Genomic DNA, 141,187 nt, shown 5'->3' with positions numbered 1-141,187 from the left:
CATCGTTTGTCCTCTAGGAATGCCTAAACTGATGGTAGAGACATAGGCTCTGTCCTTGGGAAACCCTCAGTCTGACGGTGGAGGCAGTACACACACACACACACACACACACACACACACACACGCACACACACACACACTCCTAAGCCACAAAAAGTTACAAACATGGAGTGAATACGAAATGACCTAATGAACTTAATATCAGTCGTGGGCAGGCGGGAGTAGTAAAATGAGTGATGGGGAGAAGAAATACGCAGTTCACTCAAGGAAGACCCTGTATGATGAAATGGACTAGGGTCGGTTGGGGGACGGCGCTTTCCGATGTACAGGTACCCTGACTCTCTCCCCCTTCTGGGGGAGGGCTGTAAAATGTCCAGACTGAACTGGTTGATCCCTGAGATCCCTTCCAGCTCTAACAGCCTAGACTTCCTGACCTCAGCCCTCTCACCCCCGTTTCCTTTCCCTCAGAGCAACCCCACCCCTGCCCTTCCTCTCCGCTTTCCATTTGGTCTCTCCTGAGGCAGGTGGTCCAGCCAGCTGCCTGGCCTGTGTGGAGATGAGATCCCACCCACAGTGTGGGGTGGCGTTCAGTGGGGGTGGGCTGTGACCTGAGGAGCTGACAGCTGGGGCTGAGGCTCAGGCTGGGGGCACTGGGGTGAGGACACGGCCAGTGACAGTCTTTCCCAATCCCCTCAAGAGGGGAGGTTTGCGGGGAAGGAGAGGAGGGTTTGGGAGATGTCATGGGTCCAGGCTGTGGTAGGTCTGGGAGGGTCATCAAGGAAGAACAGGTTGAACTCCGCTTCCCCGGAGCTGGGGGACATTGGGGTTAGAGTTGCGCCAGGCTGGGCGCTTCCTGCAGCTGCTGGGTGTGCTTGTTGTGAGGGAGCTGGGGGTCGGGGGGGGTGAGGTGTGGATTGGAAAGGACAGCTGGGTCTGCCAGGAAGCCTCGCCTGCCACCCCTCCCGAGACACTTCCCCTCCCCCACCCACACACATGGGCTAGGATGGGGGGTCCCAGAACAAGAGGCCAGACAGAGGCAAGGGAGAGGCTACGGGGGGGGGTGGGGCTGGGCCGGAGGGAGCCACGTTATTTCCATCTCTGTGCCTTTCCCTCAGAAAGGCTTCCATGAACAGAGTATCCAGCAAGAGGGGATGGCTGGATGGCTGACCGGATGGACGAATGAGGATTCAACTCCTATTTTCACAGATTCAGGCTAGAGCACTTACCCCTCTATACTGCTGGTTCTTAAACTTCAGCAGTGCCTAAGTGTCACCTGGTGGGGTTGTTAAAACATAATGCCGCAGAGGCCACCTCGCTTCAAGATTTTGATTCAGTAGGTCAAGGGTGGGGCTGAGAATTTGAATTCCCAGCAGCTTTCCAGGCGAAGCTGATGCTCCTGGTCCGCAGGCCCTGCTTTGAGCAGCGCTCTACTCCTCCTTTCTCCCCTCCCTGCTCAGCTGTCCCATCCCTCTCCCAGCCCCGCCCGCTGCCAGCACAAGCCACTCCAGCTGTTAGGGGCTAAGCACATGGCTGGGGTGGCAGAGGGCCAGGGTCAGACGCTGCGGGAGAGAGTGTGTGGAGCTCAGCTCAGCTTGGCTTTTTCTGTCTGACCCAGACCCTGGCAACACACTGAAGTGATTCTCTACCCCTTCCCTTCCTCTCTTCCCCAGCCCAGTGACCTTCAACCTGTGGGTGCCCTGGGAATTCATAAGTGGACCTAACAGAATCTATAGATTGCAGATTTCCCACTGTCTCCCAGATCTGTGTACTATTTTTTTTTAATAAATTTATTTATTTATTTATTTATTTATTTATGGCTGCGTTGGGTCTTCGTTGCTGCACGCGGGCTTCTCATTGCGGTGGCTTCTCTTGCTGCAGAGCACAGGCTCTAGGCGTGCGGGCTTCAGTAGTTGTGGCACTCGGGCTCAGTAGTTGTGGCTTGTGGGCTCTAGAGCACAGGCTCAGTAGTTGTGGCGCACGGGCATAGCTGCTCCGCGGCATGTGGGATCTTCCCGGGCCGGGGCTCGAACCCGTGTCCCCTGCATTGGCAGGCAGATTCTTAACCACTGTGCCACCAGGAAAGTCCCCAGATCTGTGTACTATTGTTCTTCAAATATGTGTGGATGCTGTTGTGGTGAAAAAACATAAAATCATTTAAAAGTCTTAATGAATGTATGCTTTCTTAAAAAATTATAAAATATATCATACTTACAATGCATATTGGCATTTTGTCTAGACAAATGATCCTTAACACAGCCTAGGAGAGCATGCACAGCTTGCTGCAGCCCCGTCTAAGTTCCCTCTCTCTCCTCACCACACAAGCCTTTCTTCAATTACACAAATGGACCTCACTCCCTCTGGCCTCAGGGCCTTTCCACATGCTGTCCCCTCTGCCTACAACAATCCAATAATCTGTCTCACTCCACACCCACTCCCTCCACTCCTTGGCCTGGTTAACTCTTACTTTTCCCTCCAACCTAGACTAATCACTTCCTTAGTGAATCTTTCCCATCCCCTGACCATGTTAATTCCCCCCTTAGAGGCTCTCACAATACTTATATGTACTATGTATTCCTCTCTCTGAAGCCCTCAACTTTTTTTGTTTTTTTGTTTTTTTCAACGTTTTTTGTTTGTTTGTTTTGGCTGCGCCACACAGCTTATGGAATCTTAGTTCCCCTACCAAGGGTTGAACCCCGGGCCCTTGGCAGTGAAAGCGCAGTGTCCTAACCACTGGACCACCAGGGAACTCCCTCAACATTGTTTTAATTTTATATTATGTACGTGGCTTTGATTAATTTCTGACTCCCCTGTCGGTCTGAAATTTCCATGAGGCAGAGCCCATTTGTTGTAGTTCTAGAGCCAACCATAGTGCCTGGCACAAACCAGGTGTTTAATAAACATCTGATAAATGATGTAGTCAATTATCAATAGATAAAAATCCCCTCCATTGCTAAAGGCACCAGTCAGGGGCTTCTTAATAACAACTGGTACACCTGTACTGCTGCTTATCGAGATTTTCTGACCACCTGTTCTCATAAGTGGACCATGGCTTTGGCTTCTGCAGTGGAGGTGAGAGAGAAGCAGAGGTGATTGGCAGGCAGCCAGAGTAGTAGGAGTGGGGAGGAAGAGAGGAAGTTGGAGAGAGAAGGGAGAGAAGAGTGATGGAAAGGAGAAAAAAAGATCTGAAGAGAAGCAAGAGGACAAAGCCCTCTTAGGACAAAGTGAAAGGAAGAGAATTTCCAGAGATCAGGATGGGGTCATCGGGTGGGGTCAAAGGGGTGTCATTTGACTGCCTTGCTCCGTGACCTCCTCCACCATGCTCAGTCACCTTCTCTCTTTCCCCATGCCCTGCTCCCTCCCCCTTGGCCCCAGGAGCTGGGCTAGTTTATTTTCCTTGGGAAGGCTTCCTGAAAGGGGAGCCTGGTTTTCCTGACACATGAAAAGTGTCTCAGACTGCCATCTGACCCTTCCTGCAGAGCCCCAGCTCCAGGGAGTTTGTCTGACATGCAGTCACACACGTGGACACATGCACATATCCTGGCACATGGCACCCACATACACCCAGGGAGCCCAGGGTAAGTCTGGAGGTTGTGTGACCACAAATGTGTATGTACACAGGCACCCCCTTGCATATAAGATGCAATGCACATGAACCCAAATCGTATCCCCCGCATGGGTGCCTGGTACCTGTGTTTGCATGCTCAGCACATCTTCTCGCTTGTTCACACCTAAAACGTTATTCCAGACACCCTGAGTGTGCCCATTTCCACTCTTTGCTGTACTACTGGGGCAGGAAGGGTCAGAGTGATGGACACGTGGTGTGGCTGGGGGTGGGAGTGGCTGGTGTGGCCCAGGGCCAGCTGCAGCTTCTCCCTTAATCAGAGGAGGAGCTGGCCCAGGAGACCACCCACGGCGCTGCAGTGGGTCCTCCCCCTGCCTGTGGGTGGGAAGTGGGATGTCTGTGTCCTCAGGGCTCCCTGACTTCAGGCTCTTTTAGAGTCCTCACGCCATCTGTACTTCCACAGAGGGTCCCTGGGAATTGGAAGGGAGTTCTCTCCGACACACACACACACACACACACACACCGGCTTGCTGACTCCGCCTAGCCTCATTGTCCCCACTAGCCCACTCCACTGGGCCAAGGGCTCCGGCCCTCTTGAGAAGAGCCTTGTCAGGGAGTGGAAAGCTCAGGGATTGCTCTGCCCCCTACCAGTTATGGGACTGTTCAAAAATAATAATCTCAGCATCTACTACATACCTCTTCCCACGTATTTCATGCACCATATCTTACTTAATACTTCCAACAAGCCTGTGAAGAGCCTTATACCCTTCCTTTAGGGATGGGGAAACTGAGTCTTTGGGGGATAAAAATCTTGCCCCATTCATAGAGCTCATGAAGCCGAGAGCTGGGATTTGGTCCCAGGTCTGTCGGCTGCCTACGTCCATGGTCTTGAACCCTGTGCCATACTACGTCCAACTTTGCTCGCCTCACCTTGTCTTCGGCTGTAAAAATACCTATTTCAAAAGCTTTCCAGGAAGGAATTGAGATGACTTTTGTAAAATGGCCTAGCACAATGCCTGGCACATAGGGAGCATTTGAAGACTTTCAGTTTTCTTTCTCCTTTGGGTTCCTGTATGGAGAAAATGCTCCCCTGACCTGTGGGAGGGGGCTTTGGCAGCAAGGAGTGAGGTGGGCAGGGTAAGCAAAGAGGCAAATTAGAAGCAAAGCCCTCCCACCCACCCTCTGACCTCCAGAACCGGGCCCTTGTGGGAAGCCAAAGAAACCAGTGGTCATCATTCCGTGCCTGCCCACCAGCCATGGAAGGGACATGGCTGGAGAGGACAGGGAACCTCCCAACCCACAGCTTGTCCACCTTCTCTCTGACACCCCCAGGGAAAAGGAGGCACTCCCAGACTCCCAGACAGAAGGATGAAGGGGAGGGACTGCGGGGGAGGGGAGGAGGGGCCACCACACACTGAAGCCTTTGTGGGATTCCCAAGCATAGAGGTGGAAACACTTCATATATCAAGTGTGTTTGTCCCTCCCTGGGGAAGGTGGAGGCAAGAGGGAGGGAGGAGGGGGTGGAGGCCAGGCGATTGGGCTGGGGCTTAGGGCCTGAAATAGGAAACACCAGTGTGTAACCCGAGTCGGGGGAGAGGGGTCCGCCCAGAACATTTCTTGAGGAAAGGACCTGTTCTTGGCTCCTGGGATCCCCATTCGAGGCTTTCACTCCCTTTCTCCAGGCCTCTAATCACTGTGCAGAAACACACACACCCGTCACTCCTTCCAGATCCTGTGCTCTCCCCGACAGGCTCCGTAGCTCCCTTCCCTGCATCTCACTCTGGCTAACTCCCTGGCCTGCCCCTTGGTCCTCCCAGAACTAGCTCTTTCCTCTCCTCCCCATCTGCCACCCTAAGCCTGCGTCCCCTCCCTCTTCCTCCATCTTCCAAACCCAGCTCTGGTTGAGCCTCTGAGACCCCTGGCCTCGATCTCACCTGGATCTCCTCCTGGATCTCACACTCTCTTCAACCACAGCCTCCTTCTGCCCCCAACCGGTCCAGGATCCTCGCTCAGTCTCCTCTCTAAGTCTTGACACATGCCCTGCCTCTGTCCTCTGACTCATGGCCTTGACTCAGGCGACAACCACGTGCTGATAACAGGGGTGCCAGGGCTGCACTGTGAGTCACTGTCGCAAGAACCTTGTAATGGACATGACTGTGACTGATTTTGGAAGTCAGTGCTATCCATTTGCTTACTCAAGAAGAATTTATTGAGCACCTACTATACGCCAGATCCTCTGCTAGATGTTGGATGCCTCGTGGAGCTCACAGTTAGTATGCATCACCCTTAGGCTCTAAAAAAGAGGGTCCTCTGTTCTGGGAGCCTCCCGTTGCTCTCTACCCCACAGAACAAAGAGTCCATGGGATGCGTCTACCCAGAGCCTACAGGGCCCCCTCTACGCTCCCTTCTAGATCATGCTCTGGGTTCCTGGCCAAGCCCTGTGTGGAACTATATTGAAGTCTGAATCAAAAAAAAAAAAAAAATCAGTAATACTGATCCTATCTTTATTAAAAATTTTGATATTTTGTTTATTATGGGTCTTTTACATTAATTTTGATTTTTAAAATATCGCATTAAAGTATTATTTATCGTTATTACTGAGTTTCTTGGCATCCCTTAAATTTTGTACCTGAGCTGAGGGCCTCACTGGTCCCCAGAATTTCCTATCTAAGTGACCCCAGACTGTTTCCAAGGCCGGCAGAGCTCCTTCCCCATCCATCCTTCCCACCAAGGGCAGACCAAATACAAGTGTGGATACCCTCAGGGTTGATGGTGGTCAAGGGCGGGCTGGCTATGGGGGTGGGTGGGGCTTGCACACGTGGGCTGGGGAGGTGTCCTCACCTGAGCAGAGCAGAAAGGAACTGCTGGTGGGAAGTAGGTAGGTGGGGCAGCGCCACCACATTCCAGCACTAAACTCCAAAGTGATTTTGAAAGTAGATTTGTCAAGGTAAGAGATAGGTCTTATTTAACATTTGATTTATAACTTGTATTTTTAAAAAATTTTTATTTTATATTGGATTAGAGTTGATTAACAATGTTGTATTAGTTTCAGGTGTACAGCAAAGTGATTCAGTTATACATATACATATATCTATTCTTTTTCAAATTCTTTTCCCATTTAGGTTATTACAGAATATTGAGCAGAGTTCCCTGTGCTATGCAGTAGGTCCTTGTTATAACTTTTATTTTGTTTTCTTTTTATTTATTTATTTACTTTTTGGCTGCGTTGGGTCTTCGTTGCTGCGCACGGGCTTTCTCTCTAGTTGCGGCGAGTAGGGGCTACTCTTCGTTGCGGTGCGCTGGCTTCTCATTGCAGTGGCTTCTCTTGTTGCGGAGAACGGGCTCTAGACGCACAACTACTGAGCCCTCGTGCTGCGCAGTAGTTAAAGCATGCAGGCTCAGTAGTTGCGGCATGCAGGCCCTAGAGTGTGCCGGCTTTAGTAGTTTTGGCACGTGGACTCAGTAGTTGTGGCACACGGGCTTAGTTGCTCCGCGGCATGTGGGATCTTCCCAGACCAGGGATCAAACCCGGGTCCCCCGCATTGGCAGGAGGATTCTTAACCACTGTGCCATCAGGGAAGTCTCATAACTTTTAAATATTTAGAAATGTTGTTTGCAGCTTTTTATTGGTACTCTTGCCCCAAGATCTGCAGATGTTAAGGGCAGGCCTGCTTACAGGGATGGTGAGTGGGCAGACAGAAAATATCAGGATGGAGTAGACAAGTCTGATCGCCTCACTGCCGCTGAATTCCCACCTGTGTACCTTTGCTCCTGTCCTTCCCACCACAGCTCTTACCCACCCATTAAATCCCTCTCCTCCCTCTGCAAAGTCTTCAGCCATCCCTGCTGTCCTTGGTGGCTTCTCCAGACTGTGACATTTACTGCCAGTACCACACCCTGAGCCCTCCTTGCATGTAGTGCCTGGCATCAGCCCTCCAAAAGCTATTTTGTGCTGTCACCTAACTTTTAGTGTGTGTGTGTGTGTGTGTGTGTGTGTGTGTGTGTGTGTGTGTGGTGTCCGGGGTTATCAGTGTTTTAATGGCGTTGACGCTATATTATTTTATTCTTTAAGTTCCCTACAGTGTTAGACTTTGGAAAGAATGGGTTTGAAATTAACCAGAGACCTAGGGTTGATGCTGGCCCTACCCCTTATTAGCTCTATGACCTTGAGCAAGTTAACCTCCCTGAGTCTCAGATTTCTCCATATAAAACAGGATAATAAGGCTTGCTTGGCAGGGTGTTATAAACACAAGAGGTAATCTATATAAAGAGCCTGACAAAGTAGGCAGTCAATAAAATGTTAACCATAATGATTATATTATTACACGTAATATATTACTATATAGTTTATATTTATTATGTGCCTGCTATCATACTGTTCATAGGACAATTATAATTGTGTACTATTAAAGGCATTACTTAAACTAGATGATTGAATGGGACGATCGGCAGGCCCAAGAAACCTAAGGGAACGGAAATAGGGCCCTTTTGACTTGAGGCTTTCCTGACTGGGAGAGACTGAGGACATCTCCGGAACTGGGCGGCTTTGGTAAGGGGATCCTTGGAACCCATGGTTCCTCTCTGGGCATCAGACATAGGAGTGAGCAATACAGGGCTCAGAATTAATCCTTCCACGTGGCTAAGGCCTCCTGACCCCGGGGCACTTCATTCAGCTACACCAGCCACACCCTTGGCACAATCCTGTCCCTGCCCTGTTGGCAGAGGCAGCTGTGTACCAGGCACCACCTCCATCTGCTGCGGAGTTGGCCAGTCTTCCCAAGTGAGTCCCCTGCCCCAATGCACCCCAGAGTGCCTGCCTAGGAGAAACCATGGGAACCGAGGGCTGGGGGAGCAGGAGACATTGGATCCCAGCTCCCAGGACCACCCACCCTGACCTCCTCCCCTATGATTATTAAAAACATATTTCCAAAGGATTAGCAACTATGCCAGGGATGTTGATCGCTAACCCTCAGTCCAACCAACCGTTTTAATCACTAGCTGCAGCCACATTAACATTACTAACTAATGAGAGTCTGCAAGGCGGGGTGGGCATAGAGTGGGGTGGGGAGGGAGGCACCTGCTATACGATGGAGCCAAGGGGCCACCCTGGGAGAGAGTGGCTCAAAACTGCATCCCCCCCAATCAGAAGACCAGCTCCTTAGAGCATTGAAGACACTGGTTTAGGGATGGGGAGCCTGTGTCTAGGCACTCTGAATTACCGCATCTTGGGGGAACCATCAGTTAGGCTCCCTGTGGGACAGTCCACAAAGCAAGGAGGTCACCTGTGCTCAGCCAAGTTCTTAGACTGGAGCCCCTGTAAAGACCTAGCTCTTGGCTCACAAGCGTGTGCAAAATGCAGGAGATTCAGACTCAGAGACTTTGCCATTGTCCCATGGCAGGAATGATGGCTAAGTCCACTCCTAGTCTTACCTCCACCCGTCCCAGCTGGGATCCCATTTTTAGCATGTGATTGAGATGGTAAAGAATTTGTCCAATGGGGGTGGGGGCACTAAAGATGGCCATTGGTGCACTCAAGTTAGTTCCCTTTGAGGGGGCAGATGGGAAGTTAAGAAGGCAGGAAAGGCATAGCCCGGGATGATGATAGGAGAAAAAAACAGAGGTAGATGAGGCGGTGGAGGGAGAGTAGATAGGTTAAGGAGGGTCTGGAGACCCCTCTGGCTCTTAGGAATACCCTAGGAAGAAGGTAGTTGACCCAGAGAGGACTTTGTCCTTGTAGCTCATGGTTGGAATTTTTTTTTAAATAGTGATAGTTTCTTTTAATTATATTTTTGGCTATGAAAACATCTTACTTCTCTCTCTCTTTTTTTTTTTCCGCACTGCACGGCTTCAGGGATGTGGGATATTAGTTCCCCAACCAGGGATTGAACCTGGGCCCTCGGCAGTGAGAACGCGGAGCCCAAACCACTGGGCTGCCAGGGAATTCCCCTGGTTGGAAACTTTTCTGTTCAACAACTGGTTACCAAAGACCTGGCCCTGTAACTGTCCTCTTCTCTCTCTCTCCCTCTCTGTCTCTCTCTCACCTTTTTTTTTTTTTTTTTTTTAATAAATTTATTTATTTATTTATTTTTGGATGTGTTGGGTCTTCGTTTCTGTGCGAGGGCTTTCTCCAGTTGCGGCGAGCGGGGGCCACTCTTCATCGCGGTGCGCGGGCCTCTCACTGTCGCGGCCTCTCCCGTTGCGGAGCACAGGCTCCAGACGCGCAGGCTCAGTAATTGTGGCTCACGGGCCTAGCCGCTCCGCGGCATGTGGGATCTTCCCGGACCGGGGCACGAACCCGTGTCCCCTGCATTGGCAGGCGGATTTCTAACCACTGCGCCACCAGGGAAGCCCTCTCTCTCACCTTTTGTTCATGCTCTGGCGAATGGCTAAGGCCTGGAGTTGGCTTCCTCTTCACTCAGTGCAGATTTTTTCCCAGGGCCAGTCCTAGGAGCTTACCTCCACCCAGACCACCAGCCCTGCATCCTTTGCTATCAGCTTCCCTGAAAGCAGCGCCTCCGGGCTTCCCTGGTGGCACAGTGGTTAAGAATCCGCCTGCCAGTGCAGGGGACATGGGTTGCAACCCTGGTCGGGGAAGATCCCACATGCCGCGGAGCAACTATGTCCGTGCGCCACAACTACTGAGCCTGTGCTCTAGAGCCCACAAGCCACAACTACTGAGCCGCGCGCCTAGAGCCCGTGCTCTGCAGCAAGAGAAGCCACTGCCATGAGAAACCTACGTGCCGCAAAGAAGAGTAGCCCCCTCTCGCAGCAACTAGAGAAAGCCTGCGCACAGCAACAAACACACAACACAGCCAAAAATAAAATAAATTAATAAAAAAAAAAAAAGAAGAAGAAGAAGCGCCTCCATCTGCTGTCTGGTCGGAGCATCCCTCCTCTCCGTGTGCACACACCATGCCAGGTGCTGGAGAACGGGCCATAGGAGGGAGCGGTCCTGCTCGAAGCTACCTGCAGGAACTCAGAGGTAAGAAAGGTGCAGATTCCAGAGCCTAACGGAGCCAAGCATTTGTCAAATAGCTGAGTACACATTCGGCCAATCAGATTAAAAGAAAAGCCGTAAAGACTTAAAGAAGAGGAGGAGGTGTCGAAGGAGGTGGGGTCCAGGCCCAGGTGCGGAGGGGCTGAGATGGTGAGGTGTAGGGTGGAGTGCTGTTTGCTTGCAGTGAGCCCGTGGATTCTGAGGTGAGGGTTGGTATGGGGGTTGTGCGGAGGTGGTGTAGACTTGACCCCTGGAAGCCCAGACTGAAATGTCTGGCATAAATTTGAGCGGAATGGAGGCTCCTCTGCGGGGCCCTGGGCAGGTGAGAAGGCAGCTACCCTTTGTGCTCTCCCCAGGCAGAGGCAGGCGTGGGGGAGACAGTGTCCTGGGGACAGGTGCCCTGGACACTGTCTGGTAGCCCTCCACCCAGGCCAACCCGATGTCTCTGAAATCAAGAGCCCCAGCAGCCCCTCCTGTCCCACCCCGCACAGCCAGCGACAGCAGAACCATCTCTGAAATAAACACCATATAAGAACAACAACCCCCAGAAACTCCAAAGGGGCTTTGATGTTGGGGCCAAAGGTTTTGACTAAACAAACTGGAAGCGATTTAGGCCAGAGAATGCTGGCGGCGGCTCTGAAGCGGCTGCACTAGAGAATTGAGTCAGGTCGCCAGGAGCTAGTAGGGGACTCTAGCCTCCCCACCCCCAATCAGCCACCCTGGGACCTCAGAGACCAGTCCAGAGAGGCGAGGGTGTGTGCATTTCCCCTGCTTCCCTCCTTCCTCCTTCCAGAGGGGCTGGACCATCTAAGGACAACATATCCACCCAGCGAATGCTGGGCTGTGAAGCGGACCAGTTGGAAGTCTTCCCCTCCTCCCCCTCCAGCCCCAGCGCACACAGCCACTGCCCTCCACTTCCCCCACGTCTTCTCTTCCCCAGCCAGTCCTTATCTCAAATGTCCTTATAAGGAACAACTAATTCTAGGAGCAAATCTTGCCCCAGTCCAAAAAATCCCTGACTCTGTAACAGCCACGTTGCTCTGGCGCTGAGCGGGATCAGTCCCAAATAGAGAGTGAGGAGTTCAGTCCTTGGAGCGTCACTGACTCCCTCCCTAGAGGGTGGCCTCCAGGAGGGCAGAAGCTGCATCTGGTTCATCTGTGTCCCCCCCATGATACTTAGCATCATGCCTAAGGAAGACAGGTGTTCAGTACCTGTTTGTTGAATGAACAAATGGATTATCACTTGGGGGGAATCATGGAAGGTTAAAGTCCTGGTTCTGGGAATTCCCTGGGGGTCCAGTGGTTAGGACTCTGAGCCTCCATTTCCGGGGCCGGGTTCGATCCCTGGTTGGGGAACTAAGATCCCACAAGCTGCGCGGCGCATTTGGGAAAAAAAAAAAAGAAAAAAGTCCTGGTTCTATCATAAGCCTCAGTTTCCTCTGCCAAGAGGTATTACCCAGCTCATAAGTGGTTTTATGAAATCATACATGCATACACAGACATACATATACATACATCCATATGTATACATACTGTTGATACAAAAAGTATGTCAAGTGTGCAGCCCAGGGTCCAACATGCAGCAGGTACACAATGACTGTGTGTAAGCGTTATGATTTAGGCTACTTCCCAATTGGTCCGTATCTCATCTGTAGCCAAAAGAACCTACATTGGTGAATGTGCACAGAAGGGCTTAGAAGAAAGTGGTTGATAATCCTTCCAGGGTGGCGATTAGGGCAGGAAGGCACTAGCAGCTCCCTCCCCTGCCCAACCATGGAAGTGTGGAGAAAGCTGAACCTCTCTGGAAGTGCACGGTGCCTTTTTCTATTAGAGAGGTTGGGGGAGGGGCTGGGGTTTTATCTGTACCCCTTAAAAGAGACCCTCTGCTCTCCCTTCTGACTCTACTCTGGCTGTTTCTATCCCTCATACCCTCTCCCTGAAGGCCATCTGCCTTCCTGCCTTTTATTTTTTTATCTTAATTATTGTTTTACATTTAATCACCAAGTCTTGAGTAATAGGATCCTAAAGAGCTAGTGAGATCTCCCCAGGCTGAACTGACTCTCACAAAGGAACAAAACAAAACAAGGGAGCCACTCACAGAGAGCCAGACACGTGCTTACACACTTTCTTACACACACACACACACACACACACGCACAGAGTCCTATACACGAACAAAGAAGTACAAGGAACATGGGCGTGCCACACAAACACTCAGGCACATGCACTTAGACGCATACACATGCTGTCTCAAACACAGATGTCTACACACACACATACATTCACTACTAACAAAGAAACTCCAACAAAGCAGCGCACGCGCACACGCACACACACACGGACTTACAGGAGGCCGGATGACTGTACTTCAAGCTTCACCTCCCCAACCCAAGCCCAAAAATCTGTCTCTAATTATCTGGCCCGTGTTGGGAGCAGCAGGAAATCCAGAGCTGCCTCTGTCTTCTGGGGCAGATGCCGGGATTTCAGCCATTTCTCCATCTTTGGAAAACAAAAGCCTCTGGTCTTGCCTCCTTCTCCCTGCTTCCAAGGCAGCTGGGGCTAGGAGGGTGTGGGGTGGAGGGGAGTGTAAAACCGAGCCTAAGAACCTCTTGGGAAAGAACAGCCTGGGAAAGCGGCCAGGGGTCTCTGAGCCCTGAATATGAGCCATTCCAGCTTCCTCCCAAACACTGAACAGGGCAGTTGTTTGGGTCAAGGATAGGGGCCTACAGTGGGGACCTCGGAATCAGCAATGACCCTAGGCACCAGCCTCGTGGGGTGACAAGGCACAATAATGCCACAACCACCAGACTTCCAATCAGAAGACCTGGGCTCATGTCCCAAATCTCCAGTGAGGCAGCTGACAGTGACTTCACTTCTCAGAGCCTCACTTAGAAAATGGGGGTAAGAACACGCCTTACGGGGTGGTTGTGAGCAGGCAGTGAGCTGGTCCAAGTGCTTGTGTAGCTCTTGGCTATGAGACGGTGTCCCAACATGTGTTAAGTGGCCGATCTCCTCCCCAAATAGGAAGCTCTTCTTTGTCTCCCCCAGATACACTTGGCTATTCCCATAGAAGAGAAAATACTGTTTCAAGAAACCTGAATCGGCTTCTTCCTCCCTCTCCCTTTATTAGGTGGAGCAAGTCTTCCCATCTTGCAGCTTTCCTAGTTGAGCGCACAGCCCATCTCCCACCACGTCCACTCCCAGGTTTCCTCACATGATCTGAAGACAATGGAAGTGGCTTGAGGCAGGGGAAAGACCACTGGATTTGGGGATCTTGTTCTTAAAGACACCTAACCCAGGGACAGTTTCCCCAGTGCAGCCCAGAGTTAATTTCCCTGGATAATGGACACTCCACCTGGCTTTGCTTAGGGAGGGTTAGAAATTGTGACCGCATACATGTGATGGTTCCCACGAGGGCTTTAAGGAAGGAACTTTTGAAGGACTCTTGCCACCATCCCAACCACTCTCTGGAGCTTCAGTGCTTTGTAGCCTTTGCAGCTGGGAACATACTGCTCTGAGAAATAGTACTTTACTGTGTTCATCTAAGTTCCTCCACCAGACAGGGACTTCTGGGTCACCCTTTCAACACTCCAGTCTGCTCCTGGCCCAAGCACGCAGGGAGAGTGGACTTGTGATGTGCTAGAATTGCAGAGGGAAATGATTCAGCAGCCCGTCCCCAGGCCCCTGAGGTGGGACCATCTTTTTGGAGATCCAGACTTCAATGGATGCTCAAAACAGAGGGAATCCTAAACCAGTAGAGTAAGATAGATGCGGAAGGCATTCCCCCCCTTTATTATTATTTTTTTGTCCATTAAATGCAACTGCAAACACATTAGAATTATGATTTATTGTTTTCCACTTTTTTTATTGGGGTATAGTTGTTTTCCCCCTCTCTTCTTTATATTGTGAAAGATCTGATGGGCTGATGTAGTGGATGGGAAACAGTAGGATGATGGGGAGGAGGAGAGAGAAGAAGAAAGGCATGTGAGTGCCACAGGTCAAGGAATAATCTTGAACATGGGGAAGAAAATAATGAGAGTGCCTTGTGAGGGCGCGGGAGGCGGTCTGCTTGATTCTCACTAACTCCAGAGCTGGAGTTTGGGTCCCCACAGCCAGTCAGCAGAGCCCAAATCTTTTGGGGAGGAAGGTCAGGAGCTCAGATAGGTCCCCCTCCTCTATTGAAAAGCACAAAGAGGACACCTTTCCTTGTCCCTTTCAGGCTCCCAACACATGACCTTTGAACATGTGGGGTCAAGGGGCGTGAAATAGTCCAGCTCAGGAATGAAGAGATCCCAACTCTGCCAGCCCAACCTGGCCCTCAAAGGCTGACTCAGGGGGTCCACCCACAGTCCGAGCGGCCCTCCTTTGAAGGCCAGGCTGAGAGGTTCAGCTTTCCAGACTGCACCGCGGCTGGCAGCAGCGGCGGTGGGAGTGAGTCATGGTGTAACAATGTGATCTGTCAAGTGCTGCAGCTCTCTGGGCTGCTAGTACCCACAGCCTCCCACCGCCTGGATCCTCACTGGGCGTTTCTCAGTCTCACAAAACTCCAAGATCATGCCCTGGCTTTTCTGTGCCCTCCGCACCATCCCCAGGTCCAGTTATTACTTTCGGAAGAGCCCATCTAACATGGACACCCAGCCAAAGAGATGGGTCAGAGGTGGAAAATCCTGGAAATATGGGGCAACTTTTCCGAATTTGAGTCCAGACTCTTATAACTGGTTCCTTCAGAAGTTTTTTGTTTTTTTTTTTTAATTTAATTTTTGGCTGTGTTGGGTCTTCGTTTCTGTGCGAGGGCCTTCTCTAGTTGTGGCGAGTGGGGGCCACTCTTCATCGCGGTGCGCGGGCCTCTCACTGTCGCGGCCTCTCTTGTTTCAGAGCACAGGCTCCAGACGCGCAGGCTCAGTAGTTGTGGCTCACGGGCCTAGTTGCTCCGCGGCATGTGGGATCTTCCCAGACCAGGGCTCGAACCCATGTCCTGTGCATTGGCAGGCAGATTCTCAACCACTGCGCCACCAGGGAAGCCCCCCTTCAGAAGTATTAGGGTCGGGTGAGAGCAAAGGAAAAGGAAGCGAGTTGGTCTGGGTGGCAAAGATGTCCTGATTAGTCTGCTGCTCATTACAAGAGGTTAAGAGGGTCTGTATACAAAAGCCCACTGAATGGTACACTTGAAAAGGGTGAACTTATGGTATGTATATTACATATGTCAATAGAGCTGGTTTTGCTGTTGTTGTTGTTTTAAATGAGTGTCTAAGTGGGAGGCAGGTGGGTCTGTCCCCAGAGGGGGATAATGCTGGTTGCGCAGGGTGGTGGGGGCGGATAAGATTGTTAGAAGGACCTGGCTGCCTCCAGGTTCAGGTGGATCTGGGCTGGACTAAAGCAGTAGCATCTATGCAGAGGGTGAAGTTGGGACCAGTCCCTGCCCATGGAGATCCGGGGCCCATCCAGAATGTGTCAGCCCTGCTGTGAGCTTTCAGTCTCCATGCTGGACACCCTGAAACACCACCACCCAAGTAACCCCTTCCACAGATTCAGATAACACTTCCACAAGATTCAGCAACCTTGAGATCCACCTGTAGCAAACAAGGGATGCATTTAACCTCATTTTGGGCTCATTATGTTCTCACTCTTTTTTACCTCTGCTAATCACACTTTTAATTTATGCTAGTTTATGTCCTCTGTATCTTTCAAGCCTCTTGGAAATCCATTGCCCAAAATAAGGCAGGGCATAAATAACATTTTAAAAAATACAACTTGTAAAACACTCTTGGGTACATTTTCTCTTTTGGTGCTGAGAACTGCCTATGTGGAAGGTAGAGAAGGTGAAGCTCTTTCTATCTTTAGGCTAAGAGAGATGAAGGCACTTGGTCAATGTTATCTGGCTATTGGATGTGGAGTAAGAATTAAAACTGGGGTCTTGGAACTCCAAGGTACCACTCTTTCCTCTGTGGAAAGCACCAGAAGAAAACCCTGGGGAAGGCCCAGGTTGTCTTCCTCCAGTCTGGCCAGGGCACACACCACCTCCCAAGGATGCAGATGGGACTTTTAACAGACAAGTGCCCCAGCCCATCTGCTTAGTGGGGGAGACCAGGGCCGCAGGGGAAGGGGAGATGACTTTCCATTTCCTTTTCCTGGCCTCGTCCCTTCCACGGACTGGAAGCGAAAAAACGCTCCTCCTTCCAGTCAGTTAGACGTGTAACCACGATAACTTCCCTCAGGAAGAGGGCAGACAGGACAGTTTTCTCCCAAGCCCCAGGCACAGGTGCCCACTGTTCTCTGTAGGGCTTGTGTCAGGAGATAATGGGGTGACATTATCTCCTGACACTAGTGGGGCAGCTCTGAGCCAAGAGGAAACCCCTCTTAGAGGAGGGTCTGAAGGGATGGTTGCGAAGGTCATGGTGACAGGTCCCAAACTCTTCCCATTTCTCATACTCAAAGTGGGAAAGAGGGAATTCCCTGGCGGTCCAGTGGTTAGGACTCTGTGATTCCACTGTGGGGTGTGTGTGCGGGTGTTCGATCCCTGGTCGGGGAACTAAGATCCCACATGCCACGCAGCTCGGCCAAAAAAAAAAAGGAACAAATGTACACAGCTGCACACAGATGGGGCAAGATAGAGCTTCATGAGAGACGCATAGACAGCAGTCTGACTGGGGAGCTAAGGGGTGGGGGTAGATGATATCCTGCTGGTGGATTGATCTGAACGGGAGTCTTTGGGGGCAATTACATTTGAGAAAGACCTGGAGAACTCCCTGGAGGTCCAGTGGTTTGGACTCCATGAGTCCACTGCAGGGGGCAGGGGTTCGATCCCTGGTTGGGGAAATAAGATCCCGCATGCCACACAGGGTGGCCAAAAAAAAAAAAAGAAAAAATTAAAAAGAGGACCTGGATGGTTATGTAAAATTTATTTTCTTTCATCTTTTTAAAAACCGATGACTCTTACTTTTTGTTTGTTTGTTCATTAAAGTTTTAAAATATTCTTCCTTTTTCTTTTATTGAGGTAAAATTGATATATAACATTACATAAGTTTCATATGTACCACATTATAATTTGACATCTGTATATACTAGAAAGCAATCAACACTAAAGGTCTAGTTACCCTTTATTGACATACAGTTGATCGCCTTCACCCATTTCACCCACCCCCAACTCCTTTTCCCTCTGGAAACCACCAACCTATTTTCTGTATCTACAAGTTTGTTTTTTTGTTTTTTGTTCTCTTGTGGGGTTTCTTTGTTTTTTGTTTTTTTTTGTTTTGGCCACACCAAAGCATGTGGGATCTTAGTTCCCCGACCAGCGGGATCTTAGTTCCCCGAACCTGTGCCCCCTGTAGTGGAATCTCGGCGTCTTAACCACTGGACCACCAGGGAACTCCCTGTTCATTTGTTTTGTTTTGTTTTCTCAGATTCCACATAGGAATGAAATCATACAGTGTTTGTCTTTCTTGGTCTGACTTACCTCACTTAACATAATACCCTCAAGGTCCATCCATGTTGTCACAAGTGGCAAGATTTCATTCTTTTTTATGGCTGAGTAGTATTCCATTGTGTGTATGTCACAACTTCTTTATCTATTCATCCATCCATGGACACTTAGGTTGTTTCCATATCTTGGCTCTTGTAAATAGTGCTGTAATGAACATAGGGGTTCACGTGTCTTTTCGAGTCGGTGTTTTTGTGTTCTTTGGATAAATACCCAGAAGTGGAATACTGGATCATTCAGTAGTTCTATTCTTTTTTTTTTTTTTTTGAATTAATGAATTTATTTATTTATTTTGGCTGCATTGGGTCTTCATTGCTGCGCACAGGCTTTCTCTAGTTGAGGCGAGCAGGGGCTACTCTTCGTTGTGGTGCTCAGGCTTCTCATTGCAGTGGCTTCTTTTGTTGTGGAGCATGGGCTCTAGGTGCATGGGGTTCAGTAGTTGTGGCTCATGGGGTCTAGAGCTCAGGCTCAGTAGTTGTGGCACAAGGGCTTAGTTGTTCCGCAGCATGTGGGATCTTCCCTGACCAGGGTTCAAACCCTGCATTAGCAGGTGGATTCTTAACCACTGCGCCACCAGGGAAGTCCCCACCTATGTTTTCTTCTAGGAATTTTATGGTTTCAGGTCTTACATTCAAGTCTTTAATCCATTTTGAGTTGATTTTTGTGTATGGTGTAAGACAGTGGTCTAGTTTCATTCTTTTGAATATGTCTGTCCAGTTTTCCCAACATCATTTATTGAAGAGGCTGTCCTTTCTCCATTGTATGTTCTTGGCTCCTTTGTTATAAATTCATTGATCATATATGCATGGGTTTCTTTTGGGGCTCTCTATTCTTTTCCATTGATCTGTGTGTCTGTTTTTAATGCCAGCACCATACCATTTTGATGACTGTAGCTTTGTGTATAGTTTGAAATAAGGGAGTGTGATACCTCCCGTTTTGTTCTTCTTTCTCAAGATTGCTTTGGCTATTTTGGATCCTTCATGGTTCCATACAAATTTGAGAATTATTTGTTCTAGTTCTGTGAAAAATGCCATTGGAATTTTGATAGTGATTACTCTTACTTTTTAAACAAAGGGTGGGGTGGGGAGAGAGACAGAAGAGGGCATCAGTGATGGAAGGCAAACAAAGAGGAAAGCGTTCCAGGCAGAGGAGGGCTGGCAAGGGCACAGGCATGGGGGTGGAATGTGGGCACACTTAAGAAGCATTGAGTAATTCCTCTTGATTGGAGCATGAGGTAGTGGAAAAAAGGACTGGAAAGGTAGACTGGAGCCATATCACCACAGAGGCCCTTAAATTCCAGGCTAAGGAATATGTGTTTCATTTAGTAGGCCACAGGGAACCCCCACAAGTGACTGGCTTAGCGTGTGCTTTGGGAAGAAAACTCTGGCAGCCAAACATGGGATGAACTGGAGGTCCCTCTAGTTAAGCTATTAGAGAATGGTGCAGGCCTTCGCGAGGATGCTATCTTTCAGAACTGGAAGGCAGGAAGATATTCATTCAAAATTCCCATGTGTTGATTCTGCCTTTATTCTGAGGAGAGATACAAAGATGAACAAAGACACAGACTCTAGTTGATTTCTAGCCTTGCGGAGAAGGCCGGCAAAGGAACAGTTACCCTACGATGAGGTCAAGTGTGCTGGGACCCCAACAAAAGGAGCATTTGGGAAACAGTTCAGAGGTTTCTCTCCAAGAAGAGAACAATGATCCTAACATCTTGTCTTCCTCGCTTTAATCTAAATAGTCCTGCTCTTAACCATATTTTACATTTAGGAGGCGCCTAATCTGAGGAATTTCAACTAGCCAGTCATGAAGCAAATAATATCCACTGAATACAGGCAAGTGTCCAGGTACCTGCTCTTTGTTTTTCTTTCTAACACCCCAGAGTGTTAGGCATTGACTGACCCATTGGACTGGGTGGGTCTGAGAAGCCCTAACTCTGACCTCAAGACACATGTCCCCCACCTCTCAGCTTTGCTTAATTGGGTTACAGGAATTAGTCTCTAGAAACAGAGAAACTACATTCTCCTCACTCCTAAGCCTCTAAAGAAGAGGTCAAGCGAGGTCGCCCCTGCTTGACCTGGTGAGGATAGCCAAGCAAGGAAAATAGCTTCTTGGAGGATATGATAGGGCAGGCCAGTGCAGGGCAGACAGGAAAAGACAACAGAAGTCAGATCTGGGACAGCTGGAGGAGGATGCCCCCAAAAGGTGCCTGGCACATAGGAGGCACCTGCTAATTATTTACGGATTGCATCAATGAATCTCAGAGGTTGGGGGCGGGGACTCATTTTCAGAGAAATGCAATTAAAACTGCAGTCAGAAACCATCTTTCACCTACGGGATAGGCAAAGATCAGAAAGCTTGAGAAGATTTTGTGTTAGTGAGGGTGTAGGAAATAAACCTTTGCATGCCCTGCTGAGGCAGCAATAAATGGGTAGCTTCTGTGCAAGGCAATCTAGCAATATCGATCAACATTATAAATGTGTGTAATTTGGAGGCAAGCAATTTCACTTCTGGGGATTTATCCTGCAGGTATACATGTGTGCAAAGTGGCCTGTGTACAGTTGCTTATAATTGTAGAAGATAAAAAATAACAAGGAACTGGCAAAATTGATGGTTTATCCATCCAATTAAATATCATGAATTATAGTATGGACTGATCTGCAAGATAAATTACTTCAAAAAACTAGAGAAAGGGCTTCCCTGGTGGCACAGTGGTTGAGAGTCTGCCTGCCAATGAAGGGGACGGGGTTCGAGCCCTGGTCTGGGAAGATCCCACATGCCGCGGAGCAACTGGGCCCGTGAGCCACAATTACTGAGCCTGCGCGTCTGGAGCCTGTGCCCCGCAACAAGAGAGGCCGCGATAGTGAGAGGCCCGCGCACCGCGATGAAGAGTGGCCCCCGCTTGCCACAACTGGAGAAAGCCCTCGCACAGAAACGAAGACCCAACACAGCCATAAATAAAATAAATAAATAAAATTTAAAAAAAAAAAAAACTAGAGAAAGAATAGCTGGTGTAGTATGGTACCATTTGTGTGAACAATAAAAAACAGTGTGTGCATGTTTGTATGCTATCATGTGTGTGGGAAGAAAAATACATATTTGCTTATATAACATAGAATATCTGGAGAAGGAAACAGGAGAAAACTTCCTCGGTTTGCCTCCAGGAGGGCGATCTGGGTAGTTGCGGAGCAGGTACATTGTATACATGCTCATTTGTTCCTTTAAAATTTTACACTATGTACAAGTAGTACTTACGAAAACATTTTTAATATAAACAAATTTAAAAGAAGAGAGAGAGACTTATGGCTGTTTCCTCCAACAGGGGTTCCCGGGGCAGCACGGTCCCTGAGAACTGGTCTACAGCGCCCCCTGCTGCTGTTTGTGAGTAAGTACTGAAAAGTGGGTGTAGGGGGGTGACCCGCAGGGGATTCAAGGGAACCGTGAGGCCTCTTGGGGGAAAAACAAAGAAAGAATAGTGTACGCTGTTGGAGCTGCGGGAGGTGAGAAAGGAAGGATAGGGTGTGCCCTTTGGCATCTGAGGTACAGCAGGAGGGGCACCGGAAATGAGCAGTCCTAGGTTCAAGTCCTGATTCTGCCCTCGCTGGCTGTGTGCCCTCGGACGCACGACCCTCTTAATAAGTCTCAGCTCTTGCCCCGTAAATAAGGCTAATAATTTCTACCCCTAGGGTTGTTGTGAAGATCAAATAGGGTACAGAATGTGAACAGTGGTTTAGAATTGGAAAAGTGCTATAAAAATGCTAAGGGATTATTTTAAATTAGCCCCCCTCATTTTATGAGAAAATAAGAGGTAATATAGGGCAGTGGTTAAGACGAGGACTCTGGAGCCAGAACTGCCTGAGTTGTAAGCCCAGCTCCACCACCCACTGGCTGGAACCATCTAGGGTAAATTACTTGCTTTGAAGACCTCCGTTTTTCCATCTGTGAAATTGGGTTAACAACATTTCCAAAGGATTGTTGTGAGGATTGAGTGAATACGAATATGTAAAGCATTTGGAATCGTGTCTGGCACACATTAAGTGCTAGGTACGCATCTGCTATTACTGATTTCTATGTAGGTGCTTGATAAATGTTAGCTAGTCTTACCATTTTATATGTGGAGAAATTGAGGCTTGGAGAGGGGATGTGACTTGCCCAAGCCACCCAACTAATGAATAGTAATAATTCCAGAACCTTCTGGACATGAGTGCTCTAGTTTAGAGGGCATTTCCAGGTGGGGCTGTGTTTAATCCTGGCAACCTGAATTAGAGCTGGACTGGATGGGGGATGGAGGAAGGGGGGACCATGAGGAAGATGGTCTGGGAGGAAGATGTGGAGAAGAAGAGGGCTTGTGGGGAGACCCAGGGGCACGCTGTGGCAGGGTCTGTGAGAATTTAGCAAAGAGATGTAGCACTAATAGGAAGCTGAGTGGGCATTAGGAGTCCAGGACACTGGAAGGACTTTAGGGGAGAAGATCAAGGAAGGGGGATTTTCAGCCAATTTCCTGGTGGGGTGTGGGTAGGAATGGACAACATGATGATAATTATCATCCCCACTATGAATAAATATTTCCTGAGAAAGGCAATATGGTGTAGTGGAAAAAACACTAACAAGTATTTTGTTCATCATCTACTCTGTGCCAGGCTGTCAACCAGAGAGTTAAGAGACTGCTATTTGCTAACTGGGTGCCCTGAGGCAGATTACTAAACCTTCTGAGCCTCTGTTTTCACAACAGGCATCGTGATACTTACCTGGCAGGATTCTCATGAAAAATGAAATTAGGCGGTAATGAACGTGAAAGCCACGCACAGTGCCTGGTAGCCTGTGGGGCTCACAGGTGTTAGCTGAATTTGAGTTGAGCATCTATAAGTAGGGGACTGAGCCAGGTGCCATGAGGGATACAGGAAGGGCTTAGAGTCCAGTTGGAGAAACAGGACAGATGCATAAAATATTTAAACACAAAACGTAAAAACAGTCACTGTCGTACATTTCAAGGACTGGAAATGAGCAGCATCTACCAAGGGCGGGGCCACTGAAGGGGGCTCCCCGAAGACGTGTAAGGGAGACCTTGAGGGACCTAGTCTAGTGGAGAAGGCGGTACAGCCCAGGCGGAGGAGAGCAGAGGGAAGGTGCGGGACGGTCGAGCAGTGAGCAGGAACAAGTGTTTCCTGAGCATCTGCTCTGTGTCAGTCACCACACCAGGGGCTTTCCCAGATCTAATCTTGCTGGATCCTCACAGCAACTTGTGAGGTACTCATCTCTCTCCTCATTTCATAAACGAGAAATGCTGAGACTCAACAATAACAACACTTGCTAATGGTCACCTTTAGTAAATGAAGAACCAAAACTCAAAGCCAGAACTCTGACCACAAAATCCACATACAGGGATAAAAGTTAGAAATATCAGGCTAAGGGAATCTGTGTTGTACTCACACTCATTCGTTCATCAATTAATATTTATTGAGTGTTTACTATGCTCTAGGCATCGTGCTGTGTACTGGCTGGGCTACCGTGAACAAAACAGATCCCCGCCTTAGTGGGGCTTTATGGCTTGGAAGATTGGGCAGATTTTAAATAAATCCACAGCCAAATAAATGCTAGTTTTCTGTGTCCTGGGCCTTGGAATGGTTTAAATGGAAATGGAATATCTTTCCTGAATGGCTCCTTTGAAATTTCGATGTAAGAGAATGATATGAAAGGTAGGCATTTACATTCTCTTAACAAGTGTACATGGAATGTTCTCCTTATGTCCTACTAGTGCTGGGGCTATGGCCATGAATAACATAGATCAAGCCTTGGCCTCACGAACCGTGAGTTGTAAAGGACACAGACAACAAACAAACGAATAAGTGTATAAGATAATAACAGATTGTAATTTTTGTTATCTTCCATTCATGGCTAGTGACATAAGTTTTCCTCTTTAAAGAACTATGTTAACATTTAAAAAGTGAATTAATTTCAATAAAATATATTAAGTAAATAATTTTTTTTAAAAAAAGAGAGAGAGAGGGTGCTATGCAAGAGAATAACGCAGGACCTAAGGAAGAAACTAAAGATCACGTGAGGGAGCCTTGGGAAGGCAAGAGGGTGCCAAGGTGAGGCTGGAGAAGCGGCACAGCCCTGCCACGCACACCCTCGTACACCACACACACGTTCAGAACTTTGGGCTTGATCCCAACTCAAGGAGAAACCAATGAAGGGTTTTAAGCAGGGGAGTGACGTGATCCAGCTGATGTCTGAGAAAGCTCATTCTGGGATGCTATAGGGAATAGGGTTGAAGTGGCCGAGGATGGAGGTGGCAGCAAATTGCAGTTGTCTTAGAAGGCTGGTGACTTGGACTGGGGTGGAAGTATAGCTTAGGAGTAGCAGTGTGAGGTAGGTCTTGATGACGAATTGGCTATGAGAAGGGTAAGGAGAGTGTGTTGTCAAGGTTGACAGGAAATGCCATTTCTGGGATGGGAAAGACTGGAAGGAGAGCAGATTAGGGGCAACAGGGGGTAGATCAGGGGTTTACAGCAATGTGGGCCAAGAGAAAATTTACTTTGAGAATATTCAATCCTGTTACAAAAGATAAGTAAGTGTGCAGTTTGTAAAACATGAGTGAAATATTTTAAGATGTTTTAAGTAGAGATAAGTAGCTAGTAAGCAAAATGTTAGATGTATGCAGAAGTCATTGTTAGCACATAGTTAAGTAGTTAGCAAGTAGAGCGTGTGTATGTGTGTGTGTGTCTGTGTCTGTGTTATATGTAGATAGGAATCAGTTCATGTTGGTTTATTCTTTTTTTTTTTTTTAATTTATTTTTGGCTGCGTTGGGTCTTTGTTGTTGTGCACAGGCTTTCTGCAGTTGTGGTGAGCGGGGGCTCCTCTTCGTTGCGGTGCGCGGGCTTCTCATTGCGGTGGCTTCTCTTGTTGCGGAACATGGGCTCTAGGTGCGCAGGCTCAGTAGTTGTGGCACGCAGGCTTAGCTGCTCCTCAGCATGTGGGATCTTCCCGGACCAGGGATCGAACCCGTGTCCCCTGCATTGGCAGGTGGATTCTTAACCACTGCGCCACCAAGGAAGTCCCCGTGTTCAGTTATTCGTTTACTGAATCACTAGACTATAAGAATCTGAGGGCAGAATCAATGTCCCTCTAGAGTAGCAGTTTTTAGACTTTTAAAAATCATAACCCATAGCAAGAAATATATTTTACATATGTCCCAGATCACATATACTTATAAAAATATATAAGTGAAACAAAAGTTTCTCAAGACAGTACTTACAGGCTTCCCTGGTGGCGCAGCGGTTAAGAATCTGCCTGCCAGGGCTTTCCTGGTGGCGCAGTGGTTGAGAGTCCGCCTGCCAATGCAGGGGACACGGGTTCGAGCCCTGGTCTGGGAGGATCCCACATGCTGCGGAGCGACTGGGCCCGTGAGCCACAACTGCTGAGCCTGCGTGTCTGGAGCCTGTGCTCTGCAACAAGAGAGGCCGCGATAGTGAGAGGCCCGCGCACCGCGATGAAGAGTGGCCCCCACTTGCCACAACTGGAGAAAACCCTCGCACAGAAGCAAAGACCCAACACAGCCAAAAATAAATTAATTAATTAATTAATTAAAAAAAAAATGTACTTAAAAAAAAAAAAAGATTCCGCCTGCCAATGCAGGGGACACGGGTTCGACCCCTGGTCCAGGAAGATCCTACATGTCACGGAGCAACTAAGCCCATGCGCCACAGCTACTGAGCCTGCACTCTAGAGCCAGAGAGCCACAACTACTGAAGCCTGCACGCCTAGAGCCCGTGCTCCACAACAAGAGAAGCCACCGCAATGAGAAGCCCGCGCACCGCAATGAAGAGTAGCCCCCGCTGGCCACAACTAGAGAAAGGCCGCACGCAACAACGAAGACCCAATGCAGCCAAAAATAAATTAAAAAAAAAAAAAAGACAATACTTACTCTTCCTACCAGCCATGCACTCTGATCTTTCCTATTTGATTCTCTATTTTCTTTTTAAATGCCGGTTACATCTCACTAATTGATTTTACAACTCACTAATGTATTGTAACTTGCACTTTGAGAAACTGTTAACAAGCGTGTGGAAAGGTATAAGAACAAGAAGCTGGGTTTGAGCCCCACTTCAGCCAGTAGCTGTGTGGCCGGAGGCAAATTACTTTGTCTCTCTGGGCTTCATTTTTCTTACTGGAAAATGAGGAAATTAGACTTAATGATTCCTTAACTTCCTTCCAGCATTAAGGTCTTTTAGCTCATCAATACCCCCAGTGCTCACACGTCCTCACCCCCCAAATACACTCAAACATAGCCCCCAAGATTGGGCTCCTGTTATCATTGATGGAATGAATGTGTCACCTAGGAGGCCAGTCCGATAAAGTGTCATCTAATAAAAATAGTTATTGAAGTTAGTGCTTATCTAACGTCCGCTTGGAGGAAAAGTCTTATAGCCATTTTACAAATTGTCAGTGCATTTGACCAAATTTGGTCATTATCATTACTTATTACCTCTCCGAAGTCTTTATCATGCAGTTAAATGATGATAATGGCTTGATAATTTACAGCAAACTGTAACCATGATGTTACAAAAAACTTACAAGCAGGTAAGAAAGATGCTATCATTATAACCCCCCCTTTTTTTAACAGATGAGGAAATGTACTAGGACCAAGTGTCTTGTCTGGTCACAAAGGTCACACGAGCTGCTAAGTGGCGTTGCTGCATTATGAGCCCATGCTTTCTGCTTCCACATCTGGGGCCTCTGTCCCTGAGAACACAGATCCAGGACCACACCATCCCAGAGGTGGCCTGTCTTTCTGCACCTGTGAGGGGGAGGCGAGGCTGTGTGATTAGGATTTGCTGATGTACCCCAACCCTGCCATGCCGTACTCTGAAGCCCATCTGATCTGCGTCCCATTTATTTTCCTTTCCACTTTAAAATGTGACTGTCTTCTGAGGGAAAGCCAATCCACGTGTTTCTGAATTGTTTACACTTAATTTCTTCAAATAGCATTCTCTGACATCCCTGAGCTTCACACAGTTTCTAGAAGACAGGACATTGGGAGATGCTGTGTGAGCAGATCGAGAAGAGATGGCACTCCCAAACACCCCCTTAGGAGAATTATGTCTCCCTTTCTTACAGTTGAGGCTGCACCTGGCTTCAACTCCAGATACCAGCTCCAGCTCTAGCCAAGGAGACAGTTAAAACAGCTGGGCCAGCCAGCATGGGACTCCATCCAGAATATAGATTATAATGGAGCAAGGAATGACGTTGGTCCTTGATAGCTTGGTCAGGGCATGAAATAAGGTCCTGTGTGAGAGAAGAGGGATTCTTTGGTGCTTATTGGCTATCCTAATCATATACTTCAGCAGGAGGGCTTAGATGTTTCCTCTAAGCAAACCTGACTATAACAATAGAAGTGAACTGGGATAACATGATGGGTAGCCCTTGATGGAGGGAATATATGGAGACAACACAGCACTCTAGAAAGTGCTGTGTAGTCAGGCAGACTTGACTTCAAAGCTTGTATCTGACATTAAGCCCAGGCACTTTAGGTAAGTTGCTTAACCTCTGTGAATATATAGCATCAGTAAACCACCACTCCAGACTGTTGTAAGAATTAAATGGTATGACAAGACAGTTAATAGACACTTAACAAATGACAGCTATTGGTTTCATATTATCTGAAAGTAAAAGACTGTGTGTTGAATTCCCTCTTAATTCTCATTTAAATCATGCTACAGGCAGTCTCTGAGACACCCTGCTGAGTCCAATATGGAAATTTTGATAACCATCAATCAACAATAATTTAATGAGAACGTGACAGTGTAAATCCAGAGCCAGATGCTCTGAGGGTGGACTGGAGAAGAGAAAAAAAAGTAGCAGGTCTACAAGGCTGTTGAGGAGACATAACACAAGTCGCAGATGCTTGAGAAAAATCACAAAGCAATTTAGCAGATTAACAGAATCCAAGTTGAGTTTGGGCTACTGGGGATACGGAAGCAAGCTTGGAGGATACGGAAGCAAGCTTGGAGTATGCAGAAGCAAGCTTGGGGGATGCAGAGGCATGCTGGAGTAAGGCCTTAATCAGGAAAGTCTTCTCTATGATTCTGAACTTGGGCTTGAATTTTAAGCTTCCTTAATACACGGTAGACATGAAACCTGAGGTTTTATAATAAAAGCTCAATTTTTTGTGTTAAAAATTTATGGATGGGGAAAGGAGGAAAAACTGTTTAGTGGGATAGGGTTTCCTTTTAGGGTGATGAAAATGTTTCAGAACCAGATAGAAGTGGTGGTTACTCAACAATGTGAATGTACTAAGTGCCACTGATTTTTCACTTTAAATTGGTTAACTTTAAGTTACGTGAATTTCACTTCAATTTAAAAACTTGTGGAGTAATAACCTAAATGAGAAAATAATTTGAAAAAGAACAGGTATATGTATATGCATAACTGAATCACTCTACTGTACACCTGAAACTAACACAAAATTGTTAATCAACTATACTCCAATATAAAATTTAAAAAATTTTTTAAAACTTGTGGAAATAAAAACTAATATTTTTAAAGGAGTAGCCCTACCAGATATTAGAATTTTATTTATTCATTCATTTATTTATTTATTGGCCACACCACACGGCTTGCAGGATCTTAGTTCTCCTACCAGGGATCCAACCTAGGCCCCCGGCAGTGGAAGTGCAGAGTCCTAATCACTGGACCACCAGAGAATTCCCTAGAAAATATTTTTAAGCTACAGAAATTAAAACAATGTGTTATTGACACAGGAATAGAAATAGATAGATCAAGGGAACAGAGTAGAGTCCAAAAGTAGACTCACATGTATTTGGGAAATTAGTATTCACTAAATTAGACAGTTAAAATTAGTGCAGAAAAGACGGACTGTTCAATTGTTCAATAAATGCTGTTGGAACAATTGCTAACTATTTGGGAAAAAATTAAAGCTAGACCCATACCTCACAGTTTATACCAAATGAATTCCAGATGGATTAAAGGATTAAATGCAGGAGAAGGGAAGCATGAGAGTTCTAGAAGGAAAATATGGTAGCACTTTGTATAATTCTGGGGTGAGGGGGGTTTTTTTTGTTGTTGTTTTTTTAATAGGCTTGACATGAAGCCCTGGAACCAAAAAAAAAAAAACTGATCAATTTGACCACACACACAAAACACAGAAATGAAAGCACATTCTGTATGGCAAAAATTAATATAAATAAGTTTGAAAGACAAATGACAAATTGGGAGAACATTTGCAACTCTTACGATAGATAACTAATTTCTCCAATATACGAAGACTTTTACGAGTTAATAAGAGAAAGCCAATCATTTCTATTGAAATGAGCAAAAGAATGGATAATTTTTAAAAGAAAACCTGAAAGGTCACTAGATATTGAGAATATGTTTAACCTTATTAGTAATCAAAGAATTATAAATAAAATCAAAAAGGAAAGTGTATTTATTCCTTACCAAATTGATGAAGAAAAAAAATGTATTCCCAGACAATAGATTCTCTCTGCACTTTTGGTAAACGTATGAAATAGTACATAGAACTTTCCTGGAGGGCATTTTGGCTTGTGTATCAACATATTAAACGAACTTACTCTTCAACTCAGAAATTCCACTATTATGACTTTATCAGTAAGAGTTAATAAGACAAGTGAACAAAAATAAAAGGTGAAAATTGGGGGGAAAAAAACCTAAATGTTAAATCAGGGCTTCGCTGGTGGCGCAGTGGTTAAGAATCCGCCTGCCAATGCACGGGACACCAGTTCGAGCCCTGGTCCGTGAAGATCCCACATGCCGCGGAGCAACTAAGCCCGTGCCCCACAACTACTGAGCCCGCGCTCTAGAGCCTGTGAGCCACAACTACTGAGCCCGTGTGCCACAGTTACTGAAGCCCACGTGCCTAGAGCCCATGCTCCGCAACAAGAGACGCCACCGCAATGAGAAGCCCGCGCACCACAAGGAAGAGTAGCCCTGCTCATCGCAACTAGAGAAAGCCCGCGCCCAGCAATGAAGACCCAACGCAGCCAAAAATAAATAAAATTTATTTAAAAAAATCAATCAATCGAGGGCTGACCCATATTACTGGGATACTGTGCAGTCATTAAAAAAAACTATATACTTTGATATAAGTACCATGATATTGGTTGAAAAAAGTAAGTTGCAGAATCATCTTACACCATACTGTGACCTCATTTTTGTAAAAAAAAAAAATTAAAAACTGTATATTGCCTACTTTTGTTTGTATCAAAAGTAAAAATGTCTGGCAGAATACATACCAAATTATTAACAGTAGATACTCTTAAAAGGGAGTGGGGAAGATGGGTGGAAGAAACTTATATTTTACCTTGTGTATTTCTGTAGTGTCTCAAAATGTTTTAAGGAAAGCATGTATTACTATTATAATCAAATAATACCACTGTGAGGATTAATTATTAATTATAGAACATTTGTATACGGGAATATTTCAACGGACGATAGATAGATAGATAGATAGATAGATAGATAGATAGATAGACAGATAGATAGACAGGTAGGTATCCTTCTAAGTCTATAGATAGAAAGATCTCCATAAGATATTGTCTGGTGAAAATGGGGTACACATCACAATGTGTCCCCATCGCTTTATAACATTTTCCAAAGAAACAATGTAGTAACTAAAAGCCCCAAAGGGAGGGGGATTTTTTTTTAATTCTAAATCTAATGAAACACACATACACAAAGATGTACATGAGTGTGATAGCATATGAACTCACCTACATAAATTGTGAATTGTAATTTCACAATTGTCAGAACAGAAACTAAAAATAAAAATGATCTTTGAGTATCATCTCATGGAGATATTTACCACTACCATGTTCAATTATGCCCAGTATTTCTGTTTGTGATATGTGGAGGAAAATTAGTATGACATGATATGTACTTTCTATTATGCGTGTGTGTGTGTGTGTGTTTGTGGGTGTGTGTGTACACATATACAAGGAAGAGAGGGATTGAAGGCTTTGACAGTATGGTGGGATTTCTGGGCATAATTTTCTTTTTTCTTTAACCTATTTGTCTAACCTCTCTACAACAAGCAGTGTTACCTTTGTAAACTGAAAATAAACATTTTTAAGAAAGAAGTGAAAATTAAGGTAAAATGCATATATATCTTTCAGTTTTTTAGTAACTGCTCCCAGCGTGGGCAATTCCTGAAAATGTTTTCTAATAGAGCACTGGTCAAAGAATACATCAAGGTCATGATCCATGCGACCCCCTCTTCCCCGCCCAATGTTTGACATTTTCCTAGAGCCAAAAAGAAAGCTCAAACAACAAAAATAAATAATCAAGATGGGGGGTGTGTGAGACTGGGAGTACTGGGTAAACAAAAGCAGTTAAACTCTCCAGGCGAGGTTTGATCTTAATACCCAGTGGGGTGACCTGCAAACAACATCACCACAATCCCCTTAACTCCCTTTGAAGATCATTTAGCAGCTCTCACTAGTACAGAAAATAGCTTCCCACCAGGGCTAATCACATGGAGTCCTTCTTTCTCCTAAATTAGAACAGATAACCAGACAAAACCACATCGCACGTGGGCAAGTCCCATCCAAGTACTGTTTATTTGAGGATTTTATCTGTACAACACCAAAACTGCTCCATAATTGGTGGAATTTACTCCACTCACAAAAATGAAGTTAGTTAGGTACGTCAATAAAATATCAACATGGGCTTCCCTGGTGGCGCAATGGTTAAGAATCCGCCTGCCAATGCGGGGGACACGGGTTCATTCCCTGGTCCGGGAAGATCCCACGTGCTCCAGAGCAACTAAGCCCGTGCGCCACAACTACTAAGCTTGTGCTCTAGAGCCTGAGAGCCACAACTACTGAGCCCGTGCGCCACAGTTACTGAAGCCCACGTGCCTAGAGCCCGTGCTCCGCAACAAGAGAAGCCACCACAATGAGAAGCCCGCGCACCGCAATGAAGAGTAGCCCCCACTTGCCGCAACTAGAGAAAGCCCATGCGCAGCAACGAAGACCCAACACAGCCAAAAATAAATAAATAAACCAACACGACCCATTAAAAAGTGGGAAAATTTCAGGGACAATGGAGAGGGAAAGAGAGAATGTTCTTGGTTTTTTGGGTTTTTTTTTTAAAGGTGGAAATTTTTTATACCAGTGTCTTGAGTTACTCTACATAATACTAAATAACTGACTTTGATTTTCAGTTCAAGAGATCATTATTTTGGGGGAATTCCCTGGCGGTCCAGTGGTTAGGACTCTGTGCTTTCACTGTTGAGGGCTCAGGTTCAATCCCTGGTCAGGGAACTGAGATCCCGCAAGCCATGTGGTGTGGCCAAAAAAAAAAAAAGAGAGATCATTATTTTTTTTCTTCTAGTAAATATAACTAGGCTTCCTAAATCAAACAGTTGTTTGTATATTGTATGCATATAAATTTAGCGGGCAAAAAAAACCCCCGAAAAGCGTAGTTTGTAGGAAAAACTGTTGTTTCAGAGTCATACTCATGGCTTAGCGCTTTCAGCTGGTTCTTGAGCGAGCATTGGTGTAAGGTTCCCACCATTGGTCCATACCACATTAAAAAGTACGATCCAGCAAATCTTTAAAAAAAAAAAAAAGGTGGGAGACTTCACTCTTAACCACATTGTCCCCACATATGAAGTCTTTACTTTCCATCCCTCTTCCACCCAATTCCATTCAGCCTCAGAGCTATGCCATCTCTTTTCAGGAGTGAAAAAATTGCAGAAAGGGCTGCTAAAACATTTATTTCATAACACAGTTATTATGAGTTAGTTAGATTTCTGGTTATGTAGTTATTACCATGACTGCTGTGACAATGGCCATGATCCCTCCCTCTTACTTGAAAGGTTGCAGGAAGCCAGGCTTGTCTGTCTTTAAGATATAGAAGGTGATAGGCAGGAGTTTAAGAAGTATGGGGTTTTGTTTACAACTAGGAATCCTGCAAAATTGAAGTGAATCTACGGGACCAAAGTCATTATTACCTCAACTAGTAGATGAGCAAGTTCCATCAGGATATTCCCTAGTTTTTCATACTTAGACCAGAAGAGGTAAAATTACATAATAGTTTGCCTTTTGAATATGATGATAATATTTAGTACAATAGACACTTGTTTTCTAAAAGTGTAGACAGACCTGCAATGCTATATCCACACTCTCTCATCTACTCACACTTTGACCATGCTTGAAAAACAGCTGGCTGGCATTACGAGGACACATTGTGGTGACATTAGTGGAAAGTTCTAATCCTCTCAGTCAAATGACCAATGAAGAATACCCATTGTTTGAAATCAGGTAGACATTTGCTGGGAAATTTTTCTGAAAGCGAAGAGGGAAACAGTCACTAGCAAACAATGTTAATTTCACTGTCATGGAAAGCATTGGGAGGCTGGAGGTCAAGGTTCTGGCCCTGTTAACAGCTATGTGATCACAGACAAGCCAAATCATCTCTCTGAGCCTTGGCGTAAGAGGGGAATAATACCTTTTATGCACAAAGACAGGGCTGGACCCAATCATCTCAAACTTCCCTGACCAAAGCTTTGGGAACCCCTGTCTCAGCTGAGTTAGTGTTTACTGTGATAATGGGATGGTGAAATTGTTCTTGATCTGGCTTACAGGGAGAAAAATAAGAGCAATCAAATGCATCACCATCTGTGGAGAAAAGGGAACTCTCCTACACTGTTGGTGGGAATGTAAGTTGGTGCAGCCGCTATGGAAAACAGCATGGAGGTTCCTCAGATAACTAAAAGTAGAATTACCATATGACCCAGCAATCCAACTCCTGGGCATATATCTGGACAAAACTATAATTCAAAAAGATACATGCACCCCTATGTTCATAGCAGCACTATTCACAATACCTAAGACATGGAAACAACCTAAGTGTTCATCTACAGATGAATGGATAAAGAAGATGTGGTAGGGCTTCCCTGGTGGCGCAGTGGTTGAGAATCCGCCTGCCAATGCAGGGGACACGGGTTCGAGCCCTGGTCTGGGAAGATCCCACATGCCGCGGAGCGGCTGGGCCCGTGAGCCACAACTACTGAGCCTGCGCGTCTGGAGCCTGTGCTCCACAACAGGAGAGGCCACGATAGTGAGAGGCCCGCGCACCGCGATGAAGAGTGGTCCCCGCTCGCCGCGACTAGAGAAAGCCCTCGCACAGAAACGAAGACCCAACACAGCCATAAATAAATACATAAATAAATAAATAAATAAATAAATAAATAAATAAATAATTTTTTAAAAAAAGATATGGTACATATATACAATGGAATACTACTAAGCCATAACAAAGAATGAAATAATGCCGTTTGCAGCAACATGGATGGACCTAGAGATTATCATACTAAGTGCAGTAAGTCAGAAAGAGAAAGACAATTACCATACGATATCACTGAAATACGACACAAATGAACTTATCTACAAAACTGAAACAGACTCACAGACATAGAGAACAGACTTGTGGTTGCCAAGAGGGAGGGGGATTGGGGAAGGGATGGACTGGGATTTTGGGGTTAGTAGGTGCAAACTATTATATATAGAATGTATAAACAACAAGGTCCTTCTATATAGCATGGGGAATTATATTCAGTATCCTGGGATAAACCATTATGGAAAAGAATATTAAAAAGAATCTATATATGTGTATAACTGAGTCACTTGGCTGTACAGCAGAAATTAACACATTGTAAATCAACTATACTTCAATAAAAAAGTAAATTTAAAAAAATGCATCCGCAACACCTGCATCATTCTTGAAATTCACCATTCAGTATTCACCTGCAGCCTCTTGGCTGAAAGGCAAGCAGTAGTTCTCATAGTGTAGTCCCCAAGACCAGCGGCATCAGCATCACCTCTAGACTTGTCAAAAATGCAAATTCTGGGGCTACACCCTAGATCTATTTAATTGGAGACTCTAAGAGTTGGGCCAATCTGCTTTTTAGCAAGCCTTCTAGGAAATTCTGATGTAGGCTGAAGTGTGAGAACCACTGAAATAGATAAAACTATTCAACTGATGGCTGATGCCAGCCATGTTGCTTATGACACAAAGCGTATTATTGTGGTAGATCAGAACAAGATGATTGACACAGAACATAGTTCCTAAAATTTGTATGGCTATAGCCACACATATAAAACTGGCATCTTACTCCAAAGGTCCTCAGCGTTTGTATGTTGAGGAGCTACTTTTTATTGTCCTGGAGTTCTTGAGCGTGTTTGTTATAAAACTCTAGGTACACATACAGGGAAAACTCTAAGTATACACATAGAGAGAAAAAGCATTATTGTATATTCTCTTTTCTACCAAAGAAATTGGGGTAAACCTATGACAGTTGCTTCTAAATTTATGGGTAAATATCTAATTACCAGTCATGGATCTACATGATGCCAAAATATCTAGGTAAAAGATGAAATTTTATGCAAATAAAATATTTGGTACCATATAAGTTTTAAAATTCTGGTTTCAAAAACTTAAATTTGATCTCTTTAAAAAAAAAAGAGGGACTTCCCCGGTGGTACAGTGGTTGGGAATCCGCCTGCCAATGCAGGGGACACGGGTTCATTTCCCGGTCTGGGAGGATCCCACACGCCGCGGAGCAACTAAGCCCTTGCACCACAACTACTGAGCCTGCGCTCTAGAACCCGCAAGCCACAACTGCTGAGCCTGTGTGCCACAACTGCTGAAGCCTGTGTGCCTAGAGCCCGTGCTCTGCAACAGGGGAGGCCACTGCGATGAGAAGTCTGTGTGTAGCAACTAAGACCCAACACAGCCAAAAAATAAATAAATTAATTAATTTTTTTAAAAAAAAGAAAAAACAGTACTGGGAGCTCCCTAGTGGCCTAGTGGTTAGGATTCCAAGCCTTCACTGCCGTGGTCCGGGTTCAATCCCTGGTCACCTTGTGGTGTGGCCAAATAAATAAATGTTTTTAAAAATAAAAATAACAAAATAAAAATTAAAAAACAGTACTGGGCTTCCCTGGTGGCGAAGACCCAACACAGCCATAAATAAATAAATAAATAAATAAATAAATAAATAAATAAAATTAAAAAAAAAAACAAAAAACAGTACTAATGTAGTCCCATCTGCCCCACATTTTACTGATGATTTCCAAAAGATAGCAGCATTATCCTACATAGTAGGAAATTATCTCAATGATTGATGATTATGATGATGATTACATGAATAGATAATTATGAGATTATTAAGATGCTTTACTACAGACTGAGAATTAAAAACAAAGTGACTGTGATCTTATAAACGTCCCTTTCTCCAGGAGGCAATCTTTGCAGGAAACATGAGCTCTAGAGTCAGCTCTGGCACCACCAGCTCTGTGATTTGGACTTCTCATCCGTACATTTGAGGATTGGGTGAAATGATCGTCAAGAGCCCTTACAGATCTAAAATTCTGTATTTCTATGGTTCTAGTATAGTAAGTCCCCTACATACGAACAAGTTCTGTTCTGAGAGCACGTTCGTTAAGTCCAACAAAGTTAGCCTAGGTACCCAACTATCGGCTATATAGTACTGTACTGTAATAGGTTTATAATATTTTCACACAAATAATACATAAAAAACAAACACAAAAAATAAAGAAAACATTTTTTATCTTACAGTACAGTACCTTGAAAAGTACAGTAGTACAGCACAACAGCTGGCCTACAGGGGCTGGCATCAAATGAACAGGCAAGAAGAGTTACTGACTGGAGGAGGGAGAGGAGGTGGGAGATGGTAGAGCTGAAGGATCGTCAGCAATAGGAGACAGAGGGCAAGCTGCAATTTCACTCACACCTGACGTTGATGGCACAGGTTCTAGCTCCTTGCTGGATTCAATTCTATCTACCTTCTTGAAAAAACGATCCAGTGATGTCTGGGGAGAACTGTACCGGCTATATCACCACTGCTTTTACTCTTGCTTCCAGACATCCTGGGCTTGAAATAAAGATCCTGTACTATTTATTCTATACAGTACTGTACCATAAAGTACACAAAAGCACAACCACTTGCAGAGGATGCACGCACGTGACAATATATGCCAGACACCTGAACTAATTTACGTGATTGGATATGTGAACGCACGTTTGCATCTTTGAAAGTTTGCAACTTGAAGGTTCGTATGTGGGGGACTTATTGTAACTTCAATTGTTTTTATATTCTAATTTTGTGAGAAAGAAAAATTACTAACAAAGCTTTCAAGAAACAATTTTAGGTATATATTATTAACTCACCCCAATCTTATCTATAGCTCCAGTGCTGTACAATGGTTATAAGAGTTCAGGCTCTATTCTGAAGGCATTATAAGAGGATAAACCAAAAATTTTATGTAACAGTTATCATAATTCTGTTGTTGGGATTTCTGTTCTAATTGCATAAATATTTGCTAATGCATATATGGTATATAACAACTTTCATTTAACCACCATACGGAATAAACTGTAATACTCCGTTACCTGCTCTTTCTGATTAAGAGGGAGTTCAGCGAATCTCTCTGTCTTCTGGGGAGCTCAACAAGTTTTTATTTCTGGCAGTTCATTAACATTACTCAATCTTTGGATGACAAGGATAGAGATTATTGTCTCTAGGTTATAGATGGGGATGTGGAATCAGAAAAACTTAAAGCTATAAGGAACTTTAAAGCTTGACTAATTGGACCCTTTATTTTACAAGTGAGAAAAGTGAAACCAAGAGAAGGTAAAAGACAGAAATTTGGAGATCGTCTGGACAAGAGCTGGAACAAAACACTAGGTCACTTGATCCCCCAGCTTATTTCCCAACAGAAACCCCTGATAGATTTCCCTCTTGGTGCCCAATATTTAAGATGAGCTAGATAAGAAAAGCCAGGTTTGCTTAGGGTTTACCCATGTGAAAGGATTCCTGCCTCTTCCCATCCCCAGTCTAGGGTCTAATTTCAACTCAACTATAGAATCTAAGACACTTGTCCAAAGCGAGAGTTCTTTTTTTTTTAATTAATTTTTTTGGAGTATAGTTGCTTTACAATGTTGTGTTAGTTTCTGCTGTACAGCAAAGTGAATCAGCTGTATGTATGTGTGTATGTATATATGTATATATATATGTATATATATGTGTGTATATATATATATATATACACACATATGTATACATATATGTATATATATATCTCCCCTCTTTTTTGGATTTCCTTCCCATTTAGGTCATCACACAACATTGAGTAGTGTTCACTCTGATTAGTTATCTATTTTATACATAGTAGTGTGTATATGTCAATCCCAATCTCCCAACTCATCCCCTCTTCCCCCCTTGGCATCCATAATGTTTGGTAGACGTAGAGTGAGAGTTCTTAAATGAACAGAGATGCAAGACCCCTTCTTAACTTTGACAATGAAGTGTGGTTGAAATGAGGGGCAACATCTCTCAGTGGGGCCCCTTTTAGTCATTGATACTTCATAACACTGTTCAGGGAGTTTGCTTACAAACTAGCTCATATTAGAAAGTTAAACAGCCCTAGGTGTAATCCATAGAGCAAGGAAAAAAGGAATGAAAGTGCGTGTGTGTGTGTGTGAGAGAGAGAGAGAGAGAGAGGGAGAGAAAGGAGAGAGAGAAACTCCAGACTGGTGCCAATCTACGAAGGAATGATGTTATTATTATGGGTGGAAGGAGCAGGTTAAGGAAGGAAAGTCAGAAAGAACATGGTTGCCAAGGATTGTTATCAATTAACATTCTGGAAACCACAGCCATACTTTTCTTTGGGGAGACTATAAAATGAGACCATAAAGATTCATTGAGCCAACAAGGCTTTGCTTGCATATTGGTGCGGGCGGTAGGGAATAAGGATCAAGAGGCTCACAAAGGGATCCAGACGTCTGCTTTATTGGAGTGGAAAAACCATCATAGCAATTTCCACAATATATCTGGCAGGACAAGGTGTCATGGAAGCCAACTAAACTGGTTGAGAGTAGCCATAAGCTTCATAGAGAGAGAGTTTTAACTCAAGAGGTGTTGCTGAGTTGTGAAAGAAGCAGGCCAGCCCTAAATCATAGGCTCACATCTCAGTCTGATGGAAGTGTCAATCCTGGGTTCTCTTGTTTTCTGAGAAAGAAGGCCCCACCTTTGGAGAAACAAGCTATTGAACATCTCCCTGTTCCTTTTTGCTGGTTCCATAAATTCTTTGTGCCGCTCTGGAAGGCAAGAACATTTTTGGCCTGCCTCTTTGTGGCCTAAACAATGCATAGGTTAAATCTTGTAACCCCAAAATACTACTGAGATTTGGGCATAATGGTCAAGGAGTTGGGCCTAAAAGCTTAGCAAATGTTGGGAACAAAGAACAGGGTCAAGTTAAAAGCAGGGCCCTCTCCCAGGGAGTAAGCGGAAGCTGACAGTCTAGACTAGGGGCCAGCAAATTTTTTCTGTAAAGGATCAGGTAGTAAATATTTCAGACTTGCAGGCCATAGAGTCCTAGTCATAGCTACTCTTTTGCCATTGTAGAGCAAAGGCAACCATACACAATACATAAATAAATGAGTGTGCCCATGTTCCAATAAAACTTTATGGGCAGCGAAACTTGAATTTCATATAATTTTCATACCATTCTTTTGTAAAATTTATTTCCAACCATTTAAAAATTTAAAACCATTCTCAGCTCATGGGCCATACAAAAATAGACAACAGATTTGGTCCACAGACTATAGTTGCAAACTCATCTAATGTGGTCCAATAGATGTATGATGAGAGCCATGTATGTAACTTAAAATTTTCTAGTAACCCCATGTTAAAACTAGAAAGAAACAGGTGAAATTAATTGTAATAATATATTTTATTTAACCCAATATATCCAAAATATTATCATTTCAATGTTATCAATATAAACATTACCAATGAGATATTTTACTTCCCCTTTTTTCATACTAAGTTTCCAAAATCTGGGGTGTATTCTACACTTACAGCACGTCTCGATTAATTCTAGCCATATTCTAAGAGCTCAATAGCTACATATGGCTGGAGGCTACCATGTTGGACAGTGCATGTCTTGAACAGTGTTTTCAAACTTTAGCTTGTATCAGAATCACCTGGAGAGCTGTTAAAATACAGATTTCTGGGCCCCATCCCCAGAGCTTCTCACTTAGTAGATTTGAGGAAGGCCCCAAAACTTGAATTTCTAACAAGTTGCTAGATGGTGTTGATGTTGTTGGTCTGGGGACCACACTTTGAGAACAAATTGTCTAGAAGCTGAGCAGTAGGAGATAGTAGAGAAGCATTAGGAGCCAGGTATATGTAAAAGCAAGAGGTAAAAAATGAACACTAAACAACAATGAGGTACCACTACATACTAAAATGGCCGGAATTCAAAACACTGACAACACCAAATGCTGGCAAGGATGTGGAGCAACAGGAACTTACATTCATTGCTATTGGGAATGCAAAATGATGCAGCCATTTTGGAAGACAGTTTGGCAGTTTCTTACAAAACTAAATATACTTTTACTATGCAATCCAGCAGTCATGCTCCTTGGTATTTAATTTTGTAGGTGTCCTAGGAAAGGACAGGCTGGAGAACTCTGCCTAATTAGGGGTCAGCTCAGAACCTGAGCAGGTTTTAAAGCTTTTGCAATGGAACAACTATTTCCAGGCTCTAATATAGAAATTCGGATGCTGAAAGATTGGAAAACGGAGGTGGGCTGTGTGTTTTCAGGAAGATTCTATAAATCCAGAATCTACTTCCCACCTTAAGGGTACAAAATCATTCAATTTGAAAACCACATCTTTTGAGGAATGTCCTTTTTTTTTTACCTTTTAGAGGGAAGCTTGCTTGCAGCAGTATAGCACAACACAAAGCTCTAATGGAACTTTAAAAATGGACCTCTCCTAAGTTCTCAAACTCTGTGGTCTAAATTAAAACTCTAGATCTTAATCAAAAAAAAAAAAAGAAGGGGGCTTCCCTGGTGGCGCAGTGGTTGAGAATCCGCCTGCCAATGCAGGGGACACGGGTTCGAGCCCTGGTCTGGGAAGATCCCACATGCCGCGGAGCGGCTGGGCCCGTGAGCCACAGTTGCTGAGCCTGCGCGTCTGGAGCCTGTGCCCCGCAACAAGAGAGGCCGCGATAGTGAGAGGCCCGCGCACCGCGATGAAGAGTGGCCCCCGCTTGCCACAACTGGAGAAAGCCCTCGCACAGAAACGAAGACCCAACACAGCCATAAATAAAATAAATAAATTAAAAAAAAAAAAAAAAAAAAAGATGGCTAGCAGGACATCAGAGCCGTTTAAAAAAAAAAAAAGAAGAAGAAGAAGAAGAAGAAGCTGTTTTCCAGTCCCTTGGTGTCAAAAGACCTTTCATTCGATAGCCAGGGGATCCCTCAAATTCAAGAGAATTTTAAAGGCCTAAAGGAAATTTATAAAGACATCTTTTTTTTTTTTTAATAAACTATTTTAAAGCCTTTATTATTTTTTTGGGGGGGGGATTTTTATTTATTTATTTATTCATGGCTGTGTTGGGTCTTCGTTTCTGTGCGAGGGCTTTCTCTAGTTGTGGCAAGTGGGGGCCACTCTTCACCGCGGTGCGCGGGCCTCTCACTATCGCGGTCTCTCCCGTTGCGGAGCACAGGCTCCAGACGCGCAGGCTCAGTAGTTGTGGCTCACGGGCCTAGTTGCTCCGCGGCATGTGGGATCTTCCCAGACCAGGGCTTGAACCCGTGTCCCCTGCATTGGCAGGCAGATTCTCAACCACTGCGCCACCAGGGAAGCCCTAAAGACATCTTTTTAAAAATGTCTTTTTCTGGTGGCACTCGTTTATGAATCTTTTCTAACCTCTGGTTCCAATCAAACACTGAGAAATAGCAACTCAGTTTTGGAGAGCCATGTAACGGAGGTATTCAGAACATTTCAATTTACAATGAAAACCCTAGTTCCATGCCTAATTCATAGCTTAAATATCAAATATACCCACATTAGAATCCATCCAAGAAATAAATGTGATACTTAGAAAAAGATCAGAATATTAAAAGATGAAAGAGAATGTTAATTCTGACCTTTGAAGGGATAAGAGAAGTATTTGCCATATGAAATGCACATTAATGTTATCTTTGATAAATATCAACTCAAGTAACTCCCTCCACTCCTAGTAGAAACATTTACTCAGCAAAGGTAAATGCATGAATTTTTCAGGGTCTCATCTCAAACTAAGTAGAAACAAGTAGTACAAGTTTCCTGGAGCACAGATTAAGAGAGAATGACCTAGAACCCCATCTAACCGGAAGGGGAAATGCAGAAACAAGCTTACTACCTACCAAGGAGGAAGCTCTAAAAATAATGCTAGAGATCCAGAAAAACACTAATTTGAGTATACAAAAAAGGAAAAGTAGTTTTAAATAGCTCTAATAAAGAGCATTTTGTAAGCCTCCCAACAAGCTATTAGAGGTTGAGAAATAGTATCTGGCAGCCCAGTTAAGTTCAAAAGGTATAATTTAAGGAGTTTAGTCCCTCAAATCAGAGAAGCCTGTGAAGAATTGCATGGTCGAAATCACAGCAGGTTTGCAGCCCATTTGAATTTTTGGACCAAGGGTCCATTGAGAAGCTGGGAAATTCATTTAATACAGATGTGAGCATATATAACAATTCTGCAGCGATTTAATTATATACTGATTTGAAATTATATGATGACTTTCTATGGAGGATTAATTCAGAGTTCTTTCTCTCTTTGGCATTGAGGCTGTGCCACTAATACACCTTGAACTTTCAAAACTAAGCACTTGGGGACTTCCCTGGTGGTCCAGTGGTTAAGAATCTGCCTTCCAATGCAGGGGATGAGGGTTTGATCCCTGGTCGGGGAACTAAGATCCCACATGCCGTGGGGTAACTAAGCCCACGCGCCCCAAGGAAAGATCCTGCACCAGCACAACTAAGACCTGATGCAGCCAAAAATAAATAAATAAATAAATTTTGTAAAAATAAGTGCTTGATTTGAACTGAAAGTTTTTCTCAGGAGAATAATGAAATACTATTTATTACTCAAAACATTTCTACAGGGCAGGCTGATTTTTTTTTAATGAAACCAACAATTTATTTTTCTTACAAAACAGAAGGTTTAAATATTTGTAAAAGTATAAAAAGGGCTTCACTAATGTAACTGAAGAGTACCACATTGCACATTGTCTTCCAGAGTTGCAATAAGAAGAAGAAGGAGAAGGAGAAGAAATTAACCTTTAAATATATTTTGGAGGAGAAAGTCTGCATTCTGCAATACATTTTCAGGATGGAATATGTTTAAATTGTTCTTAAAGAATGTTCTTAAATATCTTTTTTTTAAAAAACCAATCATAAATTCAGATTCACTTACTTATCCCAAAAATACCAAGAAAAAAATGAATTTATTACTTGAGGGCACCATAATTCTGAGCTGGATCAAAGTTACTGAAATGTGGTCATCTTATGTAAAGATATTCCCTGGTTGCTCCTATATAGGAACATTCAGTAAAGAGACAGGTCACCATTTCCCCCAAAACTTTAAATTCAGATGAAGGCAGAGAACACATAAAACAATTATTTGAGTATTTCTAACCCCTTCTCATTTTAGTCTGAGGTTTGTATATATCTTTAGGTAATATTGTGAAACCAATCCCATCCACCTCTCAACATACCCATTCAGAATGAGATCTTCCAAAAAACAAGTACAAGAGCTGAAAGAAAGAACTAACTACACACTGAATACTTGTTCTGCTCCATAACCAAAATGTTCCCTTTACTAATGTATTCACTTGAGTTCAATGGAGTGTTACAGTTTCCTGTAATATTCATTTTCAAAACAAACCATATCAATACTAAACAAGACAGTACAATCTCAAAAATGAGCAAAGGACTTAAATAGATATTTTTCCAAAGAACATACACAAATGGTCAAGAAGCATGTGAAAAGATGCTTAACATCATTAGTCATAAGGGAAATGCAAATCAAAACCACAATAAGATACGTTACACCTTCTAGAATGGCTATTATTTTAAAAAAAAAAAAAAAGGAAAATAAGTGTTGGTGAGAATGTGCTAAATTGGGATCCTGGTGCATTGTTGTGGGAATGTAAAATGGTGCAGCTGCTGTGGGAAAATTTCGTGTGGAAAATGTTAAACAGAATTACCATATGACCCAACAATTCCACTCTCAGGTATATGTATATCCAAAAGAATTGAAAAAGGGAATCAAATAGATATTTGTACACTAATGTTCATAACAGCATTATTCATAACAATGAAAAGGTGAAAACAATCCAAGTGTCCATCAGCTGATGAATGGACAAAATGTGGTATACACATAAAATGGAATACTATTCAGCCATAAAATGGAGTGAAGTTCTGACATGTACAACAACATGGATGAACCTTGACATTATGTTAATAAGACAGTCACAAAAGGACAAATATTGTATGATTCCACTTATATGAGGTACCTAGAATAGGCAAGTTCATAATGACGGAAAGTAGAATAAAGGTTCCCAGAGAGTGGAGGGAAGGGGAAATAGGAGTTATTTTTTAATTGGGTACAAAGTTTCTGTTTGGGATAACGAAAAATTTCTGGAAATGGATAGTGATGATGGTTGTACAACATTGTGAGTGTACTTAATGCCACTGAATTTTACACTCGAAGGTGGTTAAAATGCTAAATCCTATGTATATCTTATTACAATAAAAAAGATACGTAAGAGGATTAACAGCTTTTCAAAATCATTCTGGGTGTTATGGGAGAGAAAGAAAAGACAGTACGCTATGAATGGCAGGGTGGAATATGCTCCACGTCAGCAACTTTAAGGGTGAGGTAGGGAAAGAAATGTAATTGGTACAGCCACGTCACCTAAACAGCTTTCTTAACTCAAAGCTGAGTAGAGAATCCGAAATAACTCTCAGAATAATATGGGCCAACAAAACGTGTCCCCCTATCCTATTTCCATTTGTGCCGGAGTTAAAAAGAACATCTTCCACTTAATTGAGCGCTTCTCAAATTTTGATTTTAAACATACGTGCCCTAAAGGTGGCTACTGTGTTTACTTTGATCGTCTTCAGTATTTCAACGCACACGAAATTGTTTAGCATTGTCTGGGGACAAAACCTTGAGATATCACATCCCCAAATGGGACCGCCGATGTGAACGGCCTGTCTGGTACAGGTCAGAGTAAACTTTGTTCAGGAGTTCCATTAGCACCAAGATGCCTTCACCCCCACCGAAGTGTGGGGCCTAGGACAGAGAAAAGCTCTCTTCCCCCTGGGAAGGGGCTCTCCCAACAACACCGAACTCCATAACTGCTTCCTCACGCTCCGTAAGCGGGCCCAAGTCTATCACTCTCCAGGTGGCTCCAAAGGATTCTGGGAGTTAAGGACGGGGCCAGGGGCAAAAATGAAATGTTGGCCCAAGGTGAGCAGCCGATAGGTTCAGGATTATCGGCTGGTTGCTGAGCGATTTCTCAAATCTTCCGACCACCTCCATCACTTCTTCCACCGGGTAGGCCCGCGCTCCTTCTCCTCCTTCCACGCTCCGCCCCCTCGGCTGCCCTATTAGCCAATCATCGGGTGGGTGCTTGACGGGCCGGGCCAATCCCGAACACGTTTACTTTGAGCGGGAAAGTCTCAGAAGATCCGGGAGAGCGAGGTCGCCTAACTGCCGGTTCTTGGCCTTGTCTCTGGGTGGGAGAGTGGTAACAGGCCCGGGAGGCGGCCGCCCATTGGCTGGGCAGCAGGCCAATGAGGGGTGCGAGGAGGGGGGCGGCCCTGCCATAGGGGGCGGGGCGAGGCGGGCCGGTGCCGGGTCGCGTGCGGGTCACGAGCCCGGTGTAGGCAATGTAACGGCCTTTCCCCCGCCCCTCCCTCCCTGCTCCGGTCCACGCAACCACAGACTGGCTCCAGGCAGCGCTGGGGGCGGAGGCGGCGGCGGGGTGCGGGCTGAGGGAGCTGGGCCTCGACGCTCCCCCTCACCCCCGTACCCCAGGAGCTGTGCCCAGCCCAGGAGGGGCTGGGGGGCACCATGGAGGTGAGCGGCGGAGACGCCCATCCGCCCTCTTACCCCTCAGGCCTGAGGGAGGGACCTGAGGTAACCGGCGGGGACGGTCCGGGTCCGGGTGTTGGCCGGTCTTGGAGGACAGCGACGGTGAGGAGAGAGTGAGGAGCGGGCGCATCCCTGGATGCGGGTCTCTGAGGCGGCCGGGCCGGGCGGGAGAGGCCGGGTCACCAGCTAGGATCCCCGACGGGGCACCCGGGCCGCGCCGCGGGGGTGAGCGGGGGTCGCGGCGGTCGGTCGGGCCGGGGCCTGGGGGCGCGGTGCGGGCTGACAGGACGGGCGGCCAGGCTGGGGCAGGAGGTGACGGCCCGCGACGCCCGGGCTGCCGCCGCCGCCTCCACGTTGGGCCGCGGCGGCGCTGAGGCGGAGGCCGGCGGCGAGGGTCCGTCGGGCGGGCAAGGGCCGCGCCTCAGGGTCGGGCTGGAAGGTGGAGAGGGAACCCGGGGGGCGGAAGCTCGGGGCCCCAAATGAGTGTCCTGGGAACTGATTTCGGGTGGAGCTGGGCGCACAGCCGACGTGGAGCCGTCGTCCGGCCGTTTCGGTCCTGGCTCTAACCTGCGTGATGTCTCCCGTTTCCTATCCCCGTTTCGTGCAGCCGAAAGTCGCGTTACGTGGAGGTGCGAATCGCTGCAGGAACCTCGGTGCCGACTCCAGCAGTCGGCTAACAGATGTCTTCAACAGCGTGATGTTGACTGGCTCCTCTTCCTTCTATGATTGCTACAAATCGCAGGTCAGTTACTCGGCTCTGCCTTTGTTAGAGGATTTTTTTCTCCGTCAAATCCAGCACCACCCCCACCCCCAGCCCCCAGGCCATTCACATAGGTGTTTAAATTGCTCCATGTTTAGGACCAGACACCCGGTAACAATATTTTTTTTTAATAAATTTATTTGTTTATTTATTTTTGGCTGCGTTGGGTCTTAGTTGCTGCGCGCGGGCTTTCTCTTGCGGCAGTGGGGTCTATTCTTCGTTGCGGTGGCTTCTCTCGTTGCCGTGCGCGGGCTCTAGACCCGCAGGCTTCAGTAGTTGTGACACACAGGCTCAGTAGTTGTGGTGCACGGGCTTAGTTGCTCCGCGGCACGTGGGATCTTTCCGGACGAGGGCTTGAACCCGTGTCCCCTGCATTGGCAGGTGGTTTCTTAACCACTGCGCCACCGGGGAAGTCCCCGGTAACAGCATTTTAAATACAGAGCCTGCAGGATACACACTGGTTTCGAAAACAAGTTAAGGAATAAGATTTTTCGTTGATTCTTATTTTTGTCTTGTCCTCAGCATGACGTGATGCCAGAAATGTAAGAAAAATCTGTATTTACTAAGACCATAAAATATTTCTTCCTTCCGGCGTTTATTCCAAGTTGATGCAAACAAACGTTTTATAATTTAAATTTTTCTTTACTCTTTTATTCTCTGGCTCTAACAATGTCTTTGATGACATGCTGCCTTTTACCTCACGTAAAACATTTAGTTTTGTTGTTAATCCTGTTAAATTAGGCTTAGGTTAATGTAAGTTATTTTCATTTGAAATTATTTAACCAGGACATCACTGTTGATAGTGTTATACTTTGAATTATAACAATATCCTGAAATAAATAATTTTATTTAATTCACACTACAACCTTGTATAGTATTATACCCACTGTACAGATGGAGAAACTGAGGCTCAGAGAGTTTGACTTGTGCCCTAAGTGACAAAGCCCAAGTGGAACCCAGCTCTTTTTCACTGCCAAGACCAGCATTCTACTGCTCTCTGTAATGTTTACATGACTACTAAAATTTACTTCGATTTAATTTAAGTTGATTAAGCATAGCAAGGATAAAGTGATATATTTTGCAGTTATCTAGACTAATTAATGTGCTAACCCTAAGCATTTGCATATTTAATTTCCAGAAACATTTTGACTGAAAAGGATCCAGATATTTAAAGTATAATTGTTTGAATCCACCACATTACTTTAGTTGCTTGTTTTATCCTAGCATATTACATTTAAATCAATCTTTTAAAAGGACTTAATTTTTCTAATACTCAAATCTTACTTTAAAATATAAAATATACTTGAAATAATACTCCCAAAATACATTTAGTTTCAAATACTGTTTACTTCATTTGATATTATATAATCTGAAAATGCTTATTTTGTTTAAGCAACTCTTTCAAAAAATGAACAATTATTTACGTCACTTTGGATACTTCAAACCTAAAAGAGAGTTAAGGGGGTCTTTGATAAAAACTGCAGAACTAAAGGAATAAAATTATGAAAGGTTCTAACAGTAAAATCCTTTATAAAAGTTACTGCTAACGAACAGAAATTTTGGAAAGGCAGTTTTTAGTGGCACTCTTAGCAAAATCCCTTCTGTGCCTCAGTTTTTCCAGCTTCAGAACAGTCAACAAAATACAAGCTATAAACGAGAAAATTATAATGTGTAGGTTTCAAATAGTAATCATAACTGGAATTTAAACAAATGGCTGTAAAATATTTGATATTCTTGAAGGTGAGTGATTAGAAGGTATTAATTTTCATATATTATTGGTATAAACTCAGTGAATGTTTAAAGTGTTGTTTTTCAATTATCATGTCTATGAAGAACAAAAATTTAGGAACATTTTGTTCTAAACATGTTTTATCTCTTTTTACATAAATTTCGATTAAGAGAATGAAAGCAATTAGAAAATATTTTTAACCAGGATTATATACCTTCTATATTTATAAGAAAATACTATTTCTACTGTGTTTATGCCTGGATATTTATAGTTATTACATCTCACGTTTTACTAGCTCCTTATTTGGAGAGTTAAAAATTGTGAATCTATACTTTCAGACTATTTTAAGTATTTAAAATTTGAGGGGCAGTATTTTCACTGTACCTCAATCCCTTTGGGAAGGAGGCAGGACTTTAAATAATTCATTAAAATCATAAAACTCAAACTTTTTATCTTATTTACTCAAAATTCATTATAGAAGTGTTAAGAAAAAAGAAAACGAGCTCGTTTTTCTTCTAATCGTAATATCTTTAAAATTTCTTAAGATATAACATTTTATGTCTTGTCTCATTTTTACACTTTCTCTTGGAAATAGAAACCAGGCTGAAAATTAAAGATATTGTTTTAAAGGGCCCTAGTGTAGGAGTAAGAGGGCCTTGAGATTGGGTTTTAGTTTTGTCACCTCTTAGCTCAGTAACTTATAGCCTCCATTTCCTCATTTTTAAAATATAGAGAATATCCATGTCACAAGGTTGACTGGATACAATAATGTTTGTGGAATTTCTTTGAAAATTCTATGTAAATGTACATTCACTTTTTTTTTCACAGATTGGGGGCAGTAAGACTGAGTTTTGTAAATGATTTATTAAAAATAATACTGCTGTAGTCCACATAATGCTCATCTGTTCAAAAAATTAAAACTGCAATAACTGTAGGTGTTTTATACCAGTGATAAGCAACAGGTACTGAACAGGGGCCAAAATTTTATTGGAATAACCACGCCCACTTGTTTACATACTGTCTATAGTTGCTTTGGTGCTAGGACAGCAGAGTTGAGGAGTTTCAACAGAGACCTTAACACAGCAAACCCTAAAATATTTATCTGGCCCTTTACAGAAAAAAATCGCCAACCCCTACTGTAAAGTAAGCTTAAGTGGCTAAGTCTAGATTTGTCTCCCAACTCCTCAAATTTCCTATTATTTGGCTAATATTCTGTAATAAATGCAGTTTTGATTGTGTCTGGTATACAAACATGTCTTTAAAATTTCAGAGTGAAGACAGTGTTGACCTAAGGCAGACCTATGCTCCACTTTCTTCATCAACAGAATATGCAAGTTCTGTAGATTCTTCACTTTTCTATGCACCATGGTCTATGTATGGAGATGATATTAAACAGCCCTCTAATTCTCAGATCAATGTAAAGAACAGGTAAACTAATAAATTAGATTTCTCAGGCTAAATGAAGTGTTTTTAAGTTTGATTACATGGGAACCTAGTTGTATTAGCTCTTTTTTCCCTATATCAGCATTTTTATGTTATGGCATTATAATTTTGTTTATCAAACTTTTAGGAAATCTTATACGGAATAGTTACATGTATATAATTTTTTCTTATTACTTTTTTTTCATTCATTAGAGGCAACCCTGAGTAAATCTTAAGTTCCTCTTTCTAGAGATAACTTATATAAATGAGTTACAGTTTTTCAGTCTATTTTTTTAATCCAATTCTAAATTTTCAGTAATTTTTCCTTCACAAGTATACAACAAACAGGATTTTATCAAACATAAGATACTTCCATTATTTTTCTGTTCAATTCCAGTAATAATAAGGGCCTACTCTATGTCAGATTCTCTCCTACTGGGGATATTAGAATTAACGTGGCAAAAATTATCCCTGCCTTTATAGATCTTACAGTAATGATGATGATGACGACGACAACTTGTCAGGCACTGCAAGTATAGTGAGGTTTAAAAGAAGTAGTATAGAATATTATGGGAGCTTACTGCCAAGAGAAGCTTAAGGGAGTGACACTACCTTTATGTTAATTATAATAAGGGAGCAGTTAATAGAGGCCGATGCATCTTTAGTTTAACCAGGATGTAATTATTTTTAAAAATCTACTAATTAATTAAATAATTGTTAAAAAATTTTTTAAATTTGGTAAGTTATCTAAAATAGTGATTTTATTAGAAGGACTATATAACATATAATTCCACAAAAAACAAAAATATTTTTTAAGTTGATACATGTTCATTGAAAAACTTCACACTTTACAGAAATATATAAAGGCAAGCAGAAGTTTACCATAACCTTGCCTCTCCACCTCTCAGTAACAACTATTAACAGTTTGGTATATATTACATAGAATATTTTTCTAGATATATACTAACACATTATTAAACAAAAAAACTTAATATTGAATCTTTTTGAAATAACAAGATGTAGTGGAAAAAGCATTAGACTTGTAGGCAGACCATTTATTCAGCAAGTGTATAGTAAAGCATGGCAAATCATACGCCCTTGCAAAATTCAAGTTTCTTAATATCACACATGATCATTTATTCAACAGCTTAACGATTACTAATATCTGCCTTTCCTATGTTATGAAGATCAATGAAATTTTGAATGTTACGCATATATAAGGTATTTTTATTGATTTCTAAAATGTCCTAACACTATGAAATGATAGACATAAAATATGAAAAAACAAGAAGTTACAATTTAAAACAACATATTCTAGGAACAAATTACCCAAAATCCATAAGCGGTAAAAAGGCACCAATTTTCCATCTCCTTGTGGCTTTTACATTTTGTATTATTTAGATAGTTTTAGTCACTAGGTAGGATTTCAGGTACATGGAGTACCAGTCACTTCTTCGGCAGAGATTTAGGGGTAGCCTCCAAATCTTTTACATTTAAGGGACAACTGCAATGTTGCTGTGATTATCTAGGATGACCATATCACATTTCACTTTTTAATCCAACGTTTAGTATAAAGAGTCACAAAATAGAGCAACAGGTTCATATGGTTTTAAAATCACAAATGGAAAAATGAGCAAGTGTTGTTGATGTAATGATGTATACTAGGACTAGACATGATTTCAGGAGCAGCCATGGTACCAACCATGTCTGCAACATCATGGATCAGAGATTTGTATCTTGGTCACCTAAAACGAATAGCATGTGTTTTGGAGAAATAAGAGGTAAGCATACATTGTGAACTAGACATAGGATTTGGAATGAAGGAGAAATACTTATGTAACATAAACACTATGCTAAAGTGGAAAATATTCTGAGTTCCTGTTCCCTTTTTATTTGAAATGATGGTATAGAGTCAATCCAAATATTTTATCGAAAAATAATGGCAGAATAAGTCTGGAAATAGAAATCAATATATTGTATTTCAATATGAGCAAAAGTATTTACATGTGATATTTGTTTATCTTTAGGATTCAAACAGAAAGAAATGACTATGGTAGTGAAACAGACTTATATGGACTTGTGTCTAACATTTTGGAAGAGCAAGATAAATCACAGCCATATTTCACTGAGGGGTTAGTATATTATATAAGCTATACAGTGTGTAGTAAACTTTTAAATTCCCAAGTACTAGATTACCCCATTTATTAACTTATTTTTAGTTAATAGAGGATCATCTGACAGTAGACATCTTAATTCAGATATTTGTTTTGAGAAGCCTTGATTTTGCTGTGGTGCTTGCCATACAATTGAAGGTTTAATTTGCTATTAAGAACTTTCATTTGTTGGGGTGTGCTTAGAGCAGGGGGTCTGAAGAAATGGCTCGTCTGTTTACAACACACCCGACAGGAATCTGGGTTCATTGTGACAAGGGGCACAAAACTTGTGGCCTTCCTATGAACAAATACCCAACACGTATCCCCCTGCACCTCCATGTGGCTGCTGGGCAGGACCAGTGGGACAGGGCTCAGTACTGGAAGGAAAGCTGCGGTATTTTTATTTAGTGGGGGAGTTTGCCACCTGGAGCCTGTCCGGTCCACGTGTGGGTGGGCCATGAGTGGTCTTATAGGCATAAAGGCTTTGAACCCCTCTCTTCAAGGAAAACAGAAAAATAGATTCCAACTATATGCCATTCTGGAAAAGGCAAAACAATGGAGACAATAAAAAGATCAGTGGTTGTCAGGAGTTTGGGGGGAGAGGGGAGATGAATACATAGAGTACAGAAGTTTTTATGAGCGGTGAAAATACTTGGTATGACATTATAATGATTTTATGTCATCATACTTTTGTCCAAACCCATAGAACATGAAACACTATTCACTTCGTAAAGTGAACCCCCTAAGATGAACTGGGGACGTTGGTGATTATGATGTGTCAATGCAGTTCAGCCTTGGTTAAAAAAAAAGTCTTAAAAAGAATTAACACTCAGGGTAGACATTTTTGGCAAAACTTTTGTTTCACTTTTATATATGTATACACATTATATATGTGTGTGTGTGTTGGATTGTGATGTAAAATGTGCTTTTTAGATTAAAAAAGTTTGCAGGCTACTGTAGTTGTACTGGCAAATAAAAGACAAATTAATCTAAAAAAAAAAAGAACTTTCATTGGAAACTTGCATAATTATTCTTGCATAATTCAGAGCTATTTCCCTTGAGTTCATGAGCTAAAATTTGGCTTAAAGAATATAAATTCCAAGGACTTTTATACTTATACCTCCAAAAATAAAACTATCATTACTGCTGTGCAGAAATATGTATGGAATTTACTCATACGGTAAAAATTTTTAAAGTATGCTTTAATCGTTTTATTTGGGTATGGAAGCCATGTTATGCGGCATGTGGGATCTTTAGTTGCAGCATGCAGGATCTTTGGTTGCGGCCTGTGAACTCCTAGTTGCGGCATGTGGGATCTAGTTCCCTGACCAGGGATCGAACCTGGGCCCTCTGCATTGGGAGCACAGAGTCTTAGCCGCTGGACCACCAGGGAAATCCCAGCACATCTTTTTTATTTTAAAAAAATTGAGGTCAACAACACTTTTTTTTTTTTTTTAACTTTTGGGTGTTATTTATTTATTCATTTATTTATTTATGGCTGTGTTGGGTCTTTGTTTCTGTGCAAGGGCTTTCTCTAGTTGCGGCAAGCGGGGGCCACTCTTCATCGCAGTGTGCAGGCCTCTCATTATCGCGGCCTCTCTTGTTGTGGAGCACAGGCTCCAGATGCGCAGGCTCAGTAATTGTGGCTCACAGGCCTAGTTGCTCTGCGGCATGTGGGATCTTCCCAGACCAGGGCTCGAACCCGTGTCCCCTGCATTGGCAGGCAGATTCTCAACCACTGCACCACCAGGGAAGCTCCTCAACAACACTTTTGTATTATATAATAACTTAATTAAAAGAAAAACTTATTTTGGTTTCAACTTACTATATATAAATAATTCATGTGGGGACTTCCCTGGTGGTCCAGTGGTAAAGAATCTGCCTTCCAATGCAGGGGACACAGGTTCGATCCCTGGTCGGGGAACTAAGATCCCACATGCTGCAGGCAGCTGAGCTTATGCGCCTCAGTGAGAGAGCCCGCGTGCCGCAAACTACAGAACCCACACGCTCTGGAGCCCGTGCACACCACAACTAGAGAGAGAGAACCCACACACCATAACTAGAGAGAAGCCCACGGGCCGCAACAAAAAAGAGCCCCCATGCCTCAACAAAGATCCCACATGCCGCAACTAAGACCTGACACAGATAAAAAAGAAAGAAAGAAAAATAAATTAAAAAACAAAACAAAACAATTCATGCAAGACCATGTAGTCACCAGCCTCAGGCCTTAGTATATGTCTCTTGGGAGAGTATAGTGAAGACATATAAAGATTTAAATGCATATTTATATAGCATATAGCACATTTCAAGTGATAGTTATTTGGATGTAATGGCAGCTTATAAGGCAGAGTTGGAAAGGATTAGAGAATGGTGAGGTGGGGCAATATAAATGTTTTTGAAAGCCTTTCCTACCTTCTCCACTAAGGAAATAAAGACTTTTAAAACCTAAATTGTAATTAAATATATTTACTTGTTCTAGGACCTGCTCCTCCAATTTAAAGTCAGTTTGGCCAGTGAACACAAGCAGATTTGCAGATCACCATGACCTCTTAACAGAAACCAAAAGGCCAATAGATACAGCCATCTCTCAGCAAGCTTTTTATACTGGTGAATCTGTGTCAGCAGTGGAAAAGCAGTACCTGCGTAATAGTAATCTGATACCACAACAAAAAATAGATGAACTTTATCATGGATTTACTGGTTTAGACCTTGAAGAACAATGGATGTACCCCTCACGAAGTGATCATTCTAACTGCTACAGTATTCAGACAAATGATACAGCTAAGATGACATTTCAAGAATATCTATCTATCAAAAAATGTTTTACACCATACACTGGTCTGTCTGACATCATGAAAGAATCAGGAGTTGATACTTATTCTTATGGAAGAGAGAAAATATGTGCTAAAGGTCTTGAAGTACCATTACAACAAAAGAGGGCAGAGATGTTTCTTTCCCAATTTAATAGATACAATGAAAATGCAGATTATTGTAGATACCCAGAATATGCTCATCCTAATAAGGCTAAGCTGAATAAGTGTTCAAATTTTAGTGTCCAAGATAGTAAAAAATTAGCCAGTGGCACACCTGAAACACCAACTGTAGAAGCAGACACCTACACAAAGTTATTTCAGGTTAAACTAGCAAATCAGAAAAAAATGGAGGAGACAATACCTGACCAGCAGAATTTCACATTTCCAAAAACTATACCACATCTGACAGAAAAACAGTTTTCAAAGGGAGCATTTACTGCTGATTTTGGCTTAAAATCAGAATATGGACTAAAACCTCACACAGCTTGTCCAGCTAATAATGATTTTGCTAATGTCACAGAAAAGCAACAGTTTACTAAACCTGACCCCCCAAATTCTGAGTATTTTAGGTCAATGAATTTACTAGCAAACTCAGCAGCATCTTCAGGCAGTATCAACTTAAACAGACCAACTTGGATGAATGTCCAAACAAAAAATAACACTCGTATTCCTTATCGAAATCAAGGTAACTTGATGAAATTAAATACTCATTTAAGTGCAGCTTCAAAAGGTTTTAACCATTCTTCAGATTTCCCGCAACTATCATCTACAAATTTAACAGCAAATAGCAATTTATTTCAGAAGTATTGCCAAGAAAACCCTTCAGCATTTTCTAGTTGTGATTTTGGTTACAATGGTGCAGAAAGAATTCAATCTGTCAGTCACATGGAAGGACTGACAAAGACTGGAGAAGAAAATCTCTTTGAATCTGTTACTGATAAAAAAATAAAGCAGCCAAATGGATTTTGTGATAACTATTCAGCTCAACAGTACGGGATCATTGAAAATGTAAATAAATATAATTTTCAAGCTATGCCCCAGAGTGGCCATTATGACCCTGAGGAAGGGCCAAAGCATTTAGATAGCTTATCTCAAAATACATATCAAGATCTGTTGGAGTCACAGGGTCATTTTAATAGCCACAGACAGGGAAGTGGAGACAACAATATTAATAGCCGTGTGAATCACACACAGGTGTCATGCTTTTCTAATAATTATATGATGGGAGATTTCAGGCATAATCAGAGTTTTCAACAACTTGGTTCAAATGGGTTTCCCTTAAGATCCACGCACCCGTTTGGCCATTCAGTTGTTCCACTGTTGGATTCCTATGATTTGTGTTCTTATGATGACTTAAGCCATTTATACCCGTATTTTAATGATATGATGTATGGTGATAATTCCTTTTCTGGTTTCGTGCCAACTTTTGGATTTCAAAGACCAATTAAAACCCGTAGTGGACCAGCCAGTGAACTTCATATTCGTCTAGAAGGGTGCTATGAACAATGGAGAGCATTAGAAAAGGAGAGAAAAAAGGTAACACAAAACTATCCATTTAGGTGTAACTTAGTATATCCCCTTTGCCTATCTTCATTTTATTTACCTTAGTGTAGTTTAAGAAAGAGTATTTGCCTTATTTTTAAGTTGAATTTTTCTATAATGTGTAGTATTTGTTAAGTTCATGACTATAGAGAATTAATTAGGTAATTTAGAGACTAAAAATGCTTGGGGTTTAAAAAAATTTGTTATTTTAAAGTTTATTTTGCCTATTAGGTAGACTTTTTCCTTAATGGGTTAAAAGTTTATTTCTTTGAATTTTCTAAGTATTAAACTATTGGAGTGTTTAGGTATTTTACACATTAAGTGTGACAGAAAAGTACTGTGGTACTGTGGTTTGTATTTGTTGCCTTTTGATACCAAAACAATTTTTATCTAAAGGAGTAATTTTCAATTTACTTCTTAGGCCTATGAGAAATATTATTCATGATTGAATCATATTTAGAAAATTTAGCATCTAAAAGTTATATAATTTTTTTACAGACTGAATTGGCCCTTACCAAAAATTATCCAGGGAAAAAGGTATCGAGTACTAATAATACTCCAATTCCAAGGCTGACCTCCAACCCATCTAGAGTTGATCGCTTAATTGTGGATGAACTTCGAGAACAAGCCAGAGTAAGCTGTGAAAATATCCAATAGCAGATTTTTTAAACTGATAAAATTTTAAAATGCTTCAGCAAGTTAGAATTCTGAAGGATTTAAAAATCACATTTATGTGTAACTCTCTGAAATGTATTCTTTTCCATGTTTGGACCTAGAACTATTAGTTATTTAGGAAAGGGAAAATAGCCCCACTCAGTCATTGAAATAGTAGGTTTAATAGTCTAAGTGGTTCCTCTTCAAGAAACCCAAATTAGCAATGGAACTAATCCTCAACAGAAAGAAATTTTTTTTTAAGCAAAAATCATTTTGCATCTTATTTACAGGGAAAGTCCCATTTCTTAGTCACAAACATTTGTTTCCTAGCTTCATGAGCAAGCTGTGCTTGCATTATACAAGATAGTAAATTAACAGGAAATTACCATATTTCATTTTCTTAACCCTGTACTCTTATTTATTTTTGGCTGCGTTGGGTCTTCGTTGTTGTGCATGGGCCTTCTCCAGTTGTGGCCAGCGGGGGCTACTCTTTGTTGCAGTGCACGGTCTTCCCATTGCGGTGGCTTCTCTTGTTGTGGAGCACAGGTTCTAGGAGCGCGGGCTTCAGTAGTTGTGGCCCACGGACTCTAGAGTGCAGGCTCAGTAGTTGTGGCAGACAGGCTTAGCTGCTCCGCGGCATGTGGGATCTTCCCAGACCAGGGCTTGAACCCGTGTCCCCTGAATTGGTAGGTGGATTCTTAACCACTGTGCCACCAGGGAAGCCCACAGAGTCTTATTTTATTGAACGTTAGTTTCTTGTACCGTGCTGTCTTTAAAATACAGATATGAACTACTTCAATGGAAAAAGATTGATTTTACCTAGCTTTCAGCCTCATTCAGTTGTAATTGTTAATCAAATTTGTAAATTTGTACAATGGAATTTATCAGTGGTATAGTCAGATACTGACATGGGTTATAGCCAAATGTTACAAAAACTTAGGTCTTCTGTTTTTTTCTTAAAACTGTTCCAAGTTAAAATTCCTTTTTCTCAGTAATACATTTCTAAGCAATAAATCAAAGGATTGCTAACTGTGGATATTAAGAAATATACTTTTTCCAGCCTTACTTAGGCTTCACCCTAATTTAGAAGGTTATATTTATAGCTGTTATAATAATTTTGTTTATCTATATTTAGCAACATTAGATCAGTAATACACAAAGGGCAAAAATATTTTTATGTGTACTACTTTCTAGTTTGCTGGTTTTGTGGAATTCTGAAAAAAATCTTTTAAAAGTTTATTAAAAATCACCTGTGTAAATTTCTTTCTTTACACTTATCATTTATTCAAAATGATTGTCTTATTTTAAAAATACATGATTTGTAGTTCACTGGAGTTTTTTCTATGGTATTTTCTTTTGTTGTCTTATTTTCCCCTCAAGAATCTGGCTGGTTGTACAGTTGGGAGGAAAATATTTAATACCTGTACACTTGTGTTTTCTCCATGGGTTTAAACTGGGATAGTTTCCAAAGAAACTTGATAGGAGTGTGAGGTTAGAGGCATCATTCAGGTGCTTATTAATTGAGAGGTATTTTTCTACTCTCTCCAATCACTGAACACCAAGTTCTTAATGTGAATTTTAAATCATTTAGCTCCCAAAGGCAATTTTTTTTAATGATTTATTTTATTATTATTATTTTTTTAAATTTTTGGCTGTGTTGGGTCTTTGTTTCTGTGCGAGGGCTTTCTCTAGTTGCGGCAAGCAGGGGCCACTCTTCATCGCAGTGCGTGGGCCTCTCACTATTGCGGCCCTCTCACTATCGCGGCCTCTCTTGTTGCGGAGCACAGGTTCCAGACGCACAGGCTCAGTAGTTGTGGCTCACGGGCCTAGTTGCTCCGCAGCATGTGGGATCCTCCCAGACCAGGGCTCGAACCCGTGTCCCCTGCATTGGCAGGCGGACTCTCAACCACTGCACCACCAGGGAAGCCCTCCAAAGGCAATTTTTGTATTTATTTGATGTCCAAATCCTACTTACTCAAAAACTGCTCTTTCCTTACACCTTCCAAGTTTAGAATTTGAAACAAGTTAGGCATATACAACTATGAAACGTACTACCCTTACTGATGTACAGTGCTCTTCTTTAAGCTTAATTAACCAGAAGATTGAGACTTCCTAATTTTCCTTAGCAGTTTTGACAGTTATAGGATTTATTTTGTATTAGTTCCACATAAACTTAAATTGGTATTTTCTGGATTATGGATTCCTTAAAACTACCGCCAGCCAGTATTATTTCTGATTTCCAAAAGGAGAACTTTGGAGGCCCAGAAAGGAATTGCTGAGGTCAAGATTAATCAATCTAGGATTTCTCCTTTTTAGCTCAATTTTTTTCCCTTTTAATTACAGTAACTCCTAATAATGCTCTATTTGCAGGCTATTCTTTTATTTGCCAAAAAGAATGTCATATCTTATATTTGCACTTACTGTTAATAACATGGAAATATTTGAATGTTTGACTTTTTCATTGTTGCTTATTCCCAGTAACTGACTACCCTTAATTAAACCTTTTAGAATTAACATACACAAATAGGTACAAAAGACTGACTTTCCATCTTTGTTTCCCCCAGCGTGGTGTCAGGACATAGTAAGCATTCACTTATTTATTGATTGAATATTACTGCTCTCATCTCTTCTGCTTCATTGAAGATTTGTTTTAAGTTAATGACAGGGCAATGTGGTTATATGCCTCATCAAAATTTAAAATGTTTCCCTCAGGTTGTGACTTTACTGAGCAAAATGGAACGGCTTCGAAGCTCTCCCCTTCATGCCAGTATCTCTACAGCTCTTGATAGACACTTGGAGTCCATTCACATTGTACAGTCACGTAGAAAGGACGAAATTGTTAATGCTTCAAATCGGCAAAGGCAAGGTGCTCCTAGATGCCAAGATGACAGAGGTACAAACATTAATGCATATTCTTTTGATAAGGCACTGAGATAATTTGAATGTTAATAAAATCAGACTCTGAAGTTAAAAGGTTGAATTTCTAACATTTATACTTATCTAAAGAATAAATTGTTAAATGGTGCCCACATAATTTACTCCAGAAGCACTTTGATCTATTTTGCTAATATTACCCATTTAATTTTAATAACTGTTAAAGTCTGTGTTCTACCTAAAGCATAGTCATGGTTATACAAGTCAGAAATAAATACAAGTATCAACACTTTTAAATATTAAGTCAGATACTTTGGTTAGCTCAGTCAATAGCCATCCTTCTGTTATAAAAATAATGTTTGATCATTTAGTAGCACAGCACGGGGTTTTATGAGTTAAGGGGTACTTAAATGGCATCTGATATGAACTGACCCCAAATATTTCTTTTACAGATGTTTTTGCCCTTGCTTCAGCAATTAAAGAGATGTGTGTGGCTACTCGGAAAGCACGCACTACCCTGTGGTGTGCGCTGCAGATGACCTTGCCAAAACCAGCCAGTACAGCTGGCCAAACAGATGTGGAAAAGGCTTTACAAGATATAGTAAACTGTGAAGATAAAGTCCATGAAAGCCTAAATAGTAGCAATCCAGTGAACCGGAGAGGTGAAGCAAACAAACATTAAGGAAATGCCAGCAGAAAGAAGAATAAAAAGCTGATAAGTAAATGTATCAAGACATGCTAAAAAATGTTAATGAACTTGTCAAACTTGAAAATTTCATTACATTAATTTTCTTTCAGATCTAAAGGTAATACCTTAATGAAGTCTAACTTCTACTTAAAAATCTTCTATTTGGAATGAATCAGATGTAGTTTAAAGTGAACTCAAAGGTAAAGTTGACTAGGGGTTCCTGGGTAGTCAAAGATAACAAGTTTAAGTAAATTAAATATTTCCTAACAGCTAAAATATTGCTGAAACCCATTCTGCAGTGCAGGTAAATGCAAATGTGAAATTCTTCTAGAAGATAAGTTTCATTTAGGTCTGCCTTAGTAAATATAATTCCAAATAATGAATCTAAGTGACTGTAACCCAATTATGGCTACAGTCTAGTAACCAAGACATAGTTTTGATTGTGATATAAAAGTGTTTTCCTTACAAAACTGGATAATACCTAGGGAACAAAGGAAAACAAGGATGAACCCAATATTCATGTAAAATTTAATATTTAAAATACTACCATAAATTTGAAATCTTAGTACCTAAGTATATGGAAGAAAATGCATCTGATTCTCCTAACGTAGGGATAAAAGTGCCAGTGTAAAAACCATGCAAGTTACTGAATATAAAACCTGTTCAAATCATTTGTGTATATTCTTTTAAATTTAATTATACTATCAATTATTAAATATTTCCAGTTTTAAAAGTATTTTAATTGAATCAAAAACAAAACATTTCCTTTATCTGGATCTTTTAAACTTGATGCACAGTAACTAAAATAATGATTATTGTTTTAATACCCTTAGTTTGCTGCCTTTTATGAGGGTATCACGAAGTTCTAAAATGTATTTTTTTAAGGTTAATCTTTAACTAGTTTAGTTTGCAGTTGGTTAGTGTATGTTTTGTGTAGTTCTGTTCATTAGTTTGCTTCTGTATTTTTTTAAAAGTGTTCTTGAAAGCTTGGCTTTTTCTGTTTCTCATCACTTAATATCTTTGTATGGAACCTGAGTAATTTATTCATTAATATGAAATGTTGGTATTATGTGACTCAGAAGATCTTGGGTTTTAACATTTCTAGCATGAGTTAAACTATAATATAATGTACTGATGAAATTTAATTGAACTATCCTTGACTAGAAACACTAATGTTTTAAATGTTGGTGTTTTTCCTAGTTTTAGAAATCCTAGTATTAAAAAAAAAAAAAAAGTGTAATCACACCACATAAATTTTCTTTAGATGATGTTCAGAAGAAACTGATTGAGAATGCAGGAGTAACTGTAGGGAGAAACACTTTGATCACTGAAATGCCTTAGAACTACCCAAATGAGTTACATTGAGGGTAGTCAAATAAAATAGATCATCTCACCACAGTCACTGCATAGAAAGTGGTTAAGTTTGATGTAAGACATGTTGGGTGTTACGAAAACAAATATTGAACTGAATTTAGTCTCTCAGGAAAACTAAATAAATAAATAAATTACTTTGTTGAAAATATTTAGTTTCATTTTTTTACATGTTTGTATTAGTTTTTTTTTAATATTTATTTATTTTCTTCTATTCTTTTTTGGCTGCGTTGGGTCTTAGTTGCGGCATGCGGGATCTTTCCTTGTAGCGCGCCGGCTCTTTGTTGCGGCGTGTGGGCTTCTCTCTAGTTGTGGCTTGCGAGTTTTACTCTCTAGTTGTGGCACACAGGCTGTCCAGGGCGCGTGGGCTCTGTAGTTTGCAGCGCACGGGCTCTCTCGTTGAGGCGCGCGAGCTCAGTAGTTGTGGGCGCTGGCTTAGTTGCCCTGCGGCATGTGGGATCTTAGTTCCCCGACCAGGGATCGAACCAGCGTCCCCTTCATTGCAAGTCGGATTCTTTACCACTGGACCACCAAGGAAGTCCCTGTATTAGTTTCTAACATTGAGTCACTCATGCCAGAAAACCAATTAAATTTCATTTAACTGATAAGAACTGGTGGTAAGTTTTAAATTTCATTATTAACACATAAATAATAGTGTTGGTAGATAATAAACCAATGCCATTCAGATATCCTTAGATCTAACCTGACCTCCTTCAAATAAATTTTTGTTCTGCCTTTGTGCTAATCCCGGCAAAACAGAATAAAAATTCTGGGGAAACTTTTACATGACAGTGGTCAGAAATTAAACACTAGTCCATTAACAAAAAACAAACAAAAATTCTTTGAAATTCTGTTAATCAAGTCATGCTTTGGATAACTCTCAAGTTAGTAGGTTGTTCCTTTCTATTGTATGGATGGATGTAATGTAATGGATGGTTCTTAAGCATTGTACTTCTGAATTACAACCTATGAATAATCTGGTACTATAATGTTTTAGAGGGTTGGGAATTAATGTTATGACTGAAATTCCAAATTTGGCCTAAAATGTCAATCATACCACAGAAAACATGGTTGTTTAAAATTTGCCTTTTGCGGTATTGAATATTTTAGACATAAAGGATTTATTGGCACCTGAGTTTAAGTGGATAACCTTACTCAGAGACTAATGAGCTTATCCTTTTTTTCTGTTTAAGCGTTAGTTCAAGTGTACACTAACTATAACCTATGTAATAGAGTCTCAGAAGAAAGAATTGCCTACTGTTATAACAGATTGAAACTAGAACCCTTCAGGGGTCTATGGATATAACCTGACTCTGCTTCAGAGACCAAAATGAAGGTGAGAACCAACCAAAAATCCAAAATATGAGTTATTAAATTAAAATAGGCTCTCTCATATGCTATCTGTAGCCACAGCCACATATGAAACTAAGACTCCAGCAGTACTTCAGAGACTTCAAAGCCAATCTACTGACTGTCCAAAAAAGAAGGTAATCTTTCTGATCTCCTAATATCCAACTCATAGAAAGGAAAACTGAGGCAGAGAATTTATGGATTCCAGGAAGAGGTTCTACTAGCAGAAGAGATAACTGGGCTAATCAAAACATAAGTAAAATTCAAACCCATTCCTAAGTGACTATCCACACAGAACTCACTTCCAGGTGGAAGGAATCAGAATAAATCAGAAGACAGTGATTTAAATAGTTTATTTTTTTAAAAGGTGGTTATTTAAAAAAAATTTTGCAATGCCACGGTTATAGGAGTGTATAGAGGTGACACATCGTTTCCTTAACCATGCGTTTTACCTTCCGCAGAAAGGTAAAAATATTTGTTAATCTCCTAGTTAATGGTATAAAACAGAGGTCAGCAAACATTTTCTCCGAAGGGCCAGGTAGTAAATATTTTAGGCTTTAAAGGTCACATAAGGTCTCTGTCACATATTCTTTCTTTTCCAACCCTTTAAAGATGTAAAATCCATTGTTAGCTTGCACCATACAAAAACAGACTGGGCAAAATTTGGTTGCTGGCAGTTGTTTGCCCACTCCTGGTATAAAATATCTACTTTCTGTCTTGACAGAGGAATTGCTGTCTTCAGGCTTCTTGACAGTCTACTGCCTGAAGTAGGGAAAGGCCTATTTACAACCGAATGTGGCTTGTGACAAAAGTAGACATGGAGGAGAGTTCCTACTCACTTTTGACTCTCCCAAGCAGTTTTTCCATTCAGTCACTCATTCAATAAATTTGTTGCACCTACTATGTACACTCTTAAATATCTTTGTGTTAGCAGAGATTTCCAGTGTTTCTTCTATAAAAGGGTTTCTCTAAACTTGTAATTATCAGGTCCTTATATGTTTTAGGGCAGATCAGGATTAAAATCTCTACTAGCACTCAAGAGGATTCATGATTATAAAAAATGAATCTAGCTAACAATGATATCCTTACACTCAATACTGACACATCCTTCTTAAAATCACAGCCCAGATGAGGAAAAATATATAACTATCTCTTATTAAAAGACACTTTGTTTCCTACCATAGGCTGAAACTTTTAAAAAATCTCAAAAGTAGAACATCCACCAAATAACTTCTCATTTTTCAGTTTGTTGCCATGTAACATAAAGTCTGGATTCAGGTAGGGCTCTTCATCAGCTTCCTATTTCAGCCATAAAACAATACATTTAGGGGTGAATACTACTTCTGAAGCAATTGACACTCCTACATTTCATCCCAGGGAAGGAGTGGTCATGATTCTGCTCCTTCAGGACAAAAACTGTCAGCTTTCTGAATATTCCTGCTCTTTATCCCAGGTGAGGGAAGACTTTTAAAAGTGGCCAAAAGGAGTACAGGACTTCAGTATTAAAATATAAAGGTTGCCCCCATTCCAGATCTTTGGTACAGACATCAACTACAATAATCTGTTTACCCACACCACAGAGACATGGCACATTTTGTAATTTGAAGTGTTTGTGATTTTCCTTTTGACCATGTAAACAAAAGGGGAAATGCCTTGGGAAACCACTTTTGCAATGTTTTCTCATTTCTCTTAAATACACAAGTGCACAACCAGTTCTCCCTTTGACCAAGTTCATGAGGAGAAAGAATAGAGTGGACCAAGGTTATCGCTTTCGCTCTCCTCTTTGAGTCCTTTTCTTTTCCTTTTCCTTGCGCTCCTGCTTAGCTAGCTTGTCCCTCTCCCTCTGCAGCTTGTCCTGTTCCTTCTTCCTTTGGGACTCATCCCGAAGAGAGTCTCGCTCCAGTTTTCGGGCATTGAGGACATCTTCCACGTTGGTGTTTCGAAACAGAGCTACAGGTGAGTTAAGGGATGAGGGTCTAGGTCACACAGGTCTCAACTACTGCTCTCTCCTCATTCTTGCTGTCGTCTCTCTACATGCTGAGTCTTCAATACTCTCTACCTATCCCTAGTCTTAAAAAAAAAAACCCTTACGTATATCTTTGGTCTAATGGGAAATCTTAAAACTACCATTAGTAAAAAATTAGAATAAAAATCTCATTCAGACTTATCTGAGTGTTAAATATTTCATGAAAATGAAATTTCATTCTAGAATAAGTACTTATATCATTCACTGATGGAATTATTGTATAGTATCCAGGCTAGTTTCAGTAACTAGAGTATTAAAGTAACTGGCAAAATTTTTATGTACTTGGCATTATTAAAATGCTTGAAAAGAGTTAAGTTGTTTAACCTAACTAAACTTTATCAGGTTGCTTTTTTCCCTAGACCACTAAAGCTTAAGTGAAAATCATGTTCTAAGGAAATAAGTTTAACCAGTTAGAAAATACCTAGCCAAAAACTTTACTCTTCATTTCTTACAACTTTAAAACATAATCTGTTACTACCAGACAAGCTCCTCTTTACTCTTAAAACATAATTTTTTTCTGCTTTAGTGCTTTAAAATGAGTAAGTCTCCATGAAAAAACCCCCCTTCTCAGATAATCCACCATGCTCGTCACGTTTAAGGTGGATTTCTAAATCCACCTTCTCTAGGAAGCTGCTCATAAGTGATTCTGTTGGTAGGGATTTTCCTCAGCACGAATGTTTCAATCTGTCCGTATTTTAACTTAAAGTCTTCAGTGTTTGTAGTCTCTTTCCACTGAATTACAAGGTCTTTGAGGACAAAGACCAAAACTGCAGTATTGTTCTATTTGCTTCCACATTGCTCGGAAACCCAGCGCTATACGCAAGGAATATAGATTCTCATTTTCCCTTAGAAATCCTTTCTCTAAACTAACCCCTTCACAGTTCATGTTAACATATTTTCTTTGGGGAAAATTCTTGCTAAATTGACTATTTAGTACTGTCCTAGGACTGGGGCTCACAATGCTGGCCTGACCTGTGTCCTTGGAGGTAAATGGAGGCCCCAGCAAGGACAGTAAAATAAAAACCGACCCACAAGAATATTCTATGGAGAAACACATGGGGATGGACACAGAGAAGGATACATTTCTCAGAACCAGTGCTCATCATGGTGGCACCTGAATCGTCCTTCTCATCTGCTTCAGTGAGTGACGTTAAGGAAAGTCGGATGGAAAACAAAGGTGAGCACATCCCAACCCAACATCAGAAAATAGTGATTTGGGCTTCTCTGGTGGCGCAGTGGTTAAGAACCTGCCTGCCAATGCAGGGGACACGGCTTCAAGCCCTAGTCCAGGAAGATCCCACATGCCACGGAGCAACTAAGCCCATGCGCCACAACTACTGAGCCTGTGCTCTAGAGCCTGTGAGCCACAACTACTGAGCCCACATGCCACAACTACTGAAGCCTGCACACCTAGAGCCGGTGCTCCGCAACAAGAGAAGCCACTGCAATGAGAAGCCCGTGCACCGCAACGAAGAGTAGCCCCCACTCACTGCAACTAGAGAAATCCCGTGCGCAGCAACGAAGACCCAACGCAGCCAAAAATAAATAAAAATTAAAAAAAAAAGAAAATAGTGACTAAGGTGATGAGTAGCAAAAGCACGCTGAATAGAAGGACTCTGTCAGGGATATGACGGTAGACCCAGGAGAGTCATCCCTGGAAGTCTCAACTTGGGGGAGATTGCTCAGAGCTTCTGTAAAATCCTTATCTGTCAGAGGCTGAAAAGAAACTGAAGCTGGTCTGGGTGGACTGCCACATTACCTGGGAGTCAGGGGATGGCAAGATAACCTCAAAAACAGTGGTTCTCAAAGTGTGGTTCCCAGAACTCCCCGAGAACTTGTGAGAAATACACATTCTTGGGCCCCACTCTGGATCTACTAAATCCAAAACTGTGGGGCATAAGGCCCAGCAATCTGTTTCAACAAGTCCTCCAGGAGAACCACTGCTTAAAACATTCTTTTCTAGCCCAAGAAATGAGATTTTTGTAGTTGGAACCTCAGCTCTGCCAAACCTGGCAAGAAAAATCATGAGGGAAAACTAGAAGAGGAGTTGGCGCCAAAGAGCCTAAGAATTCTTTCCTAACCTAGTGACGTTTCTGGTACGATGTCCACTCCATTCAAGCAGGCTCAGTAAGCTAAGCATTCCCTAAACAAATTTCAAATTCACAGGGAACCAAATCTGCCCCTACCAGCAACACTTTCTTTTTACACAGTCCCCACTCAAATTCCAGGTTTATTCTGGTGTTGCTTTGGGGGGTTCAGTCTCACTTTGGGGGTTCAGTCTCACTTTTATTAATTATGTGGTCACTGGAATATTAAAAAAAAAAAAAAAAAAGATTCAAATGAAACTGCTCCAAATTTGGGAATCCAAATTCAAATCCAGGTTCTAGTCCTGGTTTTGCTATTAATTCTCTGACTGTCTCTGATCACCCATTCATCTCTTAGTGCCTCAGTTTCCTTATCAACTGTGAAAAAATATAAAGATGGATTATACATGTAACACTGTACTTCATAGAAAGGTATTATACAAATACAAAGAATCATAAGTGTAAATCAACTATAAAGAATCATAGCTAGAGCATATTTTCTGAAAACACAATAACAGTGGTCCATTCAGGCATTATTTGTTTCACACTGAAGTTTTCAGGAACATATAGACTGTGTCTTAAAAAATGTAAGTCCAGTATCAACCATTCCAACATCATTCCTCACGCCCACCAAGGGCTATAGATCACTGCCATTTTAGAGGAGAAAATTAAGCTATAGAGGGGGATTGGCAGCCTCCCAGAGCTCACTGTAAACCAGCAAAGGCTTTTGGCTCAAGCCTCAGGGAATGGCGCTGAGACTCCAGAAAGGATATTCCTCTTCGTCTGTCACGTCAGCATACTGCGCCAGGAGCGCAGCTTTCCTCTGCTTCTCCTCTTCTGACACCATCCTGGGCTTCACCACAATCTGCGCCTGCTTCTCAATGAGGGTGGCAATGGCCTGGACCTCATCTGGGAGGTGGTGGGAGGGAAGGGAGGGACAACAAGGTTGTATGTGAAAGGAAACACGCTCACCAAACCACTAGTCCATGCTGGCAGTGCTTGGAGTAAAGGCAAGGGCATCTGCTGACTACTTAAGAGCTCTGGGGTGCAAAGGAGGTGCCTCGGGGGCCAATGAGAAAGGCAAGGAAAGGCCATGCAGGCCAGGCTTTAGGTCTCATGTCCGTCTTCAATCAGAGCAGCCCTGCTTTTACTTGTTTTATATATTGAAGTTCTGCTGCTTAAAAAAAAAAAAAAAAGGTTGAAAAGCACTGCATTAGAACCATAGACAATCAAGCCTCCAAACATGAAATTTTCTCTCTTCTCAACTCAGAAACCAAAGAAGGAATCTAGCACCAACTTAAGCTGGTCTATTTCATGTTGATAATTATGCTAGGTGAAATTCTTAGATTATTTTAAAATAAAATCATCTGTTAACTTCTCCATTCTCAAAGAAAGGAGGCAATGGTGTCAAGCAGTGGTTCTCATGCCTGGCTGCATATTAGAATCATCTGGGGGAGCTTTTTTTTTTTTTTTTTTTTTTTAATTTATTTATTTATTTATTTATTTATTTATTTTTGGCTGTGCTGGGTCTTCGGTTCGTGCGAGGGCTTTCTCTAGTTGCGGCAAGTGGGGGCCACTCTTCATCGCGGTGCGGGTACCGCTCTTCATCGCGGTGCGCGGGCCTCTCACTATCGGGGCCCCTCCCGCTGCGGGGCACAGGCTCCAGACGCGCAGGCTCAGCAGCCGTGGCTCACGGGCCCAGCTGCTCCGTGGCATGTGGGATCTTCCCAGACCAGGGCTCGAACCCGTGTCTCCTGCATTAGCAGGCAGATTCTCAACCACTGCGCCACCAGGGAAGCCCTGGGGGAGCTTTTAAAAAGATAGCAATGCCTGGGTCCCCACCCCGAAGATGTTTATATAATTGGTCCACGGTGCAGCCCAGGCACGGGCACTTTTATTTTTATTTATTTATTTTAAAAATTTATTTATTTTATTTTATTTTTGGCTGTGTTGGGGCTTCATTGCTGCGTGTGGGCTTTCTCTAGTTGCGGCGAGAGGGGGCTACTCTTCACTGTGGTGGGCGGGCTTCTCATTGCGGTGGCTTCTCTTGTTGCAGAGCACGGACTCTAGGCACATGGGCTCAGTAGCTGTGGCATGCAGGCTCAGTAGTTGTGGCGCATGGGCTTAGTTGCTCCGCGGCATGTGGGATCTTCCCGGACCAGGGATTGAACCCATGTCCCCTGCATTGGCAGGCGATTCTTAACTACTGTGCCACCAGGGAAGTCTTGGCACTGGCACTTTTAAACATACAGCAAGCAATTCTAGTGTACAGCCACAACTGAGAACCAACATACAGATAGCTTAGAATAGATTCTATTCAAGTTTGGATTTATGATTTGAGCTTTCTGCAGCTGATTTGTCATCCTAATGGTAACATCTCTTTCATTTTAAAGGGTGGAGGGTTTAGCTGAATAAAGCAAAAGACCAATCATAATTTGTGTTAAGAAATGAGAATATGAAAAAGGTGGGAAAATATAGTTGACCCTATACCTGCAGAGCAAATCTACAAGGGGGAGTGGGAAGAGGAATGAAAACGAAAAAAGAAAAAACCACAATGAAGAGAGCCATGGTCAGCTGAAGCGGAAAAATGTAAAAGGAAAAAAGAAAACCAATGTTCAGTTAAAAAGTTAAAGTAAGCTGCTCTGTGTTTGCCAGTTTAACTTATTTTAGGGCAAATGAGCATCCACTGGAGAAAACTGAAAACTCTTTCTCTAACAGCTGTAGAGTAAAGGTTGTTGGAGATTGGACGTAAAAACTCCAACTCTACCTTCTTTTTTCACTTTGGTGACAACATTCTGAGTTTCCGACCATCGTTCCACAATCTCCTTGCAGATGTTAAGAAGGGAATCTTCTTCCTGGTTGGAAAAGTAGACCAATTAATTTCCTGAGAGCCCTCAACCTGAACAAAGTCTATGCAGAGGGCAGAGCTCCCCCTGCTGGTGATGAGAAGAAATCACAGGGAGGGTTTGGGAGCCACAGACTAGAGATTATGTTTCTCTTCTGAGGCTCCAAACACAGAGGTAATCCTGTGTGTGAGTCCCAGAAGCCACACCTGCTAGGTCAAGAGCACCCACCCCATCCTGCCAAGCTCCAAAGGAAAGCATTCTCACCAACTCAGGGCAGTCCTTCTCCTTTTGGGGCAAAAACCTGTTGCTTGAGTCAAAACTCTATGAAATCTTCCTTGGCCAATTTACTCAACTCAGAACACTCTCCAAAGTTTATCAACTTTCTTACTGGAACATATCCACGAGCTTGCTGATCCATAATAAAGAGAAGTTAAGTGAGTAGATGGTCTCCTGTACAACTATCCCTCTGTCCATTTCTCATAAGCAGACATATTCTGCACACCAACCAATCTTCCTCCTTAGCATGGTATGACAAAAAGGATGTTGGCTTTGGTGTCAGACTTACTTAAATTCAAATCCCAGATCTATGAGCAAGTTTCTTAACTTTTCCAAGCTTCACATCTTCCCAGGATTTTAGAGAGGATGAATGTGTAAAAGGGCCTACAGTCCTAACCGCTGGTGGTCCAGCGGTTAGGACTCCGTGCTTTCACTGCTGTGGGCCAGGATTCAATCCCTGGTCAGGGAACTAAGATCCCACATGCTGTGCACCGCCAAAAAAAAAAAAGGCCTACACCACTGGGCAAAGAACAGGCATTGCAACAAATATGGGTATTTCCCTCCACCTTCATTATGGCTGCCTTCACCATCTTCATCTTCTACCCCTCAAGATGAGCTGTGAGTGTTCACATTTCCTAACGTGTCAGGCACTGTTCAAATACATAAGAACTCTCAGAGTTCTTAGAACAATCTCAAGAAGCACTCTCAATTTAGAGATGAGGAAACCAAGGCACAGAGGTTAAGTAACTTGCCCAAGGTGATACAAGTAATAAGTGGATTAAACAGGATTTGAACCCAAGCAGTCTGGCTTTGAGCCCACGTTCTCAACCACTATATTACACCATCTCTCAGAGAAAAGTAAGGAGAGGCAGAACACAGACTTACTGTGGATATCCTTATTTTGTACCCAACAAAGGATTCCATCCTCTACCCTGCATCCTTTTAGCATGCATGCCAGACATATTGAACTTCTTTGGTCCAGAGTTCCTGTCTTGCAAGGATCCCCAGCAGGAAAAGCGAAGGGAGAGGAAAAGAAAAAAGGGTAGGAAAAGGAATGGAGAGGCAAAAGAGAAAGGGCACTCTTGGAGGACGAGGTGGTTTATTCCCCCAATCTCCTCATCCAAACCAAAGAAGTTCATTCCTCCATTCGTTCATTTATTCATCCAGATGGTTCCTGCCATATTCAAGGCACTAAGATGAATGCTAAGAGATGAATGAGAAACAGTCACTAGCCTCATAACACTTACAATTTAGAAGGCTGGTATATAAACAGCTGCGATGAAATGTAATATCCTGTTTACTAAACTCATTGTGAAAATCATTTCATGATGTATGTAAGTCAAATTGTTATACCGTACACCTTAAACTTATGTAGTGCTGTATGTCAATTATACCTCAATACAACTGGAAGAAAAAAATGTAACGTCCTACTTAATGCTATGACCCTACTTAAAATTGCTCACCCCTCCATTCCACTCCTGATCCTCTTACAATGCTCCTTTTTTCCTAGCACTAATCATTTTCTAACATACTATATAATTTACTGATTATGTCTCTGCTTACCGGAATATAACCCTTTGAGGGCAGGGATTTCTGTCTGTGTTGTTCCCTAAAGTACCCCAAGCACTTAGGGCAGTGCCTGGCAGAGAGTAATCCATCAATAAAAATCTGATTAATCAGTCTATAAAAATTTGATTAATCAGTCTATCAAATTAATCAGTCTATCAGCGTGGGACTTCCCTGGCAGTCCAGTGGTTAAGACTTTGTCTTCCAATGCAGGAGGTGCGGGTTAGATCCCTGGTGGGGGAGCTAAGATTCCACATGCCTCACAGCCAAAAAACGAAAACATAAAACAGAAGCAATATTGTAACAAATTCAATAAAAGACTTAAAAAAAAAATCAATCAGCGCAAGTGCAATCAGAAGGAATAAAGGGAAGGATGACAGAAGTTTTTGTTTACTGTCATTTTCTCCCAATTATATATACTATTCTTGAATCTTACCTCAAATTGTTGCTGACAAACTTCTAAATTCCTAATATTGAATCTAGCCCAATATGGCGATTGATTTGGCTATGCCTTTTGTTTTTCCCAGAATGGGATTTGGTACAGTAGTCGGGAGCTTTTATATGCAGCCCAACTGACTGACAGACAATAAGCAGTGCTATGAGTGATGTGTTTGGTCTATACCATACTCATTGGCCTTGCTGCCCTGTAAAGTTGCTCCTCAGTTTTCATGGACAGGACCCCTGCCTCCCCATATCATTCCTGGCCAATTCTTCCCAAAGTCATTTTCTACATAGAAGGAGTTGGGAAAACTGTGAGAAAATTAAGCATGGTGTGTGAATTGGGCAGAGGGAGGGAAGCCACCTTAAAAATGAGTTTGTCTTCTGCAGTTTATGCAAACAAGAGGGAGATACAAAGAACCAAATCTGGTCTAGATAACTCTTCTACAAAGAGACTGTTAAGAGTCTAAGGCAAATTCATGCCTGCCTTTTTCAGCAGACATACAGTTCTAAGTAATGATACAATGTAAAGAACAGGTCAAGGAGCTAGTACCAATGAGTACCCAAATTACTTCAACTTCTTTTTCATGGAATCTTTAGAAACTTCCCAGTGGGAAATCTTTTAAAAAGTAACTTAAATTGCTTGCCTCCTACTCTTTCCCTCTACGACCTGCAATGTAATGGTTCAAGAAAACAATTTATTCCACTGTGTTGTATTTCCACTGAACTTATGAGTTGCATCACAAGCTGTGTTAAGGCTTTCCCATTTATAGGTCAATCTCACCAGAGCAGGCTCTGGAACTAAAAGGGGGCCCTTGCCAGGAGGCCCTGGGACAGCTGCACTAGTGTTATGTTTTAACCACGTGATCAGTCAATGAACTGCACTTTCACCAAGTAAGTGTACGTAGAGATGAGGGCAGGAGAAATGATCAGGTTGGAAAAGTGAACATCCTGGTGACTTACTACTTAAATACAGTTTAAAGCACACATTTCTGAATTCTTGAATCTGCTTCTAAAAGGCTAAGTATCAAGTTTATCTCTCTTCTTTAAAACTCTTATCTCTCTTACTCCCCAACCTACTCCCCCCAATGATTACTGCATTTCTAAATACAGTAAAGGATCAAGCACAAAATTTGTTTCCGTTCTGCCTAGGCGTGAAAAGACCTCTACCGCCTAAACTGACCTTTTTTGGACTCCTACCTCCAAAATAGGAAACCGAGAGGGTACCTCCTGCAGGCTTTTGTCAGGGGCACTGCCTCTTAAAGGGCACAGACATCTCAGAGCACTTAATTCCCCCCTCTGAACACTGTCAGCGGATGGGAATGAAATTGGTTGTTAGACGTTTATGATAAAACTCATTTAGACATTTCAACGCCTTTGGAAGAATACTCACCCAGCTCATCCACAGGCATCTGAGAGGGCCTTGTCCTCAAGAATAAGGGAAAGCCTTTCCTCTCTATGCACCTGCAACCTTCCGGCTCCCAAAACCCTGGATGGGGAGCAACTCCCTTCCCCCGAGGCCCAGGGCTCAGAAGAGTATTCCTCTCCCAGGTGAGACCACTAATCCTCTGGGACACCAAGTAGGGGAAAGGGGATACGAAGTACTGACAGGGGCCGGCAGAGAGGCTAAAGGAATGTGTCCGGGGTTCTCACCAGGAAAGCAGAGAGGATACCCTGCAGAGCGTCCAGCTTCTCCTCTTCCTCCTCCTCCTGAAGGACACCCAGGATGTAGGCACCGTAAACGGCTCGGTCCACTCCCAGCGCCTCCAACCGTCCGTCTAGCCACGATTCAAAGCCGCTGCCCCCTCCATCGCTCTCGCCAGAGGTAGCAGCGGCCACTGCGCTGGGCGCCGCCATCTTGGGGCCAGGGTCCTGCCAGCCCCCAGGGCGCCTACCGCAGCGCCTGACGGGCCGCGCCACGGGCTCACTGCGCATGCTCAGAAACGAAATCCACGCCCCGGCGCGCGGGGCGTAGAACCTAGTCGACCTGTAGTGACCTGCCGGGGCGTTTTGTACCTTCTAAGTAGAGCGCATCTTGGCTTACTCACGGTCACGTGGTCTCTCAGGACTCCTGGCTGGTGAGTAGTCTTAACCGACTCTTTTTTTACAGTCGGGGAAGTTCGGAGGGGTTCAGTGACTTGGCCAAAGTCACGCGGCTAATAACTAAACGGGACTGGAACTCACCTTCGATTCTAGCGCCTCGACCGGCCTCACCAAGCCGCGCTTTCACGCCACTCGTGGGAAGCTAAGCCACCCACTCCCACACAGCTTTCAAGGAGGAAACAGCTGGCTCTGTCGGGAACGCCCACTGTCTCTATCAACTGCTACCACCTGCGCCTTTCCATGCTCCTCCCGTATGAAAACTCAAGCTCCAGAAAACCTTCCCTGATTCCCTGCAATCTGTGTTAAGACCACGCCAGTGTGCTGCGGTTGCTTCTCTGCATTTACATGCTGTGCTTAACGCGCTACCGGACACATAGTGGGTGCTCAATAAATGAACAGGCAACCTCGAGTCATTTCTTTCATTCACTCACTCAACACTTACACAGAAATAACTCTGAGGAGCCTTCTTTACCCATTGTCAAGCATTATCTAAGACCTTTTGATACATTATCTCTTTAATCCTCCCAACAACCGTGTGAGGAGATGCTTTTATTGTCCACATAGTAAAGATAAGGAAAATGAAACACAGAGTCACACAGTTACAGGGAGCCTAACCAGAGGCAAGTGTTCCTGCACAGCCGGCGGAGCCTCAGATGGCTCTCAAAACACCAGGCTCTGGGCTGAAATGAATTACCCAAGAACCCGGGTTGGCTTTGCCTGAACTGCAGAGGAGACTGGCAGGTCACTGGCCTGACTTTTTCATTCACTAAATATTTATTGGCATTGCTGCTAGGTACTGAAATATAAAGATAAATGTCACAAAAGCTCTCCCTTCAAAGGGTCTTCAGTGGAAACAGACATGTTTAATCATGACAATACAGTGAGATAAGTGTTTCAATGTCTAATGGAGATTGCAGTAGGTTGCCTGGAAGAAGATTAGGTTAACATTGCCTGTTGGATTGGAGTTGGAAACTGGAGATGGGAGATCTAGGAAGGCTTCTGGTGGAGGTGATACTTTCACTTTTTTGAAGAACAAGTGAGAGTTCTTTAGGCAGACTAGAAGAGAAAGGGAGCAGGCCCAGATGCACGGCACTGTGTGGGCCCTCCAGAGAATCATGGATGGCTTGAGCAGCAGAGTTCAGATAGAAGATTTTCAAGGGATGACAACAAAAGGAAAGGAAGGGTCTTATATACCTGGCAGAGCACCTCCTGAGAGAATCCTCTACCCTTATTATCATTGGGATAATGTAAATGAATGAACATGGAACATTGTAAAGCTCAGTAGAAATACAGGATACTGTGACTATTAGCCCCATGGCTTCTGTGTGCTCCCTGAGTTAGAATGTGACAATAATGGAGTCAGAGGCCAGAGTCAGCCCCCAAAGACTTGCCCCTATTTCAGATACTCAGATGTACTTTCTAACCCAGTGGCTGTCTTGCAGGTGGGGTTTGTTGGTTAACAGACTTGGGAGCCATCATGACTCGGATCATAGTTTGAGGTCAGAGCCCCCACGATCAGAAAAGGAGCACAGGGGACTTCCCTGGTGACACGGTGGATAAGACTCCAAGCTCCCAATGCAGGGGGCTGGGGTTCGATCCCTGGTCAGGGAACTAGATCCCACATGCATGCTGCAACTAAGACCAGGTGCAACCAAATAAATAAATATTAAAAAAAGAAAAAGGAACACAAAATTTTGTTCCTTTTTAAGTTTTCACTTTGAAATAATTACAGACTCACAGGGAGTTGCAAAAGTAGTACATAGAGACCTGTGCACCTTCACTCAGTTTCCCCCAATGGTAACATCTTACATAGCTATAGTATGATATCAAAATCAGGAAATCGATATTGGTATAGTGCTCAAAGGCTTTTTGAAGACATCCTAGAAACTTCTTACAAAACTGAGTGAAGGTTCTACAGACCCTGCATTTTAAAAAATCCTCATTGGCTATTTTATTACAAAAGTTATAGCTTATAGTTCAAAAAACCAATTCATACCACTGGACAAATGACAGAAAGCTTACAGAAAAAAATCAAGATGGCTTTTTACACTGTAAAACAAATAGTGTCATTTATAATTTTTAAAATATGCAAATTAAACTTGCAATGAGATAACATGTTTTCTTCTCAGATTTGAAAGTCTGATAATACTGTGTTAATCTGAGATTGGGTAACAGGCACTGGAAAATGTCTCTGCAGAAAGTAAATTGGTACAATCTTGTTGGAGGGCAATTTGAAAAGACCCAGCATCTATCCTTCTGGGAATTTATTATAATACATGCATGTATTATACATGCATATACATGCATGTACATGCAGAATGACATATTTATAAGGATATTCGTTGCAGTGATGCTAATTGTAGTGAAAAGACAGGAATAGTCTACATTCTATCTATAGGAGACTGACTCAAAAAAGCCACAGAAAAGACAGGAATAGTCTACATTCTATCTATAGGAGACTGACTCAAAAAAGCCGCAGAAGGAAGTATTGTGCAGCCATAAAAGTGGAAGAAGCTCTTTATATAGTGACATGTAACAAAATTCAAGATACATTATTAAAGAAAAAAGCGAGGCTCAGAACAGTATGTAATGTTTGCTACCATTTGTGTTTAAATAGTTGGAGGGATGGGGAGAAATACACACACATATCTGACCTGGCATGTGCATAAAATATCTCTGGAAAGATAGACAAGGGAATGTGAAGATGGTCGTCACTGAGGAGGAGAACTCAGGGAGACTAGTTTTAAAACATCTTGTTTTAAAAGTATGAACTATTTGTTATATTAATTTACCTTGCATCTTTTTAAAATATTTATTTTACTTTTGGCTGCATTGGGTCTTTGTTGCTGCGTGCGGGCTTTCTCTAGTTGCGGCGAGTGGGGGCTACTCTGTTGCAGTGCGCGGGCTTCTCATTGCGGTGGCTCCTCTTGTTGCGGAGCATGGGCTCTAGGCCTGAGGGCTTCAGTAGTTGTGGCTCGCGAGTTCTAGAGGGCAGGCTTAGTAGTTGTGGCGCACGGGCCCAGTTGCTCCGCGGCATGTGGGATCTTCCCGGACCAGGGATTGAACCTGTGTCCCCTGCATTGGCAGGCGGATTCTTAACCACTGCGCCACCAGGGAAGCCCCATCTTTTTATTTTAAAGAAATAATGCCTCCAATCTCCTTTGCTTCCTTCCCTACCAAGAGGTAACCTCTATTCCTGAATTTGGTATTTGTCCTCCTCTTGAATGTTTTTAAACATAGTACATATTACTACATATGTAGTACGTATTATAATGTATGTGTGTATGTGTCCATGTGTATGTATCCATAAACAATATATCACATTGTTTTGCATGTTAGACTTTTCATTCTACAGTATGCTTTTTTCACTTAAGATCTTGAAAATATTTACCCATGTTGATACATGTAGCTCTTATCCATTCATTTAAAGCACTGCATAGTATTCCACTGCTTGAATATAGCCCAGCTGATCCATTCCTCCGCTGATGGATGTTTAGATTATTTCCCAGTTCTTCAAACAGTGCTTCAAGTCACATTCTTTTTTATGTCTCCTTGCCCACCTGTGGAAAAGTTTCTCTAGGCCAGTGAGCATCAAACATATTTTTGCCACATCCTCTTAGCAGTAAAAATATTTTTGCTGTGCACCCCTAAAATATGAATATGTATTTATTTATGAATTACATATGTGAACCACTATTCCAAATTAGTATGACCATCATAAGATATACAAAAAGATAACTGTAAAAAGGGCAATTGAAAAGAGAAGGAAATAATATATTACAAATATTTATTTATTTGTAGTACAAAAATCATTAGTGAGGGACTTCCCTGGTGGTCCAGTGGCTAAGACTCCGCGCTCCCAATACAGGGGGCCCGGGTTCGATCCCTGGTCAGGGAACTAGATCCCACACGCCGCAACTAAGACCCGGTGCAGCCAAATAATAAATATTTTTTTAAAAAAATGATTAGTGAAAATAGTGTGGCTAAATATGCTTCATTATTTTCCCACCTTATTATTTATTATTTTTTAAAAATTTTAATTGTGGTAAAATGCCCATAATATAAAATTTACCGTCTGAACCACTTTTATGAATTCAGTAGTGTTAAAGATTCATTACTGGCAAGAGTTTCTCTTGAACTTCAGTGATTTTTCTCACCCATTGACCAGCTGACTCTCTCATTGAACCTGAGAGTTTGTACTCACACTTGTGTGTGAGTCATTAGGATTATTTGTAATCTTAATCTTGCTTCTTTGGAGGAATCTTGTTAAGCCTCTTGTTCACTTTTGGGGGCTAGGAAAATCCAGATAGCATAATCTGTAATTCCATTTATCTGGGGATATGTAAACTGTGGAGAACAGTGAAAAACACGCCACCAAACCCTGAAAAGAAAACACAGACAACCCCTCCAAATATGAAGCTCCCTTACCCTTTACCCAGATAACTCATTTGCTTTACTTCCTAACCCAGGATCTCTGACAAGAGCACAGGGAGGGCACCAGCATCAGTCTGTTTCCTAAAGATTAGTAAAACTTACTTGTTTTTCTTTTGGATAAAAAAAATATATTTAAACACTAATGCTTCCTTTTGGCACCTCTGTGATTATCTTGTGTCTGAGGGATGCACACCTCTCTTTGGAGACCAGCATATACCTAGAAACAGAATTGCTGAGTTGAAGGGCATAAACCTTGTGGATATCACCATATTGCTCTCCCAAGGGCTTGTCCCAGTTTGCATTCCCACCCTTGCCTTCACATTTTTACTAAAACTTGCTTTTAATATACTTTAATTTTTGCCAGTCAAAGGGGTGTGAAAGAGCATCTAATTTAATTTGCATTACTAGTTTAATTTGCATTTAACTGCTAGTGAGTCTGAGCACTTTTAATACATTTATCAGCCATTAAAATTTCCTCATCTTTGATCAGTTTGATGTTTTGTGACAATCTAGAGGGGTGGGAGGGAGGCTCAAGAGGGAGGGGATATAGGGATGTATATATACATATAGCTGATTTACTTTGTTTTTTTGTTTGTTAATTTTTATTTATTTGTTTATGCCTGTGTTGGGTCTTCATTGCTGCGCACAGGCTTTTTCTAGTTGCGGCGGGCAGGGGCTACTCTTCCTTGCGGTGCATGGGCTTCTCACTGCGGTGGCTTCTCTTGTTGTGGACTACGGGCTCTAGGAGCTCAGGCTTCAGTAGTTGTGGCCCACGGGCTCAGTAGTTGTGGCACACGGGCTTAGTTGCTCTGCGGCATGTGGGATCTTCCCGGACCAGGGCTTCAACCCATGTCCCCGGCATTGGCAGGTGTATTCTTAACCACTGCGCCACGAGGGAAGTCCCAGGTGATTTACATTGTTGTACAGCAGAAACTAACACAACATTGTAAAGCAGTTATACTCCAATAAAGATATTAAAAAAAAGAAAATGAGCAAAAGACATGAAGATATTTTACCAAATAAGAAACACAAGTGGCACATAAGCACATAACAAGGTGTTCAACATCATTAGCCATAAAAGAAATGCAAATAAAAACCACTCTGAGTGAAAAAAGTCAAAAACAAAAATTTCCTCATCTTTGAATTGCCTGTTTATATCCCTTTTGGGTTTTTCTGTTGGATCATTTGTCTTTGCCATGCTGATTTGTAGGAGTCTACTTTTTCTTTCCTTTTTTCTTTCTTTTCTTAATTTTTTCATTAATTTCATTAATTTTTCTTAATTTCATTAATTTCTATCCTTTATTATTTCTGACCATCTGTAATCTTTGGGTGTACTCTTCATTTTCTGACCTCTCAAGGTGAACACTTAGCTGATTCATTTTCAGTCTGTCTTATTTTCTAATATAGCATATACATTTAAGGTCATATATTTCTCTCTGGTTACTTAGCTGAATTTTACAACTTTTTAAAAGGAATCTCACAGCTTTTGATATATCGTTTTTCATTGTTGCAGTTCTAGATATATTACAATTTCCATTGTAATTGTTTTATTCTCCTATCATGAATTATTTAGAAATGTGGTTTTTTAAATTCCAGAGTAATGCATTTTGTTTTATCCTTTAACAAAAACAAAAAACAAAAAACTTACCTTTTTGTTTTTGATTTCTAACTTCATCATATTGTGGTCATAGGATGTGTTCTGTATGGTGTCGATTTTTTGGTATCGGTTGATACTTTAGTAGCATAGTATGTCAATTTTTATAATGTTCCATGTGTACTTGAACATATTTTCTAATATTTATATATTAATGTTTGTTAGTTATATAATTGAATCTTTTATATGTTGCTAATGTCGTCTTATTTTTGTTTCAGCTATCATTTTTTTTGGAGAAAAGTATCTTAAAATGTCCAGTATATTTGTAGATTTTACAGTCTTCCCTTGTATTTCTGGCTTAAATATTTTGATGTTGTTAGAGTCATATAAGTACTAGGTTATTTCTTCCCTGGCAAATTGTTTATCGTCAAGGAATGACACCTGTATTCCTAATAATCCTTTATCTCTTGAAATCTATCCTGTCAGATTTTAATATCACCGTATCAGTTTTCCATTTTGCCCTACACTGAGAGGCAGCAGAGAGCAATGTTAAGAGCATGGACTCTGAAGTCGGGCTGCTGGGGTTCAAATCCCAGCACTGACACCTTCTAGCTGTGTGACCTCAAGCAGGTTTTAACCTCAGTGTTCCCATGTATAAAATGGGTGCAGTTACTACCTACCTCAAAGGACTATTATGAGGATTAAACTAATTACTATTTTTAAAGCACTTTGAACATCATAGTAAGCACTCCATAGGTATTTGTAAAATAAATAATTAAATATATATGTGCAGCCCTTTTCTGTGTCATTATTTTATAGGTATTTGTCTGACAAACACCATATAGCTGCTAGATACTGTAATGCTGCAGTAGATACCTTTATTACATAAGTCATATCCCATATGTCTGAGTGTATCTCTAGAATAACTCCTAGAAATGGGATTGCTGGGTGGAAAGATATGTGCATTTGTAATTTTCCTAGATAATGCCAAATTGCCTTACATAGGAGTCTGGTGCAACCCCAATGTAAGGCAATTTGGCACTATCTAGCAAAATTGATCTTTGCCAGGCTGTTAAGTGAAAAATGGTATTTCAGTATAGATGTAATTTGCATTTCTCTTATTTTAAGTGAGGTTGAGCATATTTGAATGTTCTTTGTATTTCCTTTTCTATGAATATTCCCTTACCCATTTTCAATTCGGTGGTTGATCTTTCCTGGATCTATTTGTTCAAGTTTTTTAGATATTGGGAAATCAGTCCTTGTTCTATGATATAAGCTGATTTTTTTTTTCTAAGCACTTCCTCTCAGGAATCAAGAAAAACAATGAGAGAGAACAACTTGAACTATTATCTCAAAATATTTTTGCCAAGTGGTAAAAGCTACCTTTTTCTGTTCACAGACTTTGTGCTAAACACATCTTTAATCTTTAAAACCTCACTTCCTGGTAGATAATATTATCTTCACTTTACAAATGAAAAAAACTGAAGATCAGAGAGATTCATTTTTTTTTTCACTCATTCAACAAATATTCATTAAGAACCTGCTAAATTCTTAGGGCTTCCCTGGTGTCGCAGTGGTTAAGAATCTGCCTGCCAATGCAGGGGACACGGGTTTGAGCCCTGGTATGGGAAGATCCCACATGCCGCGGAGCAACTAAGCCCATGCGCCACAACTACTGAGCCTGTGCTCTAGAGCCCGTGAGCCACAACTACTGAGTCCGTGTGCCACAACTACTGAAGCCCGCGCACCTAGAGCCCATGCTCCGCAACAAGAGAAGCCGCTGCAATGAGAAACCTGTGCACCTCAGCAGAGTAGTCCCTGCTCACTGCAGCTAGAGATATCCCACGCGCAGCAAAGAGGACCCAATGCAGCCAAAAATAAAATAAATAAATTTTTTTAAAAATTTAAAAAAAAGAACCTACTAAATTCTTTACTTAGGGGATATAGCAGTGAGTAAAACAGAAAAGGTCCTTGTTCTACGGACTTACATTCTAGGGCGGAAATATAGACCACAAACAAGAAAGCACATAAGATACTTTCTGATAGTGCTAAGTGCTGTGAAGAAAATAAACCGAAATGGTGTAACTGGCAAGGAATGGGGGTGCTACTGTTAGGTTGGGTGGTCTCAGAAGTCCTAGCTGGAAAAAAAAATGAGATTTGATCTGATGCCTAAAAGGAAAGTTCCATTTTCCTTTTGGAACTGTTAGTGCAAAGCCCCTAAGGCAGGAACGAGCTAGGCTTGTTCAAGACTCAGAGAGGTTTGGTCTGAGGAGCAAACTGGGAAAGCCGCTCGGAGTTTTTGAAAAGGAGGGTAATATGATGTGATTTTGTCAGTGAGGATAAGGTAGGTTCTGGTTTTAGGCCCTTTTCCATTTTTTAAAATGGAGAATGCCAAACAACTTTTTTGTTTATGTGTGTATTTGTTATCTATTGCTGTGTAACAAATCACCCCAAAATTTAATGACTTAAAACAACACTAATCATTTATTTTCTCTGGGTTTCTGCGGGCCTGCAGTTTGGGAGCAGCTTGGCTGGGATTTTATGACTTGGGATCTCTTGTGAGGTTGCAGTCATCTGAAAGCTAGACTAAGGCTGAAGGATCTGCTTGCCAGATGGCTCAATCACAGGATGGGTAAGTTGGGGCCGGCTATTAGCAGGAAGCCTCCCTTCCTCTCCACGCAAGCCTCTCCACAGGCATTCTTGTGTGTCGTCATGTCATGGCTGCTGGATTCCCCTATATCAGGTGATCTAAGAAACAGCACTACAGATATTGAAATGTCTTTTATGACCTAGCCTCAGAAGCCACACATTATTATTTCCTCAATACTCTATTGGTACATAGCCCTGTTGGATGTGGGCATGCTATCAGGAGTCGAGGATAGTCAATGCAGGCCATCTTGGAGACCAGCCACCACAATGTGGGTATCTTTAAATTTATACTAATAAATATATTTTATGTATTTGTGTGTGTATATATATTCTTATAAAATCATATTTGATATTTACCATCTTAGGAATTAAACCAAAGTTTTAAAATACTAGTTTGTTCATTTAAAAATAAGCCCTCTGAGATGGGATAGGGAGGGTGGGAGGGAGGCTCAAGAGGGAGGGGATATACATATAGCTGATTCACTTTGTTGTACAGCAGAAACTAACACAATATTGTAAAGCAATTATACTCCAATAAAGATGTGAAAAAAAATAAAAATTAAAAATAGGGACTTCCGTGGTGGCACAGTGGTTAAGAATCCGCCTGCCAATGCAGGGGACACGGGTTTGAGTCCTGGTCCAGGAAGATCCCACATGCCGCGGAGCTACTAAGCCCATGTGCCACAACTACTGAACCTGCGCTCCAGAGCCCTCGAGCCACAACTACTGAGCCTGCGTGCCACAACTACTGAAGCCCGCATGCCTAGAGCCCATGCTCTGCAACAAGAGAAGCCACTGCAATGAGAAGGCCGCGCACCACAACAAAGAGTAGCCCCCACTTGCCACAACTAGAGAAAGCCCACGCGCAGCAACGAAGAACCAATGCAGCCAAAAATATAAATAAATAAATTTTTAAAAATAAAAATAAGCCGGGTCCGAGTGGAGCGAGCGAGCTGAGTGGTTGTGTAGTCGAGTCCCAGAGACCGGTAGCGCTTGCAGCATGTCTGACCAGCTGACTGAAGAGCAGATTGCAGAATTCAAAGAAGCTTTTTCACTATTTGACAAGGATGGTGATGGAACTATAACAACAAAGGAGTTGGAAACTGTAATGAGGTCTCTTGGGCAGAATCCCACAGAAGTAGAGTTACAGGACATGATTAATGAGGTGGATGCTGATGGTAACAGCACAATTGACTTCCCGGAATTTCTGACAATGATGGCAAGAAAAATGAAAGACACAGACAGTGAAGAAGAAATTAGACAAGCATTCCGTGTGTTTGATAAGGATGGTAATGGCTATATTAGTGCAGCAGAGCTCCGCCATGTGATGACAAACCTTGGAGAGAAGTTAACAGATGAAGAGGTTGATGAAATGATCAGGGAAGCAGATATTGATGGTGATGGTCAAGTAAACTATGAAGAGTTTTTACAAATGATGACAGCAAACTGAAGACATTGTACAGGATGTGTTAAATTTCTTGTACAAAATTGTTTATTTGCCTTTTCTTTGTTTGTAACTTATCTGTAAAAGGTTTCCCCCTATTGTCAAAAAAAATATGCATGTATAGTAATTAGGACTTCATTCCTCCATGTTTTCTTCCCTTATCTTACTGTCATTGTCCTGAAACCTTATTTTAGAAAAATTGATCAAATAACATGTTGCATGTGGCTTACTCTGGATATATCTAATAAGCCCTTCTGCACATCTAAACTTAGATGGAGTTGGTCAAATGAGGGAACATCTGGGTTATGCCTTTTTTTTTTAAGTAGTTTTCTTTAGGAACTGTCAGCATTTTGTTGTTGAAGTGTAGAGTTGTAACTCTGCGTGGACTATGGACAGTCAACAATACGTACTTAAAAGTTGCACTATTGCAAAATGGGTGTTTTATCCAGGTACTCGTACACTATTTTTTTGTACTGCTGGTCCTGTACCAGAAACATTTTCTTTTATTGTTACTTGCTTTTTAAACTTTGTTTTAGCCACTTAAAGAAAATCTGCTTATGGCACAATTTGCCTCAAATCCATTCCAAGTTGTATATTTGTTTTCCAATTAAAAAATTACAATTTAAAAAATAAATAAATAAATAAAAATAAGCCCTCTGAGGGACTTCCCTGGTAGCACAGTGGTTAAGAATCTGCCTGCCAGTGCAGGGGACACGGGTTCGATCCCTGGTCCAGGAAGATCCCACATGCCACGGAGCAACTAAGCCCATGCGCCACAACTACTGAGCCTGCGTGCCACAGCTACTGAAGCCCGCACGCCTAGAGCCCATGCTCCACAACAAGAGAAGCCACCGCAATGAGAAGCCCGCGCGGAGCAATGAAGACCCAACAGAGCCAAAAATAAATAAATAAATATTTAAATAAATAAATAAATAAAAATAAGCCCTCTGTGTGTTAACATAAATGATGTATTTTTAATGGAAATAGAATTAGAAGAGTGGCATTATTGTACATTTCTGCAAATCTCTTTAATACCTGATTTAACAGAAGAGTGTTGGATTCTCATTTTTGCCTCTGCATACTCCACTGAACATTCATGAGAGAAAGAGAGCAAAAATGGGTAATGAGCATTCAGTGCCCTGAGAGTGAAGCTACAGGAGTGGACCTTTCTTGGGATAACCAAACCTACGCCAAGAGAACGGGCTGGAAACAGGTTCTGTGGTGTTCTTGGTCACCCATTTATGGAATTTCAGAAGGGCAGTGGAGATTACTGCCAGGCACAGCATGACCTCTGTGCAGACAAGTGAACTGTAGAAATTCATTACTACTCCACCAAGAAGCCCCCATAAAAGTGGTTAACCTGGACACAGAAGTGTTGAACTGAAATCCTCAGAGCGTTGTACTTCCTTTCTACTGCCTCAGTATTACTGGACTGAAGAATTGCTTCTTGTTAGGAGGTTCATTTCGTTTCCCATTACTCCCAACTTCATACTCAAAAGCACTGAGAATTTCAAGTGGAGTATATTGAAGTAGACTCAGTTTCTTTGCATCATTTCTGTATTCAGTTTTTTAAATTCTTTCATAACCCTATTGAGTGTGTTTTAACTAAATTAACATGGCTCAAATGATCCACGCAGCTCCTGTGGAAGTCACTTACAAGAACATGAGATTTCTTATTACACACAATCCAACAAATGTGACCTTAAACAAATTTATAGAGGACCTTAAGAAGCATGGAGTTACCACAATAGTAAGAGTATGTGAAGCAACTTACGACACTACTCTCGTGGAGGAAGAAGGCATCCATGTTCTCGACTGGCCTTTTGATGATGACACACCACCATCTAACCAGATTGTTGATGATTGGTTAAGTCTTGTGAAAATTAAGTTCCGTGAAGACCCTGGTTGTTGTATTGCTGTTCATTGTGTTGCAGGCCTTGGGAGACCTCCAGTGCTTGTTGCCCTAGCATTAATTGAAGGTGGAATGAAATGTGAAGATGCAGTACAGTTCATAAGACAAAAGCGGCTTGGAGCTTTGAAGAGCAAACAACTTTTGTATTTGGAGAAGTATCGTCCTAAAATGTGGCTGTGCTTCAAAGACTCCAGTGGTCATAGAAACAACTGTTGCCTTCAGTAAAACTGGGGTGCCTGATGCCATTGCTTGGAAGTGGAAACTAGACGGGATGGAATTTGTCATACGTGTTAGCCAGCACGTTGGCTTGGTGAAGTCTGATGAAGCTTCCATAGGAGTGTTGAAAAGCAGTTTTACCAGGCCAAAACCTGGCAGAATTGCGACTTCTATGTTTGGGTTATGATCAACCTACTTGGGACACTTAGCAAAGGATTCTTGCTGTTCAGCATTTAAAATGTGCTTATCATTTGTACCAATTGACCTTTCCTGAAATCATGCAGTATTGAGTCATGTCTTTAAATCTGTTTCCATGCCAGAATCTTATCAATATATAAGAAATTTAGAAAGACTAGGTGCCAAAATACCCAGGACAATACTTGTATATTTTTGGTATCATATAGGACTAAAATCCCAGGAACTATGAACACTCTGGACCTTGTGTAGTTTATTCCTTCCATCATTTCAAACATAGAAAGTAGGGCCTATAAGGTTCTTTGCTCACAATTCCCACATTCATACCAGTATACATCAGATCTGCTCCTTTTGTTTTTTTTTTTTTAATTACCCAAGTCTTACAGTGATTATCTAATGTCTTTCTGTACATCTCATTTTGTGCTGTTATAGAAGACGTCCATTTTGAAAATCTACATTGTACAGAAGCACATGTCTTTAATGTCTCCAGACAAAAAAGCCTTACAGTTAATTTTAATGTTTGCACTTTGGGGTGCAACTTACAGGGAGGGCCTGATGAAAGAATGGGAGGGGGCTATTAAGTACTTTTAGTAAAATGTTGCCTTTGTCCTGTGCAGGACATACAGAATATGCCCTTTAACTTAGTAAATATTTTTTAAAAGGTAGAAATACTTTGTTATTGTAGCTAAAACAATTCTTAATCATAAAATTTCTGAAATTCTTGTAATTATTTTTCAAACTTATCTGAAGTTGTTTACCAACTTAATTTTGTTTTGAAGTGTGATTCCCAACCTCTCTTGCAAAAAAAAAAAGAAGTGGGTTTACATTTAATACTTTATATGCCTTTTGAGCTGTGTAACTTAATATTTGGATACTTGACAGTTTGTTTTATTATGTAATTGATAAAATGGTGATGTGTATTAACGTTAGCTCAACCATATATTTATACTGCCCGGGAACATGTGGTTATAGTTCTGTGGGAGAAATAATTTGTCAGTGTTCACCAGCTTGTAAAAATCTAGTGCGAGGGCTTAAACCTTAAATAAATGATGAAATGCATTTATCGTCATTGAAAAAAAAAAGGATAATGATGTTAGTATCACTGTAAAAAGTTTCGACCTCATGGAACCTTCTGAAAGGGCTGAACCACACTTTGACAATCTTGAGCTAGATTCTGATATGGTAACAAATGATGCCCAAATCTCAGTAGGTTACAACAACAAAGGTTTATTTCTTTTTTTCTTTTTTTTTTTTTTAAGGTGAATGGCTTTTTAAAAAATTTTTATTTATTTTATTTTTGGCTGCATTGAGTCTTCGTTGCTGCGTGCAGGCTTTTATCTAGTTGCGGCGAGCGGGGGCTACTCTTCCTTGTGGTGCGTGGGCTTCTCATTGTGGTGGCTTCTCTTGTTGTGGAGCACAGGCTCTAGGAGCGCAGGCTTCAGTAGTTTTGGCTCGTGGGCTCAGTAGTTGTGGCTTGCGGCTCTAGAGCGCAGGCTCAGTAGTTGTGGCGCACGGGCTTAATTGCTCCGCGGCATGTGGGATCTTCCCGGACCAGGGCTGGAACCCGTGTCCCCTGCGTTGGCAGGTGGATTCTTAACCACTGCGCCACCAGGGAAGCCGTATTTCTTGCTCATGCTACACATCCATTATGGCTTGCCCATGGTTCTGTTCCAGGTACTCTTCACCAAAGAACCCATGTTGACAGGGCACCCTTTGGCTGGACATTGCTAGATAGGGGAAGAGAGAACTTGGTAAACCAGCCTGCCTTTTAAAACTTATTCTTGGAAATGATGTGTGACTTTTTTCCTTTTTTCATAGCCAAAGCAAGTCACATGGCCAAGCTGGATTCTTCAGAGCTGAAATGTATAATCTTCTGCAGGGAGAGGCCCCATGGGAAGGGATACCAAGTATATGTGGTATATAAACTTCTACCATGGTGCTTAAAGAATATCACTGGTTGCTCACGGAGAATGGATTATACTGGGAAGAGGCAGGAAGCTATTCAAGAGTAGAAGTATGTTAGGAATTGACTGCAGTACTTTAGGCAAGAAGTAACAGTGGGTTGGACTACAGTGGTGGCAGTGATCTGATTCAAGATGGAATTGGTAGAATTTGTTCTGGGAGTGGGGTGGGGATAAGGGAAAGTACTGAAAGATAACTTCTAGGTTTGAACAACTGAGTGGATGATGTGACATTTACTGAGATGGGATAGGCTGAGAAAAGGATAGGTGAGGTTTTTGGGGGGGGGGGGTGGAACAAATGTGAAACATATTAAGCCTGAGACGCCTATTTTACACCTAAATGGAAATGTCTAGTAGGTACTTGAATATATGTCTGGAGATCCGGGGAGATGTCAGAACTCGGGCGTTAGCATAGAGCTGAATTGTAAGGCCATGGAGTTGGAAGAGATCTCCTTGGGAGAAAGTGTTAATAGGGAAGAGAAGAGGGCTGAGGGTTAAGGGCTAAAGTCTTGGCCTACGCCAACATTTTTAAATGGAAGTGGCTTTGGATCCAGCAAAGGAGGTTGAGGAGGAGCCATTGAGGTAAGATGAGAATGGGTAGAAATGGAAGCAAAAAGAAGAAAATGTTTCAAGAAGGAGGGAGTAGTCTGTTTCAATGTTCTGTAAGTCAGATAGGATTGGGGAAAACGCAAGTCACAGTTGATAAGTGGAGGGGTGAGGATCAAACTCTAATTGGGTGAGTTGAAGAAAAAATGGGAAGTGAGGAATGGAGACACCACTTTTGAGAATTTTTTTTGGGGGGGGGCGGGTGGATAAGTGGAAAAGGGGAGACAAAAGATGTGAAGATGAAATTATGTGTACGTGAAATCTTTATGTAAACTACAAGCGTTAAGCTTATTTTGTTATTTATTATTGAACTCCTAGGAATTTCAAACTAGCTCAGTGTGAAGAATCACTAAGATGCTACTGCTAGTCTCCAGCTTGCTGGCTATTAAGGCTCAAAATATCTCCAGCCTATGAAAAGCCGAGACATGAAGAGACAGAAATAGAGAACAGAGCGGAAAACGAAGGGGAAGGGGGGAAAAGGTTTGCTGAGTTAATATTGTCCTCCCAGGGCCTCCGTAGGGCAGTCTTGCAGCTCTTACGTAATTTTAGAGGCGGAGCCGACAGGAAATTTAAACTGAAGCCGCGGCCCAGGGCGCCTAGAGAGTGATGTTATAGTTACAGAGGAACAGCCGGTGCACTGGCGGCTGAAAGAGCTCATGGAACCCGCGAATGTGATACGGCGGCCTTAAAGGAGTACGGAGGCCGAGAAAGAGCCGAGAATTTGAGGAGGGAGCCGGGAAAGGGTACGGATGCCGGGAAGGGGAAGCAAGGGTAAGAAGCAAGGCGGAAAGGGTCCTAAGAGTTAAAGAAGGGTACGGGGTTGGAAAGTGGGCACAGGAATTAGGGAACAGATAGGTTCGGGAGCTGGGGAGAGTAGAGGGACCGGGAAGGGGTCACAGGAATAGAGGGGACAGAGGTCTAAAGGGGGACTGGGGGGACAAGAGCCTGGAGGGAGGCACGGGAATTGAAATGTAAGGCAAGGGGTGGCCAAGAGGCCACGGGAGTTGAGAGAGCAGAGTGTGAAAGGGGGCGGAGGGACTGAGGGATAAGAGCCTAGAAGGAGGCGCGGGAGTGGAGAGGGGACGTGGGTTGGGATGGAGTTGAGTCTTGGGGTTCCCGGGACCCTCGATGGGAATTGTGCGGGGTTTGGGAGGCGGGAGGAGGGGATGATGGAAGGTCGAAGGCTAGTAAAGGTGGTTCAGCTGCTGTTTTGTCCTTCTTTTTCAGGCAACGATTGCCTTGAACTGGAGAGTTCAATGGCTGAGAGTAGGCTCCGGGCTCCGGACCTAGGTGGGTAACAGGTCAAACCTAGGGATGCAAGGTCACAGTTGCTACTCCCGCCCCAGAGTCTCTTGGGAAGAAAAGGCCGAGAAATGTTAACTCTCTTAGGGTTTTCTAATTACTTTGTGTGGCGGAGGGGGAGGGGGGGAGTGGAGTATGTGTTGAGGGATGTCATGGATCATTTAGGAATTCATGATAAAGGTCAAACAAGAGCTTTCAGTCAGATATTATGAATAAGATTAGAAGACTTGCTAATTATTAACTTATAAAACCCGTATTCATGGTTATTTTTACCATAAAATTCTTAAAGTTATCGATAAACTTAAATGGCCCCACCCAATTAGATAAGTATTTTAGCATGTAGTCACTTCCCTCAGTACTGCCTTCTCCCCTCTTAGCATTATCTAGTTTGAGTTCTGGATTGTTACAGATATGCCATTTGTTTGTTGCCTTTTAAACAGTGATACACTTCACTAAATTATTTACTCTCCCTTCCCATGTCTTGTTGCTTTCTTCTGGATCTATTTCTCTTTTTGCTGATGAACTTTCTCCAAGAGTGTTTTCAAAAGGGGGCTTTATGTGATAAACTTTCCGAGGCTTGTATGCCTGAGAACATGTTTATTTCACCCTTGTATTAAAATTCTTGAGACAAAGTTTTTTTTCCTTCAACACATTGAAAACTGACAGTGGTTTCTTCTTGCAAAAAGTAGGTGCTGCTGAAAATTGATGTCAGTCTGATTCTTGTTCCTTAGTTTGTGACCTGCTTTTCTCTGTAGAAGATTTTAGATTATTCTCTTTATATTTGTTCTTAAAATTCACTATACCATACCATGTGTGAATTTTGGAGGGTTTTGGTTTTCATAAAAATAAAATTATGAGAAATGAAAACAAAAATTACAGTTTTATGCTTACACAGTTTATTTTATTTTTTAAATGAATTTATTTATTATTTATTTTTGGCTGCATTGGGTCTTTGTTGCTGCGCGCAGGCTTTCTCTAGTTGCGGAGAGCGGGAGCTACTCTTCATTGCGGTGCGAGGGCTTCTCATTGCGGTGGCTGCTCTTGTTGCGGAGCACGGGCACTAGGTTCACAGGTTTCAGTAGTTGTGGCTCGCAGGCTCTGGAGCGCAGGCTCAGTAGTTGTGGCACACGGGCTTAGTTGCTCCACAGCATGTGGGATCTTCCCGGACCAGGGCTTGAACCCATGTCCCCTGCATTGGCAGGCGGATTCTTAAGCACTGCACCACCAGGGAAGTCCCTATGCTTGCACAGTTTAAAAGGCCAAGGTATATCTCACACACACACATACACACACACACACAAGAATGGGAGTTGCTCCTCCTTTCTTAACTCCTGATTCCCACTCCCTAGGGTACAACCATTTATGCTCTTTTAGCTAGTTCTTCTAGTATTTACCTTCTTATTTCTAAATAGCATGCTCATACTGCTTTTGTTGTTTTCAATTTTAAATTATATCTATTGATTTTCTAATATAGAGGATAAAGAGATTTTTTTGGCCCCCTCTCCTCTACGCCACACATAAACACATACACATTTCCCTCCTCTCCTCCCATCCCCCCAATATATATGTAGTAATTTTTGTTGTCATTTTTGTATTTACATTATGATGATATTAGCTCTGCCATATAGCAAACTGAAATAAGCTTTGTTTTCTGTGTATGGATCACTAATTCATGTCCAAACTCTTTGCCAAAAATATAAACCTTCTCTCAATACTTTCAAGCTCATCAGAGAATCAGTTTCTTCTTTGTCTGGGGGACATACCTCCTGAGACCATTTGTCTTAGTACCACAGTCTGGTCCAGCTGTGCACTAGGCCTGTTGCACTGATTCCATCCTAGGATCTCCCTTCATCGTTCTGTGGAATTCCCTTTGCCGCTTTCCTCTGTAGGGTTCCCTGTGTTCTAAATTCCGTATTTTCCTCTCTGTTCGTTTACGTCCTCATTTTGGTCGAGTACATCTTCTAGTATAGCTTCCTGAGAAAGGGTATGTGACAAATAAATTTTTTGAGACCTTGTAGGTATGACAGTTCTTTATGCCACGTAAAGAGTTCTAGGTTGGAAATAGTTTTCTCTCAGAGTTTTGAAGACACATTTCATCTTTTAGCTTCCACTGTGCTGTGGCAAAGTCTGATGTTGTATTTCCACCCTCCTCCTGAACACTGCAAGAGTCTAGACCCCATGTGCTCTGAACCACCCCTACCCCATCTAGCATGATTGCTGTATAGCAACAATACTGTTGTTATTGTATGTCTCTCCTTTTTACTTCCGAATTAGTCGTCATTATGATTGTTTTACACAGTCAGTGATTGTTTAGATTTATACATATTTTTACCAGTTTGGGGACATTTCAGTCCTTCCTTCTGGGTTCAGTTTCCTTCTTTCCAAAGTACACCTTTTAGAAGTCCTTTAGTAATAATTGGTTGATGATAAACTGTTTGGGCTTTTGTTTAAAAAATGTGTTTGGTTTACCCTCATTCTTTATTTAATCAGATGTAAAATTCAAAGTTGACATTTATTTTCCCCCAGCATTGTAAATACTTATTTTAATAAAATTAAAGTATTTAATAATTTAAATACTTATTTTATAGTCTATGTCTGATCATTCTGTTTGATGCTCTTGGGGATCCAATCTTGCTGTCTTTAATTTCTGCTGATTCTTATCCATGATGGTTTGTTTTCTTTGTATGTTTTTTAATGTTGGAGTGTGAGCTAATGTTAGATGATGCTTTATCTGAGGAAATTCAGGGAACTCTGGACTGAGCTATGGACCTCTAGAGTTGTTTTGCTTTTGATTATTTGAGGTGTGGCCAAGGTGTTACTAGCTGGGATTACTTTTTACGTTAATCTCTCTGTTTGGTGGTGGTGGTAGTGGGTTCTTAGACCATGTGACTAGTATGAATTTGAATTCCAGACCCTTGGGAATCCTGTGGTTTTGGATTCTCAGTTAAGACTTTCCTTTCCTGTGGAGCCCAGGCTAAGGTAGATGGTATTCCTTTTTGTCTCTTCTGGTGGATGAATTATTTTCTGGCTTCCCTTTTCTCCTAGATTCGTGCAGGAGTTCTCAATCCTCACTCCCCAATTTAGACTGGCACAAGACCTCATCTCCAGGGCTCCATCGGGCTCTTCGATCCTAAGCCCTTTGCTTTTAAGCCCATGGACTTCCTCAGGGCAGTCAGCGTTCACTTTCACCACTGTGGTTGTCAGTTTTCTCAAAATTTGGGGCACTTCTGTTGTCCTCTTACTTATCAGTGGACTTATCAGTTAGATGGGATTTGAATTTCTATTTCCACTGGTATTTTGAGGTATTTTGTATTAGGAGGGCTTTTAGATAACCTGGTCTCCAGTATTGCCTGAAATGAAACCAAAATCCTCTCTTTCTCCTCAGTGTCCTGAAATTTCATGACCCATTTTATTTCATGGAGCTAGGTGGAAACTTCCAATCTGGAAGCTTATATTCTTTAGTTCTGGAAGTTGTTGGCATTATTTCTGTAATAGCCATCTCCTCCATTTTCTTTCTCTTCTGTTTCTGATACTCTGTGTTGTTCAGATATTGGATCTCATGGGCTGGTCTTCCATCTTTCATCTATTTGTCTTGCCTTCTATTCTCTGGAAATTTTCTTCAACTTAATCTTATATCTTTATGTTGAATTTATTTCCATAGCATATTTATACATTTCTAAGAGCTTTTTCTGCTCTGCATGTTTCCTTTCTTATAGTCTTCTCTGTGTTTAATGGGTGCATCGTACATATTCCTTTGCCTCTCTGAGGATACTAATGGTATGGTTTTTGTTTGTTTTCAGTTTTCTTCTGCTTCCTGCATCGTCTCTATTTCCTCTAAGTTCTTTTTTCTGTTTGTTAGCCTAATTTCTCGTTCAAAGCTTTCTTTAAATGTCTGGTGATCTCTGATTACACATTCATATTTAAGAGTGAGGCAATCAAATGCTAATTGGAAGTTCATGAGAGGGAGCCTTTCAGCTGGCAGACTTTGTTGTAGGTAATCTGGCTGGTACCTGGCAGTTGGGAAGATGTCTTAGTTCACGCTGTTTTAACAAAATTCTATAGACTGGGTGCCTTAAACAACAGACATTTATTTCTCATAGTACTGGGGGCTGGGACATCCAAGATCAAGGTGCCAGCAGAATCAGTTCTTGGTAAAGGCCCTCTTCCTGCCTTGCAGATGGTGCCACGTTGTTGTGTATTCATATGTCCTCTTTTTTTAACGCACTCAGCGGAGAGAGTGAGCTGTGGTCCCTCTTCCTCTTCTTATAAGGACACCAGTCCCATTACAGAGGCTCTACCTTGTGATCTGTTCTAAATCTAATTACCTTCCAAAGGCTACACCTCCTAATATCATTATAGTGGGAGTTAGGGCTTCAACATAGGAACTTAGGGAGGCACAGATATTCAGTGCATGACAAGGGGAACCCCACATGTAACTATTTGTATGTTTTTGTCTTGAACCAGTAAGTTCCCTACAGAGGAATTCCTCTGATCCTCTGTCTGGTAAGTGTAAGTGTGGTTGTCAGCATTCTGGTAGCTCAGTGGGGGCATTGGTCTGCGTGTCTCACTGTTCAGTATATAGACATCCTCTTAATCTGTATTTTCTTTTCTTTTTTTAAAAATTTTTTAAAATTGCAATATCATTGATGTGCAATATTATATAAGCTTCAGGTGTACAACATAGTGATTCACAATTTTTAAAGGTTATACTCCATTTATAGTTATTATAAAATATTGGCTGGGAATTCCCTGGCTGTCCAGTGGTTAAGACTCCATGCTTCCACTGCAGGGGACACGGGTTCGATCCCAAGTCGGGAAACTAGGATCCCGCATGCTGTGCGGCGCAGCCAGAAAAAAAAAAATTGGCTGTATTCCCTGTGCTGTAAAATATATCCTTGTAGCTTATTTATTTTACGCATAGTAGTTTGTACCTCTTAATCCCCTACCCCTATCTTGCCTCTCCCCCAGTCTTCTGTATTTTCATTGGGGCTTAATCCCTGTTCTCAGCAGGTTTTCTCAATGTCAGTACTATTGACATTTTGAGCCAGATAGTTTTTGTTGTAGGAGGTTGTCCTGTGTTTTGTAAGACATTAAGCAGCATGCCTGGCTTCTACCCACTAGATGCCAGTAGCACACCCCACTCCCAGTTGTGACAACCAAAAATGTTTCCAAACATTGCCAGATTTCCCCTGAGGGGGCAAAATCTCCCCCAGTTAAGAACCGCAGCTCTAGTCTTCTGCTGGGGTGGGAGAGGGTTCTGGGAGTCTAGCTGTTCCTTTTAAAGGCTTTCAGATAATCGTCTTTTTCAGCCCCATTTTACTCTGCCATTCTCCTACATCTGCTCCCTCCAGTTTTGGGGCCTTTTGAACTCCAGATTGCTTCTTCTTGGCTTCAGATTCAGCTTTCCCTTGTCTCCTGTCTGTTTTTCACTCATCCATCTGCTTCCAGCTTCCAAAATTTTACGGCATCTCTTACCTGGTATCATATTCTTGCCAGTGTCTTTGTTCACTTTTACTCCTTCTCTTGTCATTTTAGTGGGATTTGGGGAGAGAACAAAAGTTCTCCACATTTATTCAGAAGCCTGGACCATTATTTCTTCACCCCATTATTTTTTTTTCATCTTTGCAACTCCTCTGATGTTCTTAACACTTCTTTCCCTATCCTTTGCGTTTCTTCATTTCCCTGATGTCCAGTTCTTTATCTCTTCCTGATACCTTCTGATTTTAACCTGATCTACCAGCTTACACTATGTTGTGATATTCAATTCATCTGTTGAGGTTTTATTTTTCTTTTCATTCTTCATTTTGAAATAATTTCAGACTTACAGAAACTTTTCAAAAATAGTGAACGGGCTCTTGTATACTCTTTACGCAGCTTCTCCCAAATAGTAACATCTTATGTAACCATAGTACAGATAGAAAATGAGGAAACTAGTGTAAAATATTAACTAATCTACAGATCTTACTCAGATTACCAGTCGTCCCCAATGTCCATTTCCTGGCTTCAGATCCAACCCAGAATCACTTGTTGCTTTTAGTTGTCATGTCTCCTGCGCCTCCTCTCCTCCTGTTTGGGAGTAGGTTCTCATTCTTTCTTTGTTGTTCACTCCCTTGATACTTTTGAGGGACAGACTGTCCCTCAATTTGAGTTTGCTTGCTTTGTCCCCACGATCAAATTCAGGTTGACACAGAAGTGATGTTGTGCCCTTCTTAGTGTATGGTGTCAGGAGGCACGTGACGATGATAAGGCTCATCACTGGTCACATTAACTTTGAGCCCTTGACTAAAGTGGTGTCTGCTGGGTTTCTCCAATATAAAATCACTCTTTTACCTTTTGTAATTAATAATTTATCTTATGGGAAGACACTTCGAGATAAGGAAATATTGAAGTTTAAAAATTGTTTTTGGGAATTCCCTGGCGGTCCAGTGGTTAGGACTGGAGCTGGGGGCCAGTGAGCCCGGGTTTGATCTCTGGTCAGAGAACTAAGATCCCGCAAGCCGCGCAGCGTGGCCAAAAATTTAAAAAAAAAAAAAAGAAAAGTTTTTTTATTGAAGTATAGCTGATTTACAATATTATATTAGTTTCAAGTGTACAGCATAGTGATTCAGTATTTTTACAGATTATACTTCATTAAAAGTTATTACAGGGGGCTTCCCTGGTGGCGCAGTGGTTAAGAACCTGCCTGCCAGTGCAGGGGACACAGGTTCGAGCCCTTGTCCAGGAAGATCCCACATGCCGCGGAGCAACTAAGCCCGTGCGCCACAACTACTGAGCCTGTGCTCTAGGGCCCGCGAACCACAACTGCTGAGCCCATGTGCCACAACTACTGAAGCCCGCACACCTAGAGCCTGTTCTCTACAACAAGAGAAGCCACTGCAATGAGAAGCCTGCGCACAGCAACGAAGAGCAGCCCCTGCTCGCCGCAACTAGAGAAAGCCCGCGCACAGCAACACAGACCCAATGCAACCAAAAATAAATAATAAATAAGTAAATAAATTTTTTTAAAAAAGGTATTACAGGGAGTTCCCTGGTGGCCTAGTGGTTAGGATTCCAGGCATTCACTGCCGTGACCCAGGTTCAATCCCTGCCTGGTTGGGGAACTGAGATCCTGCAAGCCACGCAGCGCAGCCAAAAAAAAAAAAAAGTTATTGTACAATAATGGCTATAATTCCCTGTGCTATACAGTATATCCTTGTTGCTTTAAAAAAAGATTTAACAACAGTTTTATTGAGATATAATTCACACACCATACAGTTTATCCTTGTAAAGTGTACAGTTCAGTGACTTTTAGTATTGTATATTCACAGAGTTGTGCAACCATCACTATAATCAGTTTTAGAACTTTCATCACCCCAAAGGAGAACCCCACACCTATTGACAGTCACTCTCAATTTTCTCCTAAGCCCCCAGCTCTAGACAGCCACTGTTCTAACTATAGATTTGCCTATTCTGAACATTTCATATAATTGGAGTCCTACAATATGTAGCTCTTGTGATTCATTCCTTTCACTTAGCATGATGTTTTCACAGTTCATCCATGTTGTAGCATGAATCAGTGCAGCATTCCCTTTTTTTTAATTAAAAAAATTGTTTATTGAGGTACAATTGACATACAACATTCCTTTTTATTGTTGAATATTATTCTGTTGTGTGGATTACCACATTTTATCCATTCAACAGTTGATGGACATGAGTTTCCACTTTCTGGCTATTATGAATAATACTACTGTAAACATTTGTTTCCAGGTTATCATGTGGACATATATTTTTTTCCTTGAGTGTACACCTAAGAGTCATATTGCTGGGTCATATGGTAACTCTCTGTGTAACCTTTTGAAGAACTGACAGACTTTTCCAATTGGCTGCACCATTTTACATTCCCACCAGCAAAGAATGAGGGTTCCAATTTCTCTGTGTTCTCACCAACACTTGTTATTATCTGTCTTTTTTTGTTAAAGCCATCCTAGTGGGTATAAAGTGGTATCTCTTTGTAGTTTCAGTTTGCATTTTCCTAATAGCTAATGACCTTGTGCATCTTTTCATGTGCTTATTGGCCATTTGTATATCTTTGGAGAAATGTCTATTCATTGCCCATTTTTAAATTGGATTTTTTTTTTAATATTTGAGGGTTTTTTTAACTATTATATTTTTTACGTCCATTATCTCCAATTAATTCTTTTCTTTACCTGATGTTCCTATTTTGTTTCCAGTATGCTCCTTGCCTTCTTGAGGATATTTATTATGCTTTAAAATTCTTTTTTCTGTCTGGTCCATTACTTACGAGAGAAAGACAACCTATACCAGAGAAAGCATCTTTTATAGTACTTGCTTTCTTCAGTTGCCTCGTATTTTCTTAGAAGCTACTGTTCTCTTGAGACTGTTAGCCACTCTGATTGGTAATGTGCTCCTGGAAGAAGATGCAAAAGCTTAGGTTCCCATGTTATGCCCCTCCTTTGAGCTTAGGGGTTGGGGGTTGGATAGAAGAGGAAAACCACCCCAAGGTGGGGAGCCCTTGGTTCCAGTGTGGGCTCAGTCACCCCCCCCCATTTGCAGCAGCATTCTGAGCGCCCCAGTACACACACATTACTTTGTACTACTCATTTGCAAGAACTGTTCCCTTGAGTTGTAATTACCAAACTAACCAAATGGATGGGGCAAGGGAGGGAGGCTCATTCGTGCCAGCTTGACCTCTTGTTAACTGTTTCTCTTTCTCACACACACAAGCATATTCACCCCAAGGTAGGCTCCACCACTGCCCTGATGTTACCCTACTGTCTCTGGTTGGTGCTGGGCTGCTTATCTGGCACAGGCAGTGACCCACTGAGCACAACTAGAAGGCATTCTCCAGTCTCACCCTCCTGCGAGTCCTGGCATTCCGCTCCAGGCTTGCTGTTCACCCAGCCTCCTGTTTCTGACTCTGGCATCCATCTAATTCCCTCTTCAGTGGCCTTCCTAGGATTAGGTCTTGTGGAGAATGTCACAGGCCTTGTGTGAAAGTCAAAAGGGCTTATTCTGAGAAAGCCTTCTATACAAATATTGAATCCTTATGTTGTATCACCTGGAACTAATATAATGTTGTATGTCAGTTATACCTCAATAAAAAGAAAAAGAGGGACTTCCCTGGTGGCACAGTGGTTAAGAACCTGCCTGCCAGTGCAGGGGACACGGGTTCGAGCCCTGGTCTGGGAAGATCCCACATGCCGTGGAGCAACTAAGCCTGTGCACCACAACTACTGAGCCTGCACTCTAGAGCCCGAGAACCACAACTACTGAAGCCCGCGTGCCTAGAGCCCATGCTTCGCAAAAAGAGAAGCCACCGCAGTGAGAAGCCCACGCACCGCAGCGAAGAGTAGCCCCGCTCGCCACAACTAGAGAGCCCCCGCGCAGCAACAAAGACCCAATGCAGCCATAAATTAATTAATTATTTTTTAAAAAAGCAAAGAAAAAGAAAGCCTTCTGGAGAAGGTGGCCTTGGGGAGGGAACCAAAATGGCTACAGTTATAATAATTCCCCTGGCTGACATTCAGCGCATACTCCTGGTATGGCTGTATCAGATGTTTCTGGCTAGTCTCCATTCTGAATGGTTGGTGCCTGTTAAGTATTTGAATAGCTCCTCAATGAGGGTGGGTATTTATCATTATCACTATTTCAGAAGTGAGGAAATAGGGTTTCATAGACACTAAGTGAGATTATTGTGACTTACCCAGGGTTACACAGCTAGTAAGAGGGTGAGGCAGGACTCAGAACAAAGGCCTTTTCTGTAAAATGCCAAGCTGACTTTCCAGTATTTTCTGCCTCTATATACCTAGGACTTTCAGGAAAAGGGAGGTTTATGGGACCAGAAGGTAAGTGCTTGAGGGTCAGGTGCCAGCTGAGGATGGGAGAGCAGGATCTGGTTTAAGCATTATGGGAATGATGATGTGTAAGTCAGAGGTCTCTTCCCAAAATGGTTCCCAGTCTACTGGGGAGGTCGGAGGTGGACCTGAAGGAGTGAGTAAACAAGAATATGAAGCTGAAAATACTAAGAGGACAGACAATAAGTAATATGGAACTCAGAGAAAGAAAAACAGTATCTCATCAGGGCAAGCAGGGTTTAACTGAGGAGGTCCAATCAAAAGTCTGACTGGGTGGTAGATAGGAAAAATGCAGGAATTCATGGAATCGAAGAGTTTTAGAAGATTTTATAAATTTATTTATTTATTTTTGGCTGTGTTGGGTCTTCGTTTCTGTGCAAGGGCTTTCTCCAGTTGCGGAGAGCGGGGGCCACTCTTCATCGCGGTGCGCGGGCCTCTCACTGTCGTGGCCCCTCCCGCTGCGGAGCACAGGCTCCAGACGCGCAGGCTCAGTAGTTGTGGCTCACCGGCCTAGCCGCTCCGCGGCATGTGCAATCTTCCCGGACCAGGGCACGAACCCGTCTCCCCTGCACTGGCAGGCGGACTCCCAACCACTGCACCACCAGGGAAGCCCCTAGAAGATTTTAAAAAATACCAGGTCCATGGGACTTCCCTGGTGGTCCAGTGGCTAAGACTCTGCGCTCCCAATGCAGGGGGCTCGGGTTCGATCCCTGGCCAGGGAAATAGATCCCGCATGCCTCGACTAAGAGATCCCGCACATGGCAGCAAAGATCCCATGTGCCGCAACTAAGACCCAGCGCAGCCAAATAAATAAATAAATATTAAAAAAAAATAAAATCAGGTCCAAACCCCTCATTTAAAGTCTAGCAGTTTTACTAACTATATCTTGGTATCAGCTATTCTGGGTCAATTTTATAAGTATGTGTCTTGCTCTTTCAATATGTTAGTTTCAAATATGTATTTTTATTTCAGGAAAGTTTTTAGAGTTTTTAGTGTTCTGGGTGTTTTTGTTTGTTTGTTTTAGTTTTTGTCTTCAGAGACTCTGATTATCTGTATATTAGAACTTCTGTGCTTATCTTCAGTATTTGCCACTTTCTCTTGAATCCTTTTTATCTCTTCAAATGGTAACATTTTGTTGTGGAAGTTTTCAAACCTGCAACAAAGTCGAAAGCAACAGTGAGCACAGACACACCACTTAGATTTTATCATTGACATTTTATTTGTTGTGTGTGTGTGTGTATGTGTTTTGGTTTTTTGTTTGTTTGTTTTGTTTTGTTGTTTTTTTGGCCACACCATGCGGGTTTTGGGATCTTAGTTCCCTGACCAGGGATTGAACCTGGGCCCTGGCAGTGAAAGCACCGAGTCCTAACCACTGGGAATTCCCTATCATTGACATTTTAATATATTTGTTTTATCACATATCTATCCATCTTATTTTTGATACACTTCAAGTAATTTGTAGACATTATAATAATTCAGCATGCATTTCATTGACCAGAATTCCATATTTGTTTGTAGTTTTTTTCCTTTTAATGTAAAATGTGTATACAATGAAATGCACAATTCTCAAAGGTATGTTCATTGAGGTGGGGTTATTTTAGCTTTATTGAGTTATAATTTACATACTGTAAAATTCATTTTTTGTAAATGTACACTTGCAATGCTTTTTAGGTAATTTACAGAGTTGTGCAATTAACACAACAATCTAATTGCAGAACATTTCCATCACCCCAAAAAGAACCTCATGCCAGTTTGCAAACACTCCTCATCCCCACCCCCAGCCCTAAGCAGCCACTAATCTAATTTCTGTCTCTATATATTTTCCTTTTCTGAACATTTCATAAAAATGTAATTTACAGTATGTGGTCTTTTGTGTCAGGCTTTTCTCACTCAGCATATTTCTGAGGTTCAGAACTGTAGCCTGTTGCTGTAGCCTGTGTCCATAGTTCATTCGTTTTTATTGTCAAATAGTATTCCATCGTATGGATAGACCACATTTTGCTTACCATTTTATTTACATTTGAATTGTTTCCACTTTGGGGCCAAAATGAATAATGCTGCTGTAAACATTCTTGCACAAGTTTTATTTGGAAGTGTGTTTTCATTTCTCGTGGGGGAATGCCTAGGAGTGGAATTGCTGGGTTTCATGTTAACTCTATATTTAACCTTTTGAGAAACTGCCACACTGTTTTCTAAAGTGGCTGCACCATTTTACATTCCCACCATCCATGTATGAGGGTTGGGTTTCTCCGCACCTGGGCTTCCTGAGGACAGGAACACAAGTCTCGCGTCCACCTTGGTGGACAGGTGCCCGGGGCCTGGCCAGGTGCCATGCAGGGGCTGTTGGCGAGGGCTGATTGACCTGCAGTACTCTTTCTTACCTCAGGCTTCTCACTTTGCTCCCCTTTGTTGTTGTTTTCTAGGGGCTCAGCTAGGAGTTTCCAGTTGTCTGGGAAAATGCCAGAAGAGCTCACCAGAGGCTGGGAGGCAGCCCTTTTCTGGAAAGTCCTTTTACTTGGATCTGCCCGCTGGCAAGAACCTCCAGTTTTTGATGGGGGCCATCCAGCAGCTGGGTGGGGTATGTAACCTGCTTCTCTCCTGTGGTACCATGTGCCTTTGCGCGTTGTAGGCCAGGAGCTGGAGAGGGATTATATCTGTGACCCCCAGGTATTTTCAGGGGTATCACTACATTTTCCAAAGCAATTTAAGTATAAACCATTTTTTAAGAATAAAGTTAAATTTGTTCCCTAATTGGAAAAGTAATATCTGTTCATTCTAGAGACTTTGGAGAACATGGAACTGTTCAAGTAACAACCATCATTGTGATATATTTATTTTCTTGTGGATTCTTTTCTTCTTTCCCTTCCCTTCCCTTCCTCTTTCTTTCTGTCTCTCTCGTGGCTTTATTGAGATATAATTCACATACCATACAATTCACCCATTTAAAATATACAGTTCAATGGTTCTTAGTATATTCACAGAGATGTGCAAATTGTGTGATTACACAGTCAATTCTAGAACATTTTCATCACCCCCCCAATAAAAACCCATACCTATCATCAGTCACTCCCCATTTCCCTCAACACTCCCAACCCTGTATAACCACTCATCTACTTTTTTTTATTTAATGCTTATTTTCTGTGTAGCTATGATCATGAATACATTTTTGATTGCCAACTTTTTGCCCATAACCTTAAAGCATTAGCACTTTCCTATCATTCTTATCCCTCATGGACATTCTTTGTAATGAGTATATAATATCCTTTTGAGTGGATTATTAATTTATTTAACAGTTAACCTATGGGCGTTTAGATTATTTCTAAATTTTAGCACTTATAAATAGTACTGTGGTGAACAACTTTGGGGAAAAAGAATTTGCTGTATCTGAGTCCATTACAATATTTTCTAGAGCACATCATACAGTACTTTTAGTAAGGGGTTGACAGGGGTATTTCTGTGTTTAGAAAATAGGACGATAACACTTGGCCCAAAAGAGGCAGGTAACTGGGGAAATTGCATGAATAGGATCAGAATGCAGAGGCTCTTTGCCATCAAACGAATGGAAACTCAGGGATGTAGAAACTCAGCAGTGGGGATGGACAGAATGAGGATTATACACCCAAACCGGCCCAAAATTACATGTTGAACTTTCAGTCTGTTCTTTCATTTAGCCTTTGCTGTGTAAAAAACCACCCCAGAACTTGGGCTTAAAACAATTTATTGTTTCTCACTGTTCTGTGTACTGGCTGAGCAGTTTCTCTGCTGGTTTCATAAGGGCTCACACCTGCAGCTGCATTCGGCTGCAGGGTCAGCTGGGCTGGAAGGACCAAAGATGACCTCACTCACACAGCTGGCAGTTGGTGCTGGCTGCCTCTATGTGACTTCTCATATATTGTATGAGAAGTGTCTTACATACATCATATGTATATACACCATCATATGTACATACAGTGAGCTAGACCAGCTAATTTACAAGGTGGTCTTAGGGCAGCTTTCCCAGAAGATGAAGGGAGAAGCTACAAGGTCTCTTGAGGCCTCGGCTGTAGAACTCACACGTATTACTTTCACCACATTCTGTTGGTCAAAAGGAGTCCAGTTCAAGGGAGTGGACACATAGGCTCCATCTCCTGATGGGAGGAACAGCAAAGTCAAAGGAGTGGGTTTGTTGGGATGGAAGGAACGTGTGGCCCTGAAATCATCTGCCTTTTTGCCATATTACAGAAGATAGACACACTCCTTCAAGCCATAGCTTTAAAGATTTTTTAAAATTGTGATAAAATGTATATGACATAAAATATGCCTTTTTAACCATTTATAAATTCATTCTTTTAAGTTCATTGGCATTAATTACATTCATCCTGTTGTATAAGCATCACTATCTGTTTCCAAAACTTTTTTCACCCCAAACAGAAACTCTGTAACCTTTAAGCAGTAACTTCCCATTTCACCTCCCCCAGCCCCCGTAATGCAAATCTACATTATGTTTCTGAATTTGCCCATTCTAGATACCTCATATCAGTGGAATCACTGATGTTTGTCCTTTTGTGTCTGGCTTATTACACTTTAGCATAAAGTTTTCAAGGTTCACCCATGTTGTAGAATAGATCAGAGCTTCATTTCTTTCTCATGGCTGAATAGTGCTCCATTGTATGGATAGACCACATTTTGCTTATCCATTCATCCATTGATGGACACTCGGGTTGTTTCTGCTTTTTAGCTATTATGAATAATGCTGCAGTGAACATTGGTGAACAAGCATCCATTCGAGTCCCTGTTTTTAATTCTGTTGGGTGTATACCTCGGAGTGGAATTGCCGGGTCATATGGTAATCCATGTTTAGCTTTTTGAGGAATCTAAACTTTTTTTTTTAAACCTAAGTGTCAGGTTTCTCATCCAGTCACACTTCAGAGAGATCATCCATCCTTACTTTCACAGGTGTGCTGGAGCTGGCAGCTACCAGCTCACGAGAACCAATTGTTACCATCTCTTTCCAGTTCCACATTCATTGATGTCATCTGGCTAGCTTGAAATCAGCCACAGTAGTATTTTACCCCACAGAAATTGGCAAATGCTACAAAGCAGGTTTTTTCACCCAGAGAGTTGGTCATTAAGCATTTGCCAGCTCACTACTGCTTATTTCCATCTTTTCTTCTTCCCACAGACATGAGTTTTGTCATTGTGTTTCCGGCACTGTGTTGGGTTCTTGGGATGCAAGATGAGTCAGACCCTCTCAGTGCCGTGACAGGCTCACAGGTAGGATGAGCAGATATTTAGGCAGCTGAGTCATAGCCAAAACCCATTTCTGTTTCAGGCTCCTTTTGGTAAGGTGGTCAAGATTACCGATGCAGCGTCTGGATGTCCCAGTGTATCTTCACAGCAAAATCATGGCTTAGCCAAGCTCTAATCTTCTCCGATCACTTCGGTGTGCTCTGACTGCATACAAACTCAAACTAGTCAAATACTCAGAGCCTCCAGGCTTCTGCTGCTGGGTCAGGAGGAGCTGCAGTTCTGGAGACAAGAACCTGTGTTATATATATATATAAACCCCGTTGTATTTCAAGATGATGTCTTCTTGGGGGCCTGGCACTGAACTGCATTTGGTCTATTTAAAGACATTGATTCTAGAACTTCTGGCGGCCAAGATTTCCTTCCCCTACCTCTTGATATTGATGATTTTACTTCTGCCTTTTGGGTTTTAGCCACCTCTGTGATCTGGTTTCAGGTAATTGAGGGTTTTCTGAGCAAAGAAGTAAGTTACATCGTGTCCAGCCGCAGGGAGGCGAAGGCCGAGAGCAGCGGGACAAGTCACAGAGGCTCCCCCAGCCCCAGCGAGGTCACAGTGGAAACACTGTCCGTAGCCAACCCAAAAGGCAGCCGTGCCAGGCCCGCACAGAAAGCCGTGGACTCGGTAAGAACCTCGTGGGGCAGGAAGTGTGTGTCCGATAAACGAAGGAAGTAGGCCTCGGTGAGCCCGCTTCGGCAGTTTCTGGTTTTAGTTTCATCTGGTTTATTTTAATCTCACATTTGAATTCAGGGGCTGAAACTATCTTATCATAGCTCTGGATCCACACACCTCAGCGACATGCTATCCCCACGCCCTCCCTTCTGTGATAAATGTTCACTTTTTCTGGGACTTCAGAGTCTGAGGTTCAGAAACAGTAGGAGAGTCCTCTGTAAACCAGAGAGGGCTTGTTGGATTGGCCGAAGCTTGTCTGCTGGGGAGTGCGGGCTCTTCAAGAGAGGTCTCAGGACATTTGTAATGCTTGATCTTGGGTGAATTCAGAATGCCCTTCACCAGGCTCCAAGCTGCCTGGGCTGCAGCTCCCTGTGGGTGACCTGAACTTGAGTGTGGCTTTACCTTTACCTCTGAAAGTTTCTCCGGGCTCTCACTTCTGCCACTCCTCAGCTGTCACTGCTCCCAGCTTTCCGAGGGATGTGACTCCCAGACGTCCTTGCCAGCCCCCGTGGAAACATCTGTTTGTGCACAGGTGGTCTCCACAGCTGCCCCCATTGCTCCTCTCTTCCGCCAGGTGCCTCTGAGCAGAGGGAAGGAGCTCCTGCAGAAGGCCATCAGAAACCAGGTGAGCTGAGGGGGACGGGCTGGAGGCCGGTGTCTCTGGCACAGGGACGGAGTTAGCCTTGCCTCCGGAGGTTCTTCTGAAGCACTAACACAAAAGGCACACCCGGGCAGACGTGTAGAATTGTCGAGATTTCCTCCTTACAGACGAGGAAGTGGGGCTCAGAGAAGTTAAATGATCTGCCCAGGGTCATCCAGGGTGGAGGTGGTAGAGCCAGAATTTGACTCCATGATCTTTCCAACTCCAGGACCTCCCAAGAGAACTTGGGAGAAATGCTGTGGGGCGTGTCAGACTTTGTACGGCTTTCACAAATAGCTATTTATCCTTTCTGTGAGAATCCAGGACCATTACAGTTAAGTGGCAGGAGGAGGAGTTAAGGTGATCTTGCAAAGGAGTCGTTCAGGTGCCATCAATGGGTGCCTTGGCTGTGGCTGTGACGTGGGAGGGTGGTGTCGCCGGACTCAGACAGCCAGCGTAGTTTCCTGCTCGATGATGATGACTGTCACCAGTGTTTATTGTGTCCTTCTGGTCCCAAGGTGGCCGGAGCAGAGCCTATAGGCAGATCAGCAGTCCGTGCCCTCCCGATGTGGCCAGCCCGTGCGGAGGACAGGGTCTTCCTGGGGGTTGGGGTCAACCGTCCAGGCTCTGTGCTCTCGCCACTGTCCGCCCTCCCCCAACAACCCCATGCATGGATTACCCGGAGCTCCCAGAAGCCAGGCCAGCCTGTCCCCTGGTGGTCAGGCCTTGGGGGGTCTCATGCTCCTGCCTGACTTGGCTTGTCTTTCCAGGGCAGCAGCGGTGGAGGCGGTGGCGGGCGCGGCAGCAGCCTCCTGAGCAACGCCCGCTCCTGGGGGGTGCGGATTCTCCACGTGGATGGTACCCTTCCTGCCCGGGGCCTGAGGAGGGGAGGGTTGCCGACTTTGTCTGGGAACCTCGGCTGTGATAGAGACCAGAGTCGTGTACTAGTTGAAGCCAGATGTACTCAGTTACTTACCGTGTTGCTCTGCTAAGGTGGGGGGGCGTGGAAAGCAGCACTAGCGATAGCAGAGCGCAGGTGCTGGGAGATGCTGCTTTGTTTAACCCACGAGACAGCTCTCCTCAGCTGGTGTGATGATCCTGTTTTACAAATAAGAAACAAATCCTAATATCCATGACCCCTTATCAGGTATTTACGCTGTGCTAGGAATCGCCTTATTTAATCCTCACCGCAGTCTTCTGCCCATTGTACAGATGAGGAAATTGAGCCTCAGAGAATGGATTAAGTAAATTATTCATAGTCTCACCAGGAGTCAATAGTGTGGCTCACAGTCCCACCTATTTTGGCTCAACTAAATTTCATGTTTTTTCTTTCCTTTAGGGTTGCCTCACACTATAACCACCTGTTTGCAGGTTATAATAAATTTACATGAGAATAGCTGTCTTGAATCTGCTGGCAGTGGCCGGCCCTCACACCCAGCTCCACTTTGAGTCTGGGTTTTTTTTCTCTGACCCATTGAAGGGGGATGGTCCAGATCCAGCCCTAGATCTGTGGTCGGTGGGGGGGTGCGGGTGGTAGGGAACTGTGCCAGGGAAGGTCCTGGTCTGGGATGCTGGGGGGTTCCATCGTCACTGGAAAACCAGCCATTTCTGACTTGATCTAATTTCCTGCCTTCCGTGTATTCGAGAAGCTGCAGCATGTGTAGCCCCTGCTGGGTCTGCCACCTAAGGGTGCATCTGAGTAACTGCCATGGCTTGGTCTCCCCCACAGAAGCCGCTCTTCAGTAGTACCTTAAAGCCCTTTATGGGTCATAAGGCACCTCCTGTTCAAGACTTGTATTCAGTGCTCCAGAGGAGCATGAAGCCAGCTTAGGTATTTTTCCAGGGATAGAGGACCCAGCCCTCTCTTTTATTATCAGCAGGTGCAGAGATGACATGTAGCCAGAAGGTGGCAGGCAAGGCTGGTGTGATCCAGTGAGCCAGGCCGGGTGAGAAGTTTAGTCCCCCAGCCCCAAGATGGGGCTGTGCTGGGGAAACGAGGAGAGGAAGGCTTTGGCCGCAGCCCTCTGTTTCCTCCACAGAAATGATGATGCGTGTGCAGCAGCTGTCTCTTGATGTGCCGTGTGTGAAGAAACAAGGGCCAAAGAAGCCAGAGGTAGGTCACTCCCCCGAACGGAAGGGCAACAGTAAAGTCTGCGACAACGCTGGTAAATCCATGACCCACCCCAGCCACCTCCTCTGGCCTTGACTGAGAGGAGCTCGGCCTCTCGGTCAGCTCGTCCCTGGTGCTCACAGCCCTGCGTTGCCCTGTCTTCTCTCCTCCCTGTGCTACCTGCGCATCCCCCATGCTACACGGAGGCAGGCGTTCATTGCGGCCTGGGCTGTGGACTGCCTGCGGGTAGTCCTGGCCTGGATAAAACATAAACACTCATGGCCTGCTGGCCAGGCTGCCCTTCTGGGGATGGCTCTTGGCCCGGGAATGAGCCTACAGATTGCATGGGTGGAGGCAGCGGGGTGATGGTGTTGGAAATAGCTGCCATATTCCAAATTCTTGTTTGGCTTTTCCTTCCTTTGCTGGAGTTAGAAATTGATGTGTACCACATCAAGAGAGCCAGGCTGATTTAAAGCCACGGGGTATTCACCCAACCTGAATCCGAGGAAAAATTAAGCCCTACAGGTCCATCCAGGGCCTGATACCCAGGAGCAGAACCACATCCAAACCAGATGGCACGCTCGACACCCCTCGCCCCACCCCCTCTGGTTTGGGCATCTTTAGGGTTTTGCTGCCGCTGCTAAATAGATTTACATTGCTCGCATTTGGGAAAAGTATACGATGAGAGTCTCGCTCCCCTCCAACTCCTGCTTCCCAGCCACCGAGCTCCCTCCCTGAGGTCAACAATGTGAACAGTTTCTCAAGTGTCCTTCCAGGACTCCAAGCATCTACAAGCAGATACGTCAAAATTCCCCCCTTTTACGTGAATACACAGTATTTTTACTTTGCTTTGTTCGCTTAATAATCTCTTTTGCAGTCACTTGGGACCCTTTCGGAGCTAGTTCTGGGTGCAATCTGCTAATAGGTGAGGGCAGGTGGAAGGCTTCTTCGGGCTGTGTTTGCCCTGGCGGTGTGGCCTGGAGGAGAATCTGGAACCTCCTCGGGCCCAGAGGCACAGACAGTCACGGAGCCGTTGGATCTCTCATCCTATCCACACCCTCCCAACTCTTTAACTGATTTTTAAAAATGTGTTCCATTTGGTTTTTAATATTAGCTTTGTTTGACCTTGGCCTAAAAGTTGGTTGTTGGTTTTTTTTTTTTAATTTATTTTATTTATTTATTTTTGGCTGCGTGGGTCTTCGTTGCTGCATGCGAGCTGTCTCTAGTTGCAGCAAGCGGGGGCTACTCTTCGTGGTGGCGCACAGGCTTCTCATCGCAGTGGCTTCTCTTGTTGCAGAGCACAGGCTCTAGGCGCACGGGCTTCAGTAGTTGTGGCTTGCGGGCTCTAGAGCGCAAGCTCAGTAGTTGTGGCACACGGGCTTAGCTGCTCCTCAGCATGTGGGATCTTCCTGGACCAGGGCTCAAACCTGTGTCCCCTGCATCGGCAGACGGATTCCTAACCACTGCGCCACCACGGAAGTCCCCTAAAAGTTGATTTTGACAAACACAGTCAGGGTATGCAAGATAGGGCACCGTAAGCAAAAGGCATTGTCTTCACCCTTTTCCTATCAGCTGCCCTGAAATGGCAGCTGTGCCTAGAAAATACAGGCTGCCGTTAGCAAGCACCTACTCTGCGTCAAGTCTGTTACCTGCTGGAATTTCATCTGTGCCACATCCAAAGAGTTAAGTGGGAACTCTGCACATCGGCCCCCTAGCCCTTGCTCTTTGTTTTGCCCTGCATTCCCTGCACAAAGTCAGCCGCCGTTGAGATTCACGCACAGAGTTCACCACGCTTCAAGTCCCTGGGGAGGTGGAGGGAGCCATGGTGCTCAGGTCTGCTGCAGCTCACGGTCCAGCCGCGGGCAGGAAGCTAAGTGGGGCAGACTGGTGGCAACTCGGCTCCCTGGGCCCAGTTCCTCAACCCCACCCCCCCGCCCCGGCTCCCTCACATCCTTAACCTAGTTTCCCTTTCCATTTAGGGAACATGTCCAGCAGAGTCAAGAACACGGAAAGGTCAGTGTGATAGCTCTTCCTCATTTAATTGCCATCCCTCCCTCCCTAAATGCTTCCCCACGACTCCCTCTGTGGCAGCATCTGCTCACTTTTCTGCGGCAGGAAGCAAGTCCAGGTTGTATTGCCCCATCATGTTTCCAGGGCCTGAGCTTCGGAGAGGAGAGTGGTGGGAGAGAGGCCTCCACGAGCAAGTCCCGGGCTGCTGGGCCGGGCCTTCTCTTTAGAGCCAAGACCTCATGCGGTCGCTCTGGCTCCTGCATCCTCTGGCTGTTCCTGGTCATTGATCGAAGTTCAGCATCCTTTTCCTTCTGATTCAGGAACAGTTTGGGGTGGGCACTTTGACAGCTGCCTACCACTTTCAGAAATGCCAGACTCCCTGAAATTGACAAACAGGCAGATTGATAGGCCCGGCTCCCGGCTCCTCTTGGACAGCAGGAGAGTTTCTCCCCCTGGATGTTTCTCCCAAAGATGCTCTTTAAGTGGCATTTATTCGTGCACAAACAGGAGCTAAGAAAAGTCACTTGGCACCTCTCACGTTTGAAATTCAAGGAAATCTGTAGGGGAATAGATTTTAATCACTGTCTCAGTTAATTAGAAAGATGAGAAGTCGCCCCAAAAAGTAATTAATGGGAGCTGCTGCTGCGCAAGGAGAAAGGCTGCTTCTGTTTGGGCACTGGCGGCCTGGAGCAGGTCTGGGAGCTGAGAGGGGCAGCCTCTGTGGGGATTTGGTGGCTGCTAGTTCTGCCCAGGCTTCCAGTGCCTTGGCTGCCCCTTTGACAGGACTTCTGGTCATTGTGGGAGCGTGGAAGTGGTTTGTAATGCCCAAGAGAGTCTGTAAACTGTGCAGATAGCCAGCTAGTAGGGGATGAATCTCTTGATTAATTGACTCCAAATTTGTCTTCTCAGCACCCCTTTGCCCTGTTTTTTCAGGAACCAGATTTCACTTTTGATATTTTTTTTACTGTCCTTCTGCCAAGACCTCGAAACACTCTTTAGCTCCCTTCCTCACTGCTCCTCCCCTCAAAACACCCAGGATCCTCATGGAGAATTCTGTCTAGGAGCTGTCCTCAGGCCCCTTGGGATTCTGAGACACCAGGAGTAAAGGTCTGGGAAGGAGCTGAGGCTTTTAGCAGAAACCAACAGGGGCTAGGTCTCTCCCACGCAGCCAAGTTTCTGACGGTCGAGGTTGACAGGCTCCAGCACCCACACGCAGGAGGCTGAGGGCGGGCACACCTAGGACCCCGGGCACCCTGCAGCCTCTCCCCCCAAGAGTTGCTGCCTCTCTCCCAGGGTAGAGGCTGGGGGAATTGGGAGTGGGTGCCTCGCTCTGCGAATGGAAAGGCGCACCTCGGGGCGGCGAGTGTTCCAGCTCCGAGAGCCTTTTAGGCTTTGGCAGAGCCTCGCCTCCCTGAGCATTTCCTGCGTGTAGAGCTCAGGCCCCGCACCGGAGCAGACAGATGGCTAACGGGCGCACTCTTCCTTCCAGTGGCCAGACTGAAGGCACCGTTCCTCAAAGTCGAAGATGAGAGCAGGTGAGTGGGCCACCAGACGCACATGGAGGAGAGGTACTCGGGGGCCCCAAGCTGTCATGGGGACGTGGAGCCCCTCAGCCCTGCACTTTGTCTTCCCCAGAAGCCACTTTGTCCCCTCTGTCATGGAGAAGTCTCACACGGTGCCTCTCAGGAGGCACCGTGCCCAGCTGGCACTCCTCTTGGTCACGAGTCAGAGGTTAATGGTCCTGTGTGTGAATTCCCTCCGTTTAATGCTCTGCTTTTATGAGTCCGTGGTGTCCCATCCAGGCTCAATTTTGCTCCTCGTTTCCCCCCACATGTACACTGACGCTTAATACCGAATCGTTGCTGATATTAGTGCTAGTACAGTCTTGGATGAAGTGAAGATCTCTGGGGTGATATTGGGGTTCCCTTGTCAGACTGCCCTGTACTTGATGAAGCCTTTCTGTTTGGCTGTGTAAAACCCTTTCCTGGCACATGTTATGTTGTGACAGCCCTGGGTAAAACTGGCATGAGGAGAGTCCATCCTCTTCCCAGTGGGGAAACTGAGGTCAGAGAAATTAAGGGACATGAACACGGCCACTTTCCTAATGAGTCTTAGCCCAAAGCTAGAATCCACAGCCAGCCTGGCGCCCTCTCCCCTCTGCCCTGTCTGTCCCCCATGAGGGCCCCTTCTTACCTAGAGCAGGAAGGTCACATCGATGATAACCTGACGAGCTGTTAGCCACCTGGGTCACCACTGACTCGTCCGTAGAAACTAGATCAGGAGTCTGTGAGAATCCAGAATTAACCCGAAAAGTTCTTTAAAAGAGAAAAAGCCCACATGTACCCAGCAGTGACTCCTGGACCAGAACTGTCTGTGTCCCTCAGCTCAGGTGGGCCAGCTAAAGACCCAGCCCCAGGAGCCTGGCCTGCCTGCCCATCCTCCAGATGGCACCGGCACACAGTACAGAGTTAGCTCTGGCAGCTCGAAAGCCAGTAGAAAGAACACAGGGATGGAAGGAGGCCCTCTCGTCTGCTGTTCCAGTGGGCCAGGAGACACGTCCTTCACACTCAGCCCCTTCACGACCAGCTAAGTCAAGTAGTCATGACTCCAACGCAGTGGCTGAGACGCCGCCAGGGCCTCAGTATCTCTGCACACGGCATGCACAGGCCGTGTCACTGTTACCAGAGCAGGGTACGTGGGTTTGTGTGCCCCTGGCATCGTAGGCAAGATCCAAGTGGGGCTGAGTTTTCTCACGATCCTTTTTTACGTGTGGTTCTAAAGCAGGCGGTCTTCAAAGCCCAACATAGCCACACCAACCTCAACTTTCCAGGCTCCTAAGCAGGAACAAAGAAACATGGAGGAGGCGAAAGGCGGGTACCAGGGCTGTGAAGGGCGCCGCCTTCTCCTTCAGGGTCCAAGAAGACTGTTTTTTTGGCTGTGCCGCACAGCTTGCGGGATCTTAGTTCCCCGACCAGGGCTCGAACCCGAGCCCCCTGCAGTGGAAGCGCCGAGTCTTAACCACTGGACCGCCGGGGAAGTCCCCGAGAAGACTCATTTGTTAATTCACTCCTGAGGCCACGAGGCTCTTACTGTGCCACCCAGGAACCCAGGGCCTGCTCTCCTCTGGAGCACCGGCCACTGCAACCCAACACGGTGTGCCCAGGGTTTGCTGAGTATCCACAGATCACAAGATCTGGCTCTGAAAGTCTCCTGAATGTGAGCAACTTGAAGCAAACCCCCCAAACCACTCAGTATAGGTCTGACTATCCAGAACCTTCACTGTACCTCTCTTTTCCTTTCAGAGCACCACCCCTCAGATAGTACAAAGGACCAGCCCAGAGCAAAGATGTTCCTCTTCATGGAACAGGAAGATCACTGTTCTGGTTTAAACATCCTTGCATTTAGATTCTGCCAGGCTAGAGTCCTCAGAGGTCGCTTGAAGATCGAGAAACAAAATGGAAAGGTGGGAGGAACTAGATCAGGAGTTGGGAGACGTGACTTCCCATCTGGACTTGGCCACTTACAGGTCGTGAGCCCTTGGGCAAGTCACAAATCCTTTTGGGCTTCGTTTCCTCTGGTGTAAAACAGGGTAACACCGTTGTTCCGCTCAGCTCAGAGGTTACAGGATTCAGGGGAGGCAGTAAGTGTAAACAGTCTTGGAAAGTAGACAGGAAGAGTGTTAATTTAAAATACTAATCTAACCTAGTAAGGCAGATGAGAGCGTTGTTCTAGAATTTAAAAGTTGGGCAGGTGAGAGTGGAATTCTCGGGAGTTGGGCCAGCCCCCCTTCCTCACCCTTTCCACTTCCCCACTGTAGTCAAAGTGGAAGTTTTCTGTGTTTCAGGAAGTTTCGTCCTTTCCACCATCAGTTTAAATCCTTTCCTGAAATTTCTTTTCTGGGACCCAAAGACGCAAGTCCCTTTGAGGCCCCGACGACTCCGGGCAGCTCACACCATACCAGGTGGGTCTTCCTGGTTCCTGAGTACCAAGAGCTGGTTCCAGGCCAAAGTCCTCCCCGTCAGGGGCCTGCTGGTCAATTTTGGGTATGGCCATGTGTTAGCTCCTTAGGCGAGGTCTATTCCGGGAACTTAGCCCAGAGAAGAGAGACACCAGGAGTGTTCATCCGTTTTATTTGGTGTTCTCCATCCATACTGAAGAATTTGACTTGTGTCCAGAGGGCAAGAGGCCGGTTTCTGAAACTCGGATTATAGACCACCTTCATCAGAGTCCACTGGGGTCCCTTTAAAAATGCAGGGTCATGGACTCCACCCTCATAGAATCACAGTCTCTGGTGATGGAGCCCCCAAACCTGCATGCATGTTCATGGGCTCCCCATGTGATTTCAGTGCACATCAAAGTTCGAGGCCTTTTGGGCTAAACATGGGGGCAGGGGATCTAGGGGACCCGCCACACCATGTGGTCCAGAGTGGCTTGTAGGCTGGTCAGTACTCCTACTCTGCAGATGGGTGAGAGTTTGAAATTTCACTGACCAAATCACAGAAGGAAGGCGGTTCGGGTGATGGCCTGGACACCTTCTCAGCCCCTTTCTAACTTGTGGGCCGCAGGGTTAGTTTACAGACCAGGAGAATAGAAGGCAGATGTTCAGCCCGAGGGTCCCCAGGGCCAAGGAGGACCTGTGGCTTCCACCAGCAGACAAGGGCCACGTGGTCAGGAAACAGTGCTAATGGTAAGAAAAACAGAAGGGGAATGTGGCAGTAGATGGAAAGCAGAGGAAGGCAAGAACAGGCTGGGGTGAAGTCCAGGTGCCCTTCATCCCTTTCCCAGAAGGTGCGAGGGACAGCAGAGAGGAAGTCATGAGGCCGCCCGGGCTGGGCCTGGGCGGGGTGCTTGGCCTGGGATGGCCTGGGGATGGCAGAGGAGCCGACAGGTTGTAAAGGGAAGACAATGAAGCAGTGAAGCTTTGGTGACCAGATGTGAGGAATGGAGTGGGGGTGGCCCAGCGTTCTGGGGGTGTGCATAGAAAATCTGTGGGAGGAAATGTTTAATTTTAAAATTGTTATATTTTGGTTCAAAATTCAAGAGTTACAAAGGGTTTAAAGTGAAAAACCTGTATTCTACACCCATCCCCCAATCTCCAGCCTGTGAGTCTCACTCCAGAGAGAGTTTATGGACAGAAGTACATTGTGTACCCTTTGTTCCCTCTTCTCACAATATTCTTCCCTGTGCTGGATCTTGCTTTTCCACTTAATATATCTTAGATTAATTTCTATTAGTACCTAAAAAGCATCTTCATTCCCTTTAATGGCTGCAGGGTATCCCATGGTATGGATTTACCCTGTTTTATTTAACAGACACGTAGATGATTTCCAGTCTTTGGCTATCATAAACAGTGCTGCAGTGAGTAGTCCTGTTCAGAGTAAATTTATGACTGTTCAAGTATATTTGCAGGATAAATTCCTATAAGTGGAAATCCCAGGTCAAAGGGTGCTTACATTTATAATTTTGAGAAACGCGGCCAAATTGCTTTTCATGGAGGTGATGCCAGGGTACGCTGTCACCCGCACTGGACCAAAGCCCGTTTCCCCATCCCCTTGGCTAATACTGTGAGCTGTCAGACCTGTTGACTTCGGCCAATCTTATAGATTAAAAACCGTATCTCAGTGTAATTGTAATTTTAATTTTTTTTTCTTTTTATGAATGAGCTTAAGTATGTTTTCCTATGATGGATCATTTGAATTTCTTTTTGTGTAAACCTTTTTCATGTCCTTTGCCCATTTTTCTATTCAGTTATTGATCACTTACTGATTTGTAAGGAGCCCTTTGTGTTTCAGGGAAATGAGCCCTTTGCTATGTTATTAGTTATAAATATCCTCCCCAGGTTATGGTTTGTGTTTTAACTTTGCTTATGTTTTCTGCCATGCATATATATTTTTTAATTGCATGTAGCTGAATTTTTCAGCTTTTTTCTGTTTTCTGGGTTTTGTGTCATACTTAGAAAGTCCTTAGGGGAATATTTTGGACCCGTTGAGTTTGCTGGGACAGCCAAATACCATTACCCTACAGACTGTTAAAAATGCAGGACTGACTACAAATAATAAATGCTAGAGAGGGTGTGGAGGAAAGGGAACCCTCCTACACTGTTGGTGGGAATGTAAATTGGTATAGCCACTATGGAAAATAGTATGGAGTTTCCTTAAAAAACTAAAAATAGAGTTTTAGTTTTGATGCCATATGATCCATCAGTCCCAAGACATGGAAGCAACCTAAATGTCCATCGACAGATGAATGGCTAAAGAAGATGTGGTATACACACACACACACACACACACACACACACACACACACACAGTGGAATACTGCTCAGCCATGAAAGACACTGAAATAATGCCATTTGCAGCAACATAGGTGGACCTAGAGATTATCATACAAGTGAAGTAAATCAGGTAGAGAAAGACAAATACCATATGATAGCACTTATATGCTGAGTCTAAAAAATAATACAAATGAATTTATTTACAAAATAGAAACAGACTCACAGACATAGAAAACAAACTTATGGTTACCAAAGGGGAAAGGGGGTGGAGGAGGGATAATTTAGGAGTTTGGGATTAACAGATACAAACTACTGTATATAAAATAGATAAACAAGAAGGTCCTACTGTATAGCACAGGCAACTATATTCACTATCCTATAATAAACCATAATGGAAAAGAGTATGAGAAAGAAAAAATACACACACATATATATATAAACTGAATCACTTTGCTATATAGCAGAAACTAACACAACATTGCAAATGAACTATACTTCAATTAAAAAAACAAACAAACAAACAAAAAAATACAGGACTGAAATTCAGAGGAGAGGTCAGGTTCGAGAAAGATGTGAAAGTCCTCAGTGAAGGTGCAGCTGTGCGGGTCAAATGAACATGGGTTTGGGTGTGTGCGTAGAGCTGGAATGTCCTCAGGGATTCTTGCTGCCACTCATCAGCCGTCCTCACCTGTGGTTTGAGATGTGTGGGCAGGGACAGGACAGAGCTAAGAAAGGGTACTCACAGGGAGGCCTCGCCTTCCTTGCTGCCTCTCCTGAGGCCAAGTGTAGGCAGGCCAGCCTGTGCCTACCCGGCTCTGGCCATTTTGGTCCATCCCCGCCCTGGTCTGGGCTCCAGGCCCCGGAGCAGCAGTTCCCGCTCTGAGGGCCCCAGCAGTGACCGCTTTCCCCCACCTGTCCCCTCCCCAGAGAAGCCAAGGACCAGGAGCCAAGCCGGCGATCGGCCGCCTGCACAGTGCCCAGGAGGAAGAAGGGGTACTGCGAGTGCTGCCAAGAGGCCTTCGAGGAGCTGCGCAGGGTGAGCTCCTTCCCCACCACACGCAGCAGCTCCCAGTCTGTCCTGAGGCCGCCTGCCCCGCCCGGTCTCTCCCGCCTGGTCCGCTTGTCTCCCGCCTGGTCTGCTTGTCTCCCGCCCTGGTCTGGTCTAATGCCCCTGCCTCCTCTCACCCTGGGCAGCATCTTCAGAGCCCGCAGCACCGGGGCTTTGCCCTGGAAGCCCGCCCGTACGCCGAAGTGGATCGGATCGTCGCCCAGCTGAGCCACAGCTTTGCGGACATCCCCTTCCAGGCCAGCCTCCCCGGGTGAGCGCCACCGTGCCGCCCTGCCACGGGTGGCGGGCACGACCGCCCTGAGGTGGGAAGGACCCTCAGGTTGGCGGCAGCAGGGACCAGGCTATGGCGTTCCTTCCCTTTCTTTCCCGCCATCTTCTGTCCTGTTTGTTCGGGGGGGTTGGGGGGGAAGACCTCCATTTGTGGCTTCAGCTGATCAGATCAGGATGGGCCCTGATCAGAGTGCGGCTCCCTTTTTAACGCCCAGGCGTCGCCACAGCTGGGGGCGCAAGAGGAGCAGGTCAGCTGCTGTTTCCTGGCATGTGCCTGGTCGTGTGCCTTTCTGGCCTTCTGCAAGTGGGGAGGGGGATTCCTGGGTCCTTCCCAGGTGGGTGAAGAGGAGGATCCTTCTGCTTCTCTAGACATTTACCCCCAGAAAGGATTGCAGGGGATTCAGCAGAATCCCAGGGCCCTCTGAGCCCCAGCTTCCCGCTGCTGCCCACCAAGGAGCTGTGGCTTCACCTCCCACCCCAAGTCTCCACCCCGGGCAGCCTCCCTGGGCTCAGGTTGGACAGCCAGGACCTGTGCTGCTTTCTCTAGCCACCAAAGGGCACAGCCTCCTGTGTGAAGTTAATAAATGGAACAGCCTCTAACCTGTTCCTCTGGCCAGCCCCGAGCACAGGCCGCAGAGCCAAGAACGGGCCTCTCACAGGGACCCAGAATGGCCAGCTGTCTTCAGCACAACCAAAACACAGAAGGCCCCCACTCTGCCCTCAGCCCCAGCCTCAGCCCAGGAGGACCCCAACTTGCCACCTGCTCTGGAGTTGAACGCTATGTCCCTCTGGGTGCTTTTATCCCCACAGGCAGCCAGGCTCCTTGGCTTCCGATTGTGACCCTCTGTGTCCTGAGACTCCGCCTCCCGGCCAGCCCTCCTATCTCAGGGCAGCATCTCCCAGGAGGAGGAAAGAAGATGATCACCAGGCCCCAGGTGCCTCAGAGCACGATGGGACAGTGGGCGGCATGAGAGCAGCAGCTGAACCTGTGGAGGCTGGCAAGATACCTGGACCAATAGCAAGCCACCAGGAGCCGGGAGGGTCGACTGATGTCTTTGTGGACCCCCGAGAGACACCAGTGTCCAGGAGCCCTGCTTACCAGTGCCTGCTGACCAGCTCTGGATTTGCTGAACTCTCCTCTGGCCCAGACCTGGCACTTGTTGGCCACAAGCGGAAGGTTCAGTTCCCCAGTGGCAATGCCGAGAAGAGGCCAGGGGTGTCCTGGCCACAGGCCTCATTCTTCGTCCCGAGAGCCCCCAGCCCCTGTGGCACCAGGACAACCAGTGGCAAGCATCTTCTCTCCCTTCCCCTTCCAGGCCATGAGCCCGGGCCTCTGGCCTCCCTCCAGCCCGTTTGCCACCAGCAGACCTGCCTCTCCCTCCCGGGCCCCTTTCCCGGGCAGCCCACAGACAGGCCAGCAGAGTTCTGGGCCACACAGGCCCCCTGGCCCAGGGGAGGATGGCCCCCAGGATCTAAGGATTCTGAGTGCACAGCCTCTGGCCCTGTCTCCCAGCAGGCTGAGCAGCTCCCCAGCGGCCCCGCAGCTCCAGGCCAGCTGCCAGCCCACCTGCACTCAGCTGCGGGCACACAGACCCCAGGAGGACCTGCAGAGAGCCAGGCTACCTCTCTGCCCCCGCCCCTTCCAGCCAGCGGGGGGGCCAGCCGCTCCCGATGGTTCTGGACCCCCCAGCCTCTCCCTGTCTCCCAGTCCCAACCCCAGCCCAGTGCCAGCAGAGAACTACTCCTTTGAGTCCCTCCGGGCACGCAGCTCTGGGGCCAGACAGCTCCCGACTCAGGGCAAGTTATACCTCTGCTGAGTGCTGCACACCCAGCCCGGGCTGACCAGGCACACAGGGAGGACCTGCACCCGGGGCCTGGCCCTTGAAGTCCACGTGAACAGCTGTGGTCATGGCCAAGCTCTGTGGGGTTGACGGGGCCAGTCCTCCCACCCGCCAGGTGTTCAGGTGGGACCAAGAGGGTCTGGGCTGGGGGCTGCCCTCTCTCCTTCCTCCAGCGGTGGCTTGTGCAGCCATGGCCAGCTGCCCAGGCCAGCAGGCAGAGGCAAGGTTGGCGTAGGGAGGGCCCACAGAGAAGCTAGAGCAGCAGGCGCCCTGGCCTGGCTTACCATCCGGGCACTTGCTGTGCAGAGCCGAGAGGGTTAGTTGTCGGTGTTCCCCCCCAGCAGCCTCCTTTCCCACAAGCATGTGGCTCTCCTGCTTTCTGAGATGCCTGCGTGTTGTCCCCTCCCCCAACCCCCCACGCTGGTGCACACAGATCCTCAGGAACATATGAAGCAGAGGAGGGGCTCGGCTGCGCCACTTCCAGAGCTCCCTCCCTGCTGCACTTAGTGGGGGCCCAGCACTGACCTCTCCCCTGAGCCCAGGATGTAGCCAGAGCCCCCTCTGGGGACCCCTCTCAGTTCTTCCCTGCCGCTCAGCTCTGGCTGCCCACCCAGAGTTCGGTTCCAGGGTCAGTGGCTCACCTGCCAACTTCTGCAATCACCCTCCTCTCTCTCTCCTTCCCCAAGGACCTCCCCCCATTTCTTTCAGCCAAGCCATTAATCTGGAGACAGAGATGAGTTTGCTATCGATTCTTTGGCCACTTTTTTTTTTTTTTTTTTTTTTTTTACATTTTGTACTGTGGTTCTTCTCACCCTTCTCTGCCTCTGTGTGTTTGTCTCTTTAAATGTGGAAGCTACCAGAAGCCTGGTGCTATTCTGTATCTCATTTTGGAGGAGGAAAGGGGGGCCTACCTGCGGGTGAGGACCTGAGTTGTTAGTTTGGAAATAGAGCAACTATGTGTACAACCCTCATAGAGGTCATGTTTGTCCTTTTTATGCCATCCTGTTAAATTTCACAATTAATCTTGGTTCAGGAGATGTAAAATAAATTTGTTAATAACAAATATCAAAGAGAGGGGGGGCTGGAGTATGTGTGTTGGGCCTTGATCTCCCCTCCAGGGACCTGAGCAGGCTGACAGCCCAGCAGATACAGACAGAACAGCTGGTAACAGGACGGGTGCCTCCTGCAAGTGGGAGAGCATGTGTGGGTGTCGCCACCCTCCTGAGGGCTGTGGGGAGGTGGGGCCGTGCCTGTCCAGTCTCCTCAGGTCACTCACTGGCCCTGCTGCCCACTGAGTGGTCGCCTGCCGAGGGCATGCTCGCCGCCCACTCCCAAAGAAACTCCTTTGCCCTAATGAGCGTTCTGCTCCAGGCCCTCTCCCCTTCCCTGGGGCCCAGACAGTAGCTTCCTTCTGAGCTCCTTGATAGGTACATCCCTTTCCTTTTGTGACACATGGGCGTGCCTTGTCCCCCACTGCCTTTCCCATGATGCTGCCACTCTGGGTGGGGAGCTCCCCCGCCCCTTTCTGAGACCTCTGATAGCCTCACCGTGCTGTTCACTCCAAGACCGATGCACCAGGTCCTAATGCCCTCATCACCATCTGCCTAGGACCTCACATCCAACTGTATGGAATTCCCCTCCCATTTCAACAACTTCATGTGACCTTGGACATCACATCTCTGCCAGGTCAAGCCCCAAGGTTACATCTCTCCACAGCCATGTCTCTGTTCTGGCCTCCAGGATATAAGTTGAGAGGAACCCAGGACGTCTGAGATCTGAGACGGGACAGGTAGGTGCTGCTTGACATAAATTAGCCCCCTTGGTGGCTCCTCCACACGGGGACTGTTCAAACCTTCCACTCCCTCCCTCTCAGCAGATGACCTTGGCCCAGACTCAGCAGGCACTGCCTCGCCCTGCTCAGCATCCCCCTTCAACATCTGACTCTCGAAGGATGCAGTGTCCTTCCTCCCCGCGCTCTCCAGCCCACCTCGCCAGCCTTGGCAGTTTCCTCCAGCTCTCCACCTCTCCTCTCTGCCCAAAAATTCCAGCCTGGAAAACACTTGCATTGATTCAGCAGCTGAAAGAAAGTTCCCTCCTGTTCTCTGGCTACTTCCTGCGGTCTACAGCCACGGCCTCCATGCCTGAACCTCCTTCCCTAGCCAACCTCTGTGTTGCCTCTGCCTGACGCGCTCCACTGGGATCTTCCATTCCAAGGTCACCAGATAACCTGATAATGACCAAAGTCAGATTCCTTCTCTCTTTTTCCACCTTGTTGAAACCGGGCTCCCCCGCTCCTGCTGACCCCACTTTAGCCTGGATCCCCTCCCTCCCCAGCCTCTGCCCTCTCTACCATGTGCACCGGTTCCCTGAGCAGCACAAGTCTCCAGTCCTCACTGCCTCCCCAGATGTGAGCCTGGGACCTTGTCCTCGCCTCTGAGCTCTGGTTCTTTCGGGCGAATTGGTAGCTCCACCCCTGACTCGCTTCTGAGTTCCAGTCTTCACCTGTGCTGGGTGGGAAGGCAGGAGATTTAGCCGCACTCAACACAAGTCCCTTTACTACTCTGGGCCTCGGTTTCCTCATCTTTAAGTGAGGGGGCTTGTTTGAGATGATTTCAATGGTCCTTCCTCCGATAATAAAATACCATAACCTCCTAGGAATCCCTGCGTCCCTCCTGTCCTGCTGCCACCACAGAGGGACTCTGGTCCGAGCCTGGATCCCCTGCCCACTTCGTCATACGTCTCTCCTGTTTCCTCTGCCAGCCCCAAGGCCCTCCTGTGCGCTCTCCCTGCTGACAGTCCTCCCCTTAACCCACCCTGCCTCCCTGTCCTCTCCGCCCCCTCCTTCCCGGACCCCGTCCAGCCAGACCATCGTGGGCAGTCCAGCCCCACATCCTCACTCTTGGACCCTGACCTAGAATGACCCTCCAAAACAGCCGGAATGCCCACTCTTCAAGGCACAGCTTCCATATTTTCCACGAACCCTGTAGCCTTCAGGCCACAGAGGCCTGAGTTTAAATCCAGATCCTGCCACTTTGTGACCTTGGGCAAACTCCTGAAAGTCAGTTTTCTTAATCTGAAAAATGGAAGTAATTGTCATTGCCACGTCACCAGGAAGTAAGAATTAAATCTTATGTCAGCGAGGTGCTTGGCACGTTGTAAACACTCAGCAAACTAACTTATTATTACATCCCCCCACCAACACACACCTGCGAGGCCTCCATTCTAGACATTTCAACAGAGATGAATTTCACTCCTCTCCCACCTCATGATGGCTCTCTGACCCATAGCCCCATCTCCAGTGTAAATTTGTGGATGAAGCTGCTAAGGGGCTCTGTGAGACACCCCACCCCTGGGCGCCCCACTTTCCAACAGCCAGTTCCCCAGAACTCCAGGAGGATCCCTTGCATGGGACAGGAGGGGCAGTGGGGCGGGCGTACTGTTGGCCCCCTGGGGGCACGACTGCATTTATGCACTGTGAACCTCTCAAAGGATGGGTGTCCCCAGGATTCTGGCACGCCAGGCACCTCCAACTCCTCCCTGAGGCGAGGCCTCAGAGCTTCAGAGATTAAAGGAGGGGGCCACCCAGACAACTAAGAGGGAGGAACATGAGGCTTCCCTCGGAGGGATATTCGGATGACAAAAACCGTCCTCTCCTGGTGGAAAGGACAGGGCACTGGATGGGACCTGGGAGGAAGCAGAATGAACTTCTTATTCCACCCCCCCACCCCTCAATATCATGTCATCAGGCACAGTTTCCCCACGTGCTGTGTAGAGAGGACCCCGAGGCCCCCAAGCCGTAAAGGAAAAGGAGTCCCTTGGGTCCTGGGCAACAGCCAGGAGCTGGTTTCCTCCTTGGCACCGTAAGGGCAACATGAACAGTGTGAGCCCAGGGTGAGTGAGCCCTTCTGCCATCAGGCACTGCTCTGAGCACCTGAGGCTCATCCACTCATTTATCTCCCCCGCAACACTGCAGGGAAGACTTTTTAACCCCCATTTCACAGATGAGGAAACGGAGGCTCAGAGAGGTTGCGGGACTTGCTCAAGGTCACACAGCAGTTAATCAGGATTGGGACCCCAGTGGGTTGCCTGGAGCCCTGAGTCCTACTCTTACCCACCTCACCACCCTGCCCCCTTGCCTGGCGTGGTATCTGCTGCAGGCCTCGCAGACTAGGCAGGGCGCCTAGACTGCCTCTGTTGGCAGGAATCCCCGCCCACCATGCCACCCCAGGGTGGGGGCAGCAGACACCCCTCCCTTACCTGCAGCTGCTGCTGGGACTAGGTCTTGGTCCCACATAAGCCCAGCTTCGCCCCTGTGCAGGAAAATTTGAGGGGAAAATTGGCTGAACGGCAGGAAGAATGTACAGGGAAGGAGGCCCCAGCCTCCTGATGGTAGGGGGGCTCCTGAGAGAGGGCTGGGGGTGGGGACCAGAGCCTAACAGCTCCCCCAGAGGGTGGCCCGAGGATGGCATCAAGACAGCAGTGGCCACCAACCTCTGATTTCTTCCATGTGGGGAAACAAGTGATGGGCAGAGGGTCCAAAGGAGCCCACCATAGCTGTGGGGTTAGGGTGGGCATTTCCCCAGGGAAACCAACCCCTGTTTGAGGGGGAGACACAAGCCCTGCCCTTAGGGGCCCCCATCTAAGGAGAAAGCCATCCTTGCTAACAGGGGCCAAGTAGGATGGGGTGGCAATCCCTACTCTTGTGAAGTCCCAGTCTGAGGAGAGGCTGTCTACAGCCGCCCCCACCGATGTCAGGCAAGAGGTTGCGTGAGGGAATTGAAGCAAGCCTCCTGCTTGGGAGTGGCGTGCAGCTTGTAGCAGAGCTGCCACTGAGGACAAGATGGGGAGGAGGGGCCTTGGGCGGGGAGTGGAGTATGGTCAAGGGAAGGTCAAGCTGTCCAGCTGGGTCTGCTCAAAGCTGGGAACCCAGAGAGATAAGGGGCTGTTGGAGGCCAGTGGGCCCTACAGTTGAGCTCCAGGGGAGCTGGCCCAGAAAGCCACGGGAGACGTGTCACTCAGGGCCAGCAAGATCTCCCCACCAGGAAGACCAAGGAACCAGGGCCACAGAAGTGGTAGGAATGTGCTTCAGCCTAGGAGGTCCGGGCCACAGATTGGGGTCTCTGTGTGGTCTTGGGCATGTTGCAGGAGGGGATCCAGACTCCCACAGGCCCAAAGCCCTCCATGGTGAAATGAAGCCCCACCTATCCTGGGAGGCCCTGTAACATGGCGAGGGTAAGGTAGGACAGACTCACCCTGGTAGTGTCTGGGGTGCCAACCAAAGGGGTAGAGGGTGGGATAGATGGACCAGATGGGCCAGTCCCTTCTAGGTCCCAGACAGAAGGCAAAGGTGGGGATAGGGGTGGCCAGGGAGGAGGGGGACCCTGGAATATGGGATGTACCTCTCACCGACCAGCTGTTTGACTTTGGGAGGCTCACGTAGCCTCTCGGAGCCTTAGTTTCCCCACCTGTAAAATGAGAAACACAGTCTCCCCCTCCTGGATAATTGTGGGTTTCCAGGGAATATCACACAGTAGGTCCTAATTCCTCAGAGCCCCTACACCCTGGAGGACGTTTCCAAGATGTCTCCAGGATGAAGGAACAATTGATTCAGACTTGCTGAGCATCTGGGTCTGGAATGGCAGGTGGTTGGATGGGGGGGAGGGGGAGTCACCCTGTTCCCAGCATTGATGTCAGTGCCTCCTGGGAAATCACCTTCTCACCTCTCCTGGGCCTAAAATAGAGCTGGGGGGGCCTGTCACGAGCCAGAGGCAGCTCCCTCCCTGGCAGAGGCCCTGGGTCCCCAGGGAAGCAGAGGACCCAGCAAGGGGATCCCTGCCTCCACTCCTGCTCCTCAGTGATCTGTGGTCTCCCAGTGTGGGTGCAAGGATGCTCTGGCTTGGGGCACAAAGTCAGGGTGAGGCCTCACCAGCGGTGCTCACGTCTTACCACACCTTAACCCATCACTGACTCTTAGGATCCCTAGCAGGGGTCAGAGATCCCAAGCCCCCAGTGTGGGCACCCACCTTGCCCAGGAACTTGGGAGCTGAGCTGAGGGCACAGCTGGGGAGGTAGGTTGGGAGGCCAGATGGTCTATAGACAGGGCAACCTAGTTTGGCAAGAGACGGGAAGCTGAGGCTGCAGAGGTATCTTCTACTCCTCAAGATGTGGGCTGGCAAGGGAGGGACAGAAATTGGACATGCTAACCTCATATAAATTACCTGGCTAGTTTACATATTTAGGGGAAGGGGAAAGAATTGGGGTGCCCTGTGTGAGGGACTCAGCCCAGTGAGGGGAGGCCCCCCTGGTGACAGCAATGCCTGAAGCCCTCCTGGAGGCAAGGGCATCATTCGCCCAGAGAAGGAGGCTGCTGGATGGAAAGGGGTCTGGCCCAAGCGTTTGAGAGGACCCAGCAGTGCCCTGCTCCACGGGGAGAGATCCCAGAGGCACCGAGTCGGGTTGGCCACAAGAGGCCCTGCCCCTCGCTTCCATCCCTGGGGCCTCAGCCTTCCCAGCTCCAATAGCCTTCAGTGGAGCAGGGCTCTGGGGACTGGGTCCAGGGAAGCCCTCTCCCGGGTACGAAGCCAGAGGGGTGACCCCAGGCGGGGCAGCCACGCCCCCGCACCTGGATCGCGCGGGTCCCCAGAAGGGCCGTCACCAGATCAGAGCCCCCGGATCCCTCTGTACCCTGCCTCCCTCCCCCTATGAATCGACGGGTCCTCGGAGCTCCCCAAGCAAGGGCAGCCGAGGAGGGGATCGCGAGGTGGACACCGCGTGCGCCCAGCCCTGCACCTGCCGAGGGGGCCGAGGAGGGGCGGGAAGGCTGGTCCCGGGCGGCGCCTCTTTTGTCCTCCTGTCGCGGCGGCCCCGGCCCTGCCTGGCTGGGGGTGGGGGTGGGGGGCCGCGGGGGGCGGGGGCGGGCCCTCCGCTCACGTGCTCGCCGCTCGGCTCTTAACCCGGCCCGCCGCCCCGCCGGGATGGCCGCGGCCGGAGCGCGCTGAGCCGGGCGTCCCCCCTGCCGCCGCCGCCGCCGCCGCCGCCGCCGCCGCCGGCCCGCGCCCCCCGCCCGCCCCTCTCCCGACTGCCCGGCGCCCCCGCCCGCGGCTCCCGCAGCCCGCGCCTCCCCGCCCGCCTTTCCTCCCGCCCGCGCCGCGCAGCTCGCCGCCGCAGCCCCCGGACCCGGAGGATTATGAGCGAGCCATGAGGCGGCTGCGGCGCTGGGCGTTCGCGGCGCTGCTGCTGCTGCTGCCGTTGCTCCCCCCGCCCGGTGAGTGACCCCCGCCCGGCCCGGCCTCGGCGCCCCCTCCCTGCCCCCGCCCCGGGTTTTGCGGCGGTTTCTGCTGCAGCCACGTTTTCCTGCAGTGCTCGGGGTGACAGCCGGTCCAGAGCGCGGGAGGGCGTGAGGGGGGGAGGGAGGGAGGGTGCGTGCACCCACCTGTCCACATCTGCCCCCCACCGCGGCCAGCCCCCTGCCGCCGGCCGGCGGACTCTGCAGGTCTCTGAGGCTTTGGTGGGGGGGGGCAGTCGTGACGGTCGGGCTGGAGTGCAGCTCCTGGCCCCCGCCCCATCGGGTTCTTCCCTCTGCAGGGCAGCAGATCCTCCCACCCAGATCCCCCCAGGGTTCCAGGGGCCACATCAGAGTGGGGGATGGGCGTGCCGTACCCACCCCATTCCCGTTTCTTGCCCCACGGTGGGCATCTGTCTGCAGCTATGGCCTTTTCTCCCCAGGTGTGGGGACCCGGGGTCCCGCCGGAGCTCTGCGCTGGAGGGTCTCTCCCCCACTGGGGGGCCCGGAAGCCCCGGAGGTCACAGAGCCCAGCCGTCTGGTGGGGGAGAGCTCCGGGGGAGAGGTCCGAAAGCAGCAGTTGGACACCAGGGTCCGCCAGGAACCTCCTGGTGGCCCGGTGAGTGGGGCTGGCAGTGAGGCCAGGGGGCTGGAGCAGGCCTTAGAGCCCAGGGGAGACCACGGGGCAGCCAGGGCTTGGGTGCCTGCCTCCCCAGCAGCCGGCTCCTGCAGCTTCCCCTTCTGTACAATGGGCTACCAAGGGGGTGCTGGAGCCCACTAGTGGGAGCACCCACCTGCCCCGCTCCAGGCCCCCTCCCATCAGGGTGGGGATCCCCTGCCCTCAGCAGACCCAGAAGGCCCAGGGCTCAGTCCAGCCTTGGTCAGCTTTCCGCCAGCCCCCTCTCCTGCCAAAGCAAGCCGTCCTACACCAGATGGGGCTTGGGGAGGGCAGTGAGAGGCAGGAAGAAGCAGCTAAGAGGCCAGTCAGGAGTTAGGGCTCCTGGGTGCCTGCCACAGCCACCCTCAGTGGTTTTCTTTGGGGACCAGCTTACTGCTTGCTTCTGCCTCAGTTTCCCCCTGTGCCCTGATCGAATTGTTGTTCTCCTTTCCGTTCTCGCTGTGGGTGGGGCCTTGGGAAAATGTTCGAGGCCCCAAGCTCACTCACAAATGCCAACTCCACTCACCTGCTGTCCCTTTCAGCTGCCAGGCCCCTCCTGCCTCCCTGAGGAAGGTTGGGAATGGAGATTAATTGCAATTAATAATTAATTAATATCATGTGAATAATAATCACCCAGATGGAATATTCATTCAGCATGCCTAGGCTCTCCAGGAGCTCGAAGCTGAAAGTTAGCCAGGCCAAGGGGGTCACCGAGGGCAGGACGGCAAAGGCCTGGCAGAAATAGGAGGAGGAGAGAGACTCAAAGGAGGGGTACAACCAAGGTCTGGGAAGTTTTGGCAGCTGGGAGTGGTGGGAGGTAGATTGGGCTGGGCAGAGGGAGGAAGCAGGGAAACGGAGGCTAACATTGCGGACATCTGTCAGACTGGCATCTGGCCCTGCCTAATGTACTTGGTTAAAAGCCCTTAGGGGGGGTGGAGGGGGCTGTGGAGGTGCGGGGGGGTGCAGGGGTACTCGGGGAAATGGAATGGAGCAGGAAGGCGGCATGCATAATAGATGGACCATCACTCAGGGCAGTGCGGAGAGGGGGAGGGGGTGGGGGTGGTTAATGGTCCTGAGCCGGCAGGCCTGGTGAAGATGGGGAGGGGCGGGGGAGGTGGGCTGGGAGGGAGGGGAAGGGGGTGGAGGCTGCCTTTGGGGCCTGCCCAGGCTCCCTGGCAGGTGGCAGATGGGCAGTAGGGATGGTCCCAGGGCCAGGGATAGGGTGTCCTGGCTGGGTTTGGCCCTTAGTCTGACTTTCTTCCTTGGTGGCCCCCTTCCTGTGAACTGTGCACCCCAAGCCTGTGTTGGCTGGGAGTTGACTGCATTCCTGGCTGCTGGGACTCTGACTGGTGTTTTAGGGGATGTCCAGATTGGAGGATGGGGTGCTGCCACAGTGGGGTCAGAGGACAGGGATGAGGGAAAGCTGGGGGGCCAGGGAAGGATGAAGAGTGGGTGCTCCTTCAGTTTAGTCCTTCCTGAAGAGAGAGAGTGGGGGCAGGAGTCTGAGGTATGGTGGTGCCTGTGACGGTGGGGAGATGGGGATGGGTGCGCTTGGACTGGATGGGTTGAGTATGCAGAGGATGGGGGAGTCTCTCTGGGTGTCGCTCTGCTGGGTGAGTGGGTGGCATGTGTGTATGTGTTACATGTGTGAGTGACCAAGTCTGAATAAGCCCAACCGGGTGTCTGGAGGGTGGGAGTGGAGCTTCTGTGGAGCTGTGGGGCAGTGGTCACGGTCGATTCCAGTGGGGATCTCTCTGGGACTGAGCCTTCCCTGGGACCTCCCTGCAGCCTCCCAATGAGACTCACTCATTGTCCTGACTTGTCTGTACCCTAGTTTCCCCTGGGGTGGAATTCTCACAACTCCGTAAGGCGGGTAACTTTTGTCTGCCCATTTTGCAGATGAGCAAACTGCAGCTCAGAGAGATTAAGTAACTTGCCCAAAGTCAATGAGCTCTTAATCAGTGGGGTGATTTTCTCCAAGAGCAGGGCTCTTCCCACAGTGCCGTTCTGCCTCTAGGCACTCTCTGGGTTTTGGCACAGGGGGGGCATTTCCCAACCCCCCCGCCCCCCAGCACAAGGTGGAGGAAGACCAAGGGAGACAGAAAGACACGTCCAGAATATTCTCACCTGACCGGAAGGAGGCCCCTCTAGCTCCCCCTTGGCATTTCTCCCTGGAGCACTTCTGGCCTCAGAACCCCAGGGGCCAATGGTGGAGCCCGTGCAACGTTGAGCCCAATGTCCCAACAGGAAGTGTCCCACCCTGCCGCTGTGTGGTTTTGTCTGAAGTTCTTGCACCCATTTGGGATCTCAAGCCAAACAAGGTCTTGGGTCAGCAGCAAGATCTCCATCTGATGTGGGTCATGTGACAAGTTTGGGGGCACATGCTGGCCGGCAGGGCTGGGATGGTGGGACCCAGGGTGCTCACCTGCTCTGGCCTTGGGCCAGCACCTTTCTGAGCCCGGATCCCTCAAATCAGGATGACGAGAACATTGATCTCGGACCCACCCACTGCCAGGAGGTAGTGATGGGGAAAGACTCCTGGCTTTTGTGAGGGGGGACCAGGGAGAGGGAAGCTGTCCAGGAAGGAGTTCGAAGCTAGAGAAATTACAATTTACTGGGCCGTCAATGAGGCAGGTGCTGTTCTACCTTTCTATGTTATTAATTTATTTCATCCGCATCACAACTCCAGGAGGTGGGGCTATTATTATTCCCATTTCACAGATGGGGAAACAGGCACAGAGAGGTGAAGTAACTACCCCAGGTCACTCAGCACTTAAGCAGCATGGTCAAGATTGATTTCCAGGGCAGCCCTCTTAGCCAGTGCATGCCGGCCCCTCGCTCAAGGGTACAGCAAAGAGAGGCCCAGGGGACTCTGCCCTCTTTGCCACGGTTCTCAACATCTCACTTCTGTCCAGTTTGGAAACAGGCCAGGCCTGAGGCCGAAAGGTTGGGGAGCTTCTGGAAGTGTAGAAACCTGGGATCACAGGGAGCCTGCAGCTGGGTGTGAGGCGGAAGAACAAGCAGGGCCACAGTGTACAGTTGGGATGGTTGTTCACTGCACAAGGGTGCCCGGGCCAGTGGGCTGAATGAATCGGAGGGCTCATGAGGCTGCATGTGTTCTGAAGGGACCATTTTTCTAATCCACACAAAGCGGCTGTGCAGGTTGTGCCTCCCCCTGAAAAACCCAGCCTCCTTCGGAACCGAGGAGAGGACAGGATGTGAGTTAGTGAACCGGGGGATGGAGGGTCCCAGGCCCAGGAGTCAGCTGGCAGAGGGGACCTCAGTCACTGGGTTGAGCTCCTGTGAGAGCTGCCCAGACCAGCATTTGCCACCTGGAAGCCCTTAACCGAGGGCGTGTGCTGTGGTGTTCGTGTTTTCTTGCTGCGGAGGAGTGGGGGGCAGTTAGGCAAGGCTCAGTCCCCAGCCCCTTGCAAGATGTCAGTCACGGGCAGGAAGCCACAGGGTCCGTGCCTGGAGCCCTAGTACCCGACCTGGGCCAAGGTCACAGCTCTGCCCTGGGATCAGAGGCAGGAGGGGGTTCCTAGGAGGGGGCTGGTGGCTGGAAGGGTTTGTGCTGGGCCCAGCTTGCTCCAGGGAGGGCCCTGAACCAACCCTGCCAAGAGGTTGGGCAGAGGGAGAGTTCGTGCAGGAAGCTCAGCTTCCATTTGAAATGCTGTACCTGTGGCTTTGGGGTGGGACAACCTCAGTGGGTCCCGGCTCCCCTGCTTCTGACTGAGTGACCTGGGCAAGCCTTCTGAACCCCACCTTCCCCATCCGTGAGATGGGGGTAACAGTAGTTTCCACTTCGTCCAGGCTGCTGCGAGGATTAGAGGAGATGATGGGTGTCAGGTGTCCTGCCTGGGATCCGGCAAGAGCAGATGTTCAATATCTGGCCTCCTGAGTGTCCGGGGCCAGGTGTGGCATGAGGGCTGGGTGTCAGGAACAGGAGCCAGGGCATTTGGGGTCACCTGTCAGACTCCGAGCAGGGTTGGGGGAGGGGCAACGTGGCAGGAGTCTTGAGTCCTCCCCAGCCAGACTCTAGCCCGTGGGCTTGGCCTCACCAAAGCACCCCTCCTAGCTGCCTGGAGGGACCCAGCTGCCCAGAGTCTGTCCCCAGAGAGACTAATGACCCTGTAAGGAGTCACTGTCCTCAAGGATTTAGGTCAAATCCCATTATCGGAAGTTGGTCCAACTGTTCTCACTATCTGGGACTCCCGCTGTCCTGCCGAAAAGCGGAGGCTCAGCGCATCTTGGGGGACCAGGGCTGGGAAGGCGGGGATTTCTCCCAGGTGGGGCTCCTGCCTCTCTGGCTCCTCCCCCTCTGCCACCACCGGCCCACGTGGTTTCTCCAGTGCCTCAAAGCACTGTTCAGCTGGAACATTTACACTTCCTTTTTCATTTATTATTATTATTACTAATCCTTGTGAGAATAACACATTAAAAAGGGCTTTCATTTAGTCCTCATGACAACATCATTTTACCAATGGGGAAACTGAGGCTCAGAGAGGGTATGCAGCTCACTCGTGCCTTCTGATACCTTTCCTTCAACATAAGTGTTGAGCCCTTGGGCAAGGAAAAAGGTGGGTGTAGCCCGAACCCCAGGGGACTACAGGCCACCCCTGTGAAAAGTTGAATCAGTGACCAAAGAAATCGATGTGCCTGAGGTCCCAGGGATAGAGAGGGGCCAAAGCCCCGTCAGGTGGGGTGGGTGGGTGCATGCTCTGTGGTCACAGACGAGGGTGAGGAGGAGAAGGTCCTGGGAGGAGATGGAGGCTCGGGAGGAGGGAATTCAGGGTAACTGTTTGAGGGGTAGCGCCTGGATGTTCAGACTTTCTGGGGTGTTTGGGAACCCGAAAGATCTTTAGGCTTCCCCTTCCCGAGACTGTGATTCTGGGACTTCAGCGGGGATTTTGCCTCCTTGCCTCCACACTCATATCTGGTGGGGGGCAAGCAGGTGCCTGGAGAGTGGACCAGCTGGCGACAGGGGAGGGTGAGGTCACCACAGCCAGGTGGTCACAGCAGCCATGAGAGACAGGAACTCCAGCCCGAGGGTGAGCCTTGACCCAGCTCCTCCCCAGCGTGGCCCTGGGCCAGTCACCTCCAAGTGTCCCTCCCTGGCGTTTATAAAATGAGCACCAGACTGCCCGGGCAGGTTGAGATCAAATGAGCCTGAGCACGTGAGAGCCGGTGGCCGGGGAGCAAGAGGCAAGCACGGGGCACAGGGTGGAGGCCCGGTCGGCCGGTCACCAGCAGCACTGAGCTGGGCGCAAAGGAGGGCAGCAGTCGGGGACAGAAGGGGCTCCCAAGGGAGGGACTGAGGGACAACGAGAGAGGTCAGGGACAGGTCCGGCAGGAAGTAGGCCAGGAGCAGTTTGGCTTTGATAGAACATGGACTGAAAGCTTGGCTGGGAGTGTGTGAGTTGGGGGGGGAGGTTAAGACTCTGGTGCCAGCAGGAACCCCCTACCCAGGCGCCTGGGGTACAGAGGTCCTGGGGACTGAGGTGGCTTTGCCTGATCTTTCTCTTCCTGCAGACAGAGGGTGTCCCCCCCAGTCCCCCTGCATTGGGCCAGGTTAGGCAAATGTGCCCCATTATCTACTTTCCCTCCTCTTCTTCCCATAGCCTTTGGTGGCTCCCCCAACCCCTCCTGGGCTTGTCTCCCAGACCCAGCAGCTGCCCTTGCATTGCCCCAGGATCCTACCTGGCCTGAACCCTGTGTCCTGCTGGGGAAGAAGGCCTCCCAGCCCCACAGTTAGGCCTTGCCAGGTAAGGAGAGGAATGAGGCCTCGGCAGGCTGCAGGAAGTGGTGGGGACAAAGGCCAGCTGGTGTCTGCTTCCGCATCGGTCTTGGCTTTACCCTGAGTTGGGGTCAGCTTGGTCTGCACAGAGAGTGGGGAGGCCAGACGGGTTAGCTCGCTGACTTCCTGAGCGGGGGAGACTCTGCAAGCACCAAGGGCGACTCTTCCAGAATCCTCCAGGTCCAGGACAACCTCTACCACACAAGGCAACCTTGCAGCCTTGCATCTGGGCTCATCTTACCATTTTCAGTGGGAAAATCTGAGGCTCAGAGAGGTTGCTGGATTATCCCTGAGGCTACCAACTTTAGAGAGTGGAATCAAGGCAAGGGGCCTGGACAGGCTGCTCTCCTGGGTGGCCAGCACAGGGGCCGGGATAGAGGCTTATCAGTGGGGCCCAGAAAGAACAAGCAGGAACAGACCTGAGGGCAAGAGAGGGCAGAGGTGGTCCAGACAGGGATGGGTGGGGAAGGCAGAGATAGTCCAAGTCCGGGAGAGGAGAGGGAGGGCAGGGATGGTCCAGACCAAGGAGTTAGGGTATTGGGGACAGAGCTGGTTGAGGCCCAGGGGCAGGGGGAGGGCAGAGATGGTCCAGGCCAAGGTGGGGAGAGGGAAGCAGTGAGTCCTTGTCCTTGACTTTCTATTTCAAATCTGGTTGACGCTCTAGGGGCTCAGGATGGAGCTTGGAGCCTCGGTCAGCCTGGGGTGGGGTGAGTCAGTGTCCTTGGGGCTCAGAGGGCTGCCTACCTCACCCTGACTCCCAGGGCCTCTCATGGACACTGGGCCGTTTCCATCTTACCTCGCCTTTGAGGGGAGAAGGCCCTAGAAGCTGATTCCCTAGGCTTGAATCCCAGTTCTGCCACTTCTTAGCCTTACGACCATGGGCACGTTAGTTAGCCTCTCTGTGCCTCAGTTTCCCCATATGTCAGATGAGGATAACATTAGCATCTGTCCCACTGGGTTGTAGTGAAGATCAAATACGATGATACCTGTGAAGTATTTAGAACAGTGCCTGGCACATACAAGCGCTCATGAAGATTAGAAGTCTAGGTGGCTGATCAGGAAGCCGACTAGCACCAGGCTCTGGAATTTTGTGACATCGGGGCTCCCCTCCACCTTGTAACCTGCTCCCCCTGAAAGAAAGGCAGCCAACAAACTTCCTCACATCTGTACAGCCCAGTGGTGGGCCCCTCATCGGGGGATCTGGATTTCAGTCTTCTTAAACGGACGGGGTGAGAAGAAGCCTCCAGCCCCTCTCAGGCCCTTCCCGTGCTTTGAGATCTTTTGTAGGACCTGAGGCTTGGGGTGGGGACGTGGGGGCCGAGAAGGCTGACTTCTCCTCAGCCCAGACCCTCCTGCCCCTTCTTCTCTTGGGGTCGCGTTCCCTCCAGGAACACCAGCGTCAGGTCTGGAATCCCCACCCACTACAGTATCTGGGCACCCAGGCCTGGGAGGGCAGCCATCTTGCTCTGGCCTGGTACGTTGCCATGACAACCTGGAGCCTCCCAGCCCCACTGCAAAGGCCCCTCTGAAAAATTTATCAGGAAAACTTCCGTGTTTAAAAATTAACCATGGGATTGAAATATCAAAGATGAGCTGCTTTGGGTGAGGAAGAGGGCAATGGACTCGGGGGTAGAGGAGCCAAGTTCTTTCCTCCTGACAGGATGGCACTGCACCCCATCTCCTGTTTGCCTCTTTCCCATGATACTTCTCGGGGCCTCCCTTTAGTTCACCTGTGGGTGAGCGTGACCCTGCCAGCAGCAGGGAGGGCCTGGCGTGAGGCAATGGGCAGGCTGAGCTGCCCCGGCCCATCCCTGCTGTAGACTGGCCCCAGGGAGGCACCTACACCAGAGAGGGTGGGCTGGCACCCAGAGAGCCGGGAGGCCTGTGCCCCGGGATGCGCGCTCCTGCCCCTCCGCCCAGGAAAGGAACAGGGTCTTGGAGGAAAGCATCTTCCCCCTAGATCAATGGTACCCACAGCTGCTGGGCCTGGGCCATCCCCTCCCCAGGGCTACTCCCTGGGTTTCCCCAGTCCCCCCAGTTCCCACCTTCAGGCCTCCCCAGGTTGACTCCCCTTCTGCCTTCCCCCCCTTTCTCCCAGCCTGTCCACCTGGCCCAGGTGAGTTTCGTCATCCCAGCCTTCAACTCAAACTTCACTCTGGACCTGGAGCTGAACCAGTGAGTGTGGCCTTGAATCTGAGGGAAGGGCAGCAGGCGGGCGGGCAAGGCATGGCCTGGGCTTGACTGGCTGGGCAGGGCACCTGGATCTGAGCTGTGGTGGGACCCAAACAGGACCCAGCCCCACTGTGACCCGCTCCTTCCTCCTGCCACTCTGTCTGTTCCAGTCACCTTCTCTCTTCGCAATATGTGGAGCGCCACTTCAGCCGGGAGGGGCCAACCCAGCACAGCACCGTGAGTGCCTTTGGAAGGGGATGGGGAGGTGGAATGAAGGTGGCCGGTGGAGATGGGGTCTGGGGTATATTCTACACTCGGGATGGGCCTGGCCCCTCCAGGATTGGAGTCGGGGTGGCCTGTCGAATGGCGTGGTGCCCTCAGCGCCCCTCGCCCAGCTCCAGAGGGCTGACCCCCAGCCACCCTGTCTGCCAGCATGGAGACATTCCAGGACCCCCACTGCTCCATGCCCAGAATCTTCTGGCAGGGGGCGGTTGGGGGAATGCCCCTCTTGCTCAGCACCAAGGCCCTGGGAATTCCGGGCTGCCTGGGACCCCAGGGTCCCAGCCCTGAAGGCCCAGGGGTGCAAGCAAAGATGAATGAGTGTCTATAAATAGCCTCGGCCCTCCCCCTCCAGACTGTTCAGTAACTGGAGCACAAGTAATTCTGCAGGAAGCAGAGGGGAGGGGGTGCTCGTCCCCTCTGACCTGTGAGCCTGGCCAGGAGGACACACGCTGCTCACATTTCCTCAGCCACAGACCATGCGTCCAGGGGTGGTCCACAGAGGCTGTGGCGTCTGTGAACACACCGTGTGTGAAATGGTGTGTGTGTGTTGGGGGTGAGTCCATAGCTTTCATCTGATTACGTGAGCTGATCCACGGTAAGTGCTTAGAACAGTGCCTGGCACACAGTAGGTGCTATATGAACGTCAGCTATTCTCAAATGAGCCTGTGATCCCTGTACCAGCCCCAACTCATGCTTAAGAGCCACTGATGTGCCCCAAAGTCCTCACGTTGTAGGTGATGTAAAGCAGGCCCAGAGAGGGCTAGGAACTTGCCCAGGGTGAAACAGCAAATTAGGAGCATAGCCAGAGCAGAGCCCGGCTCCAGATCCCCAGGTGTATCCAGGGACCGCAGCCCTGCACACGGGGCAGCTTCAGCGGCCCTCACCCGTCCTCCTGCCTTCATGCGGGGAAGGGAGCATGTCCACTCATGCTCTCTGCTCCCCCAGGGGGCTGGAGACCACTGCTACTACCAGGGGAGGCTCCGAGGGAACCCGCACTCCTTTGCTGCCCTCTCCACCTGCCAGGGGCTGCAGTGAGTATGGGGAGGGGCTGGGCGGCCGGGATGAGCCTCCAGCCCTGGGGACGGTGGGGAGCTGCGTCTCTCTCGCTGCAGTGGGGTCTTCTCTGACGGGAACTTCACCTACATCATGGAGCCCCACGAAGTGGCCAGGCCTCGGGAAGCCCTCCAGGTGAGCCCCTCCCTGGCCCCTCTGACAGCCCTGCCACGCTCGTCCCAATGGCTGTCACCGCAGTGGCTGTTGCTGCCTCCTCATCCTCCTGCCTTGGTAACCTCAGCCTCACTGCCCTCTCCCGTGCCCCCAGCTCCAATGTCCCCTCTGTCCCCCAGGTAACCTCCCATCAGGCTCCAGTGTCCTTTGCCCCTATCTCTAAGGGTGCCCCCAGGTCTTGACCCCGGAATCTGAGCATCTGGGAGATCAGATCCGACATGAGAGCTCTGGCCAGTTCTGGGTCACCCTGGGGTGGGGTGGGGGGAAGGGATGGAGATGTTCCCCCGCAACTGGGCTCAGAGCAGATCTGGTCGGCCTCCCCAAGAACTAATTTCCCCTCATTGCAGGGACCCCTTCCCCACCTCATTTACCGGACCCCTCTCCTCCCAGCCCCCCTCGGATGCAGGGAACCAGGTAAGGGAGGGAAAATGGGGCTAGGGAGGGGGCCGACTGTGCCCCCCCCCTCACCGGCACCCTCCCCCCAGGCTGCCTGTTTGCTGCCCCTGCCCATTCTGCTTCTCCAAACCGACCAAGGCTGAGAAGGAAAAGGCAGGTACGGGGGCCCGCACAGACCTCCTGCTGCAGAGACCTCGGGCTGTGGCCCAGAGCAGGAGGACACCCCCATCCATAGGCGGGGCAAAGGAGGGCTCAGACTGATGTGGCTGGAAGCCAGGGAACCACCTCTGGCAGGAAGCGCCCACCCTAGGCCCTACCACTAGTGTCTAGGCAAACCGAGGCTGCCTGCCCTGGTACCAAGGCTGGATGGGACCTGCACCAGTGGGGAGCTGACACTGTCTCTGGCTGTAGTCCAGCCCCCCCTTGAGTCTGTCTGTGGCTTGGCCACGATGCCAGGCATGGAGGGGACTGACTCCAAGTGCCCACCTCCCCCCCCCAGGTCCGCCGAGGCCACCCTACAGTGCACAGTGAGACCAAGTATGTGGAGCTGATTGTGATCAACGACCACCAGCTGGTACAGTCCCAGGCTGGGAGTGACTTCGGGAGGAGGGGCTGGAAGCAGACTCGCCCTCCGCCCACTCTCTTCTCTCCCAGTTTGAGCAGATGCGACAGTCGGTGGTCCTCACCAGCAACTTTGCCAAGTCCGTGGTGAACCTGGCAGATGTGGTGAGCAGCCCTCCCTTCCCTTCCCTTCCCTCTCCTCCCACCCCCCACGCCACCACACGCATCCTCGGGGTGAGCTCCCAAGGACACTGTCAGCCTCTGACCCCCACTTCCTGGAAGGACAGATTGAGACCTTCCTCCAGCCCTGTTCCCCCACACCCGCTCCCACCCTCCAGCCCCCTCCTCATCTTCTCCCCTCTTGGCCTAGATGTACAAGGAACAGCTCAATACCCGCATCGTGCTGGTTGCCATGGAAACGTGGGCAGATGGGGACAAGATCCAGGTGCAGGATGACCTCCTGGAGACCCTGGCCCATCTCATGGTCTACCGGCGGGAGGGCCTGCCTGAGCCCAGTGATGCCACCCACCTCTTCTCGTGAGTCCCCCACCCCATGAACCCTGCCAGCCTCTGCTGGTGGCTGCGGTGCACAGGGTTACTGAACCTGGCTCTGGGCCAGGCGTGCTTGCAGGGTGTGGGGACTGGGCTCCCCTTGTACCTATTCTCAGCCATTTGCAGCAGTGGCTGGGCATCTTCCCCTGCATCTTAGGCTCAGGCCCCTTTTCCCTACCACCGGTGGTCTTCCTCTGCCCATAACCTCCCCTTCGTCCCCTCTTCCCCTTTCAAATGGTCCCAGCATCCCTTCCTCAGGGCATCCCTTCCAACGCCCTGGTAGGGGAAAAAAATCTGATAAAAGGTCCTTGCAGTTAGAGATGATCTATTAGGAATCCCTCATTTGGCTTAAGGGCAAATGAACCCAAAGAAGGGAAGGGGATTGCCTGAGGTCACACAGACTGACATGAGGGGCAGAACTCACCTCCTCATGGAGGGGGGGCTCACCTGTCTCCCCATCAGAGCCCAGGGGAGCCACCACGGGGAAGGCAGTGGGTTCTCCTGACAAGCCTCTCCCTTCCAGGGGCAGAACTTTCCAGAGCACCAGCAGTGGCGCTGCCTATGTGGGGGGCATCTGCTCGCTGTCCAGGGGTGGGGGTGTGAACGAGGTGAGCAGTGTGGGGGGCGTGGCTGGGTAGGAAGGAGAGGGGCTGCGAAGGGCATGAGCCCTGTGCCTTTGGGAGGGATGTAGACATCTTTGTGCTCCATCTTCCTCACCCCAAGTATGACAACATGGGGGCCATGGCGGTGACCTTGGCCCAGACGCTGGGGCAGAACCTGGGCATGATGTGGAATAAACACCGGAGCTCGGCAGGTATCAGTGAAGACCCTCACACCCCGCCCAGACCCACACTCTAGAGATGAAGAGGGTGTCCACGGGAGGGGGGCGGTTCTTCACCCTCCCTTATATTCACCTGGCTCACCTCTCAGGGGACTGCAAATGTCCGGACAACTGGCTGGGTTGCATCATGGAGGACACTGGGTGAGTTCTTGGGGACAAAATGGGGGAGGATCTTGGGCAAAGGGAGTCTCAGAGCGAGCACTGGGTGACATTCTGGACCCGATGGCCTCAAGAGACCGAGTTCTCTCTCGGGACCACTCAGAATTCCAGGAAGCGCAGCTGTCTGTGGACACTGCATAGGGAGACGCACATTCCCCAGCAGGACGCCCGAATTGTTCAGGCTTGT

At 45.9% G+C, this 141,187-nt stretch overlaps 6 protein-coding genes, 1 long non-coding RNA gene and 1 other non-coding gene across 15 annotated transcripts in view; 6 read left to right on the top strand and 2 right to left on the bottom strand.

The window, feature by feature from the left end:
- Nucleotides 1–1,771: 1,771 nt before the first annotated feature.
- On the bottom strand, nt 1,772–5,617 carry LOC130705968 (uncharacterized). Its single transcript, XR_009006388.1, has 2 exons — nt 5,497–5,617; nt 1,772–2,126 (listed from the first exon to the last, which is right to left on the bottom strand). It is a non-coding gene; the product is annotated as an uncharacterized LOC130705968 (long non-coding RNA).
- Nucleotides 5,618–46,020: 40,403 nt separating this feature from the next.
- MEIOC (meiosis specific with coiled-coil domain) lies at nt 46,021–60,670 on the top strand. Its single transcript, XM_057535175.1, has 8 exons — nt 46,021–46,026; nt 46,649–46,783; nt 47,324–47,343; nt 51,980–52,084; nt 54,585–56,454; nt 56,959–57,093; nt 59,827–60,007; nt 60,441–60,670. Exons 1-8 carry the CDS (start codon nt 46,021–46,023, stop codon nt 60,668–60,670), a joined length of 2,682 nt encoding a protein of 893 aa, XP_057391158.1.
- LOC114237716 (small nucleolar RNA SNORA11) lies at nt 52,297–52,426 on the top strand. The gene has a single exon (XR_003623228.1). It is a non-coding gene; the product is annotated as a small nucleolar RNA SNORA11 (small nucleolar RNA).
- A 3,061-nt stretch (nt 60,671–63,731) lies between the features above and the next one.
- Nucleotides 63,732–74,577, bottom strand: CCDC43 (coiled-coil domain containing 43). The gene is made up of 5 exons (XM_007180186.3): nt 74,287–74,577; nt 70,275–70,362; nt 68,281–68,416; nt 66,505–66,563; nt 63,732–65,347 (listed from the first exon to the last, which is right to left on the bottom strand). The coding sequence occupies exons 1-5, from the start codon at nt 74,566–74,568 to the stop codon at nt 65,160–65,162; spliced, it is 753 nt and encodes a 250-aa protein (XP_007180248.2). The 5' UTR covers nt 74,569–74,577; the 3' UTR covers nt 63,732–65,159.
- A 23-nt stretch (nt 74,578–74,600) lies between these two features.
- Nucleotides 74,601–122,100, top strand: DBF4B (DBF4 zinc finger B). Of its 4 annotated transcripts, none has more exons than XM_057535413.1 (13): nt 90,175–90,490; nt 90,975–91,037; nt 103,327–103,481; nt 106,626–106,811; nt 107,434–107,484; nt 108,270–108,357; nt 109,539–109,612; nt 111,589–111,622; nt 113,109–113,154; nt 115,464–115,580; nt 118,821–118,929; nt 119,088–119,212; nt 120,043–122,100. In XM_057535413.1, exons 2-13 carry the CDS (start codon nt 91,004–91,006, stop codon nt 120,980–120,982), a joined length of 1,959 nt encoding a protein of 652 aa, XP_057391396.1. In that variant the 5' UTR covers nt 90,175–90,490; nt 90,975–91,003; the 3' UTR covers nt 120,983–122,100. The 4 variants fall into 4 exon arrangements, with proteins under 4 accessions (XP_057391398.1, XP_057391396.1, XP_007180244.2 ...); XM_007180182.2 differs by having other exon boundaries at nt 90,175–90,518; XM_057535415.1 differs by lacking the exons at nt 90,175–90,490; nt 90,975–91,037 and adding an exon at nt 74,601–74,711.
- On the top strand, nt 84,336–85,480 carry LOC102997787 (calmodulin-alpha-like). The gene has a single exon (XM_057535416.1). The coding sequence runs from the start codon at nt 84,414–84,416 to the stop codon at nt 84,861–84,863; it is 450 nt and encodes a 149-aa protein (XP_057391399.1). The 5' UTR covers nt 84,336–84,413; the 3' UTR covers nt 84,864–85,480.
- LOC103021155 (protein tyrosine phosphatase type IVA 1-like) lies at nt 86,392–86,994 on the top strand. Of its 2 annotated transcripts, none has more exons than XM_007180185.2 (2): nt 86,392–86,577; nt 86,671–86,994. In XM_007180185.2, the coding sequence occupies exons 1-2, from the start codon at nt 86,473–86,475 to the stop codon at nt 86,992–86,994; spliced, it is 429 nt and encodes a 142-aa protein (XP_007180247.2). In that variant the 5' UTR covers nt 86,392–86,472. The 2 variants fall into 2 exon arrangements, with proteins under 2 accessions (XP_007180247.2, XP_007180246.1); XM_007180184.2 differs by having other exon boundaries at nt 86,392–86,808; nt 86,866–86,994.
- A 6,069-nt stretch (nt 122,101–128,169) lies between the features above and the next one.
- Nucleotides 128,170–141,187, top strand: part of ADAM11 (ADAM metallopeptidase domain 11) — a 17,537-nt gene continuing 4,519 nt past the window's right edge. For 3 of the 4 annotated variants that reach the window (XM_057537004.1, XM_057537005.1, XM_057537003.1), the window contains exons 1-14: nt 128,170–128,337; nt 128,799–128,974; nt 136,909–136,985; nt 137,153–137,219; nt 138,210–138,295; nt 138,377–138,452; nt 138,839–138,905; nt 138,977–139,044; nt 139,387–139,461; nt 139,542–139,613; nt 139,819–139,985; nt 140,524–140,608; nt 140,724–140,814; nt 140,931–140,982. In XM_057537004.1, coding sequence (XP_057392987.1) covers nt 128,271–128,337; nt 128,799–128,974; nt 136,909–136,985; nt 137,153–137,219; nt 138,210–138,295; nt 138,377–138,452; nt 138,839–138,905; nt 138,977–139,044; nt 139,387–139,461; nt 139,542–139,613; nt 139,819–139,985; nt 140,524–140,608; nt 140,724–140,814; nt 140,931–140,982 — 1,226 coding nt within the window. In that variant the 5' untranslated portion in view covers nt 128,170–128,270. Of the gene's footprint in view, nt 128,338–128,798; nt 128,975–136,908; nt 136,986–137,152; nt 137,220–138,209; nt 138,296–138,376; nt 138,453–138,838; nt 138,906–138,976; nt 139,045–139,386; nt 139,462–139,541; nt 139,614–139,818; nt 139,986–140,523; nt 140,609–140,723; nt 140,815–140,930; nt 140,983–141,187 lie in introns of those variants that run through there. The other variant, XM_057537006.1, reaches the window with a different exon arrangement.

This window comes from Balaenoptera acutorostrata, chromosome 20 (assembly GCF_949987535.1).
Source record: "Balaenoptera acutorostrata chromosome 20, mBalAcu1.1, whole genome shotgun sequence".
In the NCBI taxonomy this organism is placed as follows: Eukaryota; Metazoa; Chordata; class Mammalia; order Artiodactyla; family Balaenopteridae; genus Balaenoptera; species Balaenoptera acutorostrata.
Note: the sequence above shows the minus strand (reverse complement) of the source record. Positions and strands in the feature narration are given on the sequence as shown.

What these genes read in the sequence shown, in the direction of transcription:
- MEIOC (XM_057535175.1), top strand. An exon ending in CAGCCATATTTCACTGAGGG is followed by an intron (nt 52,085 to 54,584) that starts GTTAGTATATTA and finishes TACTTGTTCTAG; the next exon opens with GACCTGCTCCTCCAATTTAA. An exon ending in TAGAAAAGGAGAGAAAAAAG is followed by an intron (nt 56,455 to 56,958) that starts GTAACACAAAAC and finishes ATTTTTTTACAG; the next exon opens with ACTGAATTGGCCCTTACCAA.
- CCDC43 (XM_007180186.3), bottom strand. Translation starts at nt 74,568, where the DNA reads ATGCGCAGTGAGCCCGTGGCGCGGCCCGTCAGGCGCTGCGGTAGGCGC. An exon ending in CACCAAAGTGAAAAAAGAAG is followed by an intron (nt 68,417 to 70,274) that starts GTAGAGTTGGAG and finishes ACCACCTCCCAG; the next exon opens with ATGAGGTCCAGGCCATTGCC. An exon ending in GACGTGACAGACGAAGAGGA is followed by an intron (nt 66,564 to 68,280) that starts ATATCCTTTCTG and finishes AACGTCACTCAC; the next exon opens with TGAAGCAGATGAGAAGGACG.
- LOC102997787 (XM_057535416.1), top strand. Translation starts at nt 84,414, where the DNA reads ATGTCTGACCAGCTGACTGAAGAGCAGATTGCAGAATTCAAAGAAGCT.
- LOC103021155 (XM_007180184.2), top strand. Translation starts at nt 86,473, where the DNA reads ATGGCTCAAATGATCCACGCAGCTCCTGTGGAAGTCACTTACAAGAAC. An exon ending in CAGGCCTTGGGAGACCTCCA is followed by an intron (nt 86,809 to 86,865) that starts GTGCTTGTTGCC and finishes GATGCAGTACAG; the next exon opens with TTCATAAGACAAAAGCGGCT.
- DBF4B (XM_007180182.2), top strand. Translation starts at nt 90,497, where the DNA reads ATGCCGGGAAGGGGAAGCAAGG. An exon ending in CCTTCGAGGAGCTGCGCAGG is followed by an intron (nt 118,930 to 119,087) that starts GTGAGCTCCTTC and finishes CACCCTGGGCAG; the next exon opens with CATCTTCAGAGCCCGCAGCA. An exon ending in TTCCAGGCCAGCCTCCCCGG is followed by an intron (nt 119,213 to 120,042) that starts GTGAGCGCCACC and finishes TTATCCCCACAG; the next exon opens with GCAGCCAGGCTCCTTGGCTT.